Below are 144179 nucleotides of genomic sequence, written 5' to 3'. Positions count from 1 at the left end.
TGGAAAATATACAGCTCAAAAATGACAGATGGCTTTAAAATTAGAGAGCAGATTATATGGGAATTTATAAAGGTATTACAGATAAAAAGCAGCACTGAATGTTACTAAATTTAGGATAAAGCCTGAGTAGACACCAGCAATTAAATAAAAATTCCGAAAAAATTCACAGCCTAGAGGCTGTCATAGCATTCGGCAGCAGCTGACAGCCCCAGCACAGCCCCAACTGCCTAACAGAGGGCAACCGGTTCCCGTTCCTGCTCTGAACCATTTTCCATCAAAAGATCCAAATTGTGAGCAAGTCAGACTCTCCACACAAGATATTTGATGCGGCAGATTTTTGGAATTTTGTTTTATTTCCTCCCTTAAATGAATTCCTGGTTTTGTTTAGTTATTTGCAAAACCATGTCAAGTTATAAGCGTACGACCACAAATCAGACAGAAGTTGCTACTGATGTGGTTTCTCCCCCCCGCCATCAGCATTTGCCATGGTAATACAGAGTTATAAAAATAACAGTCATGATCTACAGTAGGGCAGCAGTTTGATCAGACTCAAGACCTCTGGTATGCAAGACTTCTCTACCAAAAAAAAAAAAACCAAACCCAACGTTTTGGCCAATTTGTAAAATTGATGGGACTCTGGAGTAATTGTGCCGGAGCCAAACACTCATATGTTTGATACAGAGGGATTTGCAGTGGATTTGATGGTAGGGGGGGAGGGTTGGTTTAACATGCACATTCTTTTTGCAAGTGCGGTGCAGACTTTGCCGAGAAACATGGGAGAAGGACAACAACCAACGTGGCAGGCAGCACGCCACCAGCAGACACCATGGCTTGGTGAATCCACGAGCAGGGAGCTGGAGCGCGCAGCAGCGGGTGCTGTGCTGATGGTCCGTGCGTGACATCTGGCGGTCAGAGCGTGGCCGGGGAGGAACCATCCGGCTCAAGGCTGCACCCAGGTACCCCCACAGCCATGCAAACGGCCACGAGCCACAGCCCTGCCAAGAACTTCACCGGGACCTCAATGCTCAGTTTCTAATGGATGTTCTGGCAAAATGACCAAACAGTGATTTTGGGAACTGAACCTGTGTGCTCCCTGTTTACTATGCAGCACTGAACCTCTCGAAGTACGTCCTGCTCCCTTCTAAAGGCTGGGCATCCCCTCCGGGGACAATCAAGTGTCTACAAGAATCCTAAATGGTCATAAACTGAAGGCATTGCATTTCAGTAGACTGAAGTTTTTCAGCATCACTTAGCTATATTTATGTTCTAAAGGAAAAAATACATTTATCTTAAGTGTGATCCCCCAGAGGAAAAAACTCAAAACTCTGCCAAAAACTGAAGTCTCTTCTCTGCCCATTAATAGTAGCATTTATAGTTTGCCTTCTCATACTAATTGCATGAGAGACACAAGCACTTCAGTATGCAAAACTGAAAGCAGATCTCCAAAGACAAGTTTCTTGACTAAGGAGGGAATATACATATTGAAGGCACACTTGAAAACTTCTCTGTACCTCAGCCATCTTAAAAAAAAACCCCACAAACCAAAACAAAATGCAAAACCAAGACAACCCTGAGACCCCCAAAAAAGCCAGGAACTGAAAGGTGAGCTGGAATTGACTTAATGTGTAAGAGCTTTGGGGCAGCCCTGCCTGGTATTTGCAGTGGAGCAGCAGCACGTTCATCTGCTTTTCAATAGGTTGGAGCTGTCAGAGATGCTGAGGATAAACTGTCAAGCTGCAACCGCCCTAAACAAACGTGATGTTCTGCTGAACGCTGTGGAGGGAGTTTCTTCCTTTTGCTGCAGTTGCTGCCTGCATTAGGTTGATCTAAAATACCCGAAGCGAGGCACAGCGTCCCTGTGCACACAGCAATTGTCCCTGCAGAAGGCATCTCCTCCCCACACTTCTCTCCCACTCAGCCCCAAGGTTTTCATAAACAAGATGGTTCCTTGTCTATATCAAGCCCATGTACCATAAACATGACCTGACCCACATTATCCAGTTAAATACATCTTATTTAAAGCTCAACTTCTCCCCTGCCCTTCCTCCCACAAGACATTTATCACAAGGCTGTGCAAACAGATACCCCAGCGGGTTTTTGATTCCTCCGCTCCCGGCCACTTCCCAAAGCTGCCTGTGAAGAGCCCCAGGTAACCCAAGCATTGGGCAAATGTCTGCAGCCTCAAGAAAGTGCCACATTAGGGGAGATGAGTTACCAGCAAAGCTGAAATCAAGCACAAGAATTAAGAATAAGAACTCATTAGAATTTCAGGCAGGAGCAGGAGCTGCTTTGCACATGTTCTGGTTACTCATATTGAGACAGCAAACCAGTTGATTTCTCAAGATATTTCACCCAGTTTGCAACAGTTTTAGCTCTATAGTTTGTAATATTACATGCTCTGAAAACAAAATTCAATTCCCAAATCCTTCTAGTTGGTTACTCATAAAATCTATTAAGTTCAGGCACAAGTAAACCAGACTCATTTCTTTCTTTCCCAATGTCTATTACATATAAATAGTAATTATTGTTCCTGGCAAGGCTCTCGTGTCTCTTATGATTCTGTACTTTAACAATCTGATTTCCTAGCACTTTCCCCTGAAATAATATATTTAACAAGCATCTATGTTTCCTCCTCCATGATAGGATTTTTAAATTATGAATGTAATAAAGACAATGATGTTGCCAGTCTCATGATTAATAGCTTAAAGAGACATTTGCTAAGCCTTCGTTCCCCCCATTATCACAAATTCACAAGCTGTATGGCTTTGTAAAATTCAGCAAAGACAAGATTTAACTCTGTAGTTACACAGCTAAATCAACAAGCAATACAAGAGGGGCATTAATTTAGTTTGATCTAGAAAAGCAATCTAAGTCCTACCTGTTGTGTTGACAGATCTGTGTTTTTTAAATGCCACCTTAGTAGAAAGTGTCTAATGCAAGATTTCCACCCTTATTTATGCAACATGTGACATCTCCAATCTTGTATGTTGTCAGAGCTCAAAGCCCAGTAAGTTATATCACTGTGGTGCTACGGAACAGAGAACATCATCAGCGTACGGTTCAGAGTTATTGAGCTAATCAGCTGGAGAGGCTTCTCCTAATAACACAGATCCCAAAACAAGCTGCTACAAACATTCCCTCAACCATCACATCAGTTACTTTCAAAAATAAAGTGAAACCAAATCACTGAAAGAAAATAGGGTTTACAGTAAAACTCAATTTTATTACTTCACAGGAACATGGGCTTCATTCAATGCAAGAACACACCCACAAAACACAGTTGTTGCTCGGTGGAGTTAAGTCTACGTCACTTCCCAAGGTTTGAATTTTCACAGCAACTTAAACGGATGCTACTGTAGATAATGCCAATCAAAACTCCAAGAAAGTAAAGATAAGTTAAGCATTACACTAGAGATTCAACACAAGCCAGCAACTCTCTGCAAGCCTGTTTGGCTCGGTAACTGGTGCAAGTGAACATTCAAAAATATCACCTTTGCGCTCTAAAGGGCCAGGTGAGAACGGAGCAGCAGCACATCAGATAACACAAAGGTCCAGCCTTCATTGCGTAAGTATCTAACAGCTCAGCAACAGGCATTTCTCAATTTACCTTGCAGAATTCAAGGCCACATTTTGCTTTTTTTTTGATTTATATCAGCTGCACAGTCATTTTCAACTATAGATTAAAGCAAACAAAATGGAAAGTAATAATTTATCTCCAATTGTGTTTACGGTTTATTACAGCTCAGGTAGCTTAAATTTGTCGCACACGAGATGGAGGCTTCACCAGTTCTGGGACCACTTGTATAAATCAGCACAGTGAGACAATCTCTACAGAACAAGTCGTGAAATTTAAGGATCAGCCACACCAGTTCAGAACGATTTATGAAATTCTGAGGATCACATTAATGGAATTGCTAACAGACATAACTACATCCACATAAATGTGCCTCTCATAATAAAAACACTCTACACAGTTCTGAATGTTTTAAGAACTGGTAAAATGACTACAGATTATGGAGCCCATCTCCTTTAAGGCATCAAAGACATTCTCAAGGAGGAGTTAATTAGTCCAGTTTCACAGGATACACCATTACAGAGTCTGAGATTCTAACTGCCTGTGATTAATTTCAACCCTGCACCAACATACTTTGCTTACATTAGCTCTGTTTTCAATTTCCCCTCCTTTTTTTTTTTTTTTTTTTTTTTTTAAGAGGCCTCTCACTGGTGTGTTCACAGCTGGAGACTCAAGTGAAACTCCTCTGTACCGCCCCATAACTGACTGGAACATTTGTCAGCAAACCTCTAGATTACAAGAAAGCACATAAGAAGTACTTTCCAACATGCATCGTTCCCCACCCTGTACCCCAGTTCACAAGGCAGCAGAATCAAAAGCAAACCCCCTTCCTTTCCAATGATCTGGTACACAGATGCACGTGCTTCAAAGCACCCACGATCCCATTAAACAAAAAGTTCACAGAAATATCGCCCTTTTACTGATGTCACTGACAAGGAGATTGTGATTAAAGACTCCTCCCAACCTCTCCTACAGAGGAAGATGGATTCCTACCAACCAGCAGTAAGTACCAAGTTCCAGGAACAGACAACCTGTGGTCCAGTGCCCAAACACATTCCCATGCAATGAAAAATATCCATCAGTGAAACAATTTCCACAAAAAATAAAAGAGTCTTCCTTGAAGGCACCGTGTCTCCCAGACTGGTACACGGCCACAGCACACCTTTCAAGATTTGTTACCAAATTGCTTAAGTTCTGAAAATAAAGGCAGCTTTCTTATGCAGTTCCCTTTCTGCATTTCACTCAATTTCTGCAGTGAGTCTTGGTCGAGGACACAGCTTCACCTTCCTGCATCCAAACCTGGCACTGCTTTCATATACTCTCCTGGCCACCCAATTCTCCCCCTTCGTTCATGCTGCCATACACACCCAGTGACAAGTCACACTGAGGTGAGAACTCCTCTGTTCTCCGGGCTAAGAGCAGCCTTTTGGCTGGGTTAGTTTGAACCTGGATCAGTTCAGCTGGTCCCAGCCCACGGCAGCATTAAGTATTTGTACCATTCATGCGACAGCAGCACAGAGAGAAGACAGGAATGGCAGCACTGGCTCACATGTTCCACCCCGGCACATGGGAAACTACATCCCAAGGTTCAGTTTTCATCGAAGTCGCCCTCCAGCGCTCACTGTCACTTGCCCCAAGAAGGTGCCGCTGTTTGTATCAGTAACATTTCAGGGAAACACCAAGAAACCACGTGCCGTGGGGTGCTCTGCACCATACGATGGGCAAATGCATGTTTGGCCAGTCTGGGTCTTAAGGTTCTTCCTGATTCAATATGCTCCTTGTTTAAATTATCTAACCAAGTGCTTAAGGCCTTCCTTATCTTGCTAAATTTATCCAGCCCTTGCCAGCTGCCAACAAGGGGAAGCGGGAACACACCAGGATACTGCGGCAGCTCCTTCTCGAGCACAGCATCTCCCAGTCTGAGTGCGCTTGGCACCCCCCACCTCTCCCTGCTCCCTCCCGTAATCTAGGAGGGATTTGCACCTGGTTTAGCTCAAGCCTGAATTAATTCGCAAGACAGGGAACTCAAAGTGGTTTTCCTCCATCAGAAGTCAGGGCTATAGGCAGACACAAAGTGAAGCTGTGCAGCAGATGATGTTTAGCATAGTTTTCCTCTGGGCTCACTCCTTTATCTGGCAGAAAAACACAGTGGAGACTTCTGCTGGTGTAGCAGTCCCATACAACAGCCTCTTCAAACAAAACTAGCTCTCTTCGGCAAGGAACACATCATAGTTTACAGATCAAGGCAAAACCCCAAAGTCTCAAGATCCACGGCTCTCATTTAAACCCGTCCAGCACAACGACGTGGCAAATTCAGTGTTGGACTCTCAGCCTCCCGCCCCCCTGGCGCAGAACACCACAATCTGTTGTGTTTGTACAGCACCCGCCACAAGTGCTGTTATTCTAAACCAGACCCATCGTGCTACCAAACGAAAACAAAACCAGGGATGTTTGAGACAATCAAACAACAGATGCAGCAGAAATGAATTAATTTATATTTGAACAAAGGTGAAAGCCAATGGGAGGTTAAACACGACAAGCTTGAAGGGAATTCATTTTAAACCAGAGCTGAAGGGAGAGATGCCCAAATGGTACATTTCACTGCGCATTGTGGAACTGAAAAATGACTCAAAGCCATCTGAGATTTAAACAGCTACAGCCAAAGAGTTTATCTTAGTATCCAAGCTGCGACTCTTCCGGGCCAGCTTTATAATTCTTCTTAATACACACATCATGGAGACTTCTGCAGCATATAGGAACATCCCATCAATCTGACCGACTGAACACCTTTGTACTTTTTATTATACAGACAAATGCTGAAGCTTGTGCAAAGGCTGCTTTTTATCTATAGGGACAGGCTGCTAATGACAGCTGGATAAATGTTAACAGAACAAACTTTATTAGAACTATTTAAAAAAGGGGTCTCCACAAATTAAATCTGTAGATTAGTTCAGCCACCCTTAAAGGTGGTAATTCAGTATTATAGAGCCACAACAGGGAAAATGGAACTATCAAATAGGTTCTAGCTGTTCTTTTTATGGCATTGATTTTTTTTTTTGATACATTCAAAGCGTTATTGCATCAGAAAACATATCATGCATCTTTATGTTTCCAGACAAAATCACCTGTATTTGTCATTTCTAGCTACATCTCAAAGGTGCACCAAATCTACAGTTTTATGGGTTTAGTTGCATGCTTTGCCTATATGCATGCTGAGATAATAAATATTAAATACAGGAAAGAACAGAAGAGAACCAAACTGACATAAGGAATATTTTGCGACAGCTCTGTTATGTTCTGCCAGCTAAAGAGCTTGTCAAAAAATTGAGGTAACAACAGTGGCCACACCACTCAGCTGAGAATCGCTCAAAATTCACGGAAGTTTTCAGAAATTCAAGTACACAAACACCAGCTGCAACTTGTCAGAAATGCCAGAACAATTAGGTTGGCTGCATTTTATTAGTCTATTAGCTGGCGTTCACATAGCTCCTTGTAAATCCTTTTTCTCACCCGGGGCATATCTTCCTGGGAGAACTGAAAAGGCTGGTCTAAGGCGAGGCACTTGCAGTACTGAGGAAAAGGAAAAGGCTTAATTGAAAAAAGGACATTTACTATATGAATAATACAGGCCACTGATTTTTAAAAAGCGGTACTCTTACCTGGAGCACAAAAACCCCACAGTCACTGTCATTTTTCTGTTGTGGAATGCACTAAAAGGAAAAGAAACAAGAAGAGACATGTTAGATCTTTACTAATCCTTTTATTCTCTAGGCCCTGACTGAAGTCCAAAAGGAGAACATGCAAAACGGTATCTCATTCTCAGATATAGCTGTTCTGCAGCACTCGAAACTGGAGTTTTAATTACTTATTCTGATCCCAACTTTTGCAAGGTGACACTCAACACCTTGTTAGAATAACACCTAACATTTAGAAAAATATATAGTGTAGGACAGAAAACAAATAACAAATCTTTCTCTTGAGTTTATTTTCTTTTAGTGACCCACACAGAACAGCTTCTCAACAGTTTAAATAAATGTTTGCACAGCATTATCTGCTTTACGCAGGACCAAAATACATAAGCAAAGTCACACAGGCCTAGAGGAAGATTACTCTCAGCATCTGTGCTACTGGCAGGGGCTTTCTCCCACCAAAGGGTACTAAAGAGCATGAAGAGTGGTATGTCATCCGGCAACAGGACTGAGCAAGGCAGTCTCAAATGATAACTTTCAACCTTCATTATTTCTTCAAATATGCTCAGTTTTGACACGCGAAGCTAAAAAGTCCTGCTCGCTAGTGCTGTTATGTCTTTGGCACTTGAAAAGTAATTATTTTTCCTCAACTCCCAGATCTTCTACCTCACAGAACGCAGAAGGACAAACCCTGATTGCACAGCATGTGCATGAGTATGGAGTGGAATAATTTCATCATTGTATCAGCATCTAAAAATAATTCTGTGCAAGGAGAGAGCTGTTGGGAGTGTGTCTAGTGTGCAATGACCTGTTTTATGTCTTTGGAGCCATTATGGGACGGCTACGCAATTCGCGTATTCCCTCATTTACACTACACACAAGTTATTCCTTTTTATTGTTGCCAGAGTTTGTTTCCTTGTGATCAAACGTAATGTGCCACAAACAGCCCTGGAGACCAAAGCCCTCTGTCCATAGCAAATATCAAATATAGGCAGTAGCGGCATTACCCTGTTCCCTCCCTCAACAAATCCCATCCATTTGACCTAGTTCAGAACAGTCTTTCGGCAGAGGCGAGGAAGCTGAGTCTCCAGCTCATTCCGTCCTTAAACTTGTGCCAACATGGGAACCAGCTACAGGTTTTGCTGCACAGACATTTAATTGTCCAGAGATTAGGCTCAGATCGCCAAGTGACTTGCAAAAAGTATTAAAGACCTGGTGGGAGATGAATGAGCGAGGGAGCTCTAATTCCCATGTGTAACCACCTGTGTCACTCCTAGCACCCTCCACGTGGTCAGCATAAACCAATTTACTACTTGTATAAATATATGGGTTTAGAAGTGGCCTTCTGAAATCTCCCAGAAAGTCACACTCGAGGGCTCGAGTTATTTACCTTTGTCACAGCGGTCTGCCAACCCTGCAGAAACTCAGGGTGATTCTTCTCTTTTGCTTCGGTCAGCAAATACTTTCGAATGTTCTTTAAAAAGGAAAGGGAAAAAAAAAATACCACGACAATATTATTTACCAACTAAAGAACAGGAAGAGAGACACCGACATCTTTGCTGGTATCCTTTTGACAACGAGGACAAATTTCAGGTGAGCATTAAGCAGTAGGAGCTGAACTCAGATCTAGAGGCAAAGAGATGAACTCTGGTGGGGATTGTGCCTTCTACCATCGCGGCTCATTTTGGTCTATCCAGAGGAGCTGTAACACCCCTCAGCCCCACCGTACACTGGTACAATTAACACTGGAGCAGCCGTGGCACTGAAGGAGAGGCAGAGTGCTCTCAGACACACAGTGCAGTCTGCCAGGTGTTCTCTCCTGGCTTACTTGGCTGGCACCAAGATCCTTACATTCAATATAATAGCATTTTCCTGCCTGAATCTCAATACAAAACACTTTGAGCTCTGCAGCTAATCAACAAATCTCCAGGGAGAGCTTTAGTGACATACAGGAAAAAATAGCCTGACACAAGCGAAGAGAAGGAAGCAAGATAAATGAGCCTATGGTCTTGGGTTAAGCAAATCCTTCTGCTTCTCTGTGAATAGGCTGGTGGTTTATAGGCTGGTAGTTTACAGCATGATTTAAACACACTCTGCCACACTAACGTTCACCTTAGCAGGTGGATCGCAGTGGAGTTTTGGGTATTGGACCCCCTTTCCCTGCAAAGGGCAGAAATAAGTGTGTCTCATGTTTGTGAGACATTTAAGTGCAAATATCTTGCTTGGAGTGGGATGGGAGAGGCCACATTGCAAGACTGCAGGAGAGACTGTAGGGCTGCTGAGAGGGACCCCTAGTTTATGCCTCAAGTTCAGAAGCTGGATAACATGAGGTCTCTCGCTCCCAGAACAAACATTAGCTTCATCCTCAGCAAATGCCAGCAGGAAACTAGCATCTCCATTCAGAAGTCCTAGCTGGGAACTCTCCTGGGTACAATAATTACTACTCTTCCGTAAGCCAACAACTACGCACAGTTAAAAGTAGAGGGCTGTTGCATCAAGCAAGCAATTAAGTTGACAAAATTAGCCTTTGTGAGAGGGTCATTACAATTTGCTAGTCCCAGCAAAATTTTTCTGGCTGCTTTTTACCAGGAAGACTGATAATTTAACTCCAGTGTTCAGGTTGCAGCTTAGAAAGGTTGCTGGGTTATAATCAGGGACACACGGCCCGTACCAGTGCAGGGAGAGGAAAAAGGCAACATGCTGTTAATAGCTCAGTAACACATAAACCCCACCAGGCAGAACTACAGCATCTTCAGCCCTGTTCTCCCAGCTGGGCAACCTCCCCCAGAAAGGACCACAATTTATCATTTCCTACACACAAATCCCTCAGCAGTTTAAAGAACCACCTTTACTCTCCTTCTGGCTACTCTGCCTCCCTCTGGCTCTTGGCTTCGAGTCCCTGCTTTTTGTGAGGGTGACAAGACAGAGCCACAAAAGGTGTGCTGATTACACGGTCAGGCTAATTAGGCGATAGGCAATGTGATCTCAACTCCCAGCTCCGGGCTGACCCTCGAGGTCTGTGCTTCAGACTCCCCAGCAGGACAAGATGATTCTCATTTCACACACGGCAGGACAATGACAGACACGCTGCATTTAAAGTTTAAGGCTGAACAGAAAAAGGGGGGGGGCGGCTTGTTTAAGAAAACAATTCAAACTTTGCAGACACAGCTGTCACTCTTACCTCTACACAAAACTTAAAATGAATGCCTTGGGAATCATAAAATGAAATAATACGACTGGGGATGTTCACAGTAATGAGGGACCAGTGGACTTCCAGGTGAATAGGAATTAACAAGAGAGTCTTTTTGAACAAGTCCACCTGGCAAGAAGAAAATACACATTAGAGACAACTCCACAGGCGCAACACTGCAAAGCAAGAGATTAATCGTGTCTAAGCCTCCTCTCCACCCCCGAACTGAAATCTTGTTTTTCACCCTCTTCCACCACATTCCTCATGTTTATCTCATACGCAACTTATCAGCAAGCACAAAAATACAGTTACAGCCTGGAGAGTGGATAAGGAGCATTGCACAGTACCAGAGTTCATCACCCACTGCATTTGTGGCAAAATCCTGCTCACGTTGACACTTCAACATCTGCACTGAAGTGGGATTTCTTAAGTAATGACGGTAACACAGTCGAGCCTCAACTTGGTTTAGCTATGTATCTTCAGTAATGTCAGTCCTGCAGCATGAACACCTCTGATTTCTATCAGAGCTGCATGGCGGATAGGTGACAGATGAAGCAGTTGTAATTACAAACAACCCCACAAAACCAGCAAGCTGGTGCAGTTTGACTCCCTCTGCCGTACCATGGGCTCTGCAACTTGTCAGGTGGAGATGGAGCGCACGATGCTTTGGTGAGTGGAGGAAGGGAGGGGTGAAGAAAGAGCAGATTCATCCCTTCTTGAACTTAACTTTGTAGCAGATGTACTGTGGTCACAGGCAAGCAAACAAGGGAGAAGGTCTTAAAGTACAGAACAAGCAGATCAGATACAACACCCCCGGTGTCTGTGTGGCAGATGAGCCCTTACGCTTTTGGAAGCCAGTCAAGCCAGGGCCTTTCATGATTTTCCTTCTCTCATCTACTCATGAAATGGTTGCCTAATTGCTGGGGTTTTGGTGGTACAGTCCAGAAAATAAGCAAAAATAGAATACTGAACTAAATTAACTCATCCTGTGGGAAGATTTCTATGTTGCCTTTTTTCCTTTTTTTTTAAGCACTGTGCAATTTGAACAGTACATAATTGCTGTACTACTGGTAAAGGCCGGTTGTTTGTAGGAAAGGAAAGTGTATTTTTGAGTAACAGTGGGAAGCTGAAGGCACAAAAAGGTCTGAGCGTTCACAGCAGTTATCTATCAGCCGAGCCTTGCTCACAACAGTACTTTGATTGTCACAGGCACCAACAATCCCTGCTCCCACCTGCAGAAACTCCTTCCTGACCAGATTACAGCACACTCGCTACACAATAATCATCATTCTTGGAGAGAAGCAAAGAAATGTCAACCAGCAGCAAGCTGAGCCCGCAAAGAAAAACTGGAATACATGAACTACACTTTCTGTGATGTCCATCAACAGCAGGAACACAGTAAACTCAAGGGTCCCCACGCGACCCAAGCTGCAGGGTGGCTGCAGGCATGCAAACCTGCAGCAGAAGAGTGGAAAGAAGCAGCCAAAAGCTGGAAGGGTCTCTCGTTAAGACCTGATGTACAGTGGCAACCTAGATTCGCTTGACTAAGACAGAGCAGCGTCAGCCAGCTGACACCACAGCAGCTCCGAGCAGGAGAGTGAGTCGGATCAGTGGCCAGAAGGGACAAACACAGGAGCTCTGGAACGCCACAGCTGGATGCTGCAGAGCGTGTCCTTCTGGACTCTGTCCCAGGAGAGCACATTTATAAAACCCGGTACAATACTCTGGTGTGTATAAAAAGCAGGAACAAGTTCCCCTTAATTGCACATTGCATGACGAAGGAGTCTAATGACTTGTTCCAATAGGAACTGCTTAGTTCTCATCCTTACTTCAGAGATCCCTCAGGAATGTAACTGTAAATGTCTAAACAACTGTCCTGCTCTCATCTGGTCCCTCCTTGGCAGCAACATGAACACAGGTTCTGCTTTCAGAATCTACCTTCGCTTTTGGGGTTTTTGCAAAACTTGGGTTGCTGGAGAAAAAGAACATTAAAAAAAATCTGTGACTATTAAGCACCAATATTCAGTCTCTACTCTTTAAAGAGATTTTAATAAATTATATGAATAGATTTTATATTTGGATAATGAGTTCATCCCTAGCATTTCACAGATGTGTGCTATTTAAGTGCTTCTCCAGAAAGATCATACATTCAAACATAGTCCTTGATTAGTCTTGCCTCATCTCCCATATTAGAAAGGACAAATGTTCACAGAAAAAGAGGGCACTGCTCTTTGCATTAGCTACCTCAGAAAATATCACAACCCGTGATCTGGTATGGCTTCTGGAAAGCAAGGTGAATTCTGTTCTTGTCATGCAAACCGCTACTGGTCTCCAACTTCTGCTCTCTAGTACCTAGATGTGTTACTCAGGAGTAACAATAAGATTTTATTAAAAAAAAAAAAAACAGTTAGAGATAAAAGGAAGAAGCAGAACTGAGTCTGCTCTCCTGCAGATTAGGGTTCCTGGCACTGTCAGGAGCAGTAAGAGACACTTCTTGCAGCTAAATGAACAGCTTAGGCAGAGAGAGAACCTACCACCAATGATGAAGCCATTCAAAGTACATTTTCACAACATAACCATGCTAACTTGAATAATGCCATCCTACTATTTTTATTAACCTCTCCCCACTTTGTATAGCTCCTTTTCAAACCCATCCTTTGCAGGTGAGACACTGTAACCCCATTTCAAGTTAGTGATTTAACGCAGCCCGAAAGAACCAGAGCACCGATGACAGAGTGAAAGGATACCTTCTTAGTCCATCGTTTTACCCCATTATATCCTTTGGTTACGAGCTGTCTATGAAAAAAGCTGTTAAAGAAATGAACCTAAAAAAAAAGAAAAAGAGGAATGAGCACAGAAATCTTCATGCACAGTCATTCCCTTTCCCCCAGGATAATTTATACAAAACAACTTGTAATGAGGCAAAATTTAAAGCAGGTTTAGAACCCGAACCACAGTAGGGACAAACAGAGGCCTTGCCAAGCCTAAACTGTTGCTGTTCTTCAGCAAGCACATAAAGCAAGTTTTATTTCCCTATAATATATGATGCAAGCCACTGCAGCATTTATATTTACACTTTTGTAGCTCCAGGCGTATCATGTTTAATTTTTTGTTGTGGATGGACTTGGGCGAAAAACATCAGGATAAGGAGTTACGTTTTTTGTTGTTCTTTGCAGGGATTAAAGAGAACACTGGACAGGCAAAGCGGGGGTGGTAGAGAAGGGAGTAATTTCTGCTTTTAGTTGCTGGAAGCTCTGAGACTCAAAAAATTTTTTGATCAAAACACTTAACGAGATTTAATCCAACAACATGGTCATTTGTATTCAACTATTACAACCAGCTCCAGACAAAAACAATATTCTTCTATTTAAAAACATTCAAGTTATACCACATTCTTTTGTAACTAAAACCCTACATTTATGGCAAAAAATGTAGGCTTACATTAAAAAAAATTATTTCGCTCCAGGTTAACACTATTATTCCCTGTACTTAGCTTCTTGCAATTACAGGAACAGATTAATAAAAATGGAAATCTGCAACATCTGTTTTTAATAATTCTGCTAGAGTAGCAGTGGTAGAAGGCTCGAGTTATTACTTGGAAAAAAAAAAGTTAGAAAACTCAGCATCTGAAAACACGGTCTAACACCCATTAGCTATGCCAACACACTTCAAAACCACATTCTGAGGTACCAGCACAAAATCTCCCATGAGGATTTCAATTATGCACGACGAAGAAAAAGCAGACACAAGCAAACAGATACAATCTCCAATACCACAACCCAAGCACACACTCAGGAAGTACAGAGAATACTAATGAAGAATCACCATCACCACCAATCAAAGCAACAACGCACTTTCTTCTCAGCTTGAAGATTTTAAGAGTTATGTTCTGCAGAGCTCATCTAAAAATGACTTTGTTTGGTTCTTCCTTTGTGGTCTCACCTGAAAATTGTTCAGCTCTACTAGTAAACAGATGGTTTTTTATAATTGCCACTGCTGCAAATTTAGTCACAGAAAGGTGGGGGGGAGGGGGGGGTGTTTTCTCGATTATTTTTATTCCTTTCTTTTTTGTTTTCAACTGCCACCAACACTTAGACGCTGCAGTTGGAAAGCAGCAAGCATTCTGTTGAGGATGCACAAACCAAAGAGAGTCCTGCAGAGTCGACGCTGCCGAGGAACCGAGCAGCTCCGCAGCCGTTCGCGTTCAACAGTTCAGCTGCGACGGCCCCGGCTGCCAGGCGGGTGGCGTGAGCAGCACACGTGCTCGGCTCAGACGCTGCCACTCAGGGCTTGTCAGCTCAGCGGAAAACCATCTTCATCCAAAATTTCAGCTGAAACACCAGACTAGCGAGCAATGGCACGGATAAAGCGCTTTCAAGGCAGATAAGCTGGAGACAGAAACCTCCGGGGAAGAAAGGAGAGTGGGATGGGCAAAAACAGGGCACTTGTCTTCTAGAGGTACGTCCGTAACATCGGGCTACCAGAGACCACCTGCAGAGCTAATCCAGTGAGTTCCTGGAATGAGTGACAGCACTGAAAACTGTATTTTAGCACAGGAGAGGAAGAAAATTTGAGCAGCAGATAGCAACAAATTATAATGGAACCACTCAGAGCGTCATTGAGCTAAATCTTGATTCTGTATCTGAAATATTCAATGGTTCACCCTTCTCTCTCAATCTCTCGTTAGGTACATTTGCATAATAACAAAAACCCTCACCTTTTCAGGGACTGCATCCATTATGAGTTCACCATACATGTTAATTATCTGCAAGAGTTAGTAAATATTTGAATACGTACAGAATAAATTTGTAAAACCTAAATTCACAAGTTCCCATAGAACACAGAACCCTTCACACTTAAAACATCAATAGAGAGGTGAGCAATTATAGCAACGCTTTACTGTAGTCTGAAGGACAAGCACTCTGGAACTAATAGTGGTTGGCCCAGAGAGAGACTGGAACTGGCTGCTTGAAGTCTGCCTCAACCTGAAATGCAGTTTAATTCAATTTAAGTCTACTGGTGCATGCCCTGGGCACCGCAGCCTTCTTGGTTTTTTGGCTGTGGGCCACAGTCTGCTGCTTCACTCTGCTGTTCTCCTAACCTGCTCAAGCTTGGGGATGGGAGGAGATACTAAAGCCGCTGCTCTCTCAAATTACAGCAACATCATTTCTTCAAAAAGAAACAGTTTAGTTGTGACACCTCCCATCTTCCAGACTTATAACCACTATTATTGCACCTGCCATTGTAAAAGCTGCTCACCACTTCTTTTACTTCTCAAGCATAAAATAAGGATAGTCAAGCTATAACATAGCAGAAAGTGAACAACTGATATCCTAATATAAATAAGCTGAAAAGGGGTAAGGAAACATATAAACACCGAGCATCTCTGACCTGGTCATTCAGCCAGTTCTGGCCTTCCAGTGTAGCTAAATCGTCCATATCTAGCATGTGCTTATTATAGAAGACGCGGAAATTACAAGTGGAGCTTTTTGGATGTTTTTCCCGATACTTCATGATTTCCCTGGTGATAAAAGGTTTTCTAAAACAGGATTGAAAAGGTAGAAAAAAAAAAAATAAGTCAGAGTCATATCAAATGGACCTCTGTTAGGTGTTAGACATGGAGTGTGCAGGAGCGATACAAGCAATTTGTCCTTCACAAAGTCTAGAATTTGATACTGCTACACACCTATGGGAGAAATCTTCATTAAAGACTTCTTTTAATCTTCCCATGACATCTTTTTCACAGAGCGGAACTAAACTGCCATATTTCTTCATAACTTCATCTAGGAATCCTTTAAATACACCAGAAAAATGAAAGTGCAAACATGTAAAAAACCCTCCGAGTTACCAGCCCGATAAAGCAGTCATTTCTTCCAAGCGCGAGCAACAATCATTCCGCAGCCAACCACCACACATGCAAGTATATATTTAAGAAAACTAAGCTCAAATTGGCAACATTAAATAAAAGCAGGGAAAGGAAGACAAAAATTTTAAAAAAATCAGCAATCTGATCACTCAACTTCACGGGGAAATATCAGACCCCAGTCTTCCCACATACACATACATCTACAGCAAAATATTAATGATTATACCAGTGCTACAAGAAGAATCCACCCCGCTGCTTATTTCAATTAGCATCTTAAATAATTTTCTGCAATGTAAAAAGCCACCAGTTTCTGCAACAGTTTTCACTGAAAACCCAGTATCTCTTCCTTACGGTTTGCAGAGTTATTCTCCTCAAATGCAAACCCTCAAATGTGTTTGCAGCCTGTTTGTTCCTCTGCTGCCACCACAGCAAACGGCAGAGACACCAGACAGACTCTCAGCAAGTTTCACTCATTTGCTCTCGTATCCCAGGGATGGCATCGGAGGTGCCGCAGGCAGCCGAGTCAGCCTGACACTGCCTGGGCAACCACAGCACCAGACACAAAAGATATTAAGTAGGAAATAATGAAAAGATGAGTGCTGAAGGAATTTAAAAAAACCTAGGAAATAGATACATTTTTTTTTTCCTCAGACACAGACTTGAACAGTGGAGACATAAATCCCATCCAAACATCCAAAACCACTTTAAGAATGAAAGAGAACGGAAAACTGGATTACAACACTTGCTAGTGAATAAGAGAAAAAAGGCCAACTTGTCCATCTTTCTGCAAATGAGTTTTCGAATGCAGCAGCAGACATCTGCTCTGCATACAGGAATCTGGATTTGAGATCAGAGTCCAGAGAAATGGAACTAACCCTCTTCTCAGGCCTGGGCGCGATGGCAGAGGAGCCCTGGACAGGGCACCGTGTGCTTAGTGCTCTGCTCGCTAAGACTTCAACAACCATCTCCTGGAAACTTTCAAACATCAGGTTGGGAAGAAACAAGATGAGAGGAACATCTGAGACAAAAACATGCCAGAAGAACAGGAGTAAGAATAAAAAACCTAAAAAAAAAAAAAAAAAAAGAGACCAAAACCAAAACACAGAGAGACAAGAAAAGCAGTGAAAAGATATAGCAAGAAGTACAGCTGGATATGTGACAGAAGGATGGGAGGATTGAAGAGTGGGATCTGACAAGGAAGAATCCTTCATGGGAAGATGTCCTTCCTCACAACGCTGCCACACACTTGCCTAACAACTTCTATCCCGTACACGTCAGCAGACTGTGACAGGGAGGATATTTCTCGCTCTGGCTAGAAATCTAGATAGAAGATATACGGGGATGTAAGCGTACCTTATTCTCTTTTAATATATATTTTTTCAACAGCTTTTTACTTATACGCACAGAGAAAGGATTGTTCTCGTAGTTACAACTAACAGTAGCAGAGGTCCAAGAGACCTCCCACCAGACTCTGACCTTACTTGGGCTGGTGTAACTGCGGAACTCAAGGAGGAAAATACAAAGTTCAGGTCTGGTGCAAGATCAGACACCCGTCATGAACAGGATTTACCATGGGGCTCTGTTTGACACCTCATAGCACATCAGAATGCACTACATATTGCAGCCCACTAACATGTGTGTTCAGCTGCTGCAGAGAAATTCAAAACCCGAGAGCATCCATGACACTATTGGACCACAAAACTTTAACCTTTGCCACTCCGATACAACCTTGGTTCTTGACTATTACAGAAGGATGACATCCTTTTTTCTGCTGGATAAACTTTAAAACTCCATTGCAGAAGTGGTCTGTTCGCTGTGGTACCACAGTTTCTCTCAGTTTCTCACACAGCGCCCTGTCGCTTCTGGATCACATAAAGCCAGTCGCAGAGAAACACATCCCACGCTAACCTGTGGATCGGGAAAGCTAAATCATCTTTTGCGGTTGAATGGCTCCTTCACATTTTGCTTTGGAGAACCAATTGCAAAACTGAAGGACAAAAAGGTGGGCAGAAAAATCAGAGCACGTCAAACTCCAATCAATCCCTTTAACACCAGCTGACATCAGCTTCAGGTTTATGGGAACCTCTGAAGCCAATTTCTCCCAAAGAAGACTTCAGTTATCAAAACACCACTGAACCTGAACACATCATATGAATAGTACTTGGTGGCACAACGTGTTAGCTTACTACTCCTTACTATATGTATAGTATGCTGCTATACATAAATAAGACACTGATTACTATTTTTACCATGTTACTCTTTAGAGAGACGATCAAATGCTGCATGCTCAGCATTGAGTAAAAAAATCCCAAAGCCTTTTTGCTGAACCTTTGCTAAGACTAGTCTTGCCTTTTTAAAAAATATTGTCTAAGAAGATTCATTAAGCCTAATTTGTGAACAATTGTAGAGAAAATTAAGTGACAATGAACAATATTTGGCTATTAAAACCTGAGATTCATTAAGCGATTTAGTTTCAGGCTAAGAGCAAGAGAAGAAAGGATAAGGATGGAAGTATAAGAACACTAAGGATTTTCAAAAACCAAGAATAATAATTGTCAACCATTTTAAAAAAATGGAACTTTCAAACCCATATCATCTTCTGAAAACACGATAGAAGACATCTAAAATATCTACCCACGATCCTCCACAAATATTCCAATTAAATTACATTGTATTCTCTAAAACAAAAGCAGCAAAGGCACCATTCAACTATCCCTTAAAATAGCTTGTGAGATAAGCATCGACTTGCCCTTCCTTCATGCAGCTGTCTTCTTTGCAGCCTCATTTCATTAAGTGTTATGCTAAGCACCCTTTACAAGTCACACTAAGAACCCATTTTAATGAAGGAATTAACACAACATGTAAACTCCGCGATACATCCAGCAGTTTTGAGGAACTCCTGGAAGCCTGAAGGTATGTAAAAGGTATACCACAAAGCCACGATGCCAACTGCTCATCAGCCACCCGGGAAGCTTTCTGACTGTTCCTTTTGCCTCCCTTCTGAGCTCCTGATTTCAGTTCTGTGCTGTCTGGTGAAGGCTCCTCAAGAGGACTTTTACAGTAAGGGTGATCTAATAACTTTGCACTAAAAATGTCCAGGTTTAAGGAGCCTTCTACTTCCATTTCGCTAGAATTGTCCTCATTTTGTGCCAGCTCCATGGAAAAAGGTCCATTTGCAAAATTATCATTGACATCAGAATCCTGCAAGGAGGATTGCAACAGTATCATTCCATCTACACCCACAACCTCATTAGATACTGCATCATCTTGACCCAAACCAGCAATTTCTTTTCCTGTTACGGAGACGAAGATGTCAGAGCAACCATCCTCATCCAGAGCCCTGTTGGTCTCCACCCGGTGCAAGGTCTCTGTCTCCGGAGAAGCTCTGACGTGCAGTTCTGGTGGGACGGCACCCGTGCTGCCATCCTGCCCTCCGGATTCTGGCTCCTCAGCATACGGGAACGCGTCCTGCGCATGGCAGATCTCAGGTGCACGTATGTCATTATCCTCACCTAAAGATGTGGGTGTATTATTGTTCATATCTGATAAGCTGTACTGGTTCCAAAGACGTTTACTTTTAGATTTCCAGTAGGAAAGCAAATTACACAATCCACTTTCAAAATCCCACTGGAGCGTCTCTTGATGGTCCCTCGTAACTTTCTCCACCCACCTTGGCTTGATTTTTCTCAATTTGCAGGTTTTGCCTCTTGCTCGAAGTTCCGGGGACTTTATAATTCTACACCAAAACCTAACCATAGAAAATTTCTTATGCATCATAAATAAAGATCTCTTTTTTACAGTATGATGGTTAAATTTGGACCTCTTTATAGCTGTCGAGGGGCCACAAGTTCCATTCCACTCCCTTTGCAACAGCATTTCCTTTTATAGTTGTTTAAAACTACCAGGACTGTGTTGCCCTCACCACTACTGCTCTCCTCCTCGCTATACACAAAAGCACCTTTCTTTACACGTAAGGCAGCACCATGCCGCGTACCACAGGAGACATAACAGATATCGCCAGAGATGCTATTAAAAATAGCGACAGTTTCAAATTCTTCATTCAAGAGATCGTCACTCTGAAAGGATTCATTGTTGAGTTTTCTTACTGCTTCTCCAGAGGGGCTTTTGGCTTTGCGATAGGGACAGGATCTTTTCGCTCTCAGCAGTTTTGTAAGGAAAGCTGTGTGGTTCAACAGGAGGTTTTTGATAGCTTTCTGCATTTAGAGGCACACCAGGAGCCCACCTGCTTTGGAGTTCAAGTGCCTTCCTTCTGCACTGCAGTCTTCTGTACAGTTCGTTGTGATTTAAGCTCACAATTAGCTGAGCACTCTGTCGTTCCTTGTTAGCTACAAAAAATTGCTTTTGGAACCAGTATTTCGCAAGATTCCCAAATCCAGTGGTCCATCTTCTAGACTGGGGCAGCAGCTGACTTCTCTTCCAAAGCAGATGCCTTCTATGGATTTTCATTTTTCTGCTGCATTATGATCTTGAAAAACAGCTGAAAGAATAAGGGAAATGAATTCAGTGTTATCTGGACTGTAACACAATAGCAAAACACTAAGGCACATTCCTCAGGCAACACGCCTATCTAAAATTCCACCCGTTCTCCAAACACAATCCCACTTTCCCTAGGACATTCTCACTTGCACAGAAAGGAAAAAGAAGCCATAGTTGCAAAGGCTCGGTGTGTAAACAGGCTCTTCTCATTTACCTTCCCTTGAGGTAAAGCAATAAACAGGCAATCCCCACCCAGCCCACGCTCCATATATGTAATTTCTGACTCTCTAGCCTGAGGTTAAATCTCTCTCAAACCCCACACTTTAAAGCAAGCATGGTTAACTAGCTTGCCTCAAAAACAAAACTTTGAAGCCCCAGTTAGTCACCAAGTGTGTGCAGGTACCTGATTCCATCAGCATTGTACAAAGAAAAGCCTATTCTTGTGCAACAACCGTTAGCAGGCACTCTACACCCTCACACACATTATTCCCTTAAAGCAACAGCAATGCACAGACTGCCACAGAAATGTTGATGCTCTGACCAGATAAAGAATGACACAGCTTATTCTGTGAAGTGGTTCCTCTACTTTTACAGTAACAGCTCGCTCCATATGACAACACCACCATCAGCTTCTATAATCAGTGTTTATCTTTGCATTAACAAAGCAATACCAAGGCAGGATGGCAGTTAGTCACCTTAAAATCCCTTTCCCTGCTAAAAACCCGCATCCCAAAGCATGCAATAAGGTTATTTCTGAGACTACACAAGAGTGTAAAGCCTGCAGAGTAATATCTATTCATCTTTACTACATAACTAAAAATATTAACTCAAAGGTAGAAGAATCCAGAAACACAAGGGGAAGGCATCAGCCATACACACAACATAGGATGTTTCAGCCTCACCAAGTACATCACATCCTCTCTTTTATACCAGTTTGTATTTTTCTCAAACTCTCAGAAACTGACTTTGCCCCCCTCCTCTATCCAACTGATTCTGACTTACAGACTGTTAGAACAAATTTTCCCTTAGCCACCTCGGTCCCAAGCATTACACATAGGCATAACTTGGCTGAAAATAAAGGAGCCTGTAAGTGGAAATAGAGCATTAACAATTGGTCTTTAAAGAAAAATATGAATGCTAGACACCTGCAAAACCAGGTATTTAAAGTCTGACTTAAGAAGCTCTTCAGCATTTTTTACTCATCTTAAACAGCAGATGGCTTTTTAAAATTGCGTGTGTATGTGTAGGAGTGGGAGGCGAATAGAAATGCAGAGAGGATGAAGAATATCATTTAGCACTTGGGTAAGGTATCCCCACCATACAGAAAACAGTCCAGAGTTCATTACCTACAACCTAGAAAGGAACCTGACTGGCTGCACTGACAGAGCTGTGCAAGACCGTACAGCTTAACAGTATAAACACTGCAACAGGGTCCAGCTCTTTTGTAATGCCCTACTAGTCACCACGCAACTTAGTTATCATAAAAATCAGGACATAACATCTCATCATGCCAATTTTCTCATACCTGCTCTTCTAGCAATTACATATTTCTCTACACAAGATCTAGTTTATGCCTGCTCTTACATTACAAACTCTAAAAGTCTGTCTATTGTGTACAGTACCCACAAAACACCCCTTGAGCGGCCCCAGTTAACATCAGCCAAACCACAGTCTTGCTAAGACAGCTTATTCCAGCCCCACTTCCATCCAGGTAAAACAAACCAACCCAGCAAAACCGCAGCGTTCTCAACAGAGCCACGTATACAAGTGGCTTCTGCCAACACGGCGAGTTGCGAGTACTCTGGGAAGAGCACAGCACATGAAAGGAATGGTTTCACGGCTTCTCCGAGCCTCAGCAACGCGCCCAGTAACTGTGCAATATACCTGCTGGGTTTTAAGAACACTCTGGGTGCTTTGGAGTTCTCCCTTTTCTCCTGGCTCTCTCACAGCCAAGTCCAACACGAAGCGACCCCTCCATGGGCACTGCTGTGGACAAGACTGAGCGACCGCAGGTTTGCTGAGCAGCCGTGGATCACACGGGAGCTGAAACGCCTACAGCTGCCATTGTTTCACCCACAGGAGACTGAACTAATGATCACAGTGGGAAAAACACTGAGCTAGATCCCAGCAAAGATAAGCCCTGGCAACAAAAAGAACTTGAGGCAAACTTGAACTGAAAGACAAGAGTGGTGCCACAGTTGCAACGCAACCAATTGCAACAGCAACTGAAATAGCTCATTTGTGCAGCAGTGTCATGAAATCCAGCTTCTTAAACTGCGACAAAGGAAGATCTTAGGAAATCTATTCTACCCACCTGTTCTGCTCCAGTTTTTACTTAGATCATTAAAAAATGCCTCACATTGTAACTTGCAGGATTAAAAAATACTTTATGTTTGCCTATGATTCACACACCAAGATTATGAAGAACGGCCTCACAAGCCAGCCAGCTCTCCTGACACGCTCGGGTGGATATTGTCAGGGCCCATCAATGCGTAGGGGTCGAGCTCCTGTAACACTTCACATACCGACTCTTCCTTCACTGAGGATGGGTCTGTGTTTGCATCAACCTGGACTTTTGTTCCCAAGCCCTGGGGCCAAACAGTGCTGGTGAAGACAGAGGTGAACAAAGCGTTGAGAACCTCTGCCTTTTCAGCATTGTTGGTGACTAATTCACCTCTCCTGTTTAACACTAGGCCAATATTTCCCTTCTGTTTCTGTTTGATGTTTACCTATCATCTGAAGAACCCTTGTAGTTTTTGACATCTCTGGACAACTTCAATTTGAGCTGAGCTTTTGCTTTTCTATCTGCATCTCTGCACACCCTGGCAAATGCCCTTGTAGTTCTTAATGGGTATTTGTCAGCTTTCCATCTCTGGTACGCTTCTCTTCTGGTTTTGAGCAGACTCAGAAGCTCCCAGTTAAGGCAAGGGGGTCTTTGGCTCTGCCTGCTTCACTTCCCTTTAAAGTGGATGAACTAATCAATTTTGAGTCTGGATCCCTTTAAGGCAAAGACCTCCAAGGAGCAGTTAATCCCAGTCCTAGGAGCTGAAACAGTTCACTTTTCTAATAGCAGTATTACTTAGAGTGACAAAAGATAATCCATACGCAAATATTTAATTAAAGGTGCTGCTTGAAGAGCTTATTTTCCATCAGTGCTACAATAATATTACTGTTTTTACTTGACAACATGAATCAAAAAGGAGAGCTTATAAGTGCACTCCTAGAAAAGGAAGTGAAGTGAACAACATGAGACCAAAAATAAAGCAAGCACCACCCAAAGTTTGAGAACCTAAAGAGAAAGTCACATCTTCGCCTCATACACTGACACAGACGAAAAACCTTTGAAGTCGAGGAACTCGCACCATTAAAAGAGCCATTTGGCTGGTATGAGCCCCACACAGGGATGCTGCCAGGACTACACCAGCAAACCCCAAGATGCAGACCTCCCAAAGACCAGAAGTGAAAGAACTGTCATCAGGCCTCACCCCTTCAGCTGTGCTTTGCAGAGCACCTGCAAATTATTAAACATAAAATGGACAATCTCTTTTGCACTGGCCAAAGACAGCCCTGAACTAATGGCAGATTCCGGTTATAAATTTGCTTTGTACTCTAAGCTTTTAAAGACATATTTGGGAGCTACTCAGTTTTCAGAATAGAGACTTATTCCAAGAGCTCTGGTAAATTACAAGCAAGCACGACTTTGTATCAAGTTGCCATAAAGCTGGCCTAAAATTCACAGAACACCTACACAAGAGGAATGGAGGAATTCAAGGCCCTCCGCCCTTTACTGAATAACATATTTGGGGCCCTGCACCCTTTACTGAGTAACAAATTCAGCACAGATACACACCGTATTTTCAGTAGAACAATCAGCAGCTCACTGCATTTGCAACTTCTGTGGCTGCCTTTCACCAAATTTCAGCCTGTTACAGTTTAGCCACTAATTAATCCTTGGCAGTCCTATTTATTCGTGGAGGTTTTGAAAGCCCAGGTTTTAACTGCAAAACACAGCAACAGGAAAGGCAGTCCCAGCCAGTGCTGCCAACAGGACTCTTAACCAAGGTTTTGAGCTGCATCTGAAGCATCAGCCCACAGAAACCTTTTGTCCACGCACACGCAGAACAAACCCACAGCACTGAGCAGCACAGCTCCTTCACAGGTAGATCACAAGCTACCTAGGTGGGCAGAGCAAAGACGCATGCATCTGGTAATTCAAATACAGCTCACTTGCTAACTCTTAGGTTGTTTGGTTGAGGTTTTTTTGTTTGTTCGGTTTGGTGTTTTTTGGTTTTGTTTTTCCCAGACTGCCCAGATTTTAACAGTTATTCAAAACGTAAAAGAAGCTTGTTTTGAGAGCGTCTGTAACACAGATAAAGCAAACAGCCTTGGGGGCACGGCCTTGTGCAGGCACAGCAATTCGTGCACCTCCCACTTCCATGGCAGGCAGTCGTTCTCGCAAGCGCTGGGCCAGTCCAGCCTTTCCCAGCAGAGATCTGGGACGGGCTCTCAAGGACAGACACTAAGCAGGAAAGGAAAGCGGGCCTGGGGTTAAAGAGCTGGATGTCCTGTGCAAGATGCCACCCTCCCTCCCCGAACTGGGATCCAAAACTGGAAAGAGAGGGAGGAAGCTGGGGAAGGGTGTCTCTCTGCAAACCAGAACTAAGCTGCCAGGGTCAGGAAGTCTGAAATGACTCAATTAGCACATGCAGAAGTAATGCAGGTTCACAGCACTGGGAACTGTCTCCGCTTTCTTTTCTGACCTGCCAAGCACAGTTCTGTGAACTGTTAACCAAACAATTCATCCCAGAGGTGAAAGAAGCCCCAGGGAAACACACTTTGACAAAACCTAACATATTAACCGTACAGAAATGGCCAAAGTCCAAAGTTACCAACTCATGGGAACATGGCAGGGCACAGAGCTGATGACCTCAGTTATCACAGTGCAAGGCTTAAACTCATACAGTTACTTTGGTCTCTTCCCTTCTCTCAACTGGTGCTTTTGGGAACTAACCCACAGCCTCATCCAGCTGGCTACACATCTGCTAAATTTATTTCTGGCAAGATGATTACAATTTACTTACCAAAACATCCTCCTTTAGGCTAAACTAGATTAGTAGAGATATGTAGAGCAAATAAAATGGCATTTAAGAGAAATACTGTCGCAAATCAGAGTGAGGAAAGAGAAACAATTCTAGGTTAAAGAACCCACAGTTTTGTACAAGTGTAAGGACATAATTTTTAATCTTCAAGTTTTAGGCTGACTTCAACAAAATATCATTCAAGCTTTGTCCCTTCCTTCCTGAATACCTCTGCAAGGCAGAAGTATGGAAGTAGCTGAAATAAAGTCTATCAAACTGTGCTGTCCAAGCCTCGCGAAGGGAACAGAAACTGAAATTTCAGTCAAGGTCTTTGCACGTGTCTGGGATCAAGGTTCTTCCTGGTGTTTTCTGAAGGTTTTCCTTAAGACACAGTATATTTTCACAAGTACTAAACACGCATTCCTGCAGTTTTGAGAAAAAGATGACTTCTCTACTTGTGTTAGCAACGCACACACAGATAAGTAAAAATGAGGCTATTACCAAAGGCAATTCGCTTCTCTTCAGAGTTTGAAGTTTAGTTTGGAGATGGCTGTAGGGAGAGCACATTAGTCAAACCCAGTCCTCAGCCAGGGAACACAGCTGTGCCATTCCAGCTCAGCACCACCTGCGGCAGCCGCCCCCGCTGAGCGCCCAGTCACTGCCCGACCAGCGCAGCCCAGTTTGGAAGGGCAAGCAGCACTGGAACAGATAAGCTCTCTGCTTACACAACAAAAAGGCTGCGAGGGACAACTCGGGGGCAGAGAAGTGTGGTTGAGAGTCCAATGATGGAGAAAAAATACTCTTGCAACAACTGAAAATTGCTTCCTACAGGTGCCCAGCTCTGACTCTCTCAGTCTTGTATTTATGGAGACTCCACCCGTGCTCCCCAGGGGAGCCTGGCACCGAACCCCAGGATATTCCCCACACTGTCCCAGCCAGCCCAGCCAAACCCCTGTACCACGCCAGACCCAGGACGCAGCCCCCGGCCCCGGCCCCGGGGAGCGGCGCAGGGCGCAGCGAGGCCCGGGGGCACGACGGGCGGCTCCCGCGGCCTCTGCCCGACGGCGGCTCCGCCGTGACAGCGCCCGGGCACCCGCGCTGCCGGCCCCGCCGCTCTCCGGCGACCGGGTGAACCCGGGCAAGGGAAGCCCGAGCGCTGCCGCAGGGAGCTCCGGGCGAGCGCCGCCTCCCGCTCCCTCGGCCCGCACGGCGGGACCAGCCGAGCCAACCCGGCAGCGAGGGCCCGGCGGCCGCCGGCCAGGCCGCGCTGTCCCGCACTCGCGGGTCCGAGCGCAGGGCGGGCCGGGGGCCGCCACCAAGCGCCGTAACGGCCCGAGCGGACCAGCCGCCGCCGCCGCCCCCCGCCTCACCTCTGCCACCGGCGCCGCCCGGCTCATCCCGGCCGCCGCCAGGGCCGCGCTCCGCCCCCGCCGCACGCCGGGGCCGAGCGCGCTGCGCCGGCGCCGCCGCGTCAGCCCTGCGACGGGGCGGGGGGCAGCGGCCGGCGGGGCAGCGCGCCTGCGCCCGCCCGGGCAGCGGGGCCGGCGGGGCAGGGCCTGCGGGGGTCGCCCTCCTGCCCTTCTCTTCCGGAGCAAGGCGCTCCCGGGAGGCTGGGCCGGGGATACGAAGCGCGGCACGGGCCTTGCTTGGGGCCGTTGTCACTCGACAGCGGCTCCCCCGCCCCTGCCCCGGCTGAGCGACCCAGCGGGGACCCCGCCGGCTGTGGCTGTGCACCAGCAGTGGCCGGGGAAACGAGGAATTAAAAGAACAACCTGACTTTAAAAAAATAGACAATTAATATTTCGATATATGGATGTGTTTCTAAAAAAGCCCAAATTAAAAATACTGTGGTTACTCCAGCCTCAGTCTGGCAAAACCACCGCTCCCACAACCAGAGCAGTGCGCAGGGCTCCGGGCTGCAGCAGGTTTGTTGCAGGGTTTGATTCTCCAAGCGCTGCTTTTTGTGCGTCGTTTAACATCTCTGTACCCCCAGCCCGAGGTGTGGGGACGAGGATACCGGGCAGTTCAAGTGCTGCGCTGTGTTGTACAGAGACATCGTCCAAATGGGAAGTGCTCCAAAACCGTCGCGTTTTTGTTGCTGGGTGGAGAAAAGTTAGACTTCCTCTCACTGCGTAGCCCCTGTGATGAGAAGCTAAAGGAATTTTGCCAGAAAAAAAGTCAGTGAAGCAGAGAAGACTGGGAAACAGCCATGATGCATCGTTTTTGCTACAGCTTTGCACGAGGTGAACTATTTTGTGACCATGCAGTATCTGTTATGCTGTGCATTCCTCCGGGAGTTACAGTATCCAGGCTATGGGTTGTGAAATGCTGTAACAAAGAAACTTAAAAAAAAAAAAAAAAAAAAAAAGACAATGGGGTGGTGCAACAAACAGAACGGCAAAGTCTGTGCCAAGCTGAGAGTTGTTGGCTTTTATTTGTTTGTTTGAAAAAAGTCCAGCCCAGCTCTCTCATTAAATACAGTGCTTTCCTAAGCAACCGTTTGTTCTTCCTGTACAGTAAATTCAGGCAAAGATGGGCTAAGCAATTTCAGAGCAACAGGATGAGTCCTCTGGCCTTTATGAAACACACAGTAAATAGGGTGCACAAGGCAATGCGCAGACCGTGAAGTCAAAGCGGGAATAAATGGAAAGAGGATTCCTCCCCCAATCCAGAGTGCTACAGTGCTCTCTGGTTCCCTGTACCCCTGCACTCAAATCACGGCCTGACCCAGGCAATCATTAGTACAGTCTACATCAGTCACTTGAGACACATAAATTGCAGCCCAAGTTCATGAGATCCTCTTAAAAAAAATCAGGATTTGACTTTTAAAATGCCGGGTTTTATGAGCCTTCTGGTTTTGCCCGTGAGGATCAGCGCTGTCACACGTCCATGCTTCCTCTCTGTCCACCAGGGCTAGCAGCAGATCTTTAAAAAGTGGAAGCTGAGATTCTCAGTTGAGTAAGATGCCTGTAAACACTGAGGCTTTATGGAATGCGTGACAGACATGAGACTTGTGAAAATTAATTAATAAATAAAAGCCAGACTTGGCAACGCTGACAGAAAGGACTGAATATCAACTGCATTGCTGTAACATTTTTGTGGCCAAACTTGCAGCCTCAATGTTTTAACGATGGCAGCCTTTACTGCATTTCACAGAAGCCTGGATTTGATTCTTTCAGAATAAAAGGGCTTTTGAATCCTCTGTAAAGGCAGTTTCCCGACTTCGTTGATCGCTGACATAAACACCAGAACTAAATCTCCGGCATCTTGAGCTGAAGCAGCAATCCCATTAATTTGGACAGCAGTGAGCTTGTAAAGGAAGCAGTTGCTGGGAGAGGACATGTCGCATGAGCCGAACCAGTTGGCTGCTCTGCGTCTCACGTCGCCAAGCAAGAACAGGGCCAAGGTAAATCTCCATATAACCATGTTTTATTTGGAGGCTGCTAGCAGCCAGTCTGAATTCATGAAAGAATGCGAGTAGCCACATCAGGGAACTGAGCAAAAGATTATTCAAACTGGCAGGGTTTAAGAAGGAAAATTAAATTTGTTCTTTGTTGTCCTTGCCTACTTTTCCACTTCTCAATAGGAATACAATTAAGGACTGCTCCAAAGAGGTTGCGCATTCCTTCACATAGCTTCAAGTTGTGATGTAAAGACTATACCGGCAGAAATATCTGTATATCTCAGCACATACTTGTCAATAAATACATTGAAAGGATTGTTGTGAAATTGCAACAAAGTAAAAAAGCTTTAGAAAAAGGTACATTCACAGCAGGTGAACTCTAAACTCAACTATGGGCAACAGAGCACGGCTACACTTTGGCCCATGCTTCAGGATTTCTGAAGTTTCTCCAGGCCATAAGAAACTTCATGAGGTTAATCCTTCTATAGCACAGGAATACAAGGGGGAAAGAAGCAATAATGTGAGAGAGAGACCCTCAACACCCCTGTGAGGAAACCTCCGCACTACATAATCTTGTACTTTCAGCCCCTGCCCAGTTACTGAAGAGAATCTCGATCAGTCGGAGGTGCCAACCCCCCCACGGCCACCCCACACGCTCACGCTCTGGCTGTGACCCTGGTGCCTCCACCCCCACTTGCTCAGTTTGTCCTCCCAGTCAAGGACAAGTGTACGGCAGCTCCTGAAAAAAAAAAAATAATCACTGCAGTGTATCTCAGAGGTGAATCTTCTAAAATATAAACCTTAGCATCTGCCTCATAGTTAACAAAAGTGGCATTGCTCTTCCCTCAAATTCAATGGGCTTGGTGAAGATTAAGCCTTGTGTCACTACAGCCATGTAGATGGGCACAAACCTCACTTAAGAGGTTGCAAATTTTCCAGCTGCTCATCTCACTACATCCCAGTTAGCCTGGCAACATAATGTATGCCACAAACTGAATTGGATCTGCAAAGTGATCTGATTTAAAAAAAAAAAAAAAATAGCAAGCACAAACAAACGAAAAAAACAAAACCAAAACAAATCCCCACAATGTTTTAAAGGCAGACTTCTAATAGCTTGTTTAGAGCGTACTCTGTGGCCTGCACAATTCATCCAAGGCAAGTTCTGGCAGAGGAGGGGTTGAGGGGACCTCTGACATTTCCATCACTGCAGGGTGAATTTTTCAGTTCCTCCTCTATGATTATAACTCAATTATATAAATACAGGCAGAGCTTTTAAGATACAAAACCACTGCTACTTGCACATTTACTCAACTGCATTTAAAATATCTGTGCTTTCATAATTACAACATTGACAAGGATTTCAGAGGGAAGGCTAATTTTCTTGAGGGAGAAAGGATGCTTAGTGATTGAGAATGACACGTATTAACATTAACATTCTGCTCCACCACAAACTCCTCATGAACCTCCCCATATCTGGTATTTCAGGACAGCGCTTCACCCCACAGCGGCCACCAGCACCTGCCAGCTGGAGGCTGTTGCCTCTCCAGCCCAGGCTGCAGGGCAGAAAATAGTTCTGTTCCCTGTCCACTTTGCATGCAAGTTGGAATAGCTTGGGCCAGCTTCACTGGTGGTTTAAGTGAAGATACCCAGCATTGTGCTGGAGGATGAAGAACCACACAGTCCATCAACTCTGCTGTGGCACAGAAGACTGACTGTCCTCAAACAGGTGCTTGAGATTCTCAGAGCAGGTTCCTCCCCCTTATATCATTACGCAGAAGTTCTCGAACAATTTACTCCCATCCATCTGTTGAGGCAGACACACTCAGATGAGATATTTCAAGCAGTATCTTCTTCCTTCTCCTCCCGCCTATCCTCCCTGCGCTGTCTGTACATATTGACAAGCTTTAACTAGCTGATGCCTTCAAAATGCAAGTCCGAGTCTCTGTTAAAACTTGTCCCATTCACTCCAAAGCTGAATGAGTCGCAGAGCATTTGGAAGGATAAGGCCTTAACTGCTGGAGGTTTTCAAACTATGCATCCCTTTGATCCATTTCCCAATATGCAAAAAATACTAAAATTATCTCCTGGATTTCATTACACATAAAAAGACATGAAAGTGCAATTATTCCTTACTCATCAACAACTACTCACCAACCTTAGCTCCAAGCTAGACCATTCTGGCTACTTCAAAAAAAATGGTTTTGAAATTTCCATTTCCAGATTGCCCTGGCAGGTATAACTGTGACTTCGCAAACAGCTACAGCTGTGTGTGCTAATTGCTTTCCTCTAAATTATTTATGTGACACACTTGACTGATGAGGTTTCTCACAACAGCACGCGCTAAGCGTTGGCAGTGGGCTCCGGAGCCAGTGGGAACCCATCACCTGCCGAGGAGCCGCAGAGGCAGCTGTTCGCGTGTGCGCTGAGCCGCCAGGTCAGCGTCTACCTGCTTTCATCTCCTTTTCCAATAACTGCTCTATAGGAAATTTATGTGCTAGCATTAAATCTGCACATAACATGCACCTTTTACTTTTGGGGTTAGATCAGAGAATACCGGCGACTGCCCAATTTAGATATGGCAGAATATAAGGTGTAAATGACCTGTGGAAGACAATCCTTTTCACTGAACAGGGCTTTTCAAGCTCTGGTCCCAGATGCTGTAGGGGGTCTGTAAAATGCCATTAGGAAAGCTAGCAATCAATAGGCTTAAATTCACCACATAGGAGGCAGCAGCTTTACCAGAAAAATTTTACAAGATACATAAGCTGAAAAATAAGAGAAAACATGACTATAGACAGTACAAAATATTTATCATGAGCCAACACTTACTGCTGCTTTTTCCTGGAGGGCTTATCACTACTATCCAGCTAAGAACTACATAAAAAGCTGTGGCTAAAGGTAACCATAAGCCCTGTCAGTTAAATTAAAAAAATCCTAGTGTTCCAGGGACAAGCAAATTATGTCAGTATTTTTCTTTTCAGATATGAATAACTGATAGGGAGAAGCAATTGGAACCAGGTTGGCTAGAAGAAAAACTTCATGTCTTGAGTTGCAGGAGCTCGACAAAGAGCAGCCAGAAGAACAAAGCCTGTTAGAATTACTGCTCACTATTGGTGTTTTTATTGCCTTCCCAGGAGACTATAAAGGGTGCTGGGTGAGCAACCAATGTAACATCTTCATGAGTTTCACAGCTGTGTTTAAGAACTAAATTTAAACAGGATTCCCAGCCAAACTGTAGATGAAATTGTATGTTGGACTTTTCCCTAAGCAGTAGTTTTGCCCTGCCCATCCCAGAAATTTTAAACAACTTGAATTAACCTTGTGCTCATTTATTCTACGTGTGCCAGAAGATGTTTTCTGTACAGAAGTCCACTGGACCCAGATACAGGGGTTCAGACAGGAAAGAGGGTGACAAAGAGGGGCCACGTTACTCCTCAGGGGTGAGCTAGTATTTCAGAGCCAGGTCAGATATTCCTGAGCCACTCTGCTCAGTGCAGCAAAGATATCACCTGAACTGCTTGACTCCCTTTCTCCCTTGCATTGGAGGTGGCTGTCTGGCCATGTCCTGTTCAGTGGGTGGCACTTGAGAGTTGAAATAAATGTCGCAGCTTCCAAGCCTGCTCCCTCACAGAGATGGGCCACATGGACTCCTTGTACCTCTATGGAACAGCAGCCTGGTGTTAAGGGAACGGGTCCCTCACAGAAGAAGAGGAGGAAGCTGATGTTCCCAGCCACCCAACCCAGATGCAAAAGCAGACAGGACAGAAGGTATCTGTCTGGATCTGACACAGACTAACAGCACGGCACAGGTAAGGCTAGGAAGACATTCATGCTTCATTTCTCCCACCTGTAAATTATTCCTCCCCCTTCATCCCCACAGGCACATCATTATGATTGCTCAATTAATTAACAGTTTAAAAGAGCTCTGAGACATTCAGATGGAAGAGAAAGTGGGTTTTTTGTATTTCTGCTTCTCCAAAGTTACATGCATAAACACTGAATTTTATAAGTCCTCTGCTGAGGATGAAGTATTACCTCCGGTTTATGGAGGGGCGAGTTAAACCATGGAACTGTTAAAGCACACATTTCGGTAAACAGCCTCAAGTTCCAAAATCCCAGTTACCCAGTGGCCAGATACATATAAACACAGCTTGACTTTCAGAGGGCTGAGCACTCCCAATCCTGGCTGTGAACAGCCACGAGTGAAGGCATTCACCCGCTGCAGACCATGTACTCGGGATCCCAAATCAAGTATCTCAAAGCTTGGCCCACTCTAGAAACCTAAATAGAAACTTATCCAAGAAAACCTGAATGGCAGTAGCACACTCGAGAGCTCTGTCCGCCACATCCCACCCAGCACATGCTCCTGTTCGGCTGGAGCTTCAGGAAATCTTCACATATTGAGGGACCAGAGCAGGGGGTCAGACTTGCAGAAGCATCTGTCACATGGCTCTCCAAGCACAGCAAGTTGTAAATGAATGTATTATGGGAGTGAGAGTTTCCCTGACCAAGACGATTAAACCTCTCACATAAAAATAGAATGTTGAAAGGAAATCTGCCCATTCTGCACTATTATTATTTTTAACAGAAAACCCAAGTTCCTGTCAAAAACAAAAGAATAGACAATTTCCAGCCAGCTTTAATGGCAAGATCTTTTGAAATACTCAGCCATCTGTCACAGTAGGAGTGCTTGTTGTTCAGCCCTTCTGAAAAACTTGGCCCTTCTTTGGGAACATGATGCTTTTGAAACTCTCCTGTCAGGCCCCTCCTAGGAACCACTTCTTCCATGGAAGGTCCTGCCCTTTTTGTGTCTACCAGTGCTGACCTCGGTGCAGGGGGACCTGCCAGTGAAACAGGTAGAGATGGGCTTGAAGTACAAAACTGGAAAATTGCTCTAAGCTAGTCCTGAATCCAAGGACAAATGGGTAGGCTAAGTCCAGAACTAACTGTTGTTTCATTTAGTATTGCTCACGAAAAACATTGCAGACACATTTTGGGAAATTTCCAAATGTCTGAATCTGAGGAAAATTTCTCACCGAATGCTCATTTTCCCTTAGAAACATTTCTTTCCCCCATCCTCTGATTCTTCCTGTACTTCCTCTTCCCTCTCTTACTATTGTTGACACCATGTCCCAGGTAGAGAAGGGGTAACAAAGGACTCCAGTCACCCAGCAATGGGAAAACAGCTTCCAAATCGGCCTCTCTTGGGGTTAATAAAATCTACTATACAGACAGGAAAAGTCTGCAGCACCTGAATCACCTCATGCACAGGGACAGGCAGAGACAGTGTGATGCACAGCACTACCTTAAAAAAGAAGTATGATCCCACTGTAAACACCCACATCTGGAAGCGGCAGCAATTCCCCTTCACAGAACAAACATTTGGCAGCAGTGTTCTGAAGGCAACCCTGTGAAGCCCAGCCCTAACCTGGACATTGGCCCTTTCTTCTGCTGCGTTAGGAGAACATGTTACTGGTCTCCATTTTAACAAATACAGATGAAGCTCCTTGTGGCTCTCTGGGATAGAGACAAAACCCACGTTACTTTCAATGAAGCAAGACCTCCAGCAAATCGATGGGAAACGTAGGAATACTTTTTATTTCTGAAGTGGGCCAAGAGGCTTTGAAGTTACATTATTGCCTCCAGATAAAGGGCCACACAATCCCTCCTTCTGCAAAGGAAACCTCAGTAAAATGCTGGCTACATGAAAGTTAACAGCAAAATTCCCACCAGTTTCACTGTGAACAAGACCTGAGGCCATAAATCTGTTCTGTAGAGGGTTTCCTACCAAATGTTTGAAAATTATTTTTTCCAGAGGAAAAAAAGAGTGAATTGTTTTATTGTATTTTCTTTCAAAAGCTGTAACCAAACATTTCATTCTAAATTGGGGTCAATCCCAGTTAAAAAATTTCCAGTTCCCACACATGTCTTCATGAAGCAGTGGAACTGTATTGGCTGACACGTGCTGATGCTAAACTGAACTGACACACAATAGCTTGATAATGCCAGGCAATACGTTTTGAACTTTCCACCCCAACAAAACAAAAAATTCAGCGTATCAAGGTTCTTCTCCATCACGCCCTCCCAAGTTTGGATAGAAGTGCATATGCATATTGCAATTTTTCAAAGATTTTTTTTAAAACTACCATTCACGTCGACAGTGGCTACTACCTGGTACAGGCCTACCTAAGTTAAGAAGTTACTCTGGAATAATAAAGTGTAATTTGGAACAGAATTTGGCCTGAAGAGCTCTATGTCCCAAAGAGCCCAGCAAAACCTTCCCCTTGGCTCTGCTCATTCCTTTTGAGGAAGAACCCAGCAGAAGGGAGGCAGTCGGTGTGCCTGCCAGTTTTGCAGAATCCATTAAATTCTTGGGACACATGACCCCAGTTCTCTGGCTCTTGGATTTCCAACAGAGGTCTCTCTTGAAAATGATCCTCTCCAGGGCCCCAAGACGTCCACCCTTAACCTATCCGAGTCATTAAAGAATATTCAGCCTGTAACACAACAAATACAGAGAACTTCCATTCGCTACAGCATAGCAGTCTCAGAAGCTACCAAAACATTGTGAACAAATGGCCGAGGCTTTGTTCACCAAGACTGAAGCCCCAGGAATTGAAAAGAGCTTCAGCACTTGCTTAAGTTTAAGCACAAGCTGAAATGCATGGCTGAATAGGAATGGCCTGGGGAATTATGCAAATGCCTAGATGAATTCAGGTCCAAATATGAATGACTTTAGAAGATAGGGAAGCAAGCAATGCAATTTAATCATTTTTATCTCCTTCCCAAGAATGCACAAGTTCTTACAGCTAATATTACAGCATCTTCTGCTGCTGCCAGAAGCCAAATGACCTATTCTTTAACAGTCAAGCTCTCCTCATTTTCAAACTGAAGATTAGTCCGTTTATGCTGAACAGCGGCACAGAATGACAATTTCGTAATACACGGATTGAGTGCTATTCCGCTCACACGTTACATTACCTTGCCCTTTCTTCCACTGCACTTCCACTTGAATTGACTATCACAGTAATAAGGTGGTGCTGCTTCTAATCTCAAATTATATACTTTCTGGGATGCTGGCAATTCATTAGATATTGTCACAGAGTGGCCAACTGGATCTGACCTTGAATCTAAACACAAAAAAAGCCCTGATGGAGATATAACTTATTCATATTAACAGTCTGCATTAAAGTTACATCGTGAGCTGGGCGCTCTGTAAAATACTGAATAAAAGGAACTTTCAGCAGTAGCCCCGCAGAAGGCAGCCAGCACCTCCCCACAGACTATCAGCACTATCCACAAGTGATCCCATGAACATGAAGGCTGATCGTAAAAATGCTTCCGCACGTGACTAGTCCTTATTTCTGCAAATACTCTCACAGGTGTGAACATTTTCAGGGTCAGATCCCACAGCTGTATTGCTAACAGACAGTGCAATACGTGTCAAACACAGATTCCAGTTTGCCCTCCTTGCAGAAATAGCAGTGAATCCGTAATATAATCTCTGAGAATGTCATCACAGAAAACTAATGCTTTACAGTAGGAAATCATGTCCCTTCCACAAACTAAAGAAAGTCCTTACTTCACTGTGATCGGAGCAGAAATACATAGGAGAAAGTGGAAAGCAATTAATAAATTCTGCTACCAAAAAGAGGATTGTTGGTAATTACAGCCCAATTGCCACAGGAAGATATACAAAAGAGCTCGCTGAGAAAACATCCCAATTTAGACTGCGCAACTCCAGGGACTGCTTGCTAACAAAATACAGAGTCTCTTACTTCTAGGTCACTGACTTCAGTCTGGCCTCAAAGGAGAAAATGACTGAAAATTAATGCCAGCTGACAGCAGTGTGAAAACAGCAGGGCGGATCTCAGCCCACTTCCTAGCAGACTGGAGGACACAACCCAAGTATTTGTGATTTGTGAAAGAAATAAAGCTAAAAATTCAGGCTGTGATTCAATGATAGAGTGAATCCAGCTGTAGGACTCCTAGGACAAGGATCTGACGTGATATACACAATTCTGCTGGTTCCAGCTTGTCTGAAACCTTTTGACAAGTTAACTGTGTACACACAGGTGCTAGAGTAGATATTGTTATGCTTTTTACAGCTAGAAAGAAGAAAAATCCAGGTTGCATGTGCCAACCAGTTCAATAGAAATACAGGTGTGTGCCCACAGCTCAGTGAGATCCAAACCGTGTGGTATCAAGGGTCACCAAACCATGGCCTCCAGGCTCCAGCCTTCAGTGCCAGCAGGTATGGGCCGTAGGACCAGGCACATCAGAACTGTGTTGTGTTATCGCTGCTGGTCATTCTCTGGACTGGAGACAAATGAAGATGCTGTCTATACCTCTGTCTGTCCTCTGAAAGGGTGGAGGGTGCCAGATGGTCAGCAAGTCACCCAGGACACATAAAGTCACACAGGCATTAAACAGCAAGACATTAAATGACACCATCCCTGCTGGCACCACATCCCTGCTCATCAGTGTTCCATTCATTTAAACACTTTACAGAGATCAGGGAAATAGGAGATTAGAGAGATGTGCTGCTGCCTTTGACAAGCCTGAAAATAGGAGCAATGTTTGTGTTAATCCTGTAGCAGTAATATAGAAAAGGCGCAATTAACTGCAGTTGCAGGAACAGTCTAGTGCAATCTATTTTCCCAGTGAATTCCTCCATGGAAAGATGGGTCACAGGGCACACCTGCAAAATGCATCCAGGCGTTCGTATCTGCACTGTGTCCACGGCCTGTGCTCCAACAGATGGCTGGCCAAAGGATTTTTTCTTTTCTTTTTTTTTTTTTTTTCTGAACACACAGGAGCAGAGCAAGCCATCCTGCCAACAACGCAGTGAATGCAGAGCATTCAGCAATGAAGGGGTGACCTTGATTAGTGTCTAATGAGTAGAAACCAGTTGCTTTTCAGCACATAATGAGCTAGGAAAGTTCTGCTGTGGTCTGCCAGAGTTCTTGATGCTGCTCTGAGGCATGCTGTCGGAGATGCTGTCCATACAGTCTCTGCTTCAGGCACCAGCTAATCTTTGGTCCCTCCACATATGTGGTAGCTCCTGCTTCACTGCAAGATCATTCTTGGAGAAGACTATATATTGCTCCTTACATAACATGCTATTATTTAATCATCAGAACAAGTGTCAGTACATCTCAGCCTGATTTGTAGCTTCAAATGAAAAATGTAGACAGCTTTGGTTTAGATTCTTTATTTTCTTCCTTATTTCTCTTAAAAATTATATTCTGTAAGCAGTATCTGTCCCTCATTGCTGACAGCAATGGAGAGGAATGAGCGGACCTCTAGATAAGAAGAAATTCTGGATCCACTTATATCAATGGAAAATATCCTTGCTGAGTGTTCCCCTTAGAACTCTACACCTTTGGGAAAGAAGCCAAAAGAGGTTAGATTAGCTGGTATGAAAGTTTGCAAGATCAGCTGTGGCTTGGAAAGGCAATCCCATTATAAAGGTGCTACTGAGAATAAAGAGGGGTTAACATGGGCATTGAATGTATCCATCAAAGCTTGGGACAAGGACACATGAACAGTATTGGCATTGCTTGCTGGTAATAATAATAAAATCAGGCTGATGATGAAGACGGAAAAGAAGTGGTGCCTGATTTCTACTACGTAAGAAGAAACAGTGCTGGTGAGAAGGCTACAGTTCCTGTACACACAGCCACATTTCCCTGGAACTGCAGAGAAAACCTCTCTGTTCAGGCCACACTACACATTAGCAGAGGCCACAGAGGAACAGAAATCATGAACTGGAGGTAGCAGTACAGAAACAGAATAAACCAAGGTGTTTCCACAGTACGTAAAAACCCAGGGCACTTGCAGGGCAAAACCTTTCCTAGGGGCATGGGAGGTGGGTAAAATGTGTGCTTTGAAAGGGAGAAAATTCACAGCTTATAAAAAGGAGGGTGGGAGCCACAGATCTGGAAGCCAAATGCACACAGGGTTTGCACTCTGCAGGCAGGGGGAAGGGTGCTGCAAATGGGAAGGAAGATTTTGTGATCTTCAGAGGTTTCTAAACCCAGACAGCTACAGCCTGTACTTCCATAAGGTACTCCGTGTTCGGCCTGAGATCCCTCTCTTTATTTCAGATTTTACCTGGAGAGGAAGATGTTAAGCTGTTAGCGTTGAAACAGAAGAAAAAAATGTTAAGATGTTTTTAATTTTAAAAAGAAGAAACTTCTTTATAGCTGCACAATCAGTTAAAACTTGCCTGTGGTGTTATGCCCATGTGCTAAGTTTCCTTAGGGATCCATTTGCATCTGCATAATCATCTATTTTAATTATATGATGCCATAGGGTATATGATGCTGTATGGGCAAGTACAAAGATGAGATAAAGGTGGAGCAGAAGACAGAGCTCCCACATTTGAGCCAGCACTGTGCCCTTGTGGCCAAGAAGGCCAATGGCATCCTGGGGTGTATTAGAAGGGGGGTGGTTAGTAGGTCGAGAGAGGTTCTCCTTCCCCTCTACTCTGCCCTGGTGAGACCTCATCTGGAATATTGTGTCCAGTTCTGGGCCCCTCAGTTCAAGAAGGACAGGGAACTGCTGGAGAGAGTCCAGCGCAGGGCCACCAAGATGATGAAGGGAGTGGAGCATCTCCCTTATGAGGAAAGGCTGAGGGAGCTGGGTCTCTTTAGCTTGGAGAAGAGGAGACTGAGGGGTGACCTCATCAATGTTTATAAATATATAAAGGGTGGGTGTCACGAGGATGGAGCCAGGCTCTTCTCGGTGACAACCAACAGTAAGACAAGGGGTAATGTGTTCAAGCTGGAACACAAGAGGTTCCACTTAAATTTGAGAAGAAACTTCTTCTCAGTGAGGGTGACGGAACACTGGAACAGGCTGCCCAGGGGGGTTGTGGATTCTCCTTCTCTGGAGACATTCAAAACCCGCCTGGACGCCTTCCTGTGTAACCTCACCTGGGTGTTTCTGCCCTGGCAGGGGGATTGGACTAGATGATCTTTCGAGGTCCCTTCCAATCCCTAACATTCTGTGATTCTGTGATTTCCATCAGCAAAAATGGCTGTTGCATGCGGTCATGTGCATGGGATGGAGGAGTGACAGTCATGTGAAATAAGTTACTTCGATCCTTCAGGTCCCCAAAATAAATTCCTTCAACCCCTTGTGAGGCAGATTTTTCTCTTTTCTGTCCTATACCTCAAACTCAGTAAGATTTTCTCCTCCAGACTGCGACAACAGTCTTCAAGCCAGGGCTTCCATCTTCTCCAGACTATGATCCCATGCCTCTGCCATTTCAGAAGCCCCCGCCTAACAGCAAACCCCTCGAATCGCAGCCCAGGATCCCACCATTTCTCCAACCCCAATGTTATCATTTACATTTATATAAACGTTGACATTATCCATACAAAAGAGATCAGGGACTTTTGGCATCTGAAAAATCCCAGATCACTGTTTTCCCAACACTGAAATATTCCTGTTTCTAACCTGATACGCAATCCCAGCTGCATGGAGGTGATATAAAGAACCAGGCTTGTTCACATCATCCACAGCAGAAAGACTTCCAGGACCAAGTTGGAGAGAGATCAGGAGAATACGGCCTGTCCACAACCAGATCTCCGAGCACCATGTGCTGTTTTATCATAGAAAGCCAGAGCCATGACTGCATCTCTTCCTGACAGATCCATCCTTTCTCTTCTCTTGCCTTTCTCTGTCAGCAACTCTTGTACTCTCCAGCACCTCTCCGGAGACCACCAAACACAGTGGTGTGTACAGCGGCAGCACACGTACATTAGCCATTTTCCAGTGATCTTTCTTAGCTGCTCTGGCCCCCATAAGCTTATGCAGATTTTGTAATGGTGGATTCTTTGGTCTCTTTCTGGAGGTGAATCCCAGCTAATGATTCCACCAATGGAGCCACAGGGTCCAGTGGTGAAACCATCCCACCTGAGACTCTTGGGGGCACCAGGAGATGAAGAATCTACCTGAAAAACAGGGCAAGGTACAGGGATGAGTTTGCAAAAATGAAAACAACTCAGTCAGAAAGAAAGACAGCCAGTGACATGAATAGGCTAAAACAGCTGCCAAGAAGCTCGTCTGTCCAAGGTTTGGTTCTGTCAGCATAGCACATCCTACCATTGTAGGTCAGTTCTGGATACAATATCTGGATTTGTAACTTCAGGGGTTCTGTTACAGCTTGAGACAGGCTTGGGTGGAAAGGAGTTTCCAAACCTGGAACTGCAAGGGCTCAAACTTAGGTACAGACTGAGACCATCTAAGCTTTGACTCCTGAGCACGCTTGAACTTCATTGTAACAATAAGACAAAAGATGTGCAGGGCAGAACTAAGCAGCTTGAAAAAAATATGTTGTGGGTCACTTAAAATTTCATAAAGAATGATTTAATGCTACCAAGGTGAAAACATGATCCTGCAAAAGGGTAAAATATATTAAACTGGGAAAATGGTGCTAACATGCTCTATAAAGAAAATACTCTGTGCAATTACCGACAGACAGGATATGGATAAGCAGTTTTCAAGAGGAAAGCCCCTCTATCTCATTAAACAGCTGCTTCGCTCCTGCTTTTTTTCTCTGTTCAACTCCTCACCTTTAATCTGCAATACTCAGCTATGCTGCACACACCAAGAATGCAAAGCTGACAAGCACAGGAGGGCCTCCCTTATCAGCTTAGGAAAAAAGCAAGAGATCGAAAGGGTGGATTGTCTGTGATATTTCATTGCAGACTGGTAGTTACCTTATGCCTGTTGCAGACAGGCTAAATATTTGGAGACCTGAAGAGTTGTTTATCGTTAAAGATTTGGAGGAATATTGGTAGAAAATAACAGTGAGCTTCCACATAGGAAAGAAAGAAGTGCCACGGTGTTCCCAGCACCAAACCGTGTGATAGAGCAGGGCTGTAGCTGCTGTGTGGCAGGAGCTGGGGACAGCCCGGCAATGTCACTGCTCCTCCTTGCAGAGGACAGAGCCCTCCCCGTGCTGGCTGATGATAAGGGGAAGATACAAATCAATGAGTCCCCTCTCCCCACAGGGATGCCAAAAAAGGGTATGTGTAAGTATAAAGGCTGCAGTAATACACCACCAAGGGAAGCTCCCTCCTAATCTCAGTGACTGCCTTATGGCCTGTAGAAAGAGGATTTTGATTTTTCCTGAGGACAGTAGGTAACACCAGAACACTGCTGAGCCACTGCAGCAGGCTTCCGCCTGCAAGAGGAACACAGGGACTGCCAGGCCTGCTCTCTTCCTTGCTGTCTGAATAAAGCTCCTGAGTATATAAAACACAGCTTGGTCAGGGCCTTCCTTATCCCGCCCCCCCCGGCCCGCTGTGATCACAGGGAGCTCCCGCTCCAGCCCTCTGATGTGTTGGCAGCCTCTATAATTTAGAGTAGCTGTGATTTATGGCTTGGACAGAGCCTGTACTTAGGGAGTACAAAGGTAGGGCTGGCCGGACCAGTACAGCTGTGTCGTTGCTGGCCCTTTGTATTGATCAAATGAGTGATGGAATTGAAGCATTCAATTGTGTTTGCTCTCTGTAAGGATCAGCTAAGGGACAGAGGGCTGGGGGAGAGGCAGGGATTTATTTACCCCTCACATCCAGCAACAGCAGCCAAAAGTGTGATGATGATGCTCTGAATATTGACAGGGGGCGGGGGAACAGAATTGCTCTCAGCATCCTCCTCTGCACCTCCTCTCTCAGTGAAGAAGGAAACAGAAAAAAGGATGAGGAAATTCTCTGAATGCTTCATCCTGCATTAATCACATACCAGATCCTTCTCCTCGTCTAGTCTCCAAGGGAATGTCACAGGCACTGGCACAAGACAAATGAAGAGGAGTTTACAGTTGCCTAAATCTAAGAGAGAGAGGTGTTTGCGGCACGCAGCATGTTGCAGCTCCCACTATAAATTCATGGGCAGATTTCCAACAAGTAATAGGGAGCCGAATCCAAACATACTACTCAGTGAAAGGCTCGAGCAACCTTTAATCAGACTCCTAATTGGTCTTTCCCTCTGTTTCAACATTTGGCATTTGAGGAAACCAACAGCAGTTCCCAAATGAGCTTTTTAAAGTAACATTCAGGACATAATCAGGTCTCTTTGATAAGGGATAGTTCTAAATTCAGCCATAAATGTTTGATACTGCTGTCTGCCAAATTTAGCAAATGGTTTGAGTGGGGACCTGTATTTATCAAATTACCACCTTCAAGACAAATGCTTATAGGGAACGCATTATGTTCAGTCTGCCTAGACCTTGTTCTGCTAATGAGGGCATGCCCCATCTTTTCCAAAACACCACTTTTAAAACAATGGTCCAATTTTTACATTACAGCCGCGGCTGCCTTGTACTGACTGAGTAGCTGTCATTTAGATTCCCCCTATCAGCTCCAAATTCCCTTTCATCTAGGGTCTGTGTTATATGATGGCAGCCCAGAGCAGTGACCTATGACAATGCTTGACTTCTTATCTCATGACATGTGGACTAACTTACAAATGCAGGTAATTAGTTAAAGATGTTTCATGACAAATTAGACTAATGGAATTGTAATGGTTAAATTAACGTCTTGGGGTCAGTTTTAAGGTCCCTTGTTAGGGGCGATAGTTCAAAATGCAAGCTGTCAGACTCTGGGAAGTATCTTGTTTCTTTTAATAAAGTGCTTCTTTTGCATGTGAAAAGCCAAGGACCTAACTGCTGAGATAGGGCCTGGCCCAAGGGAAACAATCGGGCTGGCAGTTTCTGGATAAGGCTGTCTCCCCAGTCCTGCCCCCAGACTTTGTCCTGTAGGCCAGATACACGGTGGAGCAGAGCAGCAAGCATGTAGAAGAATCAAAGCACTCAGCTTTGCACTGCTGTGAACACTAATCTCTCACTCTCCCTTTGCACCTTTCAACTGAAAATTTCATCTGACATCTTTCTTCAGGGAGGAAGTTAATTTTGCAAAATCAAACAGTCCGACATAAATTAAACAGATAAATCATGTCCTGTTATCCGCATCCTTCCTCCAGGAAGAGCCTGCGAGGCTCTCCCTGTAGGCTCTTCTAACAATAGAGCTGCTTGTTAACTCTCACACAATGCTGAGGACAAATGGGAAAGGAAGAGACAACAAAATGGAAAACATCATTCTGCAATTTCGTCAGTCCCTCGTGTGCCCATGTCTTGAGCACTGCATGCAATTCTGGTCACGCTGTCTCTAAGAGGTGTAGTAGAGCGAAGAGAGGCAGCGAGAACATCAGAGGTACCAAATGTCTTCTGTAACTGAAAAGACTTCATAGACACAGGCTCATTCACTTATCAAACAGCCAGCTGAACCTGGATGTGAGTGAGGTATTTAGTATGGAGTGGGATGGAGAAAGCAAACAGGTAATAATGATTCTTTGGTCCTTATAACAAAAAGGAAACTCTTTTTACACAATGGTAATTGAATGTGGAGGTCACTGATGTGGAGTCCAAAGGAATAAATGGGTTCAAAAAAATCAGATAAATTCATGGGAATCCATCAACAGAGACACAGAGCAGTTCAGATGCAGCCTGGAGCTTAGAAAGTGCCTCCATACAGAGCGTCAGAGCTGGAGAGATACATCAGAAAAAAGAACTCCTGTCTCTGTGCTCCCTTTTATGCTCTTATGCTTCCAGTACTGCACTGTTGGAGCCAGCACACGAGGCTGGACAGGGCTTTGTTCTGACCCAATGGAGCCGCTATCATCACCTGATCTTGAGTCTCTCCTCATTGCAAACAACCAATAGGTCACAGATAAGGTTGAGTCCACTTCCCTTGGAAAGCAGCCCTGACATCTGATGGCCATCTAAAGGAACAGCTTGATTTTCAGAGAACTGTCTCCTGTCCTGGGTTCCAGCGGTGTTGGGGGGCAGGGTACGTACCTAAGTACATGTACAGACATGTGACTGGGAACGAGATGAGGTCCCTAATCACACAGCCTCCATTTTAAACTGCAAGCACATGCTTTGATCTTTCCTCTTCCAACATAAACACAGAGCAGTGTACACATTTAGACAGACGTTCCCTGCTGAAACAAGCTGCACTACTCCCTGCCCGGGCAGAGAACAAGACAGCGAATGACACAAGACAGCTGTTAGCTGCATTGCTGAATCCACGCTCTTCGGGTATAATGGCAAAAATCACAATGCAAGGACTCATACAGAAAAGGAAGAGTAAGGTGGGTTTCCGTGTTCAGATATCATTCCAGAGCCAGTCCAGGCAGCTCCAGCAGGCACAGCACCCTGCACCGCTGTTTACCTCTTGAAACTGGAATCAGTCTATTAAGTTCATCTTTTAAAAAAAAAAAAAAATCCATGGTAAAAGAACAGAGCCCACTATGATTTGTTACCATCTGCTTGGTCTTCTGCCTTTTAAGCAAATAGTGTCCTCCCTGGTCCCACAATGATAGTCGGCTGTACGCAACGGAGACTACCATGTCCCCAGGCCGGCTGTGACGTTCCTGACTCATGCCACAACCCACACGTGCCCTTGTGCCTGGCTGGATCTTGGGACAGTCCCATAACAGACCTTCCTCATTCTCATGTTTCCCTCCTGGGGAATCTACATACCCAGGAAAAACACTCTCCTTTAGACACTCCACAGCACAGCAGAGCGTGCACCTTTTCCTGCATTTCGTGAGTTCCAGTAGCTGTGGGGACAGGAGGTGCTGGGGACCCAAGGGCTGTGCATCACCAGCTCCAAGTGCAGATGAAACAGATCAACTCCAGTTCCACCTGGGAGCCGTGGTGCTGGTCCTCCTGCTATGGCAGCTTACACAGTCTGCTCTGGACCTCCTCAAGTACCAGCCAAAATGGTGCTGCCATTGCCTTCGCTTCTCTCCCCCGCTCTGGAGGCCACAGGGCAGAGGGGACACTGAGGCACCCAGTCAGCACCCAGAGGGACAGCTGGGGATGGAGAAGTGCCTTCCAGTTTCTCCCAGCACACACACACGTGCAGAGTAACAAGCCAGACCTTTGTGATTAAAAGGAACATTTAAATTACCACATGAACATCAAAGGAAAACAATTATTCTTTACTACACTTACTAATTCTTTTTTCCCCTGGAACAAAAACTGCAGGAGTGGAGAATTTAGGTATGTAAGATGCAAGATAACTCTTTAAGATGACAGGAGTAAGTCGAGACAAAAAACATCCACCTGGTGCCTTGAATTTCTATATTTCCCTGATTCCTGGCAGGCACCATTCATACCTTTTTCGTGTAAGCAGCAGGACAAAGTGACAGATGCAAATGGCAACAATTTTCCTCCACAGACAAAACCAGGATTTAAAAGCCCATTAATAGAACCATGCAGGATTCATTACATTGTGCATCCTTGTAAATATGCATGCACACTGTTTTTATATCAGTTCATATATGTGAAATAGTAACAAGTAGTAAACATAAACACATAAAATGAGAACTTCATGTTATTACTGCACTACAGTTCTTGTTCTTTATGTGAGAGCTTTTAGCATTAATAGCTGGAGGAGCTTGCACACAAGTCACTCAGTTTGAGAGAACTAATTAAGTTCTGCTGGTTTCTATTACAGAGAGAGGACAACTTGGACCTTGAACACGAGACAGAAAGAAGTGAATAATGTTTTATCTTTAACATAAGAAAGAGAAAATTCTTCCCATTCTTCACATCAGTAGCTGTTAACTCCGCAGAGCATATAGTTAGTTTGAAAAGTCTGTAGGTGGGGAAGATATTTCAGTCTCAAGTATCCTCATAAGACACTGACATACTGTATTTTGCAACACGTTTGTAAAGTGAGCACTTGACAAATTTTTGTCTTGGTATTATTATACAGAAGTGATATAAGTAGGGTGTTATCAAATAAATTATTATGCAATGCAAATAACCAATGGATATAATGTAAAAATTCATTTGAAAAATCAATGATGTATCTATAATATCTATCCTTCATTTTGTTTTGAGAGAACTAGAAAACAAGGCTATTCAAGAGTATACCTTCACTAGAATACTTAATACTAGTAATAAAGGATAATAAACACTTATCCTGTTTGCTTCCACTGAATAAAGATACATATATTTCCTAAAATAACTTGGGTACTTCCATGTATGACAAAGCTAATTAGAATAATGGAATCACAGAAATGCTGGTTGGGGGGGACCTCTGGAGAGCCCCAGCCCAACCTCCCATTCAAACTGTCCTGATGAAGAAATCAAGCATGACAAAGTTTACTGAGAGTTGTAGTATCTTTTAAAAGACAGCCAATTCAAATTTGGTCTTCTGAAAGAGACTGTTCCTCCCTAAAAGTCTTGTCAACAGTGATGTTGATGCTCACAGATAGGGTAAAACCCAATTAAAGAAGAGTATTTAACTAGCCTATCTCTATTTTGCCTCCAAGCACCCAATAACATGGAATATTTTGATCTCTCACCAGTGAATATATCCTCAAAATCACTTTCTGATGCTATGGAAATATTCTCAGTTGTATCTGATGGAAGGAGAACCAAGGTGCATTCAGTTACACGGGCATCCAAAACAAAGCCAGGAGCTGGATCCCGATTTCCTATGCACTGCTTAAATGAGTTAACCACAAGATCACTTTAGTGTTACTTAGTCTTCCTTTCCCGCACTCTGCCACAAAGACACGTTACAAAAGGTTGAAACAATCCTCTGAGGGAAGCATCAGTGATGGCAGCATTTGCCAGGATCTGAAATTTAGATTCACTCTACTACCTAAGAAAGAGGCACACTTTATAATCACTACAAGTATGGAGCTCACCAGGACCTCAGTCTGCCACCCTTTGGCTTCATCGTCACTGAGATGAATCCTGCAGTTCCTCTTGGAGAATGTGAAACACAGTCACTGACTGACACACACTCTGACTTTACATTTCTATAAAATTTCAAAGATGCCACTGGAGCCTTTAGGAAGGGTTCAGTCTTTAAGGAAACACCTAAAAATGTCAAGTGGGTGATGAGACTGAAAATGCAGCAGTAGGGGTGGCAAAAGCAGGGTTCAGTGCGTATATTTACACTCCCAAAATGAATCAGTTGGAACGCCATTGAGCATCTCACCTGAAGAGCAAAAGAACAGCCAGGTCCCTGTGCTCACTTACTATAATTTCATTTCCTACCATTGTTGTGCTGCAGTGTCAGCTCATGTAACAGCAGGAACTGACTTCATGGAACCAGGATTCACTCCTGAGAACGGGACCTCTCCAGCCTCTGCAGAGGTGCTATTCTGTACCTGCAAACATTTGTGTTCATCTTGAGAGCAATAGCTGAAAGATGCTGGATCCCATTACTACCTCTAAACACACAGTCCCGTTAGCGAAGATCATGCAGTGCCCCTTTTCCTGCAGCAATGTAAACATTTACCAAGAGAAGACAGGGAAATATGATCTGACACAAGAAGATTAAGCTGTATGGGTTTTTCACAGGAAGCCAAGTTCTTTAGCTGTCAGATGGAAGCCACGGAGTGACGCCTATTGTTTCTTAAAGAGTAATTACTTCTGATTGCTTCCGAGTACACCAATTTGTCTAGATACAGAATGACAGCATAACCCAGAGCAGTGGATAACTGCATTACTTTACCTGTGCACAGGTTTTCTGGGGCTGGCAAGTATAGCCACACTGGTTAGAGCAGCACTTCTTTTTGCCAGGACATTGTACGTCCACTTTGCAGCGCTGTGCCCAGGCAGAAGCAAAACCTGCTGCCTCAGCCCGTGAGGGGCTGTGCCCTGGCTTAGCGGTGAGAAGGGACCCCACAAACTCGCGGCTGGGGCTGGCTCCGTAGGCAGCAGCAGCATTACTGAAAGACAAGGCAGAGGAGAATAGAAACACCCAGTTTCTAGAAAGGAACAACGAAACCAAACTGTACGTGTGTTACTGTGCTCTTGGAGTCCCCAGATTCTCCAACACCCCTTACATGGGAGCACCTCCCACTGTGATCTGCCTGGCCACAGACACTGCAAAGGGAGACAAAAACTCACCAGAACATCCCTGGGCCCAGCACCATCTAAATCTCTGGGCATCATCATGGTAAACGCCAAAGCATCTGAGAGCTGCCGAGTGGGCTGGATGTCAGTCTGTGAGGCTGTCAGACCAAGACCTTTCACTGGTGGTAAGTTCACTCCAGTAAATGACTCAGAAAAACAAACCCAGCAGAGCATTTACGTAGCTGATGGGCAAAACGAATGCCATGGAGATCAGGTGGTGGTCACGGCCACTTATTCCTTCCTCAGACATCCAAATCTCCTGCTGCTGGCAGCACAGCCCAGGACCTGCTCTCTGAAGTCAGAGCAAACCTGGGCACCAGCTGCAGCTGGAACAGGGTCTGGTCTGGTGGTTCAGCACACACTTGGTCCTCCATCGTCCATCAGCATGTCACAACCATACACCCCAGTCAGTTCAGGCCCCAACAGAGTAAAACATCAGCTTCCTATGCTCCCTGAGTGCCCAAAGTGCAGGGAAGCAGCGAAAAGAACCCTAAGACTTGTGCAGAGAGATGTTTGGGAAGTTATATCCATGTGTATGGGCACTTCGAGGGTCATCAAACCAAATTCTAATTACAGTCAACACAAGCACCTGTCCAGGGTGCAGCATCCCTGGTATAGCATGCCAAAAGCAAGTAGTATTTCTGAGTGACTTCGGTTATTTACTCTGAAAATTTTGCTAGAGTAGCAAAGAAGGTCAACTCATGGCAGCAAAAAAGGAATCTCATGTATAATTTTTAGTAAGAATCTATTGATCTGATTCTGTCTACAACTGAACATGAGATTTAGTTTTCCACTGGACTGGATTTAGAGAGTTTTCTGAATTTAAAAACAATAAAAATAAAGACCTAAATGTGACCAGTTCATAAAATAACTGATAGAAAATAAAATTAGACAAAAGTGTTAAAAATAAATGTATGTTTCTTCTAGAAACAGTATTTGAAGATTTGAATTATGCACTGTGAAACACAAAGAACATAATAAATGTCTCTCCTCATTTGTGTGGGCTTCATGATAAAGAGAACTGATAAATAGGCCAAGATAAAAAAACCAAGTGGATGCTTGTTTTCTGTTATATAAGTAATAAAGTAATAAATCAGCATAAACATAAACATATTTACTCCTCCTCTCCAAAGGAGTTAATTGTTTCATGTTATCAATAAAAACGTAACATTACTGATGGCGTTTTCTTTTCTTAAATCAACCCTGAAGTCGTTATATTGATTTCAACTGGGTTCCCAAAGAACGGCTTAGACCCACTATGTCCATTTAAATATATAACTCTGGAAAGCACCTTTCCATAAGATCTGTGACACTAGTTGCCATTATTCAGTGTTTCCAAATACAGTCTTACCATAAAAGTTATTTACTGCCTTCTTACACTGCAGTTTATCACAACCTTCGTTATTCCCTATAGGAGTTGTACTAAATCACGCAGCTGACAGCTCAAGCGATCCAGCTCCCTGACTACCGGTGCTTCTGAAATAATCAAGGCCCAAACCGCCTTCTATAAAGCTTCCATTTAATCAGTGCCGACATGCACCTTAGATTGCACTTCAGAAGGTGCCAGCGGTGCCTCCAGGGTTTTGTGGCTTATCACCAAGCAGACAGACCATGATTCTGCCGGCAGGTCCCCGCTATGAACCTGGCCATTCACATCAAAATCACAGCCTAGCAGGGAGACAAAGTCTGCCTGCACCTTTATAATTTTGACCCACGTATCCAAGGGGTGGCGAGTGGTGTTATTTGGTTTTACTACAAGGGAGCAACGAAAGCAAAAAGCCTTTTGCAGGGCTGGCCAGGTCCAGAAGCTGCATCCGAGCCCTCGCCTGCACAGAACGTGTCTGGCCATACGACTGTCTCGGTTGTATGTTTTTCTTCTTCTGACAAAAGCAGTGTCAGCAGAAACTAGTTTTCTTCCAGACATAGTTTATGCGGTATGGGAAACTAGTTTGAAGTATATTGGCAAAAGGTTACTATTATTCTGCCAATATAAGCCATGTTTCCACTAGGGAGCTCTGCCCCCAGTGCTAAACCAGTCAAGAAGCCCTGTGGATAGACTGACATGTATACAGAGAAACTGCCTTGCCTTCAGTGGCGCTAGCATGGATTTATCCTGATAAAACTGTGAAACAGATACTGGCCCTCAGTTCATTCTTTGGCGCTTGAACGGTATTCCAAAGAACCACAAGAGTCAGTGCTATAATAGTGAGCCATAAAAACAGACAGAAAATATAAACACATCTGTCCTTATGTCCCATGAAAATTAACAACATTGCAGTAAAGAAACACTTTCTAGAAGTTTCAGGCAAAAACGTATTTTCTCTGAATAATTTTTAATAGAAAAAGTGAAATTTTCCCACCAAAGACAAAAACTTTAAGCAAAACGATTTTGTTGAGAATCCAGTTTTCCACTGAAAAGCATGATAGACTATTCCTTAACAATAATAATGACAGTCACCAATGCCAGTGTGCTACAGATGAAGCAATGAAGCAAGAAAATAGCATGTTCTCTAACAGAACAAAAAGAATAGGCAGCATTGCCCCAGACGCCACGCTACTATCAGGTTTTGATCTCGCTGCGGCAGTGTTCCCTGCGCGAGAGCCGCAGCTGACATGGAGCACTGCGGGCTGCTTTTCAACACCTTCACACTTGCTGCTCTCACTCAGAAAACTGTCAAGAGGGAAACCACCACATACTGCACCAGGATGAATTTTAATTCCAGTTTCATGAATTTGCAGCAGAAAACAGCAAAGGACTGATGAAAGGAGGCTTATCTGTTTCAGGAGTTACTGTCAGAAGAAGATAAGATGGAGCAGGAAAAGTCACTTCTTCCAGCTCTTGTGCAGATGACTGCTGTTTGCAGCAGAGAAAATTATCCAAAACAAATACATAAATCAAGATATATCAGTCTTTGTTATATAGAAAGAGACTTGCAGCAAAGAAGACGAAGATGGGGCAGAAGAAGGAAACACTTTTTCAGCATGCATGTTCTGGTTTAGCCGAGGTACCAGCCAAAAGGCAGAGCTGAGGAAGACTGTAGGGCTCAAAAGTCCTGAGATGAACCGCGAAGAAAAACTGATCAGCTTATAAGACTCTGAGTAATGTCCATGGTGGTAAAGAAACAGAGGCAGGAAACATAGATATTTTGGTGGTGGTAGTTTTGTTTGTTTCGTTGGTTGTTTTTTGGAATTTTTTTTGGGGGGGTGAGGTGGGGTGTTGTTTTGTTTTATTTTCAAAGATTCTTTCATTTTTGTGCTACTAAGTAAAAAACAATTATGCTTTAAAATCCTGTGCAAAGCTGGTGCATTTTTTGCAAGTGCATATTCTTGCATGCATAAACTGAAAAGTTCTGAGTAACTACGTGTCTGAACTTGGGAAAACCTGTGCTCAAGTGTGAACAGAGACCTCATACCAGGGCTCAGCACAGACTCCTCAGAGCTCGCGCTTAACACCCACAGGGGCTAAAAAGTCAAACCTCTCCCACAGCAGCCTAGGAGAGGTTTGAGGAAGGGGAGCTCTGCCAGTGCTTTGTGGGTGTGACAGAAGGCTTTGAATATTTCAAGTGCATGAACATTTAAACAGGCTTGACATGTAACGAAGCCTTCCAGATTAAGCACCAGAAAGACTGCACGAGGATTCAGCAAGGACCGTACAGCTGTGAATGAACGCGGCTGATGCCAGTGTGGTGGCTTAACTCATCATAGGGACACGAATGACACGGTTCACAAGGTACCTGATGGGTTTTTCTCTCTGATTTGAAGACTGTAGCGGGAAGTGCTTGGCATAACTGTCGGATCATTTTCAGGCTTTGCCCATTTTCTATGACATAACTACTTGCTTTGTTGCTTCCTACAACATTTAGATTTACACGGTTTTGTAAGCCGTTTCACCTGTTGACAACATCAATAGATTGGTGAGCCTGTCTCTTCAGGGTGTCCTGGAGCCCAGTCAGCTCTATCTGAAAACAGTGGGTACTTCTCCAGTGACACCACGAGGAGCTGGGATGAGCTGAAAGGAGAGGAAAGAGGTAGATCACCTGGTAGATCTGCTTTTAAAAATGCCTTCTAATCATGGGAGGGACAAAACTTAGCTTTACAGATGGAAACTACAGTATAATTTGGGAAGAGTCCTGTAGTGTGGTGTCTAAAGGTAGGTCTCTACAGCAAACAGGCTTCTACAAGAAAAACTACACACAACTGAAGACCAGAGGCAGATAGTCAGAAGTGGCAAGCAGCCAAAATTCCTCCTGAAACCAGTGGAGTTTTATGGATGGAACTGAGGAAGCACTCTTTCCACAAGAGAACTTGCTGACAATAAATCAGCAGCAAGTGTTGCAATTACTGCCCCACGCAGTGTGATGCCTTGCTTGATGCTGCTTCCACAGCAAAGAAATTCTATTGATGGTACTTCTCACAGTGGCACTGGAAAAAACCAACCAAACAAACAAAACCAACTTCACAGCAGTTTTGGCACAAGGGAAGATTCAGACAACTGCCAGTCTGCACTTCAGTACAAAATCCCGACCAGGAGGAAAATGACTCATGCAAAGTCTGGAGCAAGACATGGTATAATGCTTTCATATGGCCCCAGACACAATTATAATTCCTCCCATCAGGTCTTCCTGCTGACATCAGCTTTCACATTGGTTTGGCCTAATAATTATAAAAGTTCTTAGAACTTAACCAGAACATCATTGTTCCCATGGAAAACACCCCACTGCTCCTGTGATGGGAAATAGCTTTTTTCCTCTTGCCTTTTGAAAATTTTATTGCTGATCTGGCTAGGCCAGGCTCCAAGTCTAAGCTAGGTTTCAGCATGCTTTTACAACACTGGCTTCACATCGGCATCTCCCACTGCTTCTGAAATCAGCCTGAGAAAATGAGCCTTTGTAGGGAGCAGGGAGAAATGTGTCAGAAAAACAGACGAGCAGCCTGGACTATACCCTGGAACAAGAGTAGGAAAGGGATAGGCTTCTCACACTGTTCTCCCTGCCCCAGGTCCTGTCCCTTGGCTCCATCCTGCTGGGAAGGAGGAACCTTGGTGCTGCAGCAAACCCATGCAAAGGTGACAGTGGCCATGAAGACAGCCATGGAGAGAGGAAGAAAGAGCAGTTAACTCATGTCACTTGAGACAGAGGGAGCTGCTCCTGGGGCTCTCAGCGTGGCAAGCAGAGAAGCGATCAGAGGTAGCAGCAGCTAACAGATGTCTGGCAATCCTGCTCCAAGGGAGCCCTGGCATGGTGCAGACGAGGGAGGGACAGACGGTCCCCGAGGACCAGAGTGGATGGTCCCTATTTGCAGAAGGCTGGAGGAGATATTCCTGCAATCTCAGCCCACTCTTGGGGGAATTAATTGTGTCAGACTTCTCTGAGAAATCCCACCCCCACCATCTCCGTGTTTCAGTCATGAGAGGGGCTGTTGTTGCACTGCAGCTGCTCAGACAGACGCCAAGAGGGCAAGATGCCCTTTGAATACCGAGGTCAGGGCTGGCCCTTAACTGGGTCTGGTGGTGTGGACATCAGCCAAAGCTGCTGTGGTCAAACTGTGTTTGCCTCAAGGGACGATGGAATTTGGTTTGGTGTCTTCAGAAGCAGGATTTTAGTGTCAGAAGCTTGTGTGAGCTTCCAGCGGGTAAGTTATGACAGTGTCTGTCAGTTAACTGTCCCATTTACTTTTGCATGATGTTCTAGGGATTTGGAGGCTGGAGCTTCCAGCTTTAAGATGGTAATAACCCTTTTGCAGCTTAAAATAAAAAACGGTAAACCCAGTAGAGGATACAGTTAAGCAGTAAACCAGCTTAAACTCAGTATGTTTAATTTGCTTTTCTCACCATCCATCATATCATCTTGGGAGAGCTGAAAGCATCTTATAATAATTCGGAGAGTGAGACTTTTCTGGAAGGATACTTGCTTGAAAATAGATTTTAACTCCTGGGCTATAGTAGCCTTACAAAACCACTCCCTTTGCACACTGACCTCCACCGAGGAATAGTTGTTAATGTTCATTTTAAGGGCTCAGTTCTAGATTCTTCCAGCCACATAAGCAGCACTCCCCTACCCCAGCTATTCCACTGGAAGAGTTACTCAGACCGTATTACAGATTATATATATCCACATACATGCAATACTGCTCTACAAGCCAGCGGTGTAAGGAGACTTATCAGCCAGTCTAGGGAGCAGCCCAGCAGTGCAGCACCTTAGCAGACACTTGTAGGTGTGGCTACATACTTTGTTTTATTCAAGAGTGAAATGACCCCTGAAATGTTTATTCCTCGCTCTACACTGCGGTTTGCTGCCATCAGAGGTGACCACTCGAGGGACTGCGCTTTGTCACTGAGTGACCGGGGGATAGGAACTCCTCAGGCTGGCATTGATCAATATTTTATACTGCAGAGCTCTGGCCTTAGTTTCATATGACATTACACAGCATGTCTTTGAGTGATTGTCTTCAGGAGGAGAAAAGGGCTTCCTAACTTGTGTTAACGTTGGAAGGGGACCCTTCCTTTCTGCTGTTCTCACCTGCAGGGTGTTCTAGAAACAATTTGTCTCCCCTGCACTAGAGTCTTTGCAACCCAGCTAGCATGTAACCACCACTTCTTTTTTTTTCTGCATCGTAGCAGCTGACAACACCCTATGGCAAAAAATAAAGTTAGATTAATTCCAAATAAGCCAGAGCTGCTATTGCTTACTCCAGTGTTACTTGTGTTGGTCTTTCTGAGAAGGTGATGTGAGTTTTAACTGAATACACATAAGAATGCACTCATGCTAACCTTACCCAGCAACGCAAAGTCAAACTGAATTTCAGGAGCACTCAGACAGCAGATTTTAGCCCTCCATGTGGACAGCTGAACAGTTTGATGCATTGTTTCTGGGAATTGTGTGCTTGTTCCGATGAGGGCTGCAAAGGAGGATTTCTTGCTGGGCCACTTAACAGAGCAATGATCCCGATAGCAAATCATCAGAACAAACAACACTCTTCAAAGTGAAGTATAGTTTCCCATTGTGAACACAAATTTGGCTTTTCATTTACTCAAGATATCAGAAAGAAAAATAAAAAAGTTAATTCTTATGAAGTGCAGAAGTAGCACCACTTGCGTGTAACTGAGCACCAAGGGGATCAAATCACTTTACAATTAACTCTCACAGTCCTCCTGCTGTGAAGATGATTATGCCTTGATGCAGGAGCTGAGGCATAGATGGTTGATGTGCCCAGGACTATGTAGTGGGCCAGCAGCTACCTCAGGAACAGAACCCAGGAGTCCCAGCCCACCGCCACCGGTGTCAATGAGGCTGAAGCTGTTGGGCAGACGCGCTCTCTGCAAATTCACGAGTGGTTATTGTCTTCAGCTACCTGCCCTGAGATCAGCAGGCAGGCAGGACACATTGCCTCTTCAGGGCTGATCTTTTAAGCATTCCTAGTCCCTATCAAACAAAACAGGACAGGTTTACTTAAGATGGCTTAAGTAAAAGCTCTTTGCTAACCCAGAAGATTTTGTCAGAAGTAATTTAAGGACCCTCTTCTGAACATCTCTGCAAGCAATCTGAGGATGTGATAACATCTGGCAGGGAGACACCAACAAATAACTGGGAGAGGAGGAAAGACTGGGAGACAATAACCCCTTTTTTTCAGCACAATTGGATTCCAAGATGGATATCTGATCCTGGCTTATCACAGTAGCTGACATGAATCATCTGGTAAGAAAGGTCCCACAGAGGAAAAGAAAGCTTTTTTGAGGACTTACCTAAGAACACCTCCTGTGGCCCACACACCAGGTCAACATTTTGGCACACCAAACAGAGAAAACAGAGTTAATTAAGTTAGTATTTTTTGCAGGGTTGAAAAATACCCAGAGGTTATGTCTCTTTGAGCTTCACTTTAAGCAAAACTCAGACAAACCTCTCACACACCAGAAGAAGAATGTCCACATACATTTTCACCCAACCTTAAATTTACACATCAGGCATACCCTCTGTATTTTCTCACATAGACAAAGCTTTAGTTATGCTGTAGATACATTTTGCAACAAATGTCTGTCTTCAACTACAAAAGCATCACTGATAAGAAGATGCAGACAGTTCTAGCTTTGATTCTTGCTGTGCCATGGAAAAAGTATTGATCAATTAGTATCAACTAAAAAAAAATCCCAATGCAAGCATTTTACAAATCTCCGCTGTGTTTTCCTAACACTACCGTTAGTCAAGAATAACTCAGTGGAAAACGGTGTAATGGTGCACAGAATCAGGCCTTTTATCAGTATTGAAAAAGGATGTTGTCCTGCTGAGGGGATCAGTGAGGCTTTATCCAAGGTCGGGAGTTTTAGTAAGAGTAACTGATGCCAGTCATGCTGCTAGATAGATCTGGTTAACTAAGGTGAGGAATGAACCTGTGAAGTCTCCAGAGGTTGATCACATTGGCACAAAGCAGAGAGGTTATAAAGCCCAAGTTCCAAGTTTGTTTTTCCCCTTGGATGACCATGGAGATTAAGATATTCTTTTTTCTGGGCTCACAGTGCTCATTTTCAGGGCTACTTCCGAAAGACTAAAAAGTGAAATTGTCACAGAGGCATTGAAAAGATGTGGAGACCTGCAGCAATTAGAGCTGCCAGGGGAGCAAAGGGCTGTAATGGCTCCGGTCGCACAACCCCGGGGAGCTCCAAGGTCCAGCTGCCCCCATGGAAGGAGCCAGTAACCTGCACTCTTCTGCACTGAAGGGAGCCAGCAGTTCACCTAATGGAGAACACAGCAGTGGAAGCATGAAAGGCAGCACCTCCAGGTCCTTCTTGGGAATTCAGTCACAGTGAGAACTTCGAGAGCCATGTTTATAGGATGAAAAGATTGATTCAGGGGTGAGTTGTCTATATATCAGAGTTCACACGAGGACATCTAAAGTCTCTAGTCTGCAGAAAATCTCCTGTCTTAAGGGATGGCTCCTAACTCTACTGAAAGCATTTCAATCACTGACTTCATCTCTCATCTGTGTTGGCCCAGTCCCGGGCCCAGTCCCTCCAGTTGCTACTCAATCAATACAAGCTATTGATTTCATCAGGAGCACTGGCTGCATCAGATCAGATGCTAAGGAGTTCACAAGTTGCCAGGCTGATAAAGAGTTTCTCCGTGAAAGAGCTGGCTCTCTTTGTTGGAGGAAATGGCTCACAAATATTAACTGTTAGTGAGCTGAACAGAGCAGAGATCCAGTTGGTGCATATGATGTAAAAAAGTGATTTATTAGACCTACATGTTGCAGCAACAGGCTGAAGGGGAGAACTCCAAGTGACAGCAGGAGGTGGTAAGTAGGCAGCAACTAGTGTAGCTTTGCCACCCACTGCACACCTGCAGTTTGTCCACTTGTAGCGGTTCAGAGCCTCATCTTACATTCTGTTCTGGCCCGAATCCTGCAAATCCTGGCACTCAGGATTACTCTCACTGAGCACTATGAGACATCGCAGCATGCATACAGCTAATAAAGCAGAAAATGTTTTCGGCAGCAGACCTTGAACTAGAAAGCACCCATCCCACCATCCTTTCAGTATGATGCATGCATTTAAAATAACCACTATTACACTTATACTAGGAGAACTGAAAAGTCTGCCTCAAATTGTAGCCATGTAATTCTCAGGCTAAAAATGCAGCAGTGGGGAACTGATTCCTCATCTCACATTTTGTACGCTCTCAATCTCATTTGTGTTGCAGTCTTCATTTTTAACAAAGCCCTAAAGGATAAGAGAGTCATTAGTAGGCTGCCATCAACCTCACCAGTTCCAATCTCAGTATCTGAAAAAAATCTGAGAGGCTATTTTATTTTTTTGTTTCAGGGGTTTCTCTCTCCTCATCTTATGCTTTGAATTCTTTGGAGTAGGGACCAGTCCTCTGAAGAGTTTGGAAAGTACATACTGATTTCAGACAGCAGTTGCAATGAGTATCATTGACTCTGGGATATTTCTGAACCTTGATTAAAGTTGTCACTGAAATAATCTTTCCAAATTTTTCATAAGACTAAAGTATATGTAACACCAGCAATATTTAACTGATATGAAATGCATAGTTATGGGGTGTTTTCTCCTTTAAAATGTATTTTATGCCTAATAAATGCTTCTCCAGGGTTTATAAAAATCAAGGACAACTCACATTTTCACATTATAGAAGCCTGCATCTTGCCCTGATTTGCATAGGTTTAAGCTTGACCACGAAGTGAAATTCTGGCCCCAACTAAGCCAATGGCAAAACTTCCATGAAGCTGAGACTTCACCCATACCACACAGAGCACATGTCTCTGTAATGTGGATGGTCTTTTAGATAGTACTACATGAACTAGAAGAATGGCATATTTAGAACAAATATGTATTGTTATTTAACACTAATACTAGTACTAATAATATTTTGCAGCTTAATTGCATTCTGCACCCCCGGAGTCCAGAGCCCCTCCTGCTCGTGTTGCTGAATTAAGCTGCACAGCAGGCGCAGAGCACAGATATTCTCCCTCATTTTCCAGGTGAAGAAACCGAAGCTATAGAGTGATTTAGCCCAAGGCTACAAAGGAAGTCTGGAATATGATCTTCGGACATTTTAAAATATTGCCAGTGGCTTGAGGTGTCTAATTTCTGAGAATTACAATTTTGGAGAAGCCCAAAATACACCAGCAGAGATCGTATTTGGGGGAATGTTCAAGAACATATCTCTAAAGCATGAGGCAGAGATCCGTGGTGACTATAAAATCCTCAAACTGTGCAGAGGGCACTGAGGTGCAAAGTCAGTGGATACCTTCTGAAAACACTAGTGTAATGCATCTAGAAAAATGAATGATCTGCCATGGTATAAGAACAGCCTTTTGCACTATTTGTCGTTCTAAAAATACCAAGACTATGTGTCATGTGCACTGTGAAAAAAGTCCCAGGATGAGAAAGTTCCTGAGAACATCCTGAGGTGCTTCGCTGAGACGCACTTTATCCAATTGTCTCTTTTACACCTCTACCTGTTTAGCGAAACACAAGTTTCACTTTAGGCACAACTTTACCTACATCCAAAACCTTTAAGCATGTTCTTAATGTAAAAGTGCTTACATACATTCTTATATTCTCAGTGAACTGGGGCTGATTTCAGCTCAGAAGATACAGTCTCCACTGGAAACAGATTATTTCTTGCGTTCTGGTACAGAGAAACTGATGAGGACAAAGAGAGGCTATTCTACAGGCTTTTATAGGATGAATTTTTAGGAATTTATTGGGATCTTTAAACATGAGTTCAGTATATTGGAAAACCCAATATATATTCGTTCTTTGAATCAGTTCTACTTTCTTTTGTAGAAAAGCCTGATTGAAAGATGCTCTCCAGCATTAAAATAAACAACAGCACCACCAGAGTAGCAAATCATACGAGACTCACAATGTAAATCTTTGACTGCTCAGTTATAGCTGTGTGCTGAATTCACAGCTCTATCTGAAGGCTGGCAGCCTGTGCCGGCACAGGAATGGCTTTAAAAGCCAAAGCTCACATCCTGAACAGCACCTGGCAAGGAGCTGTGAGATATTTTAGTCTACAGAGCTTCAGCACAACAACCCCCATGGAAGAACCTCAGAAAACCAAGTGACCACCTCATTCTGTTTGTGCTGACATTTCCACACATGGCATTACGTACTTTCTTGAGATGGCAGTTCCCAGTGAGCATAACAACATCCACATCCAAAAGGCACGGGTTAAATGTGTCCCAGAGAACAGTAAGTTGTGGGTCTTCATCAAAAGAACAGAAATCGCCTTATTCTTTTCCTCATTTCGCAGCGATTCTTTTCTGTGTTAACAGGAAATTTTTTCTTTCTATTGATTTCCTTAGGGTGTCCTCAAGGTTCCTTTAAACTCCAAAATTACTAGGGAAATTTGGGGTTGCTAACATTACTCTGTAAGTTAGGAATCTGAGGGAGTTCATTCTTTGTGCTGGCAAGCCTTCAAACTATCTTGATTTTATCAGCTATAATTCATGTTTTGTTCGCAGGACAAGCTTGTTTCTTTTGTAATATTTTGAGTCATCTCTGGAAAAAATCACCTCGCACTAAAATATGAGAAGAGATTATGACTTATTAAATTAAGCCAAAGCATACACTGTTTTTTGGTATAGTACCATCCCTGGAGGGAAAGTGAATACATTTTCAAATGAGTTCTGCTTCCAATTAGGCTGGAAAACAAGTACCTAAATTTTCAAAGGAGCCCAACACACAAGGTGCACAATGAGCACAGGATACCAAAAATCTCAGCCCATAAGCAGCACAACAGAAACTGCTGGGTGCTGACAGCTTCAGCCAAGACTGTGAGCTGCACAATATCTTACTTGTAATTTTTTGCTCCAGTCCTCCCCCTATAAACTCTGCTTGCTCGGCATGTATTTTGCTACATGGGTGAATCTGGAAGAAACGGTAAAGCATTTTTCATAGGCATCTTAATTCACATCTATAAACAGCTTAAGAAGAAAATGACCTTCTGCCTGTTGGATGTGTGCCTTGTATCACTATGGGTCACTTATTTCAATTATTTAAGTTTGCAACATTAAATCCTCCACCATTGGAACAAATAAGGACTTTAGTCATTGAATTTAACAGTGGCAGGATCAGACAGGTATTTACTTTCAGGCTCACAGGAAAATGAAATAAGATAAAAAACCCTATCTGTTAAGCATGCAGTGCCCCAGCATTGATAACCTTTAAAAATTATGTCAAATATACATGGCATGGGAGATGACTCAGCAGCTACTAGATTTTCAAAGCAGATGGAACGTCGATGTCCCCATACGAGAGATTTCTATACACCTGCTTCTTGCTGAAGACACTGGTTCCAGTCATGGAAGCAAAGATTTTTCTCTCCAAAGCTGGCTTTGCTAATAATAAGTGTGAAATAAGGATATTTCTCAAGGGGATTTTCTAAATTTAAAACGCATTCTGCTTCTTAACACCTCCTATCCTACTGAGTGCTTAACCTACCACAGTCTAAGTGCGGTAATTAAGTGTAAGTGTAATAGTTACAACTGTCTATGGCAGGACAAAAGTAACTGTCAGGGAACTGTCACGTCTCCATACTGTCCTGCTTCCAGCCTGTAAGTCACGGTTGTGGGACCAAATTATTCCTCCTGATTCTCCCTCAGTTCCACTCCAGAGTATTTAACTTGACTAGTGGTACCATGACAAATGTTACACTCCATCTGACTCTCAGTTCAAAAAAAGCAGGAATATGGCATATTTCTCATTACAGAACCACAATAAAATCTCAGCCAGCCCCACTGATACTTAACTTCCTCAATCCTTTCAGTCACAATATTGGTTAAGAGGAGACACAGAATAATGTCTGAACGTCAAGCCAAACATTTCGTTGCCTTATGGATTTTGCATCCTCTGTCCACTCACATGCTAAGCAATGGCCACTTCTACCTTAAATATAAAACCATCATCCGGTTTCTTTGACACTGTTTATGCCGGTCTGTTTTGGCTGCGTAGCTTTATTTTCCGAATTTCATATGGAGACAGTGGCTACGGTACAGAGGCAGAATGATTTTCAAGGAGTAAATAGTAGGGCTGGGAATTAATCACAGGGCATTTTAGGCGGGCCAGTAAGGTCCCCTTCTCTGCCAGTGAACACCAGCTCTGCAGGGCAGCCCCTCGCTGTGCCAGCCCTGTCTCCCAGCCCCTTGGCTGGCAGCCCAGCAAGGAGCAAACACCTCCCGAGAGCCTGCCAGTGCTGGCAGATCGCTGCGTTTGGGGAGGGAGAGATGGGGTTTGTGACACCAGCAAGAAGCACATGTAGGCTGGTCCCACCTCCACCAGGAGCATCCAGTGTTCTGGGTAGCACGCTGGTGGGCAGCTGAAAAGGAGAGATGGCTCCATGCTGGAGAGGTTGCAGGTAGCACTGGAGTCCACGGCTGAGAAAGAGAGTGGCATAGCTAGGGGCACAGGGATTAAGGGAGTCTCTCCACAAATCCTCACCCATAGCTGGGCAGGGTCCTCACTGCCTCCTCCTTCCCTCTTTTTCTAGCCTCCATCTGTTCCCAGCACCTCCTGGACCCACACACTTTGCAGAGTGCACCAAAAGAGCAGTGAGCAGGGCAGAGACTGCTGGACAAAGTGTAAAGCGCTGCAAGAAGCACCAAGCCCTGGGAGCTGGGTGCCAAGGACAGAGATGGCTGCAGTTGCTTCTGGCTGCAAGATGCTTTGGTCCCTGCAGAAGCCACAGCCAGGGTCTGAGTTGCTCCCCTGATCTGGATGAAGTCGGGACGTTCGCTTTCCTGTTCCCTATCGTGTCCCAGGGGCTGGAAGAAGGACAGAGCTTTTCCCCTGTCCTGCAAAAACGGCCATATGGAAGGAACAGGGCAGTCTGGCCCATTTTGGTGTGCTCACAAGACCTGCTTTCCCCATGGGAACCTGGAGAAGCAGTGGTACTGGCAATACTGGCGTTTGTGCCCTCCACCTTGTTTCAAGAATCCTGAAATGATCCTGCCTAATGAATCTTGGTGGTAGATCCGAATATCGATCCTTATTTCATTAGTTTTGCTGCTCTGAGAATGGCAAGCTAGTTTTTCCTGTAGCCTTTCTGAATTTCATACATTCCTTTAACTCTCAACATTTATTTTCCCTCTGGAGTCAGAAGTAATCTGAGAGAGCAACAAACCCCTGCACCATTATAAGCCCCAGTTTCTCTATCAGCGTAGTCCAAACATGCTTCTTATTGTGCTCGCTTCGGTAATAGAGACAGAGGTTTGTACAAGCCACCTGACAGAGACTGATGGTACACAAGATAGGTAATTTCTGCCCAGAAAATGAGAAACATTATTAGGCAGTGCACGGTTAAGAGCACAACTTGCTAGCATTTGACTAAACTTCAGCTTCCCTGCTTAAGGGGACCAACAAAGACAAGGGAGACTTTTGTCGTATGTATTCTTCACCACTAATGTGGAGGCAACTCTTGGGTGAGATGAGCCAGCACATTAGTGTGGATAAAGAAATATCGGTCAAGGTCGATTGGGTACAAGTCCTTCCCTCATAGGTTCACTGATATTTCTAATGTTCACACAGATTAAATGGACATCACTTTAAGTCACATTTGGAAACCCCCTGCCTATCAATTTGCCTATCACTTGGTCATTAAGAGCAAAGTTCAAAAACATTTTCTGTAAGTCCAGTGAAATGTTATTTCAGAGCTTTGGTGCTTTACTCAACAAAAACAATTTTCTCATTTTTAAATGCCATGCCAAGTGTTCTAACAACTGTAGCTACAGATCATGTAACTTAAACCTTCCTAATGTGAGCTTGAGAATTTTTACTAGCTCTAAAAACAGCTGGTCATGAACATACTAGTCAGAAAAGAATGCAAAACAAAACTAGTAAAAAAAGTGTTGATTGGTAGCTCTCTCACGGGTATATTTAACCATTTTTAAAATATGGTTTGCCTGTCTGGAAGTGAGAATATTTACATTATTTATTTCACACCTATCTGGGAAAAAAAAAACCCCTCCAATTTCTAATGAAATGCACTTGTTTCTGACAAATACTTCTAAACTGAAAACTGGTGAATGTTCTTAGCCAAAAAGTTTATTAATTTTGACTGTTCTCAGATGAAGCAAAACTCCTTGAAGACGAGTCCTAACCTCAAAAATGTTTTTGAACTGATTTCAGGGATCTGTCTTCTGTAGTTCTATGTGTGCACGCATATGCATGTGGGTGTAAAGGTGAGGGTGCATATGTGCAGAGAGAACACAGACCTTGACCCTCTTCATGGACTGAGTGGATGAGCATCCTTGCATTGATTTCAATGGTATTTGACTACGCAAGCCCAACCTGTTTTCTCATACAATCTACAGGAACCTTTTACTGATTCCATTGGGATCTACATTGATTGCTAGCTTTGGTTTTAATCACTAGAATTTTTAGCAACAGGTACCTGCCTATAATAATGAATAGTTGAAGGTTACTATAAAACAGGCTAGAAGAGAGAATCTGATATAAGCCCATTGCCTAAAGCCTGGGACAGTTACAGTCAAACCATTCCTGGTCAAAACAAAACAAAAGTTCTTTAAGATCTTCACAGAATCACAGAATGTTAGGAATTGGAAGGGACCTCAAAAGATCATCTAGTCCAATCCCGCCTACTAGATCGTCATCTCTTTCTATTTATACTGTACATAAACTTCATTAGCTGGTAGCAATGCAGCCTTCAAACTGAAACATGGGATACCTTATCACTAAAGAAGCAGGAGTCTAGTGGTTCATACTGGTTAGCAAGTATTTGATTGACCTTTCAGTGGCTGCTGAAAGGAATTGTCATACTGCAAATCTGATCATCTCCCTTTAATCAGTCCTTACTGCAAATTTCAGAGGGCATGGATAAGAAGAGTACCCGAATGCTTGAAATCCAATAAGGAAATGGATTAGCACCAGTGACCTCTACCAAAGAGGTCAAAGGGAAAATTCCCTTTCAACTCCTCATCAGCTTTTAGCAAACGAGTGCCAGATCCCACACTTCCAGCTTAACGGCACCATGGAAACCAGTCCAGGTGAACTGCTACCCGTTACAAAAAGCTGTGTTAATCACACGCATAAGGATGATAGAAATGCTCCCTGGGCTCCCTAGTGAAATGAAACAATGTGGCTCAATGACATTTGCAGGATCCTATATGCAAAGGGAGGAATGAGTAGGATTTCCTTCAGAGATAATTAAGATACGGAACAGATATCAGTAGGGTAAAAAAGGTTAAAATAAGGAGTAAAAATCTGTGCTGCTGCATCTCAGAAGTTTTTTACCTTGGCCTTTCATATCTTTGCAATAATTTTTTAGAGTGCTTCCCCAATGCAGGCCAGAGAGAATTTTTTATGAACTCCTGAAAATAGATTTAAAATTCACAAAGTCTCATAACAACCGCTATGCTTCCTGCCACTCTCCTATATGGTCGTTTTTCAGCTGAGAACTCAGCAAAGCTCAACCGACTGACATATGGCCGTGACTGGGCTACTAAACACCCTCTGATGTTGAGGAGATGATATTCTACAGCCTTTGGCTTGTATGATTTTTAGCGAATTCAGATCTAAGCTTCTTTTGGCCTTTCAGATCCATCAGAAAGATGCATTAGTACCATCTACTGTTAGGAAGTCAGTATTGCACCTTAAGCCATTTGTACGTCTCCATGCTTTTTGTGCTGCTGTTTATTTACCTTTCGAGATTATTTATTTACCTTGTAAGGTAAAATTAATAAAAACAGATACCAGTTAGGCAGGGCTTGTGACATCAACACTCAGGAACTCAGGGGTGGACACACATTGATGCAGCCAGAACACAGTCTGGTCTCAGAGAGCAGGGGAGATGGAACGAATACATCCCAATGGCTTGGGAACAACTTTCTCACCTCCCCAGCAAATACTCACACAATAAATATGTTCCCAACTCATGAAATAAGGAAAAAATTATCTTTTATCCCTAATTTAACCTCACTGAAAAATCCAGCTAGCTCTTTTAGGTAAGGAAATTGAGTGGTTAGGTCAGAACATTTTCTGGTGAAAATCAGCATAGCTCCAGGGACTTCCTTCCGCTCGGGTGGATCTGAGCCAATTAACTGTGCCTTGTGTACAGAGGGCTGATAAGTAAGCCTGTGCTGGGGATTAAGTCACCAAAAAGAGCACAGACAAGGCCAACTTTTATCTGCTGCTGTTTGTGAGCAAAGGTGAAAAGATAGTTGGTCAAGCGAACCAAACTACTGGGCTGGAAGCCAACTGGTATAACCTCATTGACTCGGGCACAGTCACTCCAGATTCAGCTCTGAATATTGGAGACTGAAATCCAGCCTCTCCCCTGCAACTCTGAGCCGTTTGACTGAGGTTCATAGCCTCACTGGCACACTTAATTAAAACTGCCTTGCCATAGGATCTATGTACAGTATATGTTCACATGGCTTAACATCCCGTTGTTTTATCCATCTGTGATGGCAGACCTGAACAAACCTTTGCAGTAGATCTCAAGATTTAGCTATTTTATCAGCATCCTCCAACTCTCCTTTTTAAAGGATACATAGACAAATATCTAATAGTTCTGCAGTCAGTGCACGCCGGCCTCCCACACAGGGGAGACGGAATTATCTTCACATTGCCATTCTTCATCTCTGCAGTTTCTCCCTTTTTTTTGAAGACGGGCCTGATGAGGTCTGGCCTTGCTGTAACGAGGACCATTCCTGGGCCTGCAGGGACTAGCCCATGCCTGGGGCTTCCAGATCGCTGCACAACACTAACGCAGGCTGTGGAAGCACGGGTGAGCTGCTCTGTTCCAGACAGGCAGACTGTTCAATCCGGCCAGGTTTTAGTGACCTGTCTGACAGGCTGTACTGTTAATAAAAAAGGCCTCTATGCTGTTACCCTGTCTTAGTCTTCCCTTTCCAAAATAAAAGATCTACACTTCCCTAGTCTGCTCCTGTATAAGGGACTCTCTGCTCATCTTAGAAGCGTTTTCCTACACCCACCCCCACCGGAGCTCCCTCCCGAGTGGGGTGACCGGAGCAGGGTATGGCACTGCAGACATCGTATCAGTTCCCTGGACAAAGGCATTAATGCTTCCCTGGCCTGCTTCTCCTCAGAACACCATCAGACACTGCATTTCTCCTCCACATGCTCCATGCTAACAGTCCAATCATCCTGAAATTAGGGTAAATGCCCACATTTTCCTGTGCCCTCATTTATACTACTGATGAACATATAGCACTACGTTCCCAACCACAGGGCTCTGCTTTTCTCTTCTTTCCTTTGTGAAGTTTCACCCCACTTCTGTTACTCCACTTCCCAAGGTCACCTGGCCCTTTGTGTAGCATATCCTGATCTTCCTTTTTTAATGGTGCCCTCTAAATGATGCCAGCAACTTGCATAAATGTCTTCCTACCCATGTGCTGAGGACATTAATGAAAATATTAAAGCAGTTTTAAGAGTAATCTAAGATATCTGGAAAGTGTCACTATCAGCTTTCCTCCAAGCTGATACTTTTCCTATTTATAGTACTTATTTTTGGCTCCCATTTAGGCAGAGAACTGTAACATGTAAGTAACATCTTTAGTACTAAATTCCCTGTATGGCAACTATCAGATACTTACTAAAGCCTAAGAGATCTACCACATTTTCCCTGGCTATGAAAATTGATTATCTTAAAAATAATAGCGTGATATGACTCAACATTGGTAAAAGCTTGTTACATTTTATTCCACTTTCCCTCTCCCTTCTGTCCTCCCTCTCACATTATTCTCCTCCAAACACTATTCATAAGCCTTACATGCTACTGTTACAAGTCTGGCAACCCTGTTGTTGCTACTTGTAAATACAGGAAATTTTTTATTTGCTGTTCTCCAATTACAAGCCCAATGCCCCATTGGCTCATTTGTTAGATAATGCTTGGGATAAACAATTTCATATGCCCAGTTTGACAGAGTTCTAGGACAAAAAGTGTCTTGTCCCCAGTGTCCCCTTCTCTCCATGAAAGTGCAGAGAGCTCTCCAGATTTTGCTGTGATATTTTCTCTCTTCTACCTCTGCCAATGCTTTTATATTCTTCAGGGAAGAGGAATGCAAGTGGTTTGCTGCTAATTCCTGTCACAGTCGGAGCAAGGCTACAGAGTGTGGTACAATGATGAGATGCAGCAAGAGGTTTATGTACCATTCCCAGCAGGCTCAAATGGACGGGGATTGTCCTTACATGGACTGCAAACTCCCTGTGCATGTCTACAGAGGTCTAGCTCTTCCCAGGACTCAGTCCTCTAGTCAGCTCATACTCAGGTCTGCTCAGCTGCTGAAGTGTCCTCCCACCAGTCAGCACGTCTCCAGGTCTGAACGCAAATAGCGCGGGCTTGTTTTGGGGGGATCCTCATCCCCAGAAAGGAAACCAAGCTGTGTTACTTCCCCAGCACACAGCTCACAGGCAAGACCCCTGCCATGACCCCTGTCATGAACCTTCTGGCATTTCTTAGTTCTTGCACCCCTTGCTGTCCTTTTGCCAGCCTGGCAGTCCTTTTTTTTTTCCAAGAACCTCGCCGTATCTGTCACCTTCCTTCCTCTAGAGAGGATTCTAAGGCTTCCTCCTCTTATTTTCATTTATTTGTAATATTTTAATATAATTCTTTCTCAGACCTCTCTAATGAGATTAGGTTCACCCTAATGTGTATATATGCCTTAATACTCCCTGCATGCAGTTAACTCTTTGAAGGCCAGTGCAGGATTTTTGCATGAGGTCTCAAAAATATACTGAAGAGCAAGCTGAAAAAGACTGACCATGAACTTCTCCTTATTGCATCATAGCATGACGGTCTGGGTATTTACTAGAGAAAGAAAGCGCTTTGATGTTGACTTAAATGTTGTTCATTAACTTATTTTCCATCTCCCATGTTTCAAACTATGCTGAAACACAGTATTTGTTCCTTTGGAGAACATGTTATGTAAACTTCTGATGAAAAGTAAATATTTTTTTAAAGGAACTGGTTATAACTGATCCAGTCTGAAATAGCTGCAACAAAGAAGTAAAGAAGGTCTCTCTTTTCTGACATCATTGTGTTTAGGTAGACAAATATGACAGCCATTATTTCATCAGGAATAGCTTCCAGGCAATCACTGGTTTTAAACCTACTGAGAAACAGAAGAATATTTAGGGCTGTGTATATCGCCCCCTCTCCAATGACATATGGTTGTATTTTTTTCCATAGGCTGTGCTTAGAAGTCTTAATATTTGAACAAATTCAGTCTTGCACTTAAAACATTAGTCCATATCACAAACCTTATACAAAGGCCAGGAAAAACACAATTCCTGTCCTGGGCACCCACCAGCATTGTGTGGTCTCGTAAGTCCTTCATGCTAAGGCAGTACTTGTCACCTACAGATCTCCAGACACATCACCAAACAGTTACTCAGCTTCACCAGTGTGGGGTTACCCTTATTTCACGTGCAAAGAAGCTGAAGCTGGAACAGCTGGTGCTTCCAACCACCATAGTAATGCCGGTGACAGTCTTGCTTTGCGTCGTTGGTTTGCCCAAATGATCTCCGGAGATCCCTTCCAAATGAATTTTTATGATTCAGTGACTCGGCTGGTTAGATTATCCAGATTTCCTGATGGCTGCTGCTGTTTCCCTTGTGCCAGCACAGCCACTCATTGGATCTCAGTTAACCCAACTCATGGAGTTAATCTGCCAAGGATCTAACCTCACCACGATGAATGATTCATTTTCTGCTGGCATAGCTCCCTGCATCACCTCACCGCGTGGTCAGATGGATGACAGAGGAATGCCAGAGAAGGGTGAGAGCCTGTGGTAGGAACTGGGGCTGGGACCTCCCCTTCCCGCGGCAGCTTGCGGCTGCATCAGCCGACTGGTAACGTCAACCCATGCCGTAGGGGCAGACATGGGAACTGAGCCTGCTCCATTCTCCGCACCTGCCCCGTTTCCCCGACCTGTCACAGTGTCACAGATGTGGTTGAGTACCTCTGATGGACATCTGCCAGATTGCCCCGAGTTTGCTGCGGTTGGGAAGCGTCAGGCATGGATCCTGGCGTTCGGTCTGCAGCACGGAGCCGTGCCTGCACAGCGCTTGGCAGCGGCAGTTCCTGAGCCCAGAGCTTGGCACCTGCTACTTGCACCAGGTCCTTGATTTTCTCCCAGCGTGTTCACCATCCCATTGAAGGTACAAACCCCTGCATCCAGAATATGCCTCTCTGGGACATGTCACTGGTGCAGATTTTCCATGGTTTTCTGAAGACTAAAAATAATAAGCGTTAAGAGAGTTTGGCTGCAGGTAACATGTACTTAACTCCATACAAAGCACCTCCTCTAGTTCCTAGCTACTTTGATGCATTTTTTGTTTGTAGGCTCAGGTTCTTCTGCCCTAATAGTTTCTCTTCAAAAACATGGACACCCTTCTATCCTGATTTCAGGTCCAATTTCTTTGACCTTTGTTACACGGCAAATTTGAACCCCTGCTCCAGGAAACCCTGTTCATCCATCCTCCTCTCTTACCACAGGCTTCCCGTAGTATTCTGCAAGTCTGCCTAACACTGTCTTGATATCTGTTTTGCTCTTGGTAATTTTCCACTCTGTAGTCCCTTGAAACTTGGCTAAACTGGTTTCCCAGCTCAGGCTCTCCATTTAAATATCCATCACCCCAAAGCCTGAGTACAATCTTTAGCATTCACTATCCCACATTGTCCCTAGTCTGAGGCGACAGGCTAAAAGCCCAGCCAGTAAGTGAGAAATGTTTTTTAAAATATCTACAAAACTTCAGCACTGGCTCTTCCAACCTGATTATTTTCAGTGGAATTTCATGGGCTTTCCTGTGTTTCCCTTCCACAATTCTTTTCACAGAATTCAGTGGCTGGGAAGTTTCCATGTGTGGCATCTGAGGTCTTAAATACCAGAAGATCTCCAGTCCCCTCTCTGCCCTACCGAAGATACCACCCAGTCTGGGCAATTGCCCCAGTGGTTTTTCCACAGGCACTGCTGCACCCTCTCCAGTGTTTTTGGTGAAGATAAACTGGATGGGGACAGAGTGGAAACTGAATATGGAAACAGCTGTTTCAGAAATAATCTAATGTGTTGCCACTTCTGCCACCAAATAGGATGTTTTGTGTTCAGCTCCAGCTGCAGAAAGAGCCTTTGGACCGGAGCAGGGGAAGTTACTCCTGAATAAAGTGTGGTGCTAACGTGTGGGAGCCACACATATCTTCTCACAGAGACATAATCCCTAAGGAATTGTTACTTTTTCTGTATTTATCTGGGGACAGTTTTGGGGTGAGTTACAGCTGATTTCAGAATGTGGAAGAAGCCAAAGAGTATACATTCCTTCGAGAGCAAACTGTCTTTTCCTTACAAATGCATATTGATCCTAACAATGGGGTCCAATCGTGACTGAGACCTGTAGGCCCTAATAGTTTATTATTTAGCGATGCAAGAAAAAAAGGTTTTCCCCCCTCATTGCTGTCATAATATAGAGCACAAATTGTTCATTTCATTCTGACTTAAATTTTACTTTCAGCAAAACTGAATAGAAATGATTTAATCATTCACCCTCTATTTACCTTTGATATCAAAGCAAAGTTAACATAGGCAGCTTCATGATGCATGTAAAACAAATCCCACCAGAGACCATTCCAGAATTTTAGGGGAAATTATTTGTATCATTATTATTCTGCTGGGCTGCCCGCAATTTTCAGATCAAATCCAATACATTTTTTCCCCTAGTATCTGCAATGACTTCCAAAATTATGCAGATGATTATTTTATTAGCATGTACCCAGATGGTAGACTGCCAGGCACAGTTACTGTCATTGATTCTAACTCTCTATAATGCAAGAATTGCTAAGAAAACAGTGCATTTGGCCACTGGTTATATAAATTAAGACCAAACCAACAGCTACAAACTCAATTCAAACAAAATCAATAAAAGATATGTGAATCATCAGATTAGTAACATTAGACGTAATGTTAACACTAATCTTTTCATTTAAGATGTCTAGCACAACACTGTGATGTGGGAAATGTCTGAGAGGCAACTCCTGCCCCATATCATCACTTCTCATTGAATTTATTTAAAGTCAGTTCTATTTAAAGCAGTTTATCACCAGCCTTGCAATTTACTCTATGGGTAGACCTTAGACCACAGCTGATATACAAGGACTTAACAGCAGAACAAATCATAGTAAACAGGGAAAAATGCATATTCACTTTAAAAGATCATTTTTGTACCACAGCAATCAGGTCCATTTGTGTCATTTACCATACTAGAACAGCAGTGGTGTTTATTCCAAGATTGTATTTTGTATAAATGCAATGTTTGTCTCTTCCTGCCTCCAAGGGATGATTACCCATATAGCTTGTAAAACCATTTTTGATATGAAAAGCATTGACTATAAAATCGACTGTGAGGATAAAGTACCCAGTGTATTATAAGATTACTTATTGAATCACAAAGCCACAGAACTGCATGGCTGCAAAGAACCCCCAGAGATGATGCTGTACAACAAGGCTGGATCAACGGAGGCTAATGAGCTGTTTGCAGCAGGCAGCCATCAGAGTCTCAGTAATTTTAGCACCCAACCTCACCCTGGCATCTTTTCAGTTGCTGAATACTCCCCTCCTCCTCTCCTTGCTTTGATTTCCTCCTTTGGGTGTCCATCTCATCTCTGCAGTACCCCTCAGCAGCTGCAGACTCCTCTTTTGTCATCAGCACCAGCCCATCTTCTTGGGCAGTCACAGTGGCCAACAAGCCTCAGATGTATTTGCCCTTACTTAGCCCCCAGACTAGATGGTATTTGCTGGGCAAAGGGATCCAGTATGGTCTGGGGATTCCTTCCCCCACTAAATCTTGGACCTCCTTCTCTTCTCTGCAGTAAGTTGCCCGGTCCACTCTGTCTTCCTCCCCAGACAGAAGGATGAGGAGGAAGGTGATGGTAGCAGAAGTCACCTGGCTTCCTCTGTTGGACTGTGACAGGCAGGTAGGGAACTGTGGCAGTGTCTGCTACTTGGAAGACTGCTCCTCACCTTCTTCAGGAAGAGGCAGAAGGCCAGATCTGGCCCGCAGTCTACCACCTTAACCACACAGGTTACGGCATGCCCTAAAAGTGTGAAAGCATAACCCACAAGAGCAGGAGTTAGCTCATAAAGGAGGCAGCAATCTAAATACACCTTACACTGTTTCAGAAATCTGTTCTCTATCTTTTCAGGCAGGGGTGGGAAGATTGTACTATTGGATCTGGACGAGCTAGAAGCCAAGTGTTATATTAAAGTCTGTATGCCACAGGAGGCTTGTGAACACAGGTCTTTTGTTGAAATGTACTATATATACCGTATCTACAGATTTGGTTTAGCTTTACACCTTGATTCTTCTGGCACAGCTGTTCGCATTAGGAAAGTCAAACATGATGACAGATCTGATAGCGGCACTGTCTGATGCAAACATGGGAAGCAGGAAGCAAGAGAAATCAAAGAAGAAAAATGTGTCTCTCCATTAATGCACAACAGCAAACATGGACAGCCATATTCTTGCTGAAAGGAATTTGATGTCTCGGTCAGTGCTTTGCCTAATGAGCTACCAACATTAATCTGTCATCATCTGTATTATTTGAAATGGCCTCTGCTGACACAAGGTATATTCATGTACTGGCCCTCCTGGGCACTTGAGAGTTCAAGTCCTGGCCAGTTTATACCACACTGAATGATAATGAAGGGTAACAGAATAATCATTGGCTTCCATTCTCTCAAGGGGAGGCAAGAATGTTGTTGTAGGAATCTCCCCCAGCCAAGAATGGCTTTTGATTACAGAGCAGGGAATATGAATTATTTGGTTCTCTGTGTACAAATAGTCTCCAGCAGTTCCCTGCAACAGTGCTTTAGCTCTCCAAAGCACTTGTAGTGCATCTGTCCATCTGGACTGGCATTTCTGTGAGCCTGCCCCACATACCTGACTCTCAACAACTTGAAGGGGTGTATTGAAAGCCAAGAAACAGATGAGCACTGACAATAGTTCAGAATCCCGTGAAAAAAAATCCCCTTTTAGTGCTCTCTCTCTACCTGTTCCTATGATACACACACAACATTACACAACAATCTTTAACAGTACTTCAGCTGCACTCAGAAAATTATTTCCTCTGGAAATTCCTACCTACTGAGATTTCAGATTGCAAGATTTCTAACCAGCACCCAGCAGTTCTCTCAAAAACTGAGTCCTTAACTTGCATCATCATAAAACACCAAACTTCATACAATGAAGTAAATTGTTTCTCATTAAGCTTGAGGCAAATGGCATCTACTGCATCCTTATTGGTGAAAAGTTGAAAAAAAATATCTTGTTTCCTTTCAGAAAGTACCCGGGAACTGCCGCACCATAATCCTAGTAAAGACTTACACTTCGGTGTTAATGCACACTTACAACTGCAGCTGAGTTCCAGGCGAGTTATACGGCAAGATAAATAGCAATGTTTGACAGCAATATTAACAACCTTTCTGTTAGGAACTCACAGGTTTCCAAATGTATGAACTAGACCACGTTTCCTGTTCTATAGCAAGTATTATAAATATTATGTGTTCCATTCTGTCAGTGAAAAGCTTTCCTCCAGCTATCCCAAGGACAGTCTCATTTTCAAGATGTGTGTGTGGACTACAGGATGGTTTCCTCTCTCCGTACAAATACCAGCATGCAGGCAGGAGATAGGAAGGGGCCAGCTGAGACATCTGTTTTCAAAGGAACGTTTAATACTAAACTGGTCCTGATAAGCAAAGAAGATACTGCTGTCCCTAGAGCGGCGTTGCCACGTGTGCTCTTAAAGACAGATTAGGCAAATACCTGACAAAAGAGAAATTAAGCAGAGACACACACCATTTCAGGTGGTTTTCAAATGTTTTGAGTTGTGAGGTCCTAAAAACTTTTCAATGAAAGTGCAGCCCTCTGAATAATAAAGAGAGGTTTAAAAGGCATGTAGCATGTTACTATAGATAATGTGACATGGGACAGCTCTTCAGTCCCTGTGAGAATTCAGAGAGGTGACAGCCTCAAGGATGAGCTCAGAAACGAGATTCTTTCTGAAGAGAGCGAAAGAGGTGGATCTGTCAGTGACATGGCCAAATGACTCAAAGAGAGGGTGATGGCAGAGGGGATGAGATGATGTCCATGTGAAGGAGAAGGTCTTGGCCAGGGCCTTGCAGATGAGAGGAGAAAATTGAGCTCCATGTTCTCGTGAATGGGGAACCACCTGGAGAAATCGTGACGTACTCAGCAGACTGGCACAGGGAGAAGGATCAGTGGTTGGGCTGTAGAGGAGGTCATCATATGGAAAACATCATATAGGAACATTCTGAGCTATAGTGACAGACAAAATAGGGATTTCATACATATTTGGCAGGAAGATTATGATGTAGACCCAGACTGATTATGTTAAAGAAGAGGACTCAAAAAGACCCAAGATCCCCTTCAAGAAACAGACCTTGGTGTCAAGGAAAGGGTGCTGCCACCAGCAATGAAGAACTGAAATAATTAATGGAAAAATTAGAAACCCATTGAGACCAATGATGCTCAACAGAACAGCAGAGGGGATATGCCAGAGGGAAAGGCTGAGATACCCACTACAAAATCTTGTAGCCTCATCAAAGCAGTTCTGAGTTACCTTTACCTGGTTTATTCATAAATCCGTAAGTACAAAAGAATTTAACATCACTGTTAGGTTCAGAATTTCTGGGCTGAATGTAAACAAAGATACAGCTCTCTCTCCTTTAGCATTATAAAACTTAACAAATTCAGGAAAAGGTGTTGATGTGTACCTTTTTATATAAATGTGACACTGGCTGTTGTTTTTAATCAGCCCATGATGCTTAACGTTCACATCTCCCTTTCTTTTAGACACTAAGGAGAAGGTCACCTGGGCACCTGTGTCTGTTCAAGGTGCCTCATGTTTATTGCTCTTGACAGCTTGGAGTCCCTGTCTGCTGTGAATCTGATGTTGTATAAATTAAGCAAGGAAAGCTGTAAGTCTAGCTACTTTGTTGTCATAAAAGTCATTCGTACTTTATGTCTAACATGCAATATTTCAACTCCTTAAGCAGGCATGTCTATATAATTTCTTTCAAATTGCACTAACTTGGAAAGACCCATTTCCCCCATTGAAAATGAGTTATTAATATATTACACCCATGCTATTAAATTAAAATGTTGGTCTCATGTTTCCCATCTTAGTTCCAGTTTTTTAGTCGTGTGGCTGGAAGGCAGCAGAAAAGAGTTGAAAAAATGGATGACTTAGGGACATGTAGCAGTAAAAAAAACCCTTCATCATCTGCCTCACTAAAAATAAATAACTTTAATTTTTAAAAAACCCTTTTGCTTGTCAGAATTACGTAAATCTCACTGGGATGTTGATTGAGTTTGTCATGCCCCTGAAGGAGTGCTCCAAGATGAGAAAGCAGATCAGTTTGCCATCCTCCCACCTGCTGTTCCTCAGCCCTGCCTGTCACAGCGTGGACACTCCCGTCCCTCATGCCAAGGAGCCTCCTCATGGACACACAGACACCGCTTCCAAACCAGTAGACCAGTATAAGCAGGTAACGACTTCATGTTCTTAGACTGCCACAGGGTATGAATGAATGTACAGCTTTTTCTACCAAACTTGGTAGAAAAAGCACTTACTTACAGTGCCAAGAATGAACTTGGTTTCTCATATCAAAAATATGTCATTGCAGCTGAGCATGTGGGAATCCTGTGAGCACAGCAGGTTTTCCTAACACTTGCTACTCAATTTTGGGATTTAACTCAGCAAGGGAAGGTAACATGTGGAGTTATCATGTGGAGTTCTCCATCAAAGAGACTAACAGCATCATAGGACATGACAGCATCCAGACCAATTGTGCATTCACATCTTCAAACATTCCTGTAACTAGCAGGAATTAACGTGGCATGTTTCAGTCTGCCTTTTTAAACTGGAGCTGTGTGCCTGTGGATACCCTGGTAATGCCAGGACAGTCACTGGTTCTCATAGTGAGCAGGGTTTAAATTCACTTAGGTTGACGTGCTGTTCACTGAGACACGGAGAGGTCAGTTTGACTGTGGGGTGTCTGTTTACTCACTGAAAAATACTCTGTTTCTGTTGTCTGATCCACTGTTTGCTCCTGCTGTTCAGCTCTGCAGTCTCTTCCCAGGTATCTTGCTTTATTTGTTCTAGGTTCTGATATGATGCAATGATCATGGGGAGCACCCAAATAAGCTGGAAGTGCAAACTATAGCATAAGGACATAAAGCCAAAAGAAAAACTCCAGTAGCTGCTAATCTCTGATTTCACAGTTGCCACCTATCCATCTCCAGCACAGCTTTCCCACACCCATCAAATTGCACAGGCACGATACTGAGAGAACCATGACATCCCTGCAGGGCTGGAGCAAAAATATCCCACTGTTAAGAGTTGCATGGCAACATAAATAACTTTGACCTTGATAAAAGGGCAAAAAGGTATAAAAATTTAGGAAGGGGGGTCTTACATACTGGGATAGCATAACACAGGGTAAGTCATACAGGGGCTTGAAAACCCTCAATGCAGAAAACTGCCCGTTACTGACTGCAACAAAGCACAGGGCAGGGAAAATGCGGAAATGGGGAGGAAAATTCCGATCAATCAAAAACTTCACTAAGACAAAACATCTTATATAATCTTCCCACTGGGAAGAGAAGAAGAATAGACTCTCATGAAACAAATGCTAGTTATGTCACTTGATGTAGTTCTGGAAGGCACTCAAGTATTTCAGTAGCACAGACAATAGAAGAGCGAAACAGAACGAGTGAGAACAGAACAGAAATAGACTTGTTTGGCTTTGTCTGGGAGAGCTGGTAAAAAATTAGAATTTCTATTGCAGTAAAAATTTCAAAATTTTTGACAAATTTTCATACCCTTTCAAAGAGGGAAAAAAAGGCAGTAGAGTTTTTGAAAAGAAACTCCAGCAAACAAAATTTCTCTGAAATAATGAGTACTAAATCTGGAAGCTCAAATTTCAACCCTCTCAGTCCTACTACATCTCCAGTAAATCCACGAATCCCTAAACTTTTACTGACCGGCATCTGGTTTGCCTGACTTGTAGATTCCTCTACAGTTTTTAATAAATCCTTCTACCTAGTGATATTGAAACAGTTTTCAAAATTCAGTGAGTTATTTCAGAACACAGGAGCAAAATGGAAATTAGCTATTTCCATTTTACACTTAAAAGAAAATAGAGATTAACAGATTAAGATCAGCAAAACTGAGCCAAAAGGAATCTCTAGCTGGGCACCCAAAACTAGAGGCTCCCAAATCAGATGCCATGTCTGCATATTTTATTTCTCACAGTAAGAAATCTCTGAACTGCAAATACGACAGCAAATTATGGCATGTGATCAGCCTTCCTTCCCTTAAAGACTCTCATATTAAAAAAAAAAAAGAACATATAATGTTCTACTATTACCATCTGATAAAACTGTTCAGACTTAAGGGGTTTTTCTGCAGCTTGAAATTTCTGGTAGAGGGACACTGGGGGACTTGGACTGTAGTAAATCTAAACCAGCTTACATCTGCTGAAGATTTGCCCATGGAGTGGAAAGGGGCCAATAAGATTATGCAAATCAATTAGTCTAATTTGTCTTGAGGTTTTTCTCTGCCCTCTATGGGTTTTCATACACTTTATTTTTAAATGCTGATTATACTGTCATTTAAGAAAGCAATATGTTGCCTTGACAAGACTGGTCACTTTAACTATCTGACATTTTCCCTGCAGACATTTCCTTGCCTTAGTGTGCAGGTTTCTGTGTAGGTGATGTCTACATGGGAGACGGCCCTGATGTTCCAATATCTTGTGAACTCTATGATCCAAAAGTAATGTACTTAATCAAGTGTAAAGCAAGAGGTGATTAAGTTTTGCAGTACTGTACAATGCCTGACTGCTCAGAAATGCATCTTTTGATGTGGTGCAGAGAATTGGACCAGTTCTGTCTGCTTTACCAAAAAAATGACGTTTCAGTAATCTGAAAAGAGAGCCTCAGAAATCCCCACAAGTGTTTAACTTTGATCTGAAGCTTTAAAAAGATGATATTTATTTGTTTGCTTGTTTAATTTGTTCAAATTTCAAGCTCAGCAAGGTGTCAACTTGACATCTTATGGAAGGAATTCTTTGCTTTTTTTCAAGATGAGGTTGAGCAGGGGCAGCAAGTTTCCAGTCATCACTAGTTGTTCTAAGCATCCAACCAAAAAAAAAAAAAAAAAGAAAAGAAAGCAAAGAAAGCAAAAACCATCAACTCACCTTTCCGTTGTGGTTTATATGAATTATTAAGAACTGAGATTCAGTGGAGCCTCAGTTCTTGAGCATAGAATCAATACTGTATTTTATATAACAGGGGCAGTAAACCCAGCTTGTTCTACTTGCATCACAGTGAAGCCTTGTCAAATCTCTCAGGCAACCTAATTCACTGGGGCCAAAGTGTAACACTACTGACATGAGAGGTGGGTTGAGGTGGGTTGAAAACTGGCAGAACGGCTGGGCCTGGAGCGTGGTGATCGGTCGCACTAAGCCTAGTCAGAGGCCAGTAACTAGCGGTGCACCCCAGGGGTCAATAGTGGGGTCCAATCTTACTGGATCCATCCTTACTGGATGATGAGGCAGAGTTTGTAGATGACACGTCAGCAAGTTTGTAGATGACACAAAACTGGGAAGAGTGGCTGATCCACCCGAGGGTCATGCTGCCGTCCAGAGGGACCACAACAGGCTGGAGAAATGTGCTGACAGGAACCTCATGAAGTTCAACAAGAAGTCTGAAATCCTGCATCTGCAGAGCATGAATATATATGCTGGGGCCCACCTGGCTGGAAAGCACCTTGGCAAAAAAGGACCTGGGGGTTCTGGTGGGCACCAAGTTGACCATGTGCCAACAATGTGCCCTTGGCACAAAGAGGGCACACGCTGTCCTGGGCTGCACTAGGCGAAGCATTGCCAGCAGTTTTAGGGGGCTGAAAACCAACTTCAGTCTGCACCTGTCGGAAGCTTACCCCAATATTTCATACCAGAAAAGGACAAAAGGAATTAAAAGACTCAAGGATTAGAAACTGAACTGTGGGTTAAAAGTAGAGAGTAAACCACTATCTTTCTAAAGAAATTTGCCACAATTCAAAAGATACCCACAAGGAACATTCAGAGGGTGTTTTTGGGACACCAAACAATCATCCTTTAAGTGTTCCAGGCCAAAGTCAAGATGACAAATGATCATCCGCACAACAGAACAAATGCCAAACACCTGCTTTCAGTGAGGGGAAAAAATGAATCATGCTCAGAGCAATTTTTTACTGCAAGAGACAGGGAAAGAGCCTTTCTTTTCCACAGGAATGTCTTCAATATGCAAATCCTACTGTCCAAAACTCACCTCATCCCACACAGCTGAAGGAAATAATTCCATCTTCTTAGTCTCTCCCCATTCTCTGTCTTCACCACTTAATCTGTCCAACAGAACCATTTTATTTATGCTGTTTTCCATATTTCCAGATTCTAGAAGAGGGAGGCATGACTCAAGACTGCTTTTTTCAACAAATCTTGTAGCCCCACTCACCCTACCTTGCAAGCTGAGAAATACTTATCTAAAGTGAGAACTTCTAAATATGTTGAAGTTCTCCTGTTCTTCTCAAATCTGCAGCTAATTCCTGAACTCCTCGAAAATTACAACAGAGATTCAGATATTTTAAACCCAAAAGGGATTTTTACTAGTCTGAATCCTGATCACCACCATAAAATGGATCACAGAAATCTACTCTGAAATCCTCACAGGAAAAAACTTTTCTACTAGTTGATCTAGAGTCTATCTGGCTGAAGTTATTATGGCTTAATTTAAAAGACCTTAAATGCTGGACACGTCATAGAAGCTATATTCCGCTCCATAGAATATTTTTGTTATCCAGTTACTGTTTTGTAAACATGTACACTGTGAATGTAAATATGAGCTGGGATCTAGCACTCCTGAGCATTTAAGCAGCAACACTCTCCTTAAAACACTATTGTGCCCTGCAGGATCTTATGCCAAATCCTCAAATCTGTACAACATATTCCAGAAAAAATTCTACAAGATGCCTTTTTTGCAAAACAAAATTCCAGGAATTAGTGGAAGATTTCGGATTGTTCAGAGAAACAAAGAGCTGATGCAAAAGATTTAGAAACTATGTCTTATTTTCTATTCCAAATGAATTCAGTAGCAAAAGTTGCTTTATATTTACATTTACTGCTGGATGTGATCCTTAGAACTGATTCAAATTCCATTTGCTAATTTATCATGTTACTGATCTCACAATTTAGACTGGTGTCTGGTGAGATTTGGGCCCTAACAGAATGTGTCCTGTTTACAAGAAAGCTCAATTGGCACTAGCATCTCTACACATTTAACAGGAGGGACCATACTCCTCTTGCATGTGCTGTATTTTGTTGGTAGAAAAGTGTCTAAAAATTATGTTACGTTTTTGCTGACACTTTCTTCTTTAGCTGCTTTAGCAGACTTTGCAATATCCTACCTGATAAAATTTACTTTGGCCAATATTAATCGGTCAGCTTGATGTCCTAACATTTACTTTTCTCTTTTGTTGTTTGCAATGCCTCTTGGAACTGGGACAAATATCAGACATGCGCTCATGCAAAGTCTGCGGTATGTACTATATAAATGGGACCCCAGTTCTAGCTGCCTAGCTACCATCTGAACGGTATCCTTAGATCTTTATTTCTGAAAGGGATTGGTTTTTTCTCAGGTGCCATGAAGGCACTAGTAGCTTTAATACTGCTTGTTCAGCTTCCAATTCACAAAGCTGTACCAGCAGCTCCCCCTGCTCCCTTGGGCTGCGATGACCCACAATCTGAAGCAGCAGCTGAAGTAGCTGTGAGTTATATTAATGACCACAGTCATCATGGATACAAGTTTGCCTTAAACAGAATCGAGAATATCCGCACGGTGCCCCAGGTAAGTGAGGAGCTTGTAGGCAGAAGAGATGCTTGGAAATGACCAACAAGCCCTGCCAAGGGCTGTATCCTCACGCGGGGTAAATCGACATGGTTCTGTTGATTTAAATGGGGCAATGCCACCTGGTAGCAGTTGAGAATCCAGGTCACTGGAATTTGTCTTTCAAATAGCAGAACCGAGAGGAGAGAGAGAAATGTTCAGATATTTTTGTACAATGCTAGAAAGGGCTCAGTTTGCAGATATGCTTGCTAGGGCAGAGCATTCAAAGTGCTGATTCATGAGCCCAGTAGCTAATCTGGAGAAAAACTGTGAGGATAATCTTTGTCATGCAGGTAATTATTTATTTGCTAAATGCATACCTATCATAACTCCATGCTATTAGTGATTTTGTACTAGGCATTAATTTTACCTAATATCCCATTGAGCTGACAAGGAAGCTGAATGGAAATAACTGTGGCTTGTGGTCTCATTTTCACTAAGATCAATTGCCATCATTGTAGTCATCTAGAAAGGCTGTAGAAATGGTCATGAACACAATGTATGCCCCCATTCAGAACCTTTGATTTTCTCAAAACATTGAAAACGGTCTCAAATATTAACAAGAATGAAACTCCATGGGTGTTTTCTACCTGTTATGAGAGGATACCAAAGACTTTTACAAGAGACTAAAACAGACATTAATGAGATCAGAAGTGTGCCCACAGTTACCCACACAAAAACACTGGTGATACTGCTTTGCTCATATCTGATACTTTTACACTAAAATAACTTCATTGGTTTAAAAAGAATCACTCATGACTCAAACCTCAGAGTCAACCTTGGAGCTCAGGAGCCTCACTTCTGCCCTTCCACTCACACCTTTGTGTTACAGTTGAAAAGGATCAGGAACAACCATGAAAGATCCTGCAGTTCATGAACATGAGTAGTGGGACTGGAACTTAGCTGGTGCAATTCAGTGTAATTCCAATGGACTAAATGGGACAGGTCAAGGTTCACCCGTGTTTATTTGGTATCTGGTTATAGAAACAGAAAGCTTTTCATCAACAAAGCCAGCTGTTTTTAAAACTACCTGACAAAATAAAATCAAGTTAACATAAGAGAACTGATACACTACAGACAGGCTGGACTTTCCAAAACTTACCGGCCAGTTCCTTAGCTGGAAAAAATCAATATGACTATCTTGACTTACTCCACTTAAAAATAACGGGTCTCGTTTTAATGAAGTTAAACAGTAAGGGCCTATTCAGCTACTCTTGTGCATATGTGGAGCTACCCCAGTCAACAACAGAGACCACAATGCAGCCCCAGAGAAGAAATCTGGTGATGTTTTGCAAAGTAATTACTACAATTTCTGTTGTTTTTTGGTTTGTTTCCCTCCAGGGACCGAATAATGATATAATATTTCTTGAACTTGACTTATTAGAGACCAAGTGCCACATTCTCAACCCCACACCGCTTGCAAATTGCACAATAAGGAGCTTAAAAGAACATGTAAGTATCTAAAACACTAGCTCAGCCCGAAGATGCATGCTCAGTACATTGATGGTAGAGGCCAGGCTGTCATCAGTGAGATGTCCAAGCAAATGTTGTATCACTGTAGCAGCTTATAACCACCCAATCACTTGTAACCACCTCGTTGATTCAGTTGCCTTCATGTCATAAAAGATTTCACTCCTGGATTTCTTTCATGCCCTGTTATGTGAAGAGGACAGGCCACTGTCAGCAGTTCACGGATGCCACGGGGTCTTGCTTAGGGGCTCCAGACTCAGCCCTCTGTGGTCGGCCCAGGTGTCACCTCCTTGTTGCAAACTGTAGACAGGGCAGGTTGTGAATCTGTGCAAACTCAGCCTTCCCTTGGCTACATGTGGGGTGTTAGGTGGTGAAATTCCATCAAGTCCAGCCACCTAGTCCTAGTCAAGGCTGTAGAAGAGCTGTTCCCTTCAGACTGGGCTCTGCCTTCAAAGTAATGCTCAGTTGGAATTTACTGGCCTCAAATATTTTGTTCTTATGGAAGCATGATCCAACTGTGAAAAGTTTTCCCCAACCAAAGCAGTGGAAGTGTTGTCCGAGTACAGGCAGCTCTGGTTTCTAAGCAGAAAGCAGAGTGACCAATTCACAATTTAAACCTGCTGTTTCTAAAATGGGGCCCAATTCACAGAGCTCATGACTAAATTTGAGTCATGGTCCACCCCTGTATTCACCAGGGCTCAGATCCCATTTTCCTTCGTGGGGGAGGTGATTCTCACTGTTCGCTCTTCCCAGTGACTCCAGCTTTGCCTTTGACATCTCCTCCTCTGCTCAGAGATGTTGCGTGTGAGCCAGTCCGCACGAGGCCGCACGCTCTGCCGTTACCATGGCCACTGCCCAGCCGAGACCCGGGAGAATGGTATCAAACAGCTCCGCAGAAGGTCTTAATTCTCAACTATTCACGCTCTTTGCTCTTTACAAGAGAGGAACCTGAAGCAAATGTCCATCATCTGGCTACCCCGGCACTTCTGATACTTCTGAGATCCAGATTTGGATCCAAATTCTGCAGCTCTGCTCTGCCTTTTACAAAATCACAGGCACCAGGACACGCCTCGCGGTGCCTTTGCAATCAGACTGATTTTGCCAGGAACACTCAGCCAGGATCTGTTCTTCTGAATTTAGTAATAGTTGCCCTTTTCAGAAATTCCTGTTTATCCAAACGATGTAACTCTGATTTTTGTGTCTCTCTAGGCAGTTGAGGGTGACTGTGATGTCAAACTGCAGAAGCTGGCTGGAAAGTTTTCTGTACTTGCTAGTAAATGCCACTCACATGCAGGTAAAGACTTTTTTTCTTTAGGTTTGAATCTAGAGGCTGGAGTATTATCATAGCACTTGTTACAGTTCACTAGCTATTCTGATTCTAAAATGGTGGCTTTGTGCTGTGTATAAATATGGCACAAAAAGAATGACAGTTAATGGGTTTTATAAACCCAGCCATTTTCAAAGTATTTTTTTCCCCTTTTCTGACTTCATTCACCTACAAATCCAGCCCTCTCTCTTTCCTCTTCTTTATTATGCCAATTAAGATACTATAAGAGTACCTAGGAAGCAAGTCCCAGATTTGACCTACACATTGCTGGTACTGGGGCTTTTCACTCAAGAGTTTAGCCTCAAAAATTTGATTTCTTTTTGATCTTCAGAGCCCCTTTGCCAGATGCAGCTTATTTACTAAACCCAGCATTTTCAATATTGACATGGGAAAGCAGAACTTCTGTTCTGCATGCTCTGTATGAGATCTCTTTGCTCTGTACAACATGTCTTCAGTACTACTTTCAAAACTGGGGAGTGAAAGAAAAACACACACACTCAAACACAATTCCAATAAATCAAAATATCTTCATTTTTCCGCCATTACTTGTGTGAGCTGAGACATCTTTTCTCTCATGTCATGGATAGTTTTCCGGAAGGAGAATTGATTAAAACCTGAGTAAGAACATTAAAATATGCTATTGAAGTCCACAGCACTTTTGCTTGCAGAAAGATGTGAATGGCAAAAGTCGTGTGAAATAGTGCCATCTGTAGTCTGTACTGCAAAAAATCCTTGCACTATAATTTGGGACAAACCATGAAACAGTCTTTTGTGTGACTGAATAGGTCACTGAATAGTTGCCTTTCAAAACGACCTACAATCTGATCAAAATTTAATCTGTTTTGTTCCTCCTGCAGACTCCAGCGAAGATGTTCACCAGCTGTGCCCGGACTGTCCACTGCTGGCGAGTTTGAATAACACTGAGGTATTGGCAACTGTGACAGCTGCACTCAGCGACCACAACAGCAGAACTGCGGGGGCTTACCTCAGACTCCTGGAGATCGGAAGAGCCACAATCCAGGTAATTGCTAGAACTGTGTCTAGCCTTCCATGCAAACAGACTAATTCTTCTGTGGTAATTGCGCAGTGTCAACTATTATGTCTGCAAACAGATTTAGCTTGCTCTAATTTGCTCTACTGAATTCCTCTTGACTTCCCAAGCATTTTGTGTTATTTTAGCCACAGGATTCCCTTTGACTTGAGTAGGAGATGCCACGCTAGAAGCCACAACATTTGCCTTTTATCTTTTCTCAGCAGCTCTGCAGTTTCACAGTGCACAGTCACTTAAACAATTCTCCTGTTTTTATCAGTATGAACCAGCGCATATTGTCTCCGTTGAGTTTGCTGTGGGTGCCACGGACTGCTCAGCAGCAGCAGCTCAAGATAATGTGGCGGCTTGTCAACTGCTGCCCGACGATCAGTCTGTGAGTACGCCAGCACATCGGTCCTGATCTCGCCAGCTCCGAGGTAGAAAAGCCACACGCTGTGATGTGTTTGTGCTTGGGCAGGAATAGACCTTTGTGAGGATGAAAGTGCCAGAGTCGTACACCGTCATGATAGGCTTTTCAATATATAATTCCTAAAGCTGTATCACACCTTTCTCTCTGAGGTATCTGGACTGAATCCTGATGTATTTGAATATACTTCAAAAAGGCTGGAGGACAAAAGTGTCCTTAACACAAAATATTTTTAATCAACAGAATATAGGTTACAGTTTACTCTTCTTAACGTGAGCACCTGAGAAAAACAGGCTCCTTTGTACTGGACAGTACATAAACACGTAACAAAATGGCAAACTATTTCACCTTCCAACAATTCAAGTGATGTCAGTGTGCTTTGTTTTGATATGTAGGCTCTTGAGAACTATACTGTATGCTTTATCAAGCTAAAATTCTTCTTTTGTTTCTGATGGAATGGAGTCCTAGGCAGTTTTAGTGGGTGGGAACCCTTTACCTACATTCGCTTTCCCTTCCTCATATCCAGAGAGACAAAGGATCTTACTCTAGAAGAATACAGGAGTTTCACTTATTTGCTGATTATGCATTTAAACAGCTTGGCTTTTGAGTCCAACTGACTAAAAAGCAAGCACTTTACAATTCAGATAAAACATGAGAACATGTAGCTACTTCTAAGGGTACTGAAACTAAAAATTGTAATTCAAATCTCCTCTATTTTATAACTATTTTCTCTTCACTATGTTCTGCTTTGCCAGAATTATGGTTTCTGCACAGCAACAAGGGTAATACAACCATCACAGGACCTCAGAGTGGATTGCCAGCTCTACGGACATCAGGTACCAACTCCAGATGTTCCCTTCCTTTCCAGAGTATTCTGGCCAACCAGTGCTGTTAGAAGCAAAAACCCTAAGTTTACCCCTTTCACTGTAGACTGTGTTAGCTCTCTGTGATAACCTGAGTTTAACTTTGTATCCTAAAAAACGAGGTAAGGTAGCTCCTGATTATCCTATGGATTTCTGTGTCAGGAATTGTCACCTCTGTCATCCATGTTTGACGCGGTTTGTGATCCTAAACATCTGGGACCTTCCCACATCTGGTAGGGCAAAGGGAACCAAACTCTGCTGAGGCAGGGGGATGAGAGATGTGAAATATAAATGACCCATTGTAGCAGATGTAATTGGCTGGGGGTTTTTGCTAGTAGTCCTTAGACATGACTGAATTTAGGGACCCTGAGCTGCCCTGCTACAGCAAGAGAAAAGAAACCTATGTGCACTGGACTGGAGGGCTCTCCAGGTATTTCAGCTTCCGTTTGGTCTGAGAAGGAGTGGCTGGCAGTGGAGTTCTTACAGACCAGCACTCTTGGTAACACAATAGTAATTAGCTGACTAGGAGGTCTACGAGAGAAAGAATATGACAGTTTGAATGTTTTGCCAGCTGCACAAGTGGCCCTGAAAGTTCACCTAGCACAGAATTTGGTGCTCATGATCCACCAGATATTAAAAAGGGGATCCTGGGTTCTGTGTTCAAATGAATATCAGACTTCTGTGACGGTCAGGAACATTTTGTACCTGGGTTGGAGGCCTGTAGTTAGAAGCAGGGTACCCAGTAAGATAGCAATGACCTGTATATTATAAGCCCCAAGTCACTGAACACAAATACAAACTGTTTTTCTTTTCCAGCCTGGAGTTACCTACTTTCAACCAGGTCAAGGTACATCAGCAGGACTGGTGCCCAGTGTTGTACAAGGTTTCACAAACCATAACCTCAGGCTTTCCCACAATAACCCTGTCGCATCTGAATCCAGCTCTTCAGAATTTCCTTCTTCCGTGCTCTCAGCAAAATCTGTAGCAAAGAGAGCAGTTGCCGAGGTTGCTCAGCATGACAAGGTACCTCGCCCTGTTGGCTTTGTGCCTCCTCCTCCTCCATGCCCTGGGAAGATTCGCTATTTTGACATCTAGGCTGTGTTACAGACAGAGCAATACAGCTAACTGAAGGAGCAGTGTGCAGCAGCACACAGACCACAACATCAAGTGCACGCTTGACTCTGAGCCCAAATGAGTTCTACCCTCCAGAGGCCAGAGCTGTGGCTGGGATCTTGCAAAGGCCTGCTTCAAAATATAGGTGATTAGAAAATACAGCAGTTGTTTTCTCTACATACAGGGGTGCTTTAGTTAAAATACAGAAAATATTGTTTCAATGAAACTGTTGTAGGAGCTGTACAACAGTTGTAGCTTTGTGATAGCAACACCACTCAAAAGGTTACTTCACAATAAAGTGTTCAATAGAAATGCTTTGGTACCTTCTATCTGTATATATTTTCATTTAGTTGTCAAGTATCTTCTTCACAGTATTATGAGTCATATTCTGGGCTTGATTTCAAAACCAGTAATCTCCTGCACTTCTCATCAGCTTCACTGGGATGTGTGGGTGCTGAGCACTGCGGAAAATCAGGTCAGTCCTTTCTTTTGATCACACGCCAATAACACTAAAGAAGTGGCGGGGGAAAATGTATTTTCCCCTTCCACCATAGTGTTTCCTGCCATTTACCTACTTTTAATATTCACCCGAAGTACCTCAATACTTCTGGACATGGTGTAAGAGCATCCATGCCTATGAAAAGAACAAAGAATCAGGACACATTCATTGCTGCGCGGGCTGGAAGCATCAATCCTGCCAACCAAGCACATGGGCACGCTCTGTTTTCCAGCACGTACACAGGTGTGATATGATCCCGGGGTACCGTAGGGCCTGTGTGCATATGAAGGAATACCAATTCAAGAGAATATAAATATACTACAGCCATGTATCTCATATAATAGGACCCAGATAGTGATGCCAATTTACCATAATCCTAGCAGTCAAACCTTCCCCAAATTCTGACACATGTTAGAGGCAAAATCTGCTCTAGGTAGAGAAGTAATAATGGACAGGGGCCAGAAGGATCTTTACTGCCAGGCAGACTGGAAGTCTGCAGGCCCGTGGGAGCAGTCTCAAAGACAGTCATGAATCTTTAACCAGGAACCGCACTTGCTACAAGATAATTATCATGCAGGCAGCAAAAGCTGCAGAACACATGTCATTTCTGAACTGTTTCAAATAATCTACCCTGTTCTCTTAGTTACGACCTTCCAGTATTCAGTAAGCAACACAACTAACATTTGTTCTTGGTGTCAGTGCGAGCGACAGGTTGCTATACAGAAGGGTTCTGCTCTGCTGTGTCAATGGGGAAAGGAAAAGCCGCAGGCACTTGCACCAGTGCTTCAACTGGCTGTGTGGAGGGGGGAGAAAAAAGGAAATCAGCCCAGACTCTATAAGCCATAGTCTAACATGCTGGGCAACATACCGCCAACAAGCTCTCCCCATGCAGGCAGCGGCTCTCACATTTCAAGAATATGCTGAGTTCCTGCACAAAGTGTGTTGCAGGCAGCGGCACAAGCTGCTGCCAGTCAATTGCTCAGTGATTTTTTGCCTGTATAAAGCAGTGACTCCAGAATGTTCTGCATGCAGCCATTCATTTTAAAAGGGCTAGTACTGAGCTGTAGAAATTTGTTGAAGTGGCAAGGCAGGCGTTCATCCCATCCCGCTGCACAAGACACAGTACAGGCTTTGATGAAATGGCTACTACTGTGGTCTGCATTACTATAACATCAGATACATGAGACTGAGTTTTTAATTCACCTGGATAAATTAGTTTTCCTAGCTTTTGTACTTTTAAAACTAGGAATTGCCTTAACTGAACCACACAAATTGTCTTCTATATAATGAAGTGGGCACTAAGTTACAGAAGAGATGGTGTTTTCCAGGCTTAGAAAATTCCCTATCTGATGGCAGAAACAGTGTTTATAAAACAGATTTCTGCCCATGGACATCTCTGAACCCCAGAAATACTGCATTTTCTTGTTGCCTTTTCCAGCCACACAAAGTAAAGATATGTATCAGAACATCTGCAGCCTCCACGCTTCACAGATGTTCTCCTACACCTGCTGTAACTACTCCATTGTTTCCTAAAACAGGCAGAAAAACAAAAGGGTAAAAAAAAAAAGCAGAATTGCTCTGTGCATTCCAGTAAAGTAGCTGCACCTCGTCTTCTTTCTCCTTAACACTTGCCCCCTTAAGGACGCATTTCGCCCTCTTAAGGATACATTTTTCATGGCAGTTTTGAAGCAGTCGCTTTGTCTCCCCCCAGTATGGCCCCATATTCATGCACCTGGATCTTAGTAACAGATTCAGTATTTAGTAATAGTTTCTTGGGGCAATGAGTGCTATGAAATAGCAATACATGAAATACAAATGCCTTCTTCCCTGAAATGCAGCATGAATAGTTTTGTCAGGTCTGTATCTTTGCCTGACAATGTTTTTCAGCTTTTTCAAACCCTGTTTTGCTAAAGCATATGTACTTCGTGTGCCGCTTTGGCTGGGCATGCTCAGATTTCCCAGCTGTGTCTATGTTTTGAGGTCAGCTACTTCAACAGAGAAATTTTTTCCTTTCCAGTGGGAGGAAGAATACAAAGAACAGAGTCAGGGATGTAACAATTCCCCATTAAAAGAGGCATCGACACAGCCAGTACTAACTGGCACCCATCTCCATAGAAATGCCATGTACTGTAAGGATAAAGAAAATGAGTTATTATCCTTTAGCCACAGGGGAAGCATTCCCAGGCACAAGGAACAATGTGAGCAAGTCTGCATTGCTGCTTCTGCTGTGCCTGTACTATGGCTACGGCAGCGTTTCTCAACATTCATCCCTTGTATCCCTCCCCTCCAGGACACAGTCCGCACATTACCCCTCACTCGCAGTTTGCAAAGCAACTGGCAACACACAAGGTGGTTTGGTCCAGCAGCCATGTGTCCCTCCTGTCCTGTTATCTGAGTTTTCCACCTCTGCCACAACCCTCAAAGCTAAAGAGACTCAGTGTCATCCAGCAGGGAGCTGTGATTACAGAGACTCCCAGGACAGAAAATAAGGGCCAGAAAAACAGTTACCCAGCTTCTGGTACCCTTCAAGGCGAAACATTGCAGAATTGCCCCGCAGTAGAAAACCAATTACTTTCGCTGGGATACCCCCCAGGTAATGGTTGTTGTCACTTCTCCAGATCTTCAGGATAACAGCTATTTGTACAGCTATTCCCCCATCTCCAGCAAGGAGTTCCTGACAGGTTAGCCACGAAGCACACCGCTGTCATTTCAAACTAAAGTTTCTCCAGGCAGAATTATTTTCCATGACCCTTTTTCATCTGTACTCAGCAAAACACTTGAGAATCAATAGTGGTCACAGTGCAGTCTCTTAGCTGGCAAATCAACCTCCAAATTCAGCAGCGAGGGGATAAGCCAAAGGTAGGAATAAAGGTGCACAGCTCAGCGTGTGCTCTGTGATACTATGGGGGAGCAGCTGAGTCAGTGAATGCTCCCCTCAGACTCACACTCTCCAGTCACATCAGGATTGTATTATTTATTGTTGCTGAACAGGAACGAAAGCAAAGCACTGAGTAGAGCTAAAATAATTAAAATTGTGACACTGCTGGACAGATTTCCTTATGATTCTCCTGTGGGTTCCTAGAATTTAAACTGGGGTAGGCTGTGGCAGTGCTTAGAGAAGCCAAGGAGCTAAAGATTAAGCAGGTGGGAGTCTTCCTTGAGCCAATTCTGACCACACAATATAAGGAAGACAATAACACCGAAGAAGATAGAAAACTAAGCTCCTAAATCATCTGGCCAAGAGACAGTTATGGGATAAATAGCTGCAGTTCAGAGAGGAGTCTGGACTAAATCCAGGAGAGCTATGCAAGGTGATGTGTACTGGCAAAGAAACAACTGGATGTACATTTGCCTTGATTCAAAGGAAAAAAGGGATAATTTACAGGCAAAAAGAGATCAAGAGGTGGCATAAGAAGGAAGGCACCAGCTACAAGAAGTCAAATGAAGGCAGTTCACCCTCCATTTTATGTTACATGCTCTCTCTTCTTTGAAAAGTTCTTTCTGCTAGATTCTGCCTTTCAGACCTTTGGCACCGAGACGAGCGTAATCACTCCCAGGTCCGTAGCTTTCTTACACGCCACCTTCCTCTCCCCTCCCCTCTCAGCATATAATTTCAGATGGTTCTTATTTCATCACTAAGTTGGGTCCTCAGGCAGTAAAAATGCAGCAGCATGTTACAATTAGCGGTGAAGTTCATATGCAAGTGTACCTGCCTCTAAACCCACAGGAATATAAAGCCAGGAGTTGCCAGGCAGGGGCTGAAACCAGGTGTAGTCAAAAGGTTAAGGTGGGAGGAGATAAAAGGAAACAAGACTTGCTCTTTGGCATCAGAAGCAACACGTAACAACGGCAAGTTCACAGCGGACTTTGCGCTATGTGGCAGTGAGAACGAAGTCAGAAGTTGGGAGAAGATGGGATGAAACAGGAAACGTTCAGGGCTCGGGGAAATCAGAGTGGGGCGTCAAATAGCGGGTAGATGTTAATAAATTGAGAGTTTTAGGCAACAAAGGATGAGTGGGCCAGAGTCAAGGCACTGAGAGAGATCAAATCCTGAAATGGAGCCTTCACTAGTCTCAGACCATTTTGATAGCCCTGGCTCACTTACTGTTTCCACCAGCCTCTTACAGCAGCTCATTTTGCACCATCTCACCAACAGAAGTGAAGTCTTTGGGGTGCAAACAAAACATACCACAGCTATGCTACTATGTTCAATTACAGTTAATGTTAAGTCCCAAATAAACACACTGGAAATTTCTCCTTAAAAGCTGACACCATGATGAAAACATTAATTCTTCACATTGACTTGGTATCAGGTTATCTAAGAGTATCTAAGGGCTTGACCATGCCATTCATCCACAAGATTCTTGTCTGGACACGAACCGCATTTTGGCGGCTTGGCTTGGGCAAAGGGCTCACATTCATCTGTAGGTGTCCAACTGAGTAGAAATGCTCAAAGAATAAACCCAAACCAAGCTTTCTATCCCAGCCATACAGACTGCAATTCCCCGTTCAAATTACTGAGACCTTTGTCATTGTCTTATTTGGAGAAGAACAGGATGGCTGACAGAACAGAGGTGGAGACAGACCTGTCCTGCATGTAGGTTTATTTAAGCAATTCTGGTTTCTTAAGAAAGCAGCTTTGTGTGTATATTCTTGTCCCTTGTGATGAGGTCAAAGTTATACGATCTGCCCAGTGAAGTCTGAATTGGGGATGTAAAGCCAGAAGGAGAAAGTGCTCTCTGGTCTCAGAGGGAGCGACAAGACTTACATAAAACCTTATAATCATTGACTTAGTGTTTGCTGTTGCAGCTGTAGGTTTAAAGGTCATGGCCAGTAAGTAACAAAAAGAGGACACAAGTTTATAAAGAGACACGGCTCCATCACAAAAGTCTGCAAGTTCGTGCAGGTCAGCCCCTCTATACCGACTGACCATCCTGATGTGCTGCACTGGTTTTCTCAGCAGGATGGTTTCACTTGTTTCGCTGCTCTTTGGCACGCAGGCGCTTTGCTCCTGGGCTGCCTCCCCTCCTGCCAGCGAGGCACCGGCTGCGTTGCTTTCCCCACCTTGCAACGCCCCTGCAGTGGAGGAGGCTGCAGATGTGGCTCTTCGCCAGATCAATGCTGACCGCCAAGAGGGCTACGTACTCCATCTCTACCGAATTTTCAGTGTCCGAGAACACCCTCAGGTAAGTTACCTGCTTGTTTTGTATCTGTTTCTCCCATGAAGAGCCCTATGACTCTCACTATTCCTCAGTGATATCTATTTGAACTAAGAAATATTTCAACAGGCAAATGTAAAGTTACATTCACGGGACTCCAGAGGCCATGTCAACTTTACGCACAGATGACTAGAAACAGTTTCATCAGCACTGCGGGCAATTAGAGAGCAAATCTCAGTCACGATTCTCTGCTGCCTGCCTCTGGAATAGCTCCAGGCATCAGTTCGTATTTGGTATGAAACACCACTGCTCTGATTTAATTTCATTTTACACCTTCTTCCCACTGCCTTGAGCAGCTGGAGTGCAAAGGCTATTAAGTTATTGTGCATTTTGCACAAAAGATGTAAGCACTAATGGGGTAAACACGGCCAGCTTGGGACCAGGGAATTCCTTCACAGACCTCTAAATGATGACTCATTCTCCAGAAGAAATCTGAGACCAGTTCAAGTGCAAAAATTTCGCTGGAAACACCTATGGAATATCACACTTATATCCTCAAGTATCTTATTTCTCTGCGTGTGCTTAATTTATTACTATTTTGTCTTACAATAGCTGAATCTACTGGCACTAACCAGAGACAACCTGACATGAGTGCACAAGGCCCATGGCACATAAGGCACTGTGGAAACATGCTCCTAACATTCCTTGCCATGCTTGCTCACTTCCTATAGTCTCACCTGAAAGGCTGAGTTCTGAAACCTAAAAGAAAATCAGGCTCATTGCCAGACATTTAAAAATCTGCACTGGCAAGGATGTGACACTACTGTGTGCTGCTGTGCCAAGGACATCTTTTCTGCAGACACGCTGTGGCCTCCAGCAACCTGAGATCTCAGGACTAAAGCCGCAGCCTTTGCTGTGCTTTGCACCATGTTCTCTGTCTTGCTTTGCTCAGGTGACAGAATGTGCCCACTAAGCAACTGGATCGGGTCTCTTTAGAATGTTTTCCGCATAGGATGTCTCTGAGCTGGCCCAGAACCCACATCACCAGTCATGGTGTAAGGTACTTAGCCCCCCATCCTGGGGCTATTTCCTTCTGACAATAATTAGAGCAGTGTTATGACCCGCCTGGAGTGCAGCACGGTGGGTGCAGATGTGCTGTAAACCATTTCATCCATTTCCCTGCTGCTCCCTTCACCTGTGCCAAGTATATCTCAGCACAGGAGAATTTTGGTCTTTGTGATTGGGTCTGTCATTTAATTCCCTAGAGACTTAGGCTTAGGCCATACTTTGTTCATTGTTTATTTGGGGGTTTAATTTACTTTTATTCTTATTTTTTGCATATAATATGCTTATCCTGTAAATAACGTGTTTGAAAATACTGTAGTAACACACTAGACAATCTAAGCCCTTTGTCATATTTTTGCTGCTTCTGGGACTGAGTACATAGAAAGCAGTCAGCTATGTCGGGGATATTCATGGAGGGTAATAACCTTATACAACTTTCTATTCCTCTCAAAAAAATAAAGAAATCTCTTTTTTTCTTTTTTAAATCAGTCAGTGATCCTTCCTCCCATTTTTTTTATCCAAAACTCAGGATAAAAACATTTTCAAAGTTACTTCAAATTCAGATCTGCCCTTAAGCAACCTATGGTTCAGTCTTGCTCTAATTGAAACTAATGAGCCATCTGGTATTAACTTACATGTAAGTAGGACAGAGTCTTTCTTTCATAGAAGATACTCACGATTAACTTCACTGACAAACACTTAACCAAAATTACAAAACATGCCAAAATATTTCCTTTCTTTCCCTTGCACCAGGTCACCCTGCCGCAGAGATGATGCTGCGTTAGTGCTGCATCTCTGCTGGCTCCCGGCTGCTCTGCACCGTGCGCTGGGCAACCCCAGCGGCAGCAGCGCTGGAGAAGGGATCTTTTCAGTCATGCAGAAAAGATAGAAGTTTTTATTCAATACTAAGCAGATATCAAAAGGCCTTTGCATAATGGTCTTTTAATGAAAATTAAAATAAGGATGATGAAACCTTCATCCCAGTGGAGGATGATAAATACAGAAGCAGGCAGACAAAAAGATGTGTAGATATTATAATAACCTCATCTGTGCATTAGAGCTGATATTATACAAGACAGCTACAGGCAACAGGAAATACAGTTTGGTCTACCCTGGTTGCATTCAGTATTTCCAACATCACTGAGGTTTACAATCAGTTTTTGTGATTCAGCTGAGTAAACCCATCTAACATCAAACACATTTAATTATAAGAACATTTCTTTAATGAGATATGTGCGTGCTTTTGCCTCCAGAATACCTGAACAAGCAACTTCAAAGCTCAAGTCACCAGTCCCAACTTTGGGACTCCTTAAAAACAGACATTTTTCTTAGCTAATTCTTCTTCACGCAGAAAAGTCTTAGTGATGGTTTTTTCTCACAGAGGATCTATTTAAAGTTACAAGCTTGGACCAAATGCTGCATTGCTAAAAACCCACTATTTCAGCAAATGGCAATTGCTCTTTGACCAGTCTTACTTTCTGATTACCGATTTAACCTATATCACCTATCATATTAAGGAGACATATCATCATGGTATTTATGTACCGCGTATGTAAAGAGAAAACTATGATGAGTTCCTTGCACGGAAGGATCTGTGTAGCCAGGTGTGGGGACGCTGCCAGGGCACTGCACACAGTGCTGCTGCACCTCGGCTTCACTCTTTGTCAAAATAGCTTTTGATCTTTTCACAACCTTCAAAATGACGGTTATAATTAAACCTCAGGATTCGTATAGGCAAATCCTGAGAGCTCAGTGCAAGGCATTACCCAATTACTTCATAGAACACTTAGGGAAAAAAGAGGGTATGAAAATACAAGAAATGGGATAAAGCATGGTAAGTTGCCTATGTAAGAATATAACTTAGAGACAAAGCTACGAAAGCAATTTACTTATTTTTTATATTTATATTCTATTTATGTTACTCTTTTATATTCAAAGGGTTTACCATTACGTTTGCAAGTACATATGGTAGAGATCACATAAAATCACCATCACAGTCTTTTCAGAGATCTCTGTGCTGTGTGACCCAAATAGTTTGTATCACTTGGTCTCCTTAGAACTCAAGAACAGATACCCCTTAGCGTTTTTCCAAGCAATATAAAACAAAAAAAGCCAGCAGTGCTCCAGCCTTTAGATGCCCTATTGACTGGTCTTTAGTTGCTTTTAAACAGAAATCAAAACTGAAGTTAAAATTGTACAGATACTGGCCCCAGACTTCTACAAGACCCTTGCCCCATAAAGCTTTTTCTCCATATGCCCGTGAAGTCAACTTGGAATGAATGAACACTGCTTTCATTCTGTTCCGGTTTTCCTTCCTCTTAAGCAAAGACACAATCTCAGTCTAAACACGCAGCTAATACACCTAAGTTCTTTAGGATGTATAAATGACAGCTTCTCTCTTTCCAGCTTTCCACTGCAGCAAATAAAACATGATCCTATTAAGCTGTATCCTTGATAAATATCCTGGAGAGGCGCTTACCTATGTCTACAGTACAAGCAGAATCAGGAGCTGCACCATCTCATCTTTCAGTACTATCTGATGGAATCACTAGATATCTGGAGCTGTACCTGTCCCTCTCGCATGGAAACATGTTTGCCCAAAAGTTGGCTCCTAACAGCTTTGTGCACCTGTGCTGCAGTGAACTGAATAAAGGTTTCTGGACTTAAGCACAGGGTCAGAACTCAAGCACTGGACTGAAGCTTCAAAGTGAATCAGAGACATCCAAGGTCTCTCACAGCACTTTCCAATATCTGAGAGAATATTTAAGTTGTCTGCATCAATGCAGCGATTGCCTCTTTATGGCAAGTGCAAAGCATTCATGCTCTAAGAACACACCACTCTAAGAAATAAGGTATTTCTGTTTCTAATGCCTACTGGGAATGTTCCATGTTAACAGTTTTTTATTATTTGTGGTATTTATCATCTCATTCTTACTGAAGGCAAAATAACCCACCTTTCAAATCTAATAGTAAAATGCAGTTGGGTTCTGGGTTCTGTTTGGTATCAGAATCAAAAGGATAAAACTGACTCTAAAAGGCTGTTCTTTAATTAAATCTGGCCAGACACATGACCAAGTCTGTTCTAACAGGGCCTGAATTTCACCTGATTTGCCACCATTGAGAATTTGTCCCACAGAATGTTCAGTTTTCAGGATATCTATGTGACCCACCTGTGTGTTCTGTGCTTCTCCATCTCTCTCTTTTATGTATCCCTATTTCATTCTGTACAAAACTGGGATATGATTCTTTCTATTTTGTTGCTTTCAGGAGATCTCTGGTTCTGCCTTCTATCTCATCTTGGATGTAGTAGATACCGAATGCCACGTACTCAGCAAAAAGTTGTGGAAGAACTGTAAGGCCAGACCTGCTCATGGAACTGTAAGGATTTCATTTTTTTATTTAATCTCAGGTATGATGAGTTACTCAGGTACTACTGATGACAGCAAAATCCCTACACATGTATTTTTAGTAGGCAGCAGAGTTTAGAAGAAATCAAACCCCATTTTTTATGAATGGTCCACAGTTTCTTCTGTACTTTCTAATCAGTTTACAGACTGTAAGATTCAGTTTAAAAAAATTGAAAATTAAAAGAAATTTTTTCATCTGAGCTAATAAGCAGACATAACTAAATAGCTATGCTAGGACACTATTTAGAATAAATTGGTTACTTTTTATAGCAACTATGTGAGAGCTTATTTTAAAGACAGCCTGTCCAGAAGGAAATAAAGTCACTTTTATATAACATGTGATTTTTGGCTTAGACTCATTCCAGGTTTATCCTGACAACTTTGCAAAAAATTTAACTCACCTAAGACTGTTGCTACAGGTGAGGAAAATGATTCGGTCAAGTTAAAAATAAAATCTTATAGAATGAAGAATGATGAGAAAGAATCTTCACATAAAAAAAAATGTCCTAGGCTGCTTCTTAGGTCAATAACTTTTCTTTTTTAAATGAAAAACTGGAAAAAATAAAAAGAATTCTGCTCACTTCTGCTTGCAGTGCTTTCAGCAGGAAAGTCAAGAAATGTGTGTCCTAGAGGCCTTGATCATACATGTAGCAATATTTAAGAGGCACTCGGACAATATACATTCAACTTTTAAACATAAAGGCAAAATGGATATTAATAGGCCAGTATATTTTTATGACATAAATTCAGAGTTTCTTTGTGTGCAAGGGTGATCTTACTGTGCCACAAAACTGACTGAGGGTTTATCCTACCACTCTCCTTCCTTACCATGGACATAGGTGTCCTGGTTGTGGCTGGGATGGAGTTAATTTTCTTTCTAGTAGCTGGTATAGTGCTGTTGTTTGGTTTACGTTGAGGAGAATGTTGATAATACACTGATGTTTTGGTTGTTGCCAGATAGTCAAGCGAGTGGCTGTGTGGTCCTAGTTAATGGCTGGAGTTAAACCACGACAATAGGGAAAGGCAGGAAGCTGGAAGACCAGTGGCTGGATCTGGAGACCCTGAGCTGATCTCCAGGTTTAAGCTCTCTGGGTTCCAGACCCAGACCCAGCGCCCAGTGCAGGGCCTGGCCAGGGAAAGCACTCGGTGACACTTGGTCACTCCTTGGCTGCCAGAAGAGTGGCCTTGTGTAGGCCATCCTGCAGCCAAGACCTGCACCTGTATTGCTCAGAGTTACACCAGGGGAAGATCTGGCCTTTAATTTCTAGAGGAGATACTTAGAAATTTGCTTCATTGCCATCTGAGTATTAACGCAAATTTTTTATTGAAAATAATTTCATGACTGCAGGGAGAAAATGAACCACTTGCTGTCTAGTTACTAGATGATCAGTGCAAAGGGTGCAATATTAATTGTTTCTAAATGCTTGTATTGTTTTAGGTGTATGGTCAATGCAAAACAATTATCTACATTAATCAGGCAAGAAATATTGCTCATCTGAATAATTATGAGTGCATTTTACAACCAGGTATGTCTTTATTTAACACACACTCTTTAAAAGAGGTCTGGAAAAACACTCTTTGCCATATAGCATTACTTTAAATTTTAATTGTAATTATAGCACCACAATGTCTCCATTAGCTTTCCGCTGTCCTAATTTTCTCAGTTCAATGATCACAAGTCCAGTGTGGTCCTGCAGTGCAGTAATAACTGTTTTCATCTCTGGGAAACCCAGCAGAGCATCTATATGAGCTTTTACCCTCCGGTCCAAAAAGCATCTTTATGAGTCTGTGAAAGGCAAGTAAAACCAGCAAGCCCACTGACAGTAGGCTGAGCTTTTTTCTGCGGTGTTTCTGCCTCCACTGCAACGTTTTTATGTGTCTGCAAATTCATGAAGATTCAAAATCATTGAGTGAATCAAACCACATATTGTTAGTTCAGGCAACTGGTGGACAAGTGGGTAGGGTTGCGGGGCACAGATACATTTACGGTGACTTACACTATCAACATGTTTTTATGCTGATGTTTCCTCTAATGACATTGCTTTGTTTGAATTAAAAGTTCCACCCAGATATATTTGGTCAGTATGTCCTGACTGCCCAGTTGATGACTGCCCAACTGAGCCCAAATATTTGGAGGCTGCTGTTCAGAGCCTTGCCAAGTTCAATGAAGAGAGTGAACAAGCTCATTATTTCTCTGTCCTCAATGTCACAAGAGCTTCAACGCAGGTAAGCCAAGGCTCATCTGACTTGCTTTAGCCATCAAGAAGTACAGATCCACCTGTTACACTTTGTATGATTTGTGTCTTGCAGATTATTTAGAATTTAGATGTATATATAGTAGGGAGAATACTTCTATGCAGAATTCTCCTGGGAAATGAGGATCTGCATTGATTCAAGACTTTGACTCCATTTAGTGCAAAAGGAAGGGCTTTATGTAAAACTGAAGACACAGATTTGCACTGCAAAGTTTAGGAAAGCTTCACTGTGAGTTCTTTCTTCTACCACCACCATGAATTAGTGACTCCCTAATAGAAAGTATTTAATAAAGCACAGTCAGCCCTTCCAACACATACCTGCAACTCACTGAATGAGTTCAAACATTATTTAAAACAAATTTTAGACTAACAGACTTAAGGATCTCCTGGCTAAATCCTGTTTGTTTACCACAGTAATATCCAGTCTCTCTAAAATTCATTATGTATAGATAACTCTTTATCTCAAACTGTTAGATGTTACTGCAGTACAGTATTTAATCACCCCCATTTTCCAACACTGAGATACTTGCATTTCAGAAATAGAAAATGTGATCCTGCTCATTAAAGCAGCTATAAATTATCAACAAGGCACTGAAGAGGGTCTTTGGATGTATAGTTCTATGTGGATGCTAACTTATTACAAAAACTAAACCCATTTCAACTATAGCTAATCCACAAGTTACTAGGATTGTGCATATTTAAGAAGTAAAAAATATCCGGGCAATAAAGCAGCACAGGCAAAAAATCATTCTCCTGTAATACAACCAACAGTAATGTCCAAGTATAACCTGCTCCTGCCACACTTACCACAAGTTTTACATCTGTTTCAAGGTCTGTAGGATTTTTTCTTCTTCCTGACACACGTACAAGGTCTAATTGCCATTGATCTCTCACTAACAGTGGGTCACTGGTCCTGCATATTTTGTAGAGTTTTTAATTCAAGAGACATCCTGCTCCAAAAATGACACCATTGCTGACATCTCCAAGTGCAAGCCACTTTCATTGGAACTAGCTGTAAGTACTTTTTCTTGTATAAACACCTATTTTTTCAGATACTGTGATTCCTCAGTGTGTACTTGGCCCATCCCTTTGGTTCTTTGCAGACAAGAATCAAAGCCCACAGGCATCTTTTTATGAGCTGTAACTCTACACTGTCTTGCAACCGTACAAAGTGCTTTACAGTAGAGAAAACATTTCAGTAGTTCTGAATTCTTACCTAGAGGTCTATGAACAAAGAAAACAGGAAAAAAATACCATCCAGAAAAAGGCGGGGTAGCATTCACCTTACAAAAGTGAATAATTCTTAAGGATTTCTTCCAAGTAAACAGACACAGACCATGAATCACAAACAATGCATGAATAGTATATTCATACTACAGTCAGGTCAGCTAAGGAAAACGTTTAGGAAAGAAGGAAAAAATTATAAGAGAAGCTAAAAGACTAAATCGGCATACTGCCACGAGATAACATTTCAAGCCCCGTCTTAACTGAGAAGCAAGCCATGTTACCTATCACCCAGTAAAAACGCAGCTATTAGAAACAACATTTTTTCATGGTTTCTTTCACTAGTATGGCGTGAAATTGTTTTTGCTCAAGAAATGATATTATGTTCTATTAGACAGCTTACTTGCATGGGGATATTCTTCTGCAGAACTTCAGGGTGCGGTTGTAGTTGGACCTTAAGTGGCCAGCTTATTTTTACCATCATGTTACCTAACCCTCCTTACAAACACAAAGCCTTTTTCAAAATGCTGCCTGCCTTTGTAAGCTTGCCAGTCCCAAAAGAAAAGTTTGACTCAGTTGCTTATCCCGACGAATACATGCAGAAGCTATAACTATTCAGTCTTTTATAATCACTTATTCTGCAATATAGGAGCTAAGTATCAGTGCCACAATGTGAAAAAATTCTTGTGTTTTCTTCTTCCAGAAGACAGGTTTCTGCAAAGGCTCTGTAGTAAACAGTGACTTGGAACATGAACAGTTTGTCACAATATCCTGTGAAATCTACGATCTGCAGGTATTTCTTGATCTAATCTTAATATTGCAAGAGTAATACTCCTTTACAAAACAAGAATTGAACTCTTGAAAGCCGAGCCATTTTTAAGTTTTCTTATTCACAAAGATATGAGCTTCAAGAAAGTGATAAGGCCAAATCAGGAAGAAATCTGTCTTGTGATAAAACAGACTATTGCTAGGTGGATAAAAAGGCAACAGAATAAGTACAGAGTCTATCATAGAGAATGTGTTCAGAACGCTCTACAATGAAACTGTAAATAACAAAGTGCAATAACTGTGCAGTTACCCCAGTTTCAGGCACCCATCTCCACAGGCACAAGCAGCAGCTCCATCTGTCTGTTCTTTGAGCTTCTGTTCCGCAGCTGGTCTTGGCAGACTGGAGTTGCAGCAGATCCTTAGTGTGAAGGGTGACCCTCTTCATATCTGAAAGAATATTTAATAGCTTCAATATAGGTAATGCTTATTGCCTGTGATTTAGGATCCTGCCACTGAAGAGGGGAAACAGCAAGCTAAGCAGACACCTGGAAAATCCAGCCAGAGTCATCAACAAGCTTTCTCTTCAGAAACCAATCCTTTCTCCCCACATCTAGAAAAAACGGTGGGCTCAGTTAAGATTCTACCCCCTTCAACTGAGGACATGTATTTCCAAAGGCTACCAGAAAGTCAAAACAAACGTAAAGATGAAAAGCCAGTTTTACCTGAGGCTGTAGGATCTACATCCACTCTCGATGGAGAAAAGACTCAAGTAGACAAATCAGACTCCACCAAACCAGTCACGGGACCAGTTATTTTCCCATTTCCTGAAGACCTTTCTCCATCAGACTCATGCCCAGGTGAAGCAAAGGAGATAAATTCCATCCTCCAGCCTTTGCTGCCTAAAAAGTATACCAAAGTCTAGCCAGCATCCAATCACCTCAGCTACCTGCAACAAACTAACAGCCACAATGGCAATGCAGTCTTTGAATTTGTGTAACATCTCTAAATAAATTGCTCATTACATCATCTATGGAGTTCTCGGTTTTAAGAAAGCACATGAATAGATTAGAAAAATAGATTTAACTGAGGTATTTTCCAACAAAATAATTTGGCTTTTAATTCTCAAATTCCTCCCATCAGTAAGGGCATGAAAGAAAAGTACCTGCAGAGGGTAAAAGAACTCGCAGGGCTGTGACAGCCCAAAGGCATCAGAAAAAAATATCCTTAGAAGCCAAAGTTTGTCAGGGCACAGTGCGGGATGGCTGCACCCTGAGGGATGGGGAGCCAGGCTGGCAGGGCAGGGGCCTGTCCCACGGTACCTGCCGGGGAGACCCAGGGGTGGTCAGCTCAGAGGAAGAGGCCGGATCACCATGAGAGTTCGTGGGCGATGAGGCAGGTCTGAGGTCAAGCCAGGAACGTGCATTAGCAAGTCAGGGTCAGGATCAGGTCTGGTCACGGTACCCAGAGTCAGACACAGCCCAGCGGTCTCCAGTGGCCTGTCTGCCCGGGAGGGCGGGCGGCACGTCGGCAGGTCAGCATCTGGCTCTGGATCCACCGTGTCCATGGCCAGGCGCAAGCACAGCTGTGAGGCAGAGGAGCTCAGGCTGGGGCCAAAACACTCCAGCCTGAGCCCAAAGCAGCTCCCGTGGGAAGGGGAGTGGGGTCGGCCCTGGCCGCGGCCTCCCCGCAGCGCTGCCTGGGAGCCTGTCCCCAGGGTCACCCAGGGGAAGGGGGACAGTCCCAGCTGGGCGGTGGCTGAGCTGGCCCGGAGCCCAGGGAGGGGGACCCTGTCAGGGCCCTTCCAGAGTCACCCCCGGTGCAACAGTGCACAAACGGTGACGAGAACTTCAACACTCTTCAGCATTAACAGCTACTGGGGTTTTATTATTTTATGGGTTAACTTCCTGATTACAATGTAATGAGCTTAGCCTATTTTTTTTATTTCCCATGGAAGATCTCAAGAAAGATTATTTTTTCCTAATGCTTTATACCCTCGCTTAAAGAACGTGGAAAAGGCTGCCCATTTGTGAAGCCTCTGCACATAATTCTGCTGGTGGAGAATCAAGCCCAGGCTATTCAGATTCTTACGCTCTACTGACCCTGCTGTGCAGGAAAAATGATGATTTACAAAATCAGCCTAATTCTTTCTTGAGATAGGTCATATTAACTGTCTTATAATAAAACCCACAGGGACACTCTACAGCCTGTAGTGAAGAAAAATCAATTTCACTAAAGCCAGAAGTAGCAATTGTACTGACAATAACAAATATAAATAAATGAGAAGACAAGAAGAAGAAAAAGAGCGAATGTGGGGAAGAAATGTCATTTGTAGCCAGGAGTACACTGATATTCACAAAAATTATGGGACTCACATGAAACCACAGAGCCTTTCTCTAGTTGCCAACAGATCTGTAAAATCATTTGTTCAAAATAAAATAAATAAAATATTTTTTTCTGAAGATTTTATGCTGCTGAATCATCCCTTAAGATGCTGGGAAATTTCTCCATTCAAAGAGTCTTTCAACTAACATGTATGGTTTTGTTAAAGTATTGTGGCATTATGCAATTTGATTAAAAAGTATTATTTTATTATTATAGCTAAAATATAAATAAAATTATTTTATTTTGAGTGGAGACAAAATAATATTGAAATATTGTATGGAGTTACATTCACAACAAATGTGTTTGTTTTTTTCAGTTTGCAAGTCTCTTAAAAACGTAAATTTTACATAGAGGAGCGATTTAACAGCTTCAAATACTAAAATAAACCAAAAAGCAGTGTGTGAAACACATCAGCTGAGCCAAAAATAATTCATTTCTATTCCACATGATGAGAAATTTCAACATATTTTGGTTTCATTCATTTCAGAGAAGAAAACAATCCAGAATCAGATAGTTCTCCAACAATCATAAAATTAAAATCCTATTCAATTCTTATCGCAGTATCAGCTCCAGGCTGTGTCAGCATTTCCCTTTTTATCAAGTCATCAAATTACAGCACCTTGTTGTTCCCTCGGGAATTTTCACCATGTATCAACATATGTAACCGGATCCTTCCCCAGAAGGAGTATCAGGGAAGAAATCAGCTTCATTAACCGCAGCCACAGCCAAGAATTCCCCATTTCACTGGCTTCTCTTTCTTGACTACAGCTGCTTACAACAGTGAATTGAACAGCAACAGCAGCAAGTGAAGACAAATGGAGTTGAGTTGGTGTGAACATAAACAGGGGAGTTAAAAAGAACATCTGAAAGTCTGGATCCACAGGTTTGAACATTCGATTTGGATATATTTTTAGCCTGTTCCGCAAACAAGGCTCAGAAATGACATTTGAATCAACACTTTCTCTAGCTTGGATCCAAGATTTGGGTTCAAAGACTTTTCTGATTTGAAAATAAACACCAGAAGAGCTGTTTATCTAAGTGGTGGCTGTATGTACAGTGCAGATCAGCAAGCATCAGTGGGCAGTGCAGATTCATGGGCATTTGCTTTATTGGCTGTGGCTGCTCCAGCACAGAGTCCTGTTTCCAGCTTTCAGTGTCACCTGGGCCACTACCAAGGTTTACCATCATTGAGTGCTGACGCTAAAGTCTAAGACTAACTTCTTGAAGTACAAGTAGGAGAATGAAGATGAATAGTTTCTGTGTTTTCTTTGTCCTCAGGACATACCTGAATACAGCAGCACTCCCAGATGGCATCAAAATGATTGACAGTTTAGTCATCACTACTGCAAACCCCGCTGCTGATTCAGCAGATTTCTGCCAACCTGTGAGTGAGCCAGCACTGCAGCTTTCTCCCTCCAACATGCTCACATGGACAGAGAAGGGCACAGGATGCATCTGGTCTCCGCACATTTACTCTATGTGACAGCGCGATTGGACAGGACTGCAGCAAATCCTCTAAAACTCCTGCCCAGGTAGTGCTGAACCACCTTCTGGCCACACTGAGCAGGACAGCTGGCACTAACGCACCTCTGTACCGCCAGTCTCACCCCAAATGTTCTCCTCTCCTCCCGGGACCCTGAACTGTGAGGAGCTGCTTCTCCTCACCCAGCAGCAAACAGGCCAGTACCACCCAGCAGCCCCCGGCTGGAGATGAGAAGAGAATGCATTTTGGCAGACAATTCCCAATTTGCTTTTCAATTTTGTTCCACAGTTTTTCAACACTTTTTGATCTTATGATGTGTATCATCCATTATTAACTTGTTATCTGGGCCATGTCCAGCTAAAATGTGGTCTGATGTTTATTTGAGCAAACATCCCAGTTTCACATGGGCAATGTTTTTTATTCAGGCACAGATAACAAATGGTCAGTGGCCTCCAGGACTGTTGATGTTTTTGCCAGATCTGAATATAGGTGAGACATCATGAATATAAAAAAGGAGCAGTAACATACAAAGGGCACAGAATAAGATATGCTGGCCTATCTATGCATACACTGGATATGCATTTGTTTAGATTTTTCAGATACCTTTCTCCTACACTCATGCTTGGCCAATCAAAAAGATTTTTAAAAGCAAGGGCCAGACATCATAGTTCTCAAGATGGGTTTAAAAATCAAGGCTTTTATGAAATAAGTTAATTATAAATTCTATTTGTCCGACTTCAGAACCTGCCCATTGTACACACTTTATGGCTAAACATTTTCTTCTCCATCTCTCAGACTATACATGTTAAGCGAATGTATATACATATACATATATTCTTTTTATTTCAAAGGTAGATTTTTAAAGTCCTTCCACTAGATAGAATCATAAATACTATACAATCAAAACAGTTGCCAATACTTCCATTATGTTGACCTGTTACAACTTATAAGCATGAGTTAAAGCTTACATTTTCAGAACAGTATAATGCCACAAGCCCTGAAAATGTCAAATCCCTTGGAACTTCCTCTGACCCCATTCTTGACATCAAATTCTTAACCCCACCTTTTTCCCCAGCCTCCCAAGCCCCTCAGCAAACAGGTCAGTCTTGCAATATATCATTAAAGTCATCAACTTACTATCAGGGTGTTTTTTTATAGAAAGCAATTTGCAGGGGAGCTTTAGCTGCAGCTGCTGCTTTGAAGACCAAAACCAAAGCAAATTTGTGTAACATCACATTTGCATCAGAGGGCATTCTGTTCACACCCACCAGATAAAAATCAGACGTCAATGAAGACATGATGTATTCACATATTTTTCCATCATACTTGGAGGCATTAACTAGAGCCATATCTATCTTTGTTAGTTCTAGTCTTGCTTAGGAGCAGAAACGAGAGTGGCCGCAGAGCAGCAGGGGCTGCAGGAGGGATGAGGTTTTGCTGCCAAGCGCTACTGCAGAGGGCAGAGAACAGTCAACTCTAGCGGTTGTCCTCCCGAGACATCAGATACCTGTAAATAGGTATCGCTGTGCTTTAGGAAAGGAATAATGGTTATGGAATATTATCTCCTTTATTTGTCAGCTCTCTATTTCTTCCCCCCCACCGCTAGAATAGAGTTCTATTTATTAAGCATTTGATACCTAGTTTTTCAAGTGGGGAAGATAAGCCACTTTTTTGGTGTGTTCTCCCAGATCTCTGGAGGCAGGTTTAGGATGGATGTTTAATATCAACTTCTTAAAGTTTAAATGTGAATCACCTCTTACTGTTACAAGTCAAGCCTTGGTAAAAGTCCTAGAGATAAAAAAGCTTTTGACAAGCTAGTCAAGAGAAATGCCATGTTTGGATAAATACTCCTATTCCTGTCAGCAATCTCTTTATAGAAACAGCTTCATTAAAACAACACACAAAACTTACAAGCAATAAATATAAAACCAATATAAGTATAAAAAAATATATCAAACTGGATGAGAAATTATAAAAGTACATTATACTGACTCAAGTACAACCAATATTTAATTAACTGCTCTGACTGTGCCTGGAGTGCTTGTCCATGCTGTACTTTAATAATTTTGAAAGAAATCAAGGGCGAAACTCTCTACGGTGAGAAAAGAAGCTTACTTTAAAATCTGCAGTCAATTTTGCAGGAATTGTACATTTTCTACTGTTTATTCATCGTGTTGCTATTTCATACATAAAAAGTACCTAAGCCACTGTCAAAAAAATGATCAGTGTCACAATGAGCAGCACAGAACAAAAGGAGAAAAAAAATGAACAAACAATCTGCAAACAATAGATGACTAAGGGAATTATGTTATAAATTACCTAATCTGATGCCTTTCTTCAATATGACTGCCCGTTTGAAAAATTAAACAGTATTGTAAGTAATGAACGGGGGTGCGATTTGGAACACAGTAATGATGTGAATATTATTTTTAACTGATGAGATGTATTTCAAATGTCTTTGATTATTTACACAACATTTATTTCACCACTTTTTTTCAGCCTTCCAGAAGAAATTCTGAATTATTATAATGAAACATTATAAATACATAAACAAAAGAAATGCCCCACTGCATCAGAACGGTGGTTCATCCAGCCCAGTATTAGTCTTTCCCAGTGGCAAAAGACATTTGTGCTTAGGAGACAGGATCTGCCCCCTTTCTGCAAACCATTCCTCTTGTACTTCTCCAGTACCCAGAACCACGGTACTAGGGATTTAAAAGGGCATTTGCCTGCTTAGTCCTTCCAGTGTCCACTTAAGTACCTGCTCTCCATGAACTTTTCTAAGCAATTTCTGACTGTACCGATCCCGTCTGTCTCCACATCTTTCTGCAACAACAAGCTCTAGCAGTTCACTACTCATTGCACAAGGACTGCTTTTATCCATTTTAAACCAATTCACACTAGTTTTGAGCGGCCCCGGTTCTCATATTGTAAGATTCTCCATTTAGCTTACCTACCACTAGAGAACTGTTAAGTGTGTCCTGAGCTAACTATAAAAGAAAGCTACTGCTTCAGCTCTAGGCATTTTAAAATGTGATTTCCTAAGACACCAGATGTGCTAAAAGTTGGATTTTTAAAAATAGGGATTAATGAAATGAAGTAAGGGTTAAGGATGATTATCCATTATATTTCCTCGTGTTTCTTACAAAAATAACTCAGAGAAAAACTTTGAAGTCACACACATAAGCCCAAGTCAATTATACAGTTAGCACCTTTTTCTATGAGAAGCTGATCCAATCCCTCACACCAACCAGGATTTGGAAGATTTCTCATCTGAATCTGACCTTGTCATTTTGGACTCACATTGAATTTTTGTATAATATTTTCTTATTCAGAGTTTGAATTTTGTATTCAAACTTCGGCCACCCCCTGACAAGTGATTATTGCCTTTTCAGAATGTCTTAAACTATCCTGAATAAGATTTTGAATAAAATGAGAAAACATCATCTGCCTTCTGCTTAGTGGAGGATATTGGCGTATCCTGTGAAAGGTATGAATCTTACTAGGTATTGAATTATTTTAATAAATACAAAAAATTACTGCCAATTCTCTAAAGAAGTCTATGAAGGCTACTACAGCCAAAGAGCACACAAAACTGCTCAGATGGAGAATGTAAAGGCAGCTTTATGTCACTTTGTGGCACACCTAGATCACATCGGTATGAAGCCAGCCAGTGCCATTCTGTGTACCAGTCTGAAATGATGGAAAGCTGGTAGAAATCTGCTCTAAATTTTCTGGAGCTGGAAGAGTAGCAGATACTCACACAGAAGCTACAAACCACCAGCTGGCGAGTGCACCTTGAGCTACATCCCTTTGCCAAATCTGAGTGACCTCCTTGTTTCCCTCTTGATAGTTCTCTGCTAGGAAAAGATCTGCAAAAATAGGGATATGGATATAGACATCATTTGGCCACAAATATTTCATTGTATTTTCAGTTCAGCTGTTTTTACAGGAAACAGAAAACCAAGATTGCATAATACCTGCATACATAAACTGGACCTTCTTAATGCCAGGCTCAGCAGCACTGTTAGAAGCAAAGTATTTTTCATAGTAAACCACTATTGCACAATGCCTGCCTAAAGTGTCACAAAACAATCCCTTTGATGGGTAGTCCAGAGGGTATTATAAGGCCTACTTTTCTCAAAATCTGCTCAATCACTATATAATCATTTACTTGTTGTTTGCAAAAGTTAATCTGGGGTCAAGGCAACGGCCCTGTGACATGACACTCGAATTTGTATAAAACCATGCCCTTTCAGCATTCATTTATAACTTGGGTGGGCTACTCTGATTTAAAAGCAGACTACTGGCTTTACCAGAGCATGAGCAGAAGTGACCTAACACTGCAAACAAAATGCTGCTTCTAGCTTCAGCTTTGTTTCTAACACTGCTGCAGTGCTCTAATGCCCAAAACAAAACAAGCATTACACCTGCAGACTGCAATACCATTGAAACAGATGCAGGAGTGGCCTTGGATTTGGTCAACAGACATCGCAGAGATGGCTATGTTTTTGGTTTATTCCGTGTTGCTGATGCCCACAAACTACATATCGTAAGTATCAACTTAAAGGCTGATTTACACAAGACTGTGATCTTAAAATAATGAGCCAGATCATTAAAAGTTTATGTTTATTGCATTTAACAGAGCAATGTTGATGTAATTCCGTGAATCAGCTCTGATTTACACTATCACAGTGTTCATTTGTGCATGATTTATTGTACGTAAGCTTGATTTCGATCAACGCTGAATGCCCTCTGTTCCCCTGGCCAACCGGATGTCAGCGTAAGGGATGCTCTGAACACCTGTATACAACAGCAGAAATGAATCTGTCCCATCTGTTGTCAGGTCTCAGATGTTACGTCGAAAATTTATATTTGGAGGGTTTCTTTGAATTGCGAATGTCCAATATTAATTAGGTCAATGTATCCTGCAAGATCAGTATATATTGTTATTCTCTTTATTTTGGAGATAGCTGGATAACTGGAAGGAAGGGAAAAAGGCAGATGAAGCCAAAGGAGATGAAAATGCTGCTTTGCAGAAGAGGGGAAGGGCTGGATAGAGAATCTGTATCAGTTATTTCCTATTTCCTTCTTATTTCTGTTTCCTAGAGAGGATAAATAAGCCTTTCTCAATGATTGCCTAAATGCAAAAGCAAATCAATAGCAGAAAAAGCAATAGAATACCAGATTTCTTTAGCTAGGAGATAAAAGAGACCAAGGACATGCAGATGTACTAATACACCTGGCTACCTTTTAGCTGCTTGGCTGTGAAACTAGAATCCAGGCAAACATGCATGGTCTAAGAAGTGTATTATACATCTCAGTACAGCAATGGAAAAAAACAGACTAGTTTTTGATGGAACTGCTTAAGACTGCCTGTTAGGATAAGAAAAAGCTCACAAAGTGACTCGAAGCCCTGATTCCTACAGGTCTTCAGGTATACCTTCAAAAAAGCTGATGGATGATTTTGGTTTTCATACACAAGGCCGTGGCAAGTAATACTATTCGGTTTTACACAATAGCCAGGTAGTTAACGAGCTCACCTAGGAATCAATCACTCTTCTTCAGCATTAAGAGATTTAAACCCTCAAGTCTCCCCTGCCTGAAGAACACTGCTGCCATGCAGTATGTGTGTGCCACCCCTGTGAAGTGCAGCCGCTGGGCACTAAGACACGCAAAATTCATTGGGTGTATAAGAAAAAAAATAGTTATTTCTAAAAAGAAAAATCTCAGTGTTTCTACTTTTTAAGCAATTAGTGACTATATCAACTACAGAACCACAACTTGGAATATGGACCAGAACTGAGGGTTCACTCTTCCAGATGAACACAACAACCTCTAGACTACCATGCTGATGGTTTGCTTTGTACCCTTAATTAATTTTGCTGTTTTTGCAGTCAGGGCCACAGCTTCAGCCACCACACAGAGTCTACAAGAACAGAAAAGAATCTTCTGTCTATCTTCCTGCTAAAGAATTCTCTGTACCTTCTCAGACCCAAAGCCACCAGGTGTGGTCTCCCGCACACTGACCTTGTACACTGTTGTTCAAGAAGTTATGCTGGCTCCACTGCCAAGATGACATTAAAAAAATACTATTTTTTAAAAAAAAATCAAGTCTATTACATCAACTCCCTTAGAAACTTGAGCAGAGCAGCCAGATCGCTACTGGGTTTTGATGGATGTTCTAGAAGTGTAAGATACTCAAGTATTCACACTAGAACAGCTCTGGGCTTGTGCCATGCAGAACTCTGGTGCCCAAGATTCTTTTAAAACAATCAAGAAAGCACCACGTTATTTTTTGGTTTTGTTTGTTTTCCAAGAGCTATCCAGCAGACAAACAGAGGAATTTTCTACTACATATTTGGATGCAGATCTTTAATTTCACCCAAGCTCTGCTTTAGGTTTTATTGACTCCAAATGCATCTGGCTGAAGAAAATAAATATTTGCAAGGGATGAACTGGCTTCTTTAGCATTCCACAAGTTTGGATGACAAAGTGAACGTATCTATTAATTCCAGTTTTAGAGGGCTGCTAGTGAATAGTACATTTTACAAAAGACATCTTACCTATCTTACCTTTCCATTCAGTGCAATTTCATGAATACAAATTAGAAAAAAAGTCTTTCTCACCATCTCTGTTCTCTTCTCTGTCTGCATTTTACTAACACTTTGTCTAGCAGCTTGAAATTATTGAGATATATAAAACAAAACAGAAAGAGTAACTCCCCCTAAGCAGAGAATAATCATGTGGGTAGTGGGCAGGATGGCTGTCCAGGGCAACTAGATTATTTTCCTGGTTCTACTATTCAACAACAGGTGCCCTTGTGCAAATCACATGGGCCCTATTTTAAAAATTGAGATAATGTTAAGAGACACACCCAGTACAAAACTAATGTTTAACATGACAGTGTTGGACACTCACTAATAAAAATATTACATTAGACTGCCATAATTCTTTTTCAAGGTCTTGTCTGTACAAAAACACTCTGAAAAAGGAACATGAATGGATAAAATTCCTTAAAGCCTGAGGACACTTGTTCACAGTGAAGGGGTTTGCATAATTTTATATAAATGACAAAATAAAATACATCTGTTTTCATTCTGCATGTTCATACAGGGGTTGCAGGAAGTTTAAATAATCCACTTCAAATGCGAATTGAGATTCATTTTCCTGCAAAAAAATACAAACCTGTTTTTATGGGCCACAGATAATTCTTAACACCACATCCCATTACAGTGGTAGCCAAATTCAAATTTTGATTCTCCATCCTACTTACTCAGGAGATAGAACATACTAGAAGAATTTCAGAGCTAAGGCTCCTGATTTTGTAGGGATTATTGCAGCTTGGTTGCATCAAACTCTGAATAAACTGAGCAGGAAGCAAAGTTCTGAAAGAGTCTGGTCAATAGAGTCATTTGAAATGGATGTAGCTATATAATTTTATATATGTATATAACGTATATAATGTTTAAATGTAGCTAGACAACTGATTTCCTAACAGACCAATATCTTCTACATGAAAATCAGAAAGAGGGAATGGCAACTTTTTAACATTGGCATTTTCCCCACTTGAAGGATGCCGGGTTAGCAACAGATTCTTCTCATAGATTTCCAATAAATGGATAAGAGGCAACAGCTGTAAGTTGCAGGAAGGGAAATTCAGACTAGATATAAGGCCAGAGGAAAGAAAAAAAAAAAAAAAAGCAAACATGAAGTAAGTGGTTAAGTACCAGAACAGCCCAGAGAGGCTGTGGAACTTCTATCTTTGTGATAGCCAGAACTCAGCTGGATCTCACTTTGAAGTTGGCTTTGCCTTGAGCAAGTGGCTGGAGAAGATGACCTCCAAAGGTCCATTCCAGCCTAAACCTTTTCTATGCTTGTCAGCTCAAAAAAACCTTAATAGTGAACTGGGGAACCTACATTAAAGATTAAACATACCTACTTCCAAAAAAAGTTTCTTTCAGACCAGACTTCTTGTATACGAACTCTTTTTACCTGCACTTTTCTCCCAGGGAAATTCCTCAGTCCTCTACTTAACTTTGGATGTGCTGGAAACGGAATGCCCTGTGTTATCCAGAAGACATTGGGAGTCTTGTGAACACGGCGAAATCTATTCCACGGCAAGTAACAGCACTCAGGCAGAATCTTATGTCAATAATGCATTAACCTGATCTTCATCTGAACTGCCCAGAAATTCCTGTGTCACAAAATCTCTATGTGAAGAATAGGCTTCAATATGGCTAACTATAACATAAAATCTCTTGAATTCTAGAGTTGTTAAACATAAGCTAAAGGTTTTAAAAAGGGTTGACTCCTTAAATAAGTGCAGCATTATTTAACTAGTTGTGTCAAAGGAGCTATAGTCCACTGCTGGTAGCAATACTGATGTTTTAAGAATAATTTACTGACGACTAAAGGGCACTACAAATTATTTTTTAAGCATGTTCCTAGCATATTAGCCAGAAATACCAGTGTTATATTTTGTCAGTTTGTCATAACATTTGTGGTATGACAGTGTGAAATATTGGTAGTGTCAGTACAGATGTGATATGTAGCAATACTTGTCCTTTATTGTTGCATTCCAATGATGCAGTCTGGGATGAGAATTACCAGCCTAAAACTTCATTTAAATAGGAGAGAGGTGATACTACCACACAGGACACAGCAGGAAGGCCACGAGGAGGGAAAAGAAGGCATTTACTCCTTTTATTAAGTTGGGGAATTACTAAGTTGATAAAGATTTATGTATCCTTGAGTATCTCTGACATCCTAACTTCTGCTAGCTAGTATTATCTTACTGTAAATAAGTATTAAAATGACTGAGAAGGCTGGTTTAGTTTTCCACTGTCTACTCACTCACATAAACTGAGAATTAAAATAAAGGTTCTTGTAGAGGGAGATCCCATTGTACCTGAACACAAATTTTGAGCCATACCAGAACAAACATTCCATTAATGACCACATCTGTTATTCTTAGAAGTGCTGTACATTAAAAGGAGGCATAATTTCTATGATCACCTACATCCAATTAAATCCAGTGAAAATAACATCATAATCACTTATTCTTTTTTCCTTTCAGGACTTTGGGCAATGTAAGATTATCACATATACAAGCCATCTGCTGAAGAAACCTCAACTATATGGATTTAATTGTACATTGAGTCCAGGTAAAATAAGCACTGTTGTACGTCAAGGCATAGCTCAAACCAGCCTTAGTACCAAATTACATGTCTGTGCACTGCTAGTGTATGGTAACTGTAATAGATTCATTCATCTGCTTGCAATTCTTCTTTTAGATAATTCAAATGGAATGTTAAGAATGAGTAATAGAATTAAGGTTACTCTGCTTTTATAAACACACTTTATTAATGTCAGATGGTATCACCATTTCAGTCCACCAAAACATGATGATGAATATCAGAAAAAAAGTAAAATTGCAAAGAATGCCTGGTTAGAGTGGTAAGATTCTAAAGTGGAGCTAAAAGATTCATAAGAACATTCATTTTCACAGGTTTTCTTTTTTTCATGTTACAGGATAAACCCATATTTGTGGAGTGAGAGATAGGTATTTCACTTCCAAGGAAACGCTTGCATTTCAGTTTCTCATTATGAGTTCCCATTAAAGGCACACATGCTCTCCCAAGAGTATTACTATCCATTGCGATATTAGTAAACTTTGTGTTTTCACAGTTCCTCCTGATTTATTAGAGTGCAAAGATTGTCCTGTGAAAGTTGAAGTCTTAGAAGTCACTGAGCAGCATAAAAATATTGCTGCAAAGGCCCTGAAGAAATTCAACAGTGAGGGTAACCACACAAACTACTTCGACGTGGACAAAATTGAAAAGATTTTAAAGATGGTAAGTGTCATTTTGTCCTAGAATTACTTATAAATGTCAATATTTTGTGAGCAGCTCCAAAACCATGAGGCCAGAACTTAGACCCTTCTAGGATCAGAACTATTGCTTGTCACCTTTCAGCATAAAGTGCTTAAAATTGAAGGTCCTACTTCTGCAAAGATTTGTTATCAACTTTCATTTAGGCATGTGAAAGCAAAAGGATTTCTCATCTGCTAAAAACTATGGCAGTGTGATGGCATACAAAATGTCAGAGCCTTCTTTCCATGCATATTTTGAACACCTATTTAGCTATCATAATATAACACACAAGAGTTTATTTACCACTGATCAGAGTTCTTCAAGATGTACAGTCATGTGTATTCTATTTGCACAGTCATATATCCTGTCAACTGAAGTCAGATAATTTTTTACTCTTCAAATATCAAGCACATGGGTACGACACAAAGTGGAACACGTTCAGCATCCTTTTCAGTCTCTGCTGCAGAGCAAAACAGCACTGAGAGCTCTGAAGGACAGAGGTAAATTTGTGTATCTGTGCTGAACCTCTTGAAGAACTACCAGGTCTGGTAAATAACTCCTCCATCTCTGAGTGATGTTCACATACAGACTTATCCTTTGGGTGATTTGAAGTATAGCTCTCACATCACCACAATTTCCTGTTGGTAGATACTGGAGACCTTCACTTAAACAGCACAGGATCATTCTGCCAACACACGTCAGCTCAGGACAACTCTGTAACAAGGTCCCATGGCGCCTACTACAATCCATGTTGATCTTGGAAACTGCCTAAATTACAGTATGCCAACCATGCCTCCCTGCAGCTTTTAATACTGCTCAGAAACAGGACAGTGTTCTACTCCATAGTCCCATGCAGGATATGTCCCTACTCCCATTTAGCCCACGGCTGTTTTCAGATTGCCTGGATTCATGGATTTCTGCTTTGTCTTCACACTTCTCTGTCTTTAGCTACAGTGGCAATTTAGATTGTACCACTGGATTTCAACAGACTGCATAACACTTAGAAACTATGAATTATGATTAAAAATGTAAAATATGTGCACCCACTTTTAACCAATTTAGTTAAACTAGTGAAACGTGCACACACTTGCTATGGACGCCTTCCATACAGACTTGAAATAAACTGGTACTACAGTTGGAAATTAAAATGAAATATCTCCTTATGTATTCTAATAGGACCACAAAGGCCTTCTCCCACATTCTTACGGAGTAATGCCTTCTCTGTGTATAATGCCACTGGCAACAGAGTAAGCATCAATCTCACAGCAACTGGCAGAATTTCATGCCCAATTCGCATCAGCGCTGTAGTACTATGCACCCCCATCACCAGAACGGGGTGGGTGCCATCCGGTAGGTCTCTCTTTTCACAGGAGCAGCAGTTCAGTTTTGGGAGAAGGCTCTAAGGATGCTATTTTCTAAAAATACAGGCTGCAAAATAACAGGTTTTATAACATACACATACTAGATGAAGAAATGAATCAACTATTGCTGGAATTCATAAATGAGTGAGGCAAGTAAGGTATGAATTATCTAATCTATTTTCCTTACTGAATACATGTATATGTATGAACATTTGAACAGCACAGGTAATGAAAGCAGGAGGTAGACAGGATTTTGACAACAACATGAAGTATGGTTGCTTTTAAAATTACAGGACTCTTTTTTTTTTTTTTAAATACACCTACTTACCACTTCTTGTTTGACCTCTTGGTTTCAGACTGCCTCACGTGAAGGTCACATTTTAGGATTCTCTATAAAAGAGACCAACTGTTCCAAATCCGCACAGCAAGCAGAGCAGACATTGCAGTGTGATTTTCTGGATGACTGGCACGCGGTAAGTAAAGTTCCAGAACAAGAACTGATAGAATGAGCAGCACCAGAAAGTTCTTCCCACGATATTTCCAAGTGTTTTTTATAAGCATGCACCCAAACTCAAAAATTAAAAAACTGGCATATCCGTGTCCAGATCCTAATTTCACAGCTGCTCCTTTTTATTCTACAAGGAGCCAATCTGAACTCTCAAATCTAAATATAACTAGAGTCTGACATATTACAGACCTAGAACTGAGCTTTTCAGTTTGGATCTGGCTTTCACATTCAAATTGTGGACATTTCCTAGTAAATAATGCAGGCTATTGTCATAAAAAATTTTACACTAACATGACTCATAGATCTTAAACAAAATACATGTATTATGTCATCCCACTGAACCCAGGGCTACTTTTCTTTTTTCTCTGCTGCAGGAAAATGGGGAGTGGAATAATTCAGGCTTGTCTACAGATTCCTATCAAAGCACTTTCCTCACCCCACCTTCCCATTACAATAATAGTCTACACCAAAGAAAAAACTAGGCAAGATCATAATTTCAGAATAAATTATTACTCAGAAAGGAAATTGAAGGAATGAAATAAAAATATGGGTAAAATAAATCACATAGAACTTCTGTTTTATGTGCATCCACTTTCTTCTCTGGCTCTTATTGCTCCAGAAGACTGGAAAAGGTTCTGCATGAACTGGTAGCAGAGCCAGAAGTTCACTAGAATGAAGCACAAACCAGATAGCTAGAGGTTTTGAATTCTGTTCTCAATGCTGCCACCACTGTTGTATGTGTGTAAAATGCTATTAACGTGTAATAATTGATCATAATAGGCTACTAATGTCCCAAACATATATCAAAATAAAGCATCCCCTACAGGGAGCACATACAGAACCCCTTACGTGAGTTCTGTGCTCTTCACATGAGCAATTCCACACACAACGGCTGGACAGCAGGTGAAAGTCACAGCAAAGAGGATGCTAAGGGAAGTAATGCTAGAAGATTATAATGAATTACTTTTCAAAAAATAAATATGGAAGAAAGCTCTACCTTGAGCTTTGGTTGAAACAGCATAGCTACACAATTTCTGTTTATGAGGACGTTGAGCAAAATTTCAGAATAGCCCAATCTGAACAGATGCTTGACAAGCAAAGACAGAAATAAAAAGAGTCACCCCCAGGGTACTTGTTTTGGAGACATCAGTAGCTGACCAATTTCTTACAGACATCAAAAGATAAGTAAGATGGGCAGTAGCAGCCCTCTAGATGCACATGGCGAAGATGTCTTCGCAGTCAAGAACACTCAAAAATAGCATCTATTTTAATAATTATTAATCATTGGCAAGTATCACTGGTCAGAAAGCTCAGGATCCAGCTAAGTTATATAAACGTACTGAGATATCAAGTAAACTAGCCTCACTTTAAAATGTTGAACCTTCAGTAGCCTTGATTATCTCCATCACAAGAGCCAACATATGCATTGTTGTTTTGTTTTGTTTTCCTTTTCTTTTGCTTAGCACATGGGATTCTGCAAGGCAAGAGTCATCAGTGACGCAGAGGAACCTGACGGAACAGATATCAGCTGTGAACTCTACAGTCCCTGGGTATGTCCTCATTTACTGAAATGTCTCTGGCTGTATTCGCACACAGGTGACAGCAACCCCACTCAGTCCAGATGGACAGATGATTGCAACAGTTGTCTATGTCCCTTTATTAGTGCCTGGGTGTGATGCAGCATGTCAGGCCAGACTGGCTTTTGACTGCTACATCAATCGGAGGATGAATTAGAATTGAGCTGTCCCTACTACTCCTTCCAAGGGTGTCTTCTTTCGATCCAACCATACTCCTTAGTTAAAGTGAGCAGAGACTGGCAAACAAGTTTACAGGAATTTTAGAAAGCAAGAGGAGGGGCGATGACCTTTATCATATTTGATATACCAGTTTATATACACAATTACTCTAGTGTGGGGTTTATGTTGTTTTGAGCCATCACAAATTTTGCTCAGCTGGTTGTATAATTTCATTTTGTTATGGTGTAGTATTTCCAGATGAATTTCAGTAATTTCGCATTTTATCATCTACTCCTTCTATCTTGAAAAACGAACAAACACACAGGTAGTTTTTCCTTACAGGTCACTGGAGCTGTAAATGCAAACCTACTAACTCCCACCTCTCTTTCTCACCACTTGCTTCTGTCCTATTAATATCTCACTTAACAGTTCCTCTCCTGGTGTTTTTATAAACAGCGGCATGACTACGGGCAAAGATGCAGACACCCAACTCTGGGACAGCCATGCAAACACCCCCATCCTCATCATCATTTTGGTCACAAACATGGTCACAGACATCATCAAAGGCATCATCGCAAGCATGGATGTCCACCCTCTTCTCAATCCAGACCTGAGGATCCTGAGCATAACCATGGTTTCAACAAACAACATCAAGACAGCCATGAAGGACCTGCTCCTCCTCCTCCCCACCACAGTGGACCACATCACCACTTTCACCCTCCACACCACTGTCCTCCACCTCCTCCTCATTGTGGTCCACATCACCATCCTCCTCCTCCTCCCCATGATGGAACATATCCTCCTCCCCAAGAGGAACCACAACATCCCCCTTTTGCTCCTCCTCCCCATGATGAGCCACATCATCCTCCTCCTTCCCAAGAGGAATCACATCATCTCCCTTCCCCTCCTCTTGATGATGATCAACATAGTCCTCCTCTTGGTCCTCATCATGGACCACACTGTCCTCCTCCCCCTCACGGACCACATCACCACCATCCTCCTCCCCCTCATGGACCACATCACCACCATCCTCCTCCCCCTCATGGACCACACTGGCCTCCTCCCCCTCCTCATGGACCACATCAACACTTTCACCCACCACACCATTGTCCTCCACCTCCTCCCCATTGTGATCCACACCACCATCCTCCTCCTCCTCCTCCTCCTCCTCCTCCTCCTCCCCGTGATGGAACATATCCTCCTCCCCAAGAGGAACCACAACATCCCCCTTCTGTTCCTCCTCCTCATGACAAACCACATCATCCTTCTCCTTCCCAAGAGAAATCGCATCATCTCCCTTCCCCTCCTCTTGATGATGATCAACATAGTCCTCCTCTTGGTCCTCATCATGGACCACACTGTCCTCCTCCCCCTCACGGACCACATCACCACCATCCTCCTCCCCCTCATGGACCACATCACCACCATCCTCCTCCCCCTCATGGACCACACTGGCCTCCTCCCCCTCCTCATGGACCACAACAACACTTTCACCCACCACACCATTGTCCTCCACCTCCTCCCCATTGTGATCCACACCACCATCCTCCTCCTCCTCCTCCCCATGATGGAACACATCCTCTTCCTTCCCAAGAGGAATCGCATCATCTCACTTCTCCTCCTCCTCCCCATGATGAAGCACATAACCCCCGTCTTGGTTCCCACCATGGACCACACTGTCCTCCCCCTCCTCATGGACCACATCACCACCATCCTCCTCCCCATCGTAGATCACATTGTCCTCCTCACGGACCACATCACTACCATCCTCCTCCCCATTGTGGACCACATCACCCTCCTCCTCCAGGACACCTTTCCAATCTCTATCATCACTACTACAGACATCACCGCAACAAGACAAGGATATCGGGAAAATACTTTCCCTTCCAAATAACAGGAGCTGTCTATCGCATTCCAGTTCTAAATCAGCAAGATTCTCTCACGCCTCCCACTGCAAACTTTCCTATGCCATCCCAAATCAGCCCTCACTCTGCCAGCGCTGGTGAAGATATTCCCTTCCCTGGCTCAAATCTAAAGGAGATGGCAGAAGCTCTGGGTTTTCCAGATCACCCTACACAATCAAAGTCATGCCCAGGAAAGCCCAGACTCACTCTTCCAAAAATTTTGCCCTTATTTCCACAAAGCTCCATGGCAGAAGATTCTCCTATATAACCTCAGAGAAAGATGTCCTTGGCTTGAGAGTTGCAGGGCTAATGACAGTTGTACAATGAATGAAAACAGCACATGGAGAAGAGGAAAAAGTGTACAATTTCTGGAGAGGAGAAGCACTGAAAATAATGATTAAAAGAAGTATTTCAACTTGCCTCTTGATCACAGCTATCTCAGACTCCTCTGTACCTGAAAGGCTCAAAATTCTGAGTCCCTCAGATAATGTGAATGGGTACAAGTCTCCCCAGCAAACAATGCTGCTTTAGTTCTAACAAAAATGAAAATTCCCTAGCAGTGAAAACTACCTTCTAAAATCTTTCATGTTCTCATCACTCATAATTATAATGTACTTCTCTGAGGAAATCTGACCTAGAGGAAATCTTACCACCTTCCATAAAATATTATCCCTGGCTCTACATTCATGCTTTAGAAATATTCAAAGAAAATTAAAACGCAAGACTTTTTTTTCTTCTTGACACAGCTGTCAAAGTTTCATCTTTTTTGTCACTATGGGTGTTCAACTGCACAGTAAATGTCCATGAGGCTTACTCTGGCATAAATTGACTAACAGTGGTTGAGTTACCACCATTATCTAGAAAAGGTTCAAGACTAGTTAATGACTTGTAGCATAACACTGCAGGGTGGCCTGCACAGGTACTTCCATTGCTACAGCTGCTGGTAGTGATATACCAGAAATACTGCAGTCAGGGACAGCCCTTTTCAAATAGTTCTTAATTGCTCTCAGGGGATCAGAAAAGCAGATGCATGTAATAAGCCTTTCATGTAAATGTTTTCTTTATCACTGAACCTTCCTCACTGGAAGTTGCACAGCCGGCAACTAAACACCACACAGCTGCTCACTCACTTCCCGCCCAGTGGGATGGGGGAGAGAATCAGAAGAGTAAAAGTGAGAAAACTGGTAGGTTGAGATAAAGACGGTTAAATAGGTAAAGCAAAAGCTGTGCACACAAGCAAAGCAAAACAAGGAATTCATTCCCTGCTTCCCATGGGCAGGCAGGTGTTCAGCCATTCCCAGGAAAGCCGGGCTCCATATGTGTAATGCTTACTTGGAAAGACAAATGCCATAACCCCAAATGTTTTCCCCCTCCTTCTTCTTCCTTCAGTTTTACATACTTAGCATGATGTCATACGGTGTGGAATATCCTTGGGTCAGCTGTCCCAGCCGTGTCCCCTCCCAGCTTCTTGTGCACCCCCAGCCCACTCACTGGTGGGTGGTGAGAGAAGCAGAGGCGGCCTTGACCTTGTGTGAGTGCTGCTCAGCAGTAACAAAAACATCCCATATTATCAACACTTTTTTCACACAAACCCAAAACACAGCCCCATAGGAGCTACTATGAAGAAACTTAACTCCATCCCAGCCAAAACCAGCACAATTATGAAGACTGACTAATCCATGTTCCAAAGACAGTCTTGACGTGGCAGCAAAGATGGACACTTCTAATAGTAGCAAGAAGGACAAGGTTTATCGAGTGATATTGAAGAGTTATGTGACATTCAATGATATGCAACTGTCCAAAGACTCTTTTCAAACATGTTCTGGCTTCTCAGAGCTACTGCAGTCTGAACACTAAACAGATCTATAAAATTTACAGGGCTGTTGTGCAGAACCAGAACTTCACTGCCATGCTCCTGTCACCTTCCTGGGTGTTTTATTTAAGCCTTCTAAAATTCATTCTCAGTAGCAGTTTAGATGGCCAGAAAAGAAGCCAGAAAGCTACAAACATTCTGCTTTCTCTTCTGCTCAGGGGCCATCCTGCTTAGTCAAAACCTGCCCCAGCTGCAGCCAGTTAGCTTGTGATCTTGATGGCAGGTGGATAACCTTAGTGTCATTCCGGTGACCACACAAAGTTTATTTAGATAAACTCAGGAGTTTATTTGCAGTATAAACAAGGTATGATGAGAACCAACCAACCCCAGCAACCCACCCATTCTGTTTACTTAGCTATTGCCCCTGAAAAACAGAAGAGATGACTAAAACTCAGGCATTCCTTTTCCATTTGGTTTTTAATGAGTCTTCTAATTCAGGAGGCCTTTTTAATCCAATTATGAAACCTTTCCTTGTACTAGCACTCTGCTGTAGTTTTTTGTCTAGCAGAGCCACCCCTCTTCCATTTGAGTTTTTGGACTGTGATGACCCTGATGTCTTTAAAGCCGTTGACATAGCACTGAAGGAATACAACGGAGACAGAGCAACTGGTAATCAATTCGCTCTATACATAGTGACGGAAGCCAAGAGAACTGTAAGTAGACTTTGAAAAAAAAAAAAAAAGTTGGAATTGTTTATGCACTGTGATTCAGGTTATCTCCTTCTCATTCATAAGAGAGCAAGCATGACAGCAAAGTGTCTTCCAAAAACATTTAAAAAAATCAGAGAAATGACTTGCACAGTAAGATACTCGTTACCATGACAAGTAGGGATGTATATTATGTTTTCATCAATAGGACTATGTGTGCTGGTAAATTGCTTATTAATTCAAGGACTAAAGAATAGAAAATTTCTGTCACTAATCCAATTTGTCTTACTAGTCCATTCTGGTTTCTCCTTTCTCTCTTGGGAATTTTATCCCTTTCTATCATTAGTAAGGTTTTCAGCTCAACGGTAAAAACACTTTTACTAAAAAACCTGAACATTATCTTCACTTTGGAAGAGCTGGTACCACATAAAAAGAATGACCTGATAAAATTTGGCAATACTCTGAAAAAATTGTTTGTGAATATTATTTGATTGACACTAGTCCTGAGTCATGGATCTATCTAAAAGGACTAGGTGGTATTTTAGTCAAACGGGGTGACAGCTAAAATTACAGAAGAAAAAAAGAATGAAACATGATCCTTTGCCTGGAGTCCTTCTGTGTAGCATTAATCCAACAAAAGAGTATTTACCTCTGAGAGGCATACACAGATGATATTACCATAATAATGACAAGCATTACTTTACTTGAAAACATTAGCTCTTTTTTTTCTACTGGATTGGATTTTCAGATGTAAAACACAATAAACCCAGTGTGGGAGAGAATATTTTGCACTCCAAAATCACAGACTGAAGTTGACCTCAGAAAGGGGACGTGAATTGCTAAACGCCTTCAGTAAATGACCCACATCTCCTGGCACCCGCTCTCTGGCATCCCTGTTTTCAAACTGGGGAGATTTTAGCATGTAGTGACAAAGACTAAAATGTGGCAAACTTTTATACAATTAATACTAAACAAATGAATAGTTCCACACTCTACACTGAACCACACACATGCTTAACAACAGCTGAACACAAACGTCTTTATATCAGAGCTGTAACGCCACTTGCCTTTTGCTGATGTTCCCAATACTGATGTTTCAATATTTTATCTTAAACAACGTTCTATTTTTAAGAATACATATTTATTGCAATTGTTATTCATCTTTAGTTCTCTAGATAACCATCGTTCCTTTTCTTAAAATATCTGAGGTAGAAATAAATTATTACTTTGAATCATTGATCTATGATGTTATATAAAAAACAGAGAAAAGGAATCTGCAATAGAGATTTCCTCATATTCAATATTCTTTTTCAAAAGAATATAGATTTTACTCATCGTTAGTCTCACAATGTTGAATGCATTAATTAAATAGCTGGTTATTACATATTCATGTACATTCATTATTGATAGGGTAATAAAACATAAAAGCTGACTGGTGAAAGACTGAACCTGCCCCAGTTAAAGGCATAGCTGTGCATAATAATACTGAAATAAACCAACAATAAATAACATACAGAAACAATGTCTATACTCGCTGAGTTGATTTACTGCAGATTTAAAACACTGTAACAGAGAAAAGAATTTGGCTCTTTTTAAGTCCGCATCCCAGATAGTATAATCTGGTGCAGCTCCATAAATGTCAATTTATACCTGCTGAGAATTAAGCCCATTATATTTTTAGAGACCTTTCCATCCTGTTTTACAACCTGCAACCATTATATCAGGTACTTCTACACCTCTTCGTAGTTACAGCAATACACAACAGGAACTGAGAGAACACAGAATACAATTCTGTGTCTACACCAGTGTAAATCCAGCATAGTCCAACCACATCAGCTCTGCTTCAATTTCTTGCTACCACTAAGGCAAGAATTATCATTTAATTCTGCCAGCAGTATCATTTGAGGACAACCAGTGTTAAAGTACAGCAACTGCTTGTGTTTGTGTTTGAAAAGGCGCATCAGCAGAGCATTTTTAGTGGTTGTAAAAGATTAGTAACTTCTGGTTTTATAGCTCCTCTAAAGGGTGAACCACAAACCACGCAGCGTGTTAATGCTACCTGTAGGCACAGGCTCTCTACTCAGTTTATGGCAAGGAGAATGTGCCCCCTACCGATTTACCAACACCAGAAACAGCTTCCACTGGCCACGCCAAATTTTGCTTCACACTTTGTATTTCATCACGCAGTGTTCCTGAGGCTCCCCTCACGAGCAGATCAGCCTTTAATGCTGATAGGCACTGCCAAATATTGTCTCCAGAGCATGTGCCCTCTTCGAGCCTGTCCCCTGAGCAGGCAGGGCAGCGGCAGTGGCCGGCACCACAGAGCAAAGGCAGTGTGGGCACTGCCAGGCTGCCCCAGGGCTGCTGTTGAGCTGTGCGGGAGGAAAGCAGAGACGCACCTGGGAGGAGACCAAGAGCGAGAGAGTCTGGCAGGAGCACAGGCCGAGCTGGTGGTTACACTCACTGTCCAGGCTGCAACCCAAATTTGCTTATTTGGGGTACATTTGACTGTAACACCCAACCAGGCTTGGTACTACAAGTTAAAATGAAGGCAGTTGAACATACCCTATCTATTGTATCACTATATTGTAATTGTAGGTAAGGGCTCAGTGATATAATTAGATAAGTTAATTATTGAACTACTTGAGAAACCTTGCATGGAGACCAGCCGCTAATCTGTAACCGTACTATAAAATATAAGGTAACCAATGGATGGTATTTACCTTTTGAAGCTCTTATCTTTTCACTTGATTTATTACTATGCAAATGATGAGAGGCATATCGGTTTTATCCAGGCAGGTCCTGTCACACAATTCCATGTGAAATATCGAATACAAGAAACCACTTGTCCCACTGAGGAAAACAAACTCTGGCAAGACTGTGATTACAAACCATCGGCAGAGGCTGTAAGTATCTGTGTTCTTTGAAAGTTCTCCGTACAGAAACATCAGCACAATGACCCAGACAGCAATAGAGAATTTAACTTTATCTATGTAGCTTTTGAGAGCTTATAGGACTAAAGGACAGAACATAAATGTTTACAACTCTGAAGTTAACCATTATAATTGTGAGTTTGCCATTATAATCCTACATATGAGCAGAAAGGAACATTTCGGAGCTTCATCCACTACTCTCCTCACAATCAACAAATCTATACCTTTCCCAGTAACAAAGCAGCAGATTAGACATTACTGCAAATGCACATATGAATTTGTTCCCCAAACTCAATTTGTAACTGTCAACTTTGCTCAATAGCTAGAGGAATATATAACACTGTATTTTTCTTCAGTAAGTTTAAGATCAATATTGTCATATGTTTTTGCAGCAAACAGGAGAATGCACAGCTCAAGTTCACATGAATGACGCTGAAAAAACAAGTAATGTTTCCCAAGATTGCAAAATTTTTCCAGGTATGTAACTGTTGGGGGCTGCACTCCACAAGTATGTTGACTAACAGGAGTGGGAAAAATATAATACTGAGACTTTCAAGTATTTTAAAGGTAGGAGTTCCTTATCATTCTATTCTGATATTTACAAAACTTTATATGACAAAATTGTACCTTAATTTTCTCCAAACTAAACCCGACTAAATCAGTTCTATTAAAGTTTACCAAAACAAATACTTAAGCCCAACAAAAAAAACAAAACCAAAAAACCCCCCAAAAAAACAAAACAAAAAAAAACAAAGAAAAAAAAAACAACAAACCAAAACAAAAAAAATTCCATTTACAAAGTAAAATCTAGCAGTGAAGTAATTACATAAAAGAGACTGTGATATCTCTTAGACTTTAACAATAAGCAGTGCTACATTTCCTGCCTATAAGACATTTATATGTGGCTATTATGTTCACATAGTAATTTCCTTTATTAGAAAGAGATCACGTTGTTTTAAAGCTCTGCAACTGAGATTTCTATGTGCCTGGGCCTAGTGTTCCTGTAAGACATACCCAGGCTGGTTTTAAAAATGTCCATCTAGCTGGTAGCAGGGAGCTAGGTGCAAATATTTACCAAGATTTCCAAGGTGTGTGGTGGCTTATCTTTGTTTTTTGTTCCTAGTTATCTCGTTTAAAGCTTAAATGGCTACACCTACAGCCAGTGTCCTTCTAGCAACTGCAGTACACACAAACTCCATGTTCTGCTACTGCATAAACGCGCTTGGTTTAGATGCATTTGTAGGGCAATGGTGACATCTAGTTGCCAGTAAAAGGTGTGTGAATCCCACAGAGAATGCATGGGAAATCTGCATTTGAATCTTTGCTTAGAAAGCTAAAAAAACAACATAAATTAAATGAATCGTTTTCAGCCAAAGAAGCTCATCTCTTGTTACCAAGTTATAGCAACTCTGAAAAAAGAATACACATTTGTTCAGCACTCACGAAAATGCTGAGACCAGAGTCGATATAGAACTGGGTGCACTACCTCCTTTGTGATTACTCCCTAAAAATATGGTCACATTTTTCTGTACCATGCACATATTTGTCATTATTCAATCAATTTAAGTGATGCTAGAAATACAAAGGGCAGACTTTGTACAAGTATCCCTTGGAGAGCTAAGTCAAAACAGCATTACTTACACAGAGATATTCCAGATGTACAGAGGAGCCAAATCCAATCCAAAGCATTCATACAGAAAGAGTGAAACTACAGACCCTGAGTGGTGAGGGATTTCCCCACCATGGCAGGTACCATACTGTTCAGCCTTCTTGGTGGAACTGTTTGATCATATTGACCCTGGACTGGTGTCTGGCTGGTGCAAGCTGGCACAACTCCATTAAAGCCAGTTTATACCAGCTGAGGATCAGGCACACAAATTTTACTGCAGTTCCACAGAGACCACATACTGTCCCACTTCCATTCTCAAGCTCACTGAATCGTGAAATTAATTTATGTACTGAACTATAAAATTAATTTATGAAAATCCAATCCATGATTACTAGAAAGGAAAGAGAGTTAATAGGATTAGTAGTAGGAAACAGAAGTTTGAGCATCCCCGTCAAGCTTGTCTAGCCACAGCCAATCCAGTTGGTTAAGCCTGAGAGTAACACTGGGTGGTAACTGGCAGCCACAGTGATGAGCAGGGGAGTTCAACCAAGACGGCAGGAGAACAGTTCAACCGCGGTCCCTCGGGAGCCCAGTCAGAGCAGCTCACGTGGCTGGGCCAGAACACTCCTGGCAAAGTCCCCACCATGAAACCTGGTGAGGACAGTGAGCAGCTGCGCACAGCGGGTGAGCTGTGAAGGATCTAAAGAACATCTCCTCAGCTGCAGCCTCTGCTGGTTCTTCCCTGACTGACTGAAGGCTGACCCTTCCTTAATGGTGTCAAAACTACACACAAAGTTTTTCAGAGATTTAAGGACTCCTGGACTCACTCCTCTGAATGAAGTTCGCTGCTGAAACCATCCCTGAATCCTAATGTCATGGGTGGCCCCACCACCACAAACCAAAGCACATTTCTAAATACACTGAATGTCTTTGCAGGCCCTGAAACTGAAATGTGGGTTTTGCTGATCACTCCAATTAAAATCAGGAAAGGCTCTTGCTCATTGAACCTTCTCTCTCATTCCCAGATAGGAAAAATTCAAAGCTGAGGCTATTTTACATGAAGCCCTATATGTTTTGGTTTCTTTCTTTTCCAGCTACACCAAAGATAACACTTACTGGGGCTCCATGTCTTGGATGCTTCCATCCTATATCAAGTGACAGTTCAGAAGTGTTAGAAATCCTGAAACAAGCCATTCAAAAGTTTAACAGGCACAGTACTGAATCAGCCCTTTTCAAGCTTGTGGAAACCAAAGAAGCTAAAATACAGGTTTGTGTATGATTTTTCTCTAAATTTTACCAAAAACCACTCCAAACTAGGTACCTTGGTTGTTGTATGTACATGTTTCTGATTTTAAGGTGGCTTATATTTTATAATAAAAGTATACAAAATGCATATAGAGTGTAGACTCTGTAAATAATTTATAAGGAATCATAAACAGATACCTACTGGATTATCAGAGTTGTCAACTTTACAAACTGATAGTGAACATACTTTTTTCTCTATCTGCAGTTGCATCTAATCCATGTTTAGCACCAGTTTATTTGCATTCAGCGCTGACACAAGCATCTTGTGTCATCTCAGATGCTCTCGGGTATTCCATTTGGCGTCTCCATGAAGCTCCAGCAGGAGCAGATCTCTTCTAGGTTCTGTGCCAAAACTGCCAGCCTGCACAAATGTCTCACATACTCTACAGCCTCTCAAACAGCAGCAGGCATCTATGTTTTTGCAATGCAATAGGACTCACGTCAGCAGCTGTTAAACGCTATAGGATGGGTAGACCCCATATAGGAAAACTTGGTAAGAAAACCTCAAAGCCAGTATGTCACTTGCTGAAAGATCTCTGCATGCAAGAATATCTGCTTTGCAAGAAATGACAGCTCAGGTCACAGAAATTTCGTGTCATCTGGTATTTCATGCAACAATTATTTCCCTGTGAAAGGCTCTCCTATGGACTGGTGTGACATTGTTAGATAGTAAAGTTTCTTATTTGGTTTTTAACTAATATATAACCCAACACCAAATACAGACAGTTTTCTTTGAATATGTATGTATTTACTTAGCCAAAAAGCATCTTCCAGTCTCATGTGAATTTGACACATGATTTAATTCAGACTGCCCTCTTTCTATTTATCGATGGCAACGATCCTCTTAGCTGAAAGACAAGCTTGCACATTTAAACCACATGACAAATGCCACAGACTATAATCCAACAGCTGGAAAGAGAACCATCGTGTCACTTCTGGCCAACAGGGACTAGTCAGAGGTCTCCATTTTAACTGAGCTGGGATGGAAAGTTTCTACATTTGATTCCCCTTTTTAATCTAATGCTATAATACCTGACCCAACGCTGTAACATGCAGAGATTTCACGGCTGAGACGCAGGAGCCACAGTGAATGAAACCTAACTGCTTTCTGGAGAGAAAATGCAAAAAAGGTCACAAATCTGGGCAAAACAGTGGGTGGGGGAAGGTAAAGCCCAAGGCAGACACAATTATAGGTGAATGATAAATGCAGGGCACTCAAATAACAAATGATGCTAGCAGTATAAAGTTACATTATTCAGATACTGTTTTACTATGTCCCACGCTCAGGAACATAGGACTTGCCAAGCTGTATTGGTGTAGTCATCCATCTCAACTAGCTTCCCACCACAGGGAGTAATAAGTAACAGATACTTTGGAGGAAAGTGCGAGAAATGAAGCATTACGAGGCTGCAGAGAAGTGGTATCCAAATACAAAGTGCACTTCTAATATATGCATGACTTAGTTTACTTTTTGTATCACAAGGACAAAATTTTTTTTGCTGTCCATGAATATTCTATGGCTCAATGACTGCAACGTGATTCGATGGATGGAAGGCACCAAAAGTAGTCTTGCTTTCTTTGGTAATCACATTTAATCATTTCACTCCCAAGTTTGTATCGGTTTGCATAATGTATCTCTTAAATATCTGTTCCAGGTGGTAGCTGGATGGAATTACGTAATTAAATATGAAATTGAGGAGACAAATTGCTCCAAAGACCAATTCCAAGATCTAACTCCAGAATGCAAAACCACTTCTAGAGGTGTAAGTATCCTTCAAAATCTGTTTGTCAAGAAAGTATCATAATACCAAATAATAATTGAGCTCTGACTCAAGAAAACATTTATAGTCTTACTTCGCTTTGTGAATAAAGTTTAAATCCAGGCTTACAGATAACTATCTATTTAGGCAATTAGAACATCCATGCCTTCTCATGAATTGGAGACTGAGATGATCACTGAAATGTTTACAGGTTATAGAATGTAAGCAGCCTTGCACAAATAATAAATCCCTTGAGAAGTTGCTATCCAGATGTTCAAAGAGTTACTCAGGTACAACCCAAAAAGTTATAATTAAAATTAGCACCATTTTTCCAGCTTAAGACATATTTTCTAAGAAGAGTAAGTAGCTGAATTATTACTTAACCTCTACCATAGTCCAAATAAGAGAGCTTCAAAGTAGATTTATTAACAAACATACATACTCCAGCTAAACAGTCCTGCAAAAAACAGGTACTTGCTCTACTTCTCTAACCTGGAACAGAATTAAGTGTAACAAAAATAGAGGGTTGCTCTCTTAACCAATATCCCTGAACCAGCTCACCATGGGGTCAGACAAATGCATCTGCAAATACAAGGTAGAGGGCAGAACGGTGGTGGTGAATGGGAGGGAACCACAGGAGTCCTGACTCACATCTGTTCAGCTGTTGTGGAAGTACAGCATTGAGTGTTAAATAATAGGAGAGTGAGAATCAGACTATCTGAAGCAAATCGCCCCATTGCTCGCACTTGTCCTTAAATCTTAAGCAAGTTACTGAACCTGCTTGAGTCTGAGTTTCCCAATCTGTCACCCAGAGGTAAGAACTTCTGTCCACCTCACGCGCTCCAGGAATGCTCCCTCATTCGCGCGCTGCTTTGATCACGCGGGGTTTGTGGGGCTCGATCTTTTATCACTTATCCCCTAAACTGTTAAGCAGCCTTGCTAATATTTACATTTCTCATTGACAGATATTATTATAATACAATATCCCAAGAATATTCCATAACTTGGAATGACCAAATTCCATCCAAGTTGTTTCATACCTATATTCAGCTCTGTACTATTCATTTTGAAATGGGAGAACCAGAATTACAACCTATATTCAACACATATGTGAGCCACAGAGCTATAGTGGGATAATAAGCCTTGACATGATTTGTAATTATTTTTTCTAAACCGCTACTAACCAGAATTTCTATGGATGATGTCTTCCTTCTTACTTGATAGTTTCCTTTAGCATCTTTGACAAGGGACTGCACTGAAACCTTTTTGAAAATCTACGTACACATTATCAACAGGTCTCTTTACCCATTTTTTGTTGATGCTTTTGAAGAACTTTGACAAATCCGCAAAATATAACTTCTGTTTACAATAAAACCTTTGATCTCTCCTTGATGTATTTATGACCCCTATTTCTTTCCTTATTACCATTCCAAATCTCTTGAATATTACAGACATCGGTTTTATGGCTCTATAACCTTTTTGAAAAAAGAACAGGCTAAACATCTGCTTTCTTACAGCCCTAAGATATCAAGGCAATTTTACACAAGTCATTTACCACAATTCCTTTAGAACACCTGAGTAAATACAAGAAGCTCAGTAATGTTTGATTTGTTAATTGCATAATCTTCTTTTTAGTCTTTACAGTTTGAGACAGAAATTCCAGTGAGTTTTCCATAAAATAGGATTCTGGCTCGTAAACCTCCTCATTTCCTTCTGTAATGAACACACACAAATAGTTCATTTAGCTTCTCTTTTATGGTTTTATTTTCTCTGAGTGGTCCTTTTGAACCTTGATCATTTATTTGCTCTGCAGGCTGCCTGTCAGGCTTCTTGCTCCCAGAAGGAGGGAGGGAAGAAGCGAGGAATTATTAGTCATATTAGTCACATGCTTGACTTATTCTGTAGGAGGAAGGTATTAGGATGTGAGCTTGTTCATTATTTCTAAATACTAAGGAGCTGTTTTGGGTTCTTTACTCCAGCGTATAGGTAAATGTGATGCCAAAGCTTATCAAAATCTTCAGGCACAGATCGTAGATGTTGCAAGCCAATGCAAGCTTCCAGGTATGTAATAGGCACTACCAATTTTAAAAGTTCTGTGATTTCAGTGTTCTTTTTAACAATTATTTTTAAAAAGACCAAAAAAAAACCTCAAGAGACAAAACCAGATAATAACAAGAGAAACTAATTTGTATACTGCCCTGTTTCTTTGACATGGAGCTGGTTGCTGACTTTCATTTGGAGATTAACAGATACAAACTCAAAGAGTATAACTGTCCTACAAAAATGAATTCCTTTTCTACCACAAATGACAAGCAAGTTAATATCATGTTGTTTAAATAAGTAAATTCTTCTAACTTTCCAAAGAGCTCCAATGTTTCCTTTTGAAAGGCAAAGGAACTGAGGACACAATTTGTCCACAATTGGTAATTCACCTATTGCCACTATCATCTTTTATTTCATATTTTATTTCATATTGCATAGTTATATTTGATATGTTAGAGGCTTATTTTTTTTCCCAGTAAATAAATTACTTAGAATGTATAAGTTCATTACAGTCAAACAGTCACGGCTCCAGAGCTTTAGAGCAGGGAGTACAGTGCTACTCTGTGTAGTAAGTGCTATATTCTCACCCATTCAGACTTGTTTTTCTTCAAGAAATTATAATGATATTCTTCACCACACTCATTCATCGCCAATAACATGCACCTCTTGTGTCACCCCATTCAGGTCCTTCCCATATGTGTAGAAGTTCCTCCTCTTTATTTGCCAGCTACCTGCAATTGGTACACAAAATTCTTGTTTCTATGAGAAAACTGTTATTAAGTGTCCAATGCTACAGTAGGTGCTGATGCAGTGCTCTTTTAAATAACCAAGATATGATAATGCTGATCATATAAAACTCAAAGATATTTTGGTTTCATCTGACAGACCCAAATACGAAGCTTTCCGCAAGGCAGGGGTTTATAACTCTTTTTCCCAGCCTATATCTACATTCAATCTTTTGTTCCTTAGATCTGAAATCTGTTGGTTTCTTTCAGTTGAAGAGACAGTAAATCCTGACATTAGCACTGGTTGTATGAAGAGTATCCCGACAGACAGCCCAGAACTGAAGGAACTCCTGAAGGTTTCTATGGAGAAGTATAATTCGGAAAGCAATGATGACTACTACTATAAAAGTGGATACATAGAAGCAGCGACAGTTCAGGTTGGGATATACCACAGAAATGAGGAACACACATCGCAGTGTCATTGGTCTGAGCTGAATGTTAGCTGAAGTTTGTATCTAGATTTGAAATACGTTTTTTTTCTCCAAGTGTTGATACACATGGTAACTGAAATATCCATGCAATTTTTCTTCCAAAATTTTATCCATCTTGGCTTGCATTCAAAAGTTATTTAAAAATCTGCCATATATTTTTTTTTAATTTCTGTTAGAACGTTATTTTAAAAGCATACTTTTAAAAGCATACTTAGGGTATCTGATTTCTGTATATCTACACCCCTTTTTACCAGCCTTTGTAACAAACCTTAGACTTTTAAAGTAGAAAAGTAGAAACCACCCACTTGATCCAGCACACCAATACTCTGTATGTTATTTTAGGCACTGTCCACCCTACAGTAGCTGTAAACTCCAAGAAATGGGGCTTCCCAATTTCCCTTAGAAATCTGTTAATTTATATACGTATTCTGCTGCTAATAATTCTCCAGCTATATTCACAAGAGAACATCTGCGCATAACTTAAGATACACAGATAAATACAGCTGGATAAAGAACTAGGAATTAAGAGGATAATGCATTTGCCTTGTTTCCTGTCCCAACATATCAAAACAGAGGTTTAGGATAGAATTGAAAATAAGACAGTGGAGTAGTTCAGAAAATACTTTGTCAACAACTTCTGAGCACAAGTGGTAGCCTTGGAGAAAGCACTAAAAGCACACCAGAGTTTTTCTGAATATCTCACGTTATCTCACTAATAATTTTTCTTGTTTTAAACCTTTTTTTCTTCTTTCAAATGTTTTTCTTCTTTCTCATTTTTCATATCAAGATTGATATTAGCCTGCATACATTTTTAAAACAGACTTAAAAGAGCCAGAATTTTGTGTTTTGCCTGCTGTCTCTGAAGCAAGATATATTATCCTGGGCTATGTAAAAAATACTTAGAGAACTTGTACCAGGCACATTCATGAACCCATGCAGTCTCTCTCCTTAATGCATTTGGCAAATATGTCCATTTTCAACTGAGCCTGTTCATCACACACTTCATTTTATTCACGTTCCAGTTTTCTTACATCATATCTGGCTCTCTACAGCAGTGTCTCTAATGATTTCATTTGTTATTAATGAAATCACTACAGGCATCCAATAAAACAAAGCCAAAACTGTGGGCCTGACATGATTCTGACCCTTCTGTTTCTTTCAGTTTCAATGCTAGAGTTTTTGAGAATGGGAAATGGAGTTAGGCTTGCTGCCATATATTTTAATATTGTTCTTAATATGTTGTCCCAGTCATGAGGACTTGTAGAATATAAGTAGTATAAGCTGGTAGAAAAACATCTTTCCATGAACCCTTTTCAATACACCTTTACCACAGAAAGTGTTCTTGCTAATTTTTTCAGGTGGTCGCAGGAAAAATCTACCATTTAGTATTTGCAGTCCAGAAGACAAACTGCTCAAAGAAAGAGTTTGAAAAACTTGATGAAGACTGTGAAGCCACATTAGACAGCGTAAGTAATGATGATGTTGCCCAATGTAATGTTCCTAATGGGCAAATTCATTTGCAACAGAAATTGTAAACACTTAAGTCACATCCTGAGTTCTGTTACCTCTATTAGTAAACTTTTGTTTCAACAAGGGCACCTTTCACTGTTTGTAACCCAAGCCAGTGACAATGGCAGTAAAACATGAAGCTTAAACTGAGTCACTCCAACTGCAGGATTAGTGCTCACTGCAGAGCCAAAGGGACTTCCTTCTGATAATGATGAATCAAAGAAAGGAGGAGAAGAGGTTGCTGTGAAACAAAATAGCTGCAATACTCCTGGCTCTGCACTTGCAGCTAAGGAAAATGTGAGATTGGAGCGTTACTGGTGTGCAGAGAAATGGTGTTTCTGAAGTACATGCTGCTGATACCAGGAAAATGTGTTCCAGACACTGGGAAATAATGCTGATGGTGCCAGAAACCATTGGCAAGGAAGCTGGTTGGGAAATGGAGGTTTTATTTCCCGTCTCTTTTCCCACCATATGAACGGTGCTTACCTGTGAGATTTTAAAATGTTAGCAGAGCAGGCAATAAATAGGAAAAAAAAAAAAGAAGCCTTTCTATCTGTTTCCCAATTTTAAGTCCAACAAATACCATCAACAAACAATATTTGTTAGGAATATCATAAATATTAAACAGTGCTCCAAAAGTGCTGGACGTGAAAAAAACATTTTTTCAAGATCCAATCTCCAATCCAAAGTTGAATTACAGTGTTCACATAGACATACTATAGCCTCAAACAGCTAAACAGTGATGTGTCCCAATACAGAAGTCTCCATCACTAAAATGGATTTAATAAATACTTGGGTAAAGTTCCAGCTATATTTGTATTTAAAAGTATTATCAGAAAATCATATTTTTTCACACACAGCTCTCTTCCTTTGTGTCTGATGTTTCATTGCCTTAATGTGTTGATTTCTGTTTTGTCACCAGGCACCATTGTCATGTAAAGCACAAATTCACGTGATCCCATGGGAGAATAAAATCCTTCCCCAGGTTAACTGCTCTACAGAACGATCAGCGGTATGATTCCTCTTCATTACCCATCATCATAAGTAGAGCACAGAACAAAGGCAGTCACTAAATTCTTTATCCATTCCAAATTATCCCATATTTTGTACCAAAAATAAAGGAACACACAGTTCTTTTAACAAGCTCAGGAATGCCACATTCCTCCCTCCCACCCTCTAACCTCAGCAGCTTGTCACCGCCACACCAGTTTCGCTGCAAGGTCAGACAGTGGACAACCTGATGAGTCCGGGAATACAAAGGCAACAGGACACAGAGAACATTCTGCCTGTTGAACATTCCGCCCTTCGTATTATCAGCTAAGCTTCCAAGTATCAAGCCCCATCAGCTCCTTTGAATTTAAATCCAAATATTGAGACAAAAGTGTATTTGGCAATGCAATAATTATACTCTACAGACTTCAAAAGCATCTGAAAATCTTTTCGTATTAGTAGGCAGATCTCCTGCCATGAGATGTCAATTTCTGCAGGAAGATCTTTTGGTTTCTTTCCTGCCCAGCTCTGAACTAGCCCTGATCATGGGGCAGTTTGAAAATTTCAGAATGGAATATAAATCTTTTTATTATCAGTTCTGATGATTGCACGTTTTTTAATAAATGCATGGACTCCCATGAAGAAGGAAGATACACTGAATAAAGCTAAATCCATTAACCTGCATTCATAATCAATAACTTCACTGTGCTCCGCACCTTCATAACTACCTATCCATTCATTATGTATTAACTAATAAATGTGTCTCCTCTGTTTTTGCTACAATGTTGTATTCACATCAACTTTCAAATTTAGCTCCATCCCAAACAACTCTGATTGGCAGATAGATAATGATCAGATGCTTTGGTGGACAGAAATGAACCCCATGTTGGATATTGACTGTACACCATGAATTCAGCCTATGTCTTCCCATTGCATAGTGATGAGGAAACAGAGATTAGTCAATAACAAGTGAATGTTTCGTATTATCGGCTTAAACCTACATCTGTTATTTCTAAGCAGTCTTATGAAATACATATATATGCAAATCAAGGAACAAAAAATTGAATAGTTATATTTCATGTAACAAAATGACCAATATCTTTTGTATATTCAGGTATTGAGACTACTCAGAGATGTGTTGGCCTTTAGCATAAATATGTTTTATACTTCATAGTGTTATACTCTAACAAGCACGGGGACATTTAGTCCTAGAAATCAACTGCATTGTGTATAAATGAAAACCAGTACACGTTTTCCTCCCTATAGTATCGCTCCCATGCTAAACTGGCAGAATTTCAGTGATATATAAATTGTTCTTTTAACATATAACTGCTAAAACACTCTGGAGTTATTTGGGAGGATGTTTATGTTTCTGTGCTTATCATAGAAAAGATAATTATTCAGTTTACTTTCGAAATCTGATAGCATATTTTTGCTAAATGACTTGTATTGCAATGAGCTAACTTCCGAATTTCCCAAATCTGAAGCTATTGTCCTTGTTCATGTAACAAATATGGCTACTATTGCAATGTTTTTTAGGCTGTACTTCTAAGAAGGCCTCCTGGATTCACACCTTTCCGAAGCCTTGCTGCGCTACGCCAGCCAGACAAAATTTCATGCTCTGATCAAAACGAAGAAGAAATGCAAAGACCTGGCGAAGAAATGCAACAAGATGGTGTACAGGAACCAGAAGGTGAAGGGGAACCTGAGCATAAACATGGGCCTGGACACGGACACGGGCCTGGACACGGGCCTGGACACGGACACGGGCCTGGACACGGACAAGGACATGGGCCTGGACACGGACACGGGCCTGGACACGGACACGGACAAGGACATGGGCCTGGACACGGACACGGGCCTGGACACGGACACGGGCCTGGACACGGACACGGACAAGGACATGGGCCTGGACACGGACACGGGCCTGGACACGGGCCTGGACACGGACACGGACAAGGACATGGGCCTGGACACGGACACGGGCCTGGACACGGACACGGGCCTGGACACGGGCCTGGACACGGGCCTGGACACGGACACGGGCCTGGACATGGGCCTGGACACGGGCCTGGACATAAAAAGGATCATGAGTCTGACGAAAGGCATAGGCATGAAATTGGTTGTGGGCACAAAACTGGCCACAAGTGTGGGCATAAAAAACACAGCAAAAATGATAAACATAAGCATCCAAAACCCGAATCTTCTGAGGAGTCTGATGAAAGGGTTTTAAACCAAAGTGAAACCCTCCCATCATCCAGTGCTAAGACAGCATCACAGCTGGTTAATCCAGGGGCTGCAGTGAAGGAAACCAGTTCACCTGCAGAACCAGTAATTCTTCCTGATACTTCTTTCTCTAATGGGTCACCAGATCATCCAGAATCTCCTCTCCCCAAATGTCCTGGAAAACCATGGAAACAAGCCATGGACCTTCCAGCTCCTTCCAGCTTTCCCAGAGAATTCACAAATGAGGATCTCTTGCCTTTTGCGGTAGAAAACATCAATCCAGCAACAGAAAACTCAACACCTCCCCAAACCAAAGAAAGAGATCTTGATCTCTCAGATGCTTTACTATAATTCAAACACTGTAGGATCCTTGTCAGAAATTAAACATAGAAAAATAATAAAAATACTACATTTTGAAATGTATCAAATGTGAAGAGGCAAAAGCTCCTATTCAGTTAGCTAAAATACTCAAGTAGGTCATCAGCACTTCTGGGGACTTAAGATCACAAGGCAATACTCTGTATTTGCATATATTTGCAAAGATGTAAATCAGGCAATGGCACCAATGATTCAGAACCAGCCTAGTAAAGGGACCAGGCAAGTCAATAGACTTCTGCTGCAGAAGCTAAAATTTTCTCTCATGTGCCTCAAGTTGCTATAAGCACAAAATGAATCACTTCATCAAATCTCACTGTATTATGTTTTAAAAAAAAAAAAGGCACAAAGAATTTCACAGATTACATGATGAATCTCAGCCAAATATGGGTAAAACAAAAGGAAGCAGATATAGAGCAAGGATTCCTTTCTTAGATATCTGAAATAATATTTCTCTAATTTACTGGAGTGAATCTTTCAGAGAACAAAACAAAATAAATATGTTTTACCTGTCAGTTTCTTTAAACAAACGAGTATTACCACCAGTCTGTCACTGCCAGGCTGTTCTGATGAATGAGATAACAGGGACAGCTGAGAGAATCCTAAATAAAGCAGCTTTATTATTTCCTACAGATATTATGTTAGCTACATGGTAAAGGTGGATGATTGACAGATTTTCATGTGGCAGATGTGCACAAATATTACAGATCAGACGACAAAATTGCAAACACTTGAATTACCTAAAATTCATCTGCCTTCTCCTATTACTAAATTGTGCATTAAAAGACTGGACAGAACTTTCTATTCTGGGTATCTATCAAATGTTGAGGTTTTAGTGGGATACTTTAGCTAAAAAGCACAAAATCTTTCTCGCAAATTAAATGTTTTCCCACTGTGTGGACCTAATAAGTCATTCAGCTGAAAAAACACCCAGCAATAAATAAATATTGTAATGCCAGATCAGTTCACCAGTTTGAAACACTATTTGTCCTATAAAAGGTTACTGAAAGGGTAAGGTGCTACAAAAGGTAATGCTTCAACGATTCTGTTGTAAAAGACCACATTGCTTTAAACCACAGTATAAGTATCCTCTAACACAGCTGCAAAGACAGAAAGGATATTCTCTGAAATTGTTCATCCTGGCTGCTGGGATTGCTGTGGCACCAAGACTGTACACTCAGGAGGTGGGAATGTGTCCTTTTGTGTACTATGCATCCTCTGCCATCAACCCAAGGGTGAGGAAGAACTAGATAGAGGAAGAAACAGGTGGATCAACATGATCAGGAGGTCTTGGCACAAAAGACAAGACAGCTACAAGGAAAGGTCAAAAGACACAGAAGTGGAAAGGACAGAGGCAGAGTGGAATAATATGGACAGTGTGAACAGCAACTTCGTGGCAAAAGTGGAAACAGTGAATGGGATGGAGAAGTGAGATGGTGATGTGGGAGAGGTAGCACGGCCAAGCAGCAAAAAAAGGACAGGAACTGGAGAGGGGAGGTAAGAGTAAAACCAAAAAGCAGAAGGCCTGTGCAGAAGAGTCTCTCCAATCAAGACAGGACAGTCACCTACACTTCACAGTACTGAACTCATATTTCCTGAATCTAAACATTCCCTGGTGGCACCAGCACAACTCCCCTCCCCAGCGCCTGGTTCCTGCAGGTGGAACAACCTTCTGTGCCCAGTTACTGCCCCAGCTCACAAGGTAGGTGACCGCACTGCAATCAAAAGAACTCAGCCCATTAGACAATTCATGTCAAGATAGAATCACTAGGATTTTACATGTGCAACCTCTTCATTTTTTCTAATTGCATGAAAAGCTACATTAAAATGGTATTTTAAGAGTCATGAAGTCCAAAATTAGAAAATGTCTTTGTGAATATAAATTCCACCTGGTTATGTATATCTAAACATTTTAAACACAGTGTGATTGGCTGCCATTTAGGCATATATCAGATAGATAAACAGATAGATAATTATCTCTCATGACTGGTGATATTTAATCAAAACCACTGTACTTCCTTTCTTTATGAAAACAAAGTTACCAATCTTTAAGAAATCGTGCAACTTAGCTGGAGCCTCGTTTTAAGGAAAGATATAAAAATAGTAACTCCAGAATCTATCACTAATCAAATCCTGCATTTTTTTCTTCCTTTTCTCTCTTTGCAGGATAAAATGCAAAGTCTATCTTTTCTTTTTAGCACATGACAAGAGCTAAAAATTTACATTTACATTTACAAAGCAAGGCAAAGGAAAGCCTTGAGAGTTACCTTGAGTTGTTTGCTTCTTTTCTTTTTTTCTTTTTTTTTTTTTTCCTCTCTGAATATTGACCAGTATGATTTTGGCTATAATTGGAAATTCTTTCTGTATGCTGTATTATTAAAAGGAGTATAAGCTCAAACCAGTTTCTTCTTTAAGTTACTGTAGCAATTTAAGTAATTCATACAAAATTGCAATAAAAGAAATAAAGATGTAAAGATGAGAAAAACAAAGTTTTCTTCCTATCTCTGATCTCCCTCATCTGAATGAAAAGATACTCACACCCTTGACATATTCTCCCTACAGAGCAAACATACATGACCACAAGTAGTGGGACAGACTGAGTGGTCAGAGCAGGGAAATAAGAGGCAAAACTCCTAGATTCCAGACTGCCTTGAATTTACCACGTGCTATAGTGATGATGTGATATTTCATTAATGTTTAGTGAAAAGACGACAATTTTGACTTCGTGTTTTTATAATGTGCAAAAATAATTACTTTAAAAAAAATCATTCTGGAATAAAAATCAAAGTGCTCCAGTCTAAAAATTTTGAAACAGAATGTTCTGATATTTTTAGAATGGAGCATTTCAATTTCTCATTGACGTGTTCCCACGAAGCTCTAATTATAATGAAACAGTAGTATCCGAAGAAAAAATATGCTGTCAGAAAACTACTGACCAGGCCCATTTCTGATCTGCTGCTGAAGAGCTCTGTAGAACTCCCAGTTTCTCTATCGCTGGAACGACGCTGGAGCTCTCTGCCCTGTGCACTGCGGCCCTTTGCGAGCACTTCTCTGCTTGGCCAGCGGATGGCAGATCTTTTGCCA

At 42.3% G+C, this 144179-nt stretch overlaps 5 protein-coding genes across 5 annotated transcripts; 4 read left to right on the top strand and 1 right to left on the bottom strand.

Annotated features, from left to right (window-relative positions):
* Positions 1 to 6450: 6450 nt before the first annotated feature.
* SENP5 (SUMO specific peptidase 5) lies at positions 6451 to 20283 on the bottom strand. Its single transcript, XM_065639768.1, has 9 exons — positions 19250 to 20283; positions 16140 to 16245; positions 15845 to 15992; positions 15171 to 15218; positions 13201 to 13278; positions 10445 to 10582; positions 8654 to 8737; positions 7234 to 7284; positions 6451 to 7144 (listed from the first exon to the last, which is right to left on the bottom strand). Exons 1-9 carry the CDS (start codon positions 20193 to 20195, stop codon positions 7034 to 7036), a joined length of 1710 nt encoding a protein of 569 aa, XP_065495840.1. The 5' UTR covers positions 20196 to 20283; the 3' UTR covers positions 6451 to 7033.
* A 62183-nt stretch (positions 20284 to 82466) lies between these two features.
* Positions 82467 to 89261, top strand: AHSG (alpha 2-HS glycoprotein). The gene is made up of 7 exons (XM_065640333.1): positions 82467 to 82714; positions 84095 to 84205; positions 85433 to 85517; positions 86408 to 86571; positions 86861 to 86974; positions 87763 to 87843; positions 88687 to 89261. Exons 1-7 carry the CDS (start codon positions 82511 to 82513, stop codon positions 88963 to 88965), a joined length of 1038 nt encoding a protein of 345 aa, XP_065496405.1. The 5' UTR covers positions 82467 to 82510; the 3' UTR covers positions 88966 to 89261.
* Positions 89262 to 94446: 5185 nt separating this feature from the next.
* Positions 94447 to 104348, top strand: FETUB (fetuin B). Its single transcript, XM_065639769.1, has 7 exons — positions 94447 to 94668; positions 98974 to 99084; positions 100552 to 100639; positions 101173 to 101339; positions 102269 to 102382; positions 103296 to 103385; positions 103863 to 104348. The coding sequence occupies exons 1-7, from the start codon at positions 94447 to 94449 to the stop codon at positions 104280 to 104282; spliced, it is 1212 nt and encodes a 403-aa protein (XP_065495841.1). The 3' UTR covers positions 104283 to 104348.
* Positions 104349 to 111579: 7231 nt separating this feature from the next.
* On the top strand, positions 111580 to 123292 carry HRG (histidine rich glycoprotein). The gene is made up of 8 exons (XM_065640351.1): positions 111580 to 111777; positions 115238 to 115345; positions 116305 to 116392; positions 116916 to 117082; positions 118818 to 118934; positions 120433 to 120519; positions 121162 to 121366; positions 121430 to 123292. Exons 1-8 carry the CDS (start codon positions 111580 to 111582, stop codon positions 122875 to 122877), a joined length of 2418 nt encoding a protein of 805 aa, XP_065496423.1. The 3' UTR covers positions 122878 to 123292.
* Positions 123293 to 124940: 1648 nt separating this feature from the next.
* Positions 124941 to 141928, top strand: KNG1 (kininogen 1). Its single transcript, XM_065640329.1, has 11 exons — positions 124941 to 125135; positions 127925 to 128035; positions 128455 to 128539; positions 130766 to 130938; positions 132632 to 132739; positions 134716 to 134797; positions 135775 to 135941; positions 137354 to 137461; positions 138427 to 138516; positions 140034 to 140274; positions 140575 to 141928. Exons 1-11 carry the CDS (start codon positions 124941 to 124943, stop codon positions 141069 to 141071), a joined length of 1857 nt encoding a protein of 618 aa, XP_065496401.1. The 3' UTR covers positions 141072 to 141928.
* The last annotated feature ends 2251 nt before the right edge of the window (positions 141929 to 144179 follow it).

This window comes from Caloenas nicobarica, chromosome 8 (genome assembly GCF_036013445.1).
Source record: "Caloenas nicobarica isolate bCalNic1 chromosome 8, bCalNic1.hap1, whole genome shotgun sequence".
In the NCBI taxonomy this organism is placed as follows: Eukaryota; Metazoa; Chordata; class Aves; order Columbiformes; family Columbidae; genus Caloenas; species Caloenas nicobarica.
Note: the sequence above shows the minus strand (reverse complement) of the source record. Positions and strands in the feature narration are given on the sequence as shown.

Bases quoted from the DNA above. Each gene is read 5' to 3' on its own strand.
- SENP5 (XM_065639768.1), bottom strand. From the start codon at position 20,195: ATGCTGTTGCAAAGGGAGTGGAATGGAACTTGTGGCCCCTCGACAGCT. The intron at 16,246-19,249 runs GTATACCTTTTA...GTGTATTTAAAG, and splicing joins GTTGGCATCGTGGCTTTGTG to GATTCCTAGATGAAGTTATG. The intron at 15,219-15,844 runs GTCAGAGATGCT...TAACTCTTGCAG, and splicing joins AGAACTGGCTGAATGACCAG to ATAATTAACATGTATGGTGA.
- AHSG (XM_065640333.1), top strand. From the start codon at position 82,511: ATGAAGGCACTAGTAGCTTTAATACTGCTTGTTCAGCTTCCAATTCAC. The intron at 84,206-85,432 runs GTAAGTATCTAA...GTGTCTCTCTAG, and splicing joins TAAGGAGCTTAAAAGAACAT to GCAGTTGAGGGTGACTGTGA. The intron at 86,975-87,762 runs GTGAGTACGCCA...CTGCTTTGCCAG, and splicing joins TGCTGCCCGACGATCAGTCT to AATTATGGTTTCTGCACAGC.
- FETUB (XM_065639769.1), top strand. From the start codon at position 94,447: ATGGTTTCACTTGTTTCGCTGCTCTTTGGCACGCAGGCGCTTTGCTCC. The intron at 100,640-101,172 runs GTATGTCTTTAT...TTGAATTAAAAG, and splicing joins TGAGTGCATTTTACAACCAG to TTCCACCCAGATATATTTGG. The intron at 102,383-103,295 runs GTAAGTACTTTT...TTCTTCTTCCAG, and splicing joins CACTTTCATTGGAACTAGCT to AAGACAGGTTTCTGCAAAGG.
- HRG (XM_065640351.1), top strand. From the start codon at position 111,580: ATGCTGCTTCTAGCTTCAGCTTTGTTTCTAACACTGCTGCAGTGCTCT. The intron at 111,778-115,237 runs GTAAGTATCAAC...CTTTTCTCCCAG, and splicing joins ATGCCCACAAACTACATATC to GGAAATTCCTCAGTCCTCTA. The intron at 116,393-116,915 runs GTAAAATAAGCA...GTGTTTTCACAG, and splicing joins TAATTGTACATTGAGTCCAG to TTCCTCCTGATTTATTAGAG.
- KNG1 (XM_065640329.1), top strand. From the start codon at position 124,941: ATGAAACCTTTCCTTGTACTAGCACTCTGCTGTAGTTTTTTGTCTAGC. The intron at 137,462-138,426 runs GTAAGTAATGAT...TTTTGTCACCAG, and splicing joins GTGAAGCCACATTAGACAGC to GCACCATTGTCATGTAAAGC. The intron at 140,275-140,574 runs GACAAGGACATG...GGCCTGGACATA, and splicing joins CGGACACGGGCCTGGACACG to AAAAGGATCATGAGTCTGAC.